General features: G+C 40.9%; 1 protein-coding gene across 1 annotated transcript; it reads left to right on the top strand.

The window, feature by feature from the left end:
• Positions 1 to 34662: 34662 nt before the first annotated feature.
• LOC128745711 (homeotic protein empty spiracles) lies at positions 34663 to 121717 on the top strand. Its single transcript, XM_053842791.1, has 3 exons — positions 34663 to 35482; positions 104689 to 104843; positions 121442 to 121717. The coding sequence occupies exons 1-3, from the start codon at positions 34663 to 34665 to the stop codon at positions 121715 to 121717; spliced, it is 1251 nt and encodes a 416-aa protein (XP_053698766.1).
• Positions 121718 to 144179: the final 22462 nt, after the last annotated feature.

The following is a 144179-nucleotide window of genomic DNA, read 5'->3' as shown; positions in this document are numbered from 1 at the left end:
TACAAATGAAATTCAAATTTCCTTATAACTTGAGAACTAATCAAGCAAATGGAACCAAACTTGGGATGTGGGAGATTTTGTAGTCTTGAATTTATTTTATGATAGTTAGAGACCTCTCACCCCTGTGGTAGGGGGATATGGACTCTCATACAAATAAAACAGAAATTTTTTCGAAACTCGAAAACTAATCGAACTCTAGAAATTCGAAACTCTTCCATAAAACATTAGTCAATAGCAAGACCACAAAAACTATCTATAGTAACACTAGATCATTCAGGACGAGACGGCCGCGAGTGTTTCCGGCGACCCGCCGTCGGACGCGCCGCCCACTGGGGAGAGGCAACTCCCCGCAGAAGTCACTACTGTCTAGGTTTATTTGTTTTCCTAGGTCTACCTGGGTTTCCTGGAACGAGTGATAGCGAGTAAGGAGAGGATCGCGAAATGGTACTTTTCACGAAAAAGTTTTCCGTGAAATGGCACATTCCGCTTAAGGTTTTTCACAAAATGGTATTCGGCAAAATGTTGTACAATCCTGGCGAATATTACTATCCACTTTCTGGCTATGCAATGAGGGGACAGGGGAGTTGTTTTCTACTTTACTGTGAGGAAAAATTACAAATTTGTATATTAAACTACCCATTCCTGGTAACTAATAAGCATTAACATAAGCAGCAAATCAGCATATCTGGCATTTTATACTGCACGTTGTTGTATATTAGCTTTTTGACTGCATAGGTGTTGTAAATTGGCATCCAAAATTGTATTCAAATTCTTCGTGTCGGTAATTAGCTGTAGATTAGCAATTGAGGTGTTCAGATTTTGTCGCGAACAAGCTTTAAATGCATAGAAAAGAGAATTTTCAAAACATTTAGCTAATTAGTGACTCCGGCAACTGATTCATGCAAAGCTGATGTATTAAAATGCATTAGTAATGCCGTAAAAAGCCGGAAGAGATGAGATACGAAAAGAATCTCTCATTGTCACACAGGTCTATTTGCTAAATTATCCGAGATTTGATTTTGATGGACGCCGAAAACTACGTGAAAATGAATTTCTAGCAACTCTCCGGTCAAATACTTTACATTAGAACTGGGCATGGTGATGAGCCAGGCAGGTATAAGTTCGTGTTTGCTGGTAATGTTATATTCTGTCCTTATTTTGTTAGCTGTCATTACTCTAAACTGGTGCTAGAGTGGTATGCAGCTAATAATGCCGATTTCGGTCCAGGTCGGCCCTTTTTTGCTAGACCGTATTGAATATTGAAGTAAAAATTACCGTTTTACTTACCAAAATCACAATTTTTTCGTAAATAGAATGGATTAAAAAAGCGAAAATAAGTGTAAATGATTGGATTTATCTTAATCAAGTATAATTAATAACGGTATAACTTCTCAGGGCGATTTAAGTTTCTTGAAAACTGGAATATCTCAAATGTTTGCTATTAACAAATCATACTCACTAAATCAATAGTTGTTATCTCTTGAAAACTTTCGTGTATGTCTTTTTCTAACTTGCCTTTATATCTTGGTAATTGTTTCCTGTGCCTTTTCTGACATCATCCCAATCGGTAATATCAGAGAATCAGCCTTGGAATCAGCAACAGTGGAGCCATGCATCAAAATTTTGTGCCTTGACGACCGAGGGGTCCACTGTTTCGAGTTACTTAGAGTGTAATTCTCATTTTTTAACAATTTTCAACCAATCAAGTACAAAAGTTTCAATATTTGAACGTGTTAGTAGTAGCCCGGTTTCAACGAGAATTACTATTAAATATTACAGCATTCACATCCCCTAAGATAAAAGGTTTTCCAGCTCGAAAAAAACCAGAGCCACTTTCATAAGCTGAATACAGATAATTAAGATAAAATCAAGCATTTAGACTTATTTTCGTTTTTTAATCTATTCTTTTTACGTCAAAAAAGTGATTTTGGTAAACCGGTAATTTTTACTTCATTATTCAATACGGTCTAGCAAAAAAGGGCCGACCTGGACCGATGTGATCTCTATTAATTTCGCAGGCCAATATATTACTAAACATTTTTACAAAATTTAATTTGCTGCTTTTGAGCAGTTTTTACGTTATAGACATTTGAAAAAACGATATTTTTTAGAAAAAATGCCTGTAGCTTGAGAACCGAAGGAGATAGAGACTTGACTTCTTCAAACAAAATACGCGTTTTCCAAGCGTGTGAAAGTGCTCAGAAGGCATGATTTATGAGAAATAAACACGAAAGAAGATATAAAGAAAAAACCTGATTTAATCCACCTAGTGGTGAAAGTGGTGGTATAACCTTTGTTATACGGTCTTACTTGCTATTTGAGATAGAAATCGACACGTTTGGTTTACATGAAATTTTTGGAAATTGAATAAGTTTACAAAATTTGATCCAAATAGAAGCACTTATAAATTTTGATAGTTCCTTTTCTCATGAAATTGCTGTGTAAGTTGTTACTAATGAGGGTAAGTGCAAGTAAAAGTAAGTTGTAAGATGAAATATTATTCTTTAACATATACATTGCGTAGTAAAGGTCTAGTTTATAGGTTTATAGCATATTTAAACTATGCATAATTTCCTGTATTACCATTCTATTTGATTCACAACAATAAAGTTTTCTCGAATAAATTTCATCAATTTTTATTAACCTGCGGTTACTCACGTTGTTATATTTTGTACACCATATGTAGGTTTTTGAATGCCATATTGTTATATAGTTACAAATCGTATATTACGTATATACTAACGTATACTCTTCAGTAAACTTGTTATGAGCAAAATGTCAAAATTATTCAATGCATTATTACTTTAAATTGTTCACAGAAACGAAGCAAGTAGCATGTGAGGTGTACCGCAATTGGCCCCAACTGGAATTTTCTTTCGTTTCTTCATATGGAAAAACCCGAATTAATCCACCTAGCGGCGTGACCTAGCCTTTCTACTGCCGCAATAATCATTATTTAATTTCTCAGGAACAACCTATAGCAGCAACCTATAGACTGGCTTGTTGGGCCAGCATCGTACCCCGCAGCTAACTTGGCGGGCAGGCTTAATGGCAACGTTGATGCTTGCAATTACTAACGTGTGCGTGATGATAAAACCAAAATTGTTCGTTTTGCTAACGCGACAATACGACTGAAGTGCACTCTTTTGATACTCATTCGTATACATCTTGCTTTTTTCATTGGGCTCGAATACTTTACTCTTTCCTTGTATTACGTGTGTGTTATTTCCTGTATGATATAAGTAACCGTAATAAGAATATTATAGGATTGTTAGGAATCTAATGCACATTTTTCATTCTCATTATCATAGCAGGAAATAAAACAAACAAATGCTCGTTTGAATTGTTTTATGGTAAGTGTCAACATAATTCTGACATTCTAAAGTTTAAAGCGTTACCTCAACATACCATAGCAAACTTCCCTAATAACATACTCATTATAAAACTGTACACCTGATTGTTATATAACTAATGTGAGTTATTAATAAATTGATATCTGTTACGAATACTGGGCGCACTGATCAGTAATCCAGGTGATGTCCCTCGCTCTACTATTTCGCCTGGCGATTTTGCACAACGGATCACCGTTATCAAAACAACCCTGATATGCGGAAATCTAAATTATTCTATTAATCTATTGATAGGCAGTGAGCTAAAAGTTATTCATCCTCGTGTTAGCAGATTTTCACTTCAGAGTTAGCAATCCTTATAAATTTGAAATATATTTGTCTCAGTGATATAAATATATATATACAGATTCAGGTTCATCAACCAAGTAAGATAATTAATTAGATTGCCATGGATGGCATCGTTTAGTTAATAAGTAAATTACTAAACTTTGTAGGTTAGTTGGCGAGTGCTATATATAAATATAGATAAATTGTTCTTTGTTGGATTTCGGAAAAGTAGGAGACCAAATTGTAAGTGAAACATAAATTGATTTCTTGGATAACGCGATATAATTTGATAAAAACAATTACAGCTTAAAGAATACGGCAAATATAAATTTGCGTTTCTATAAAGACCTCGAAGAAATCCCAACAATATCAATAAAAGTATCGTAAGTGTGCTACTTGGGTAAGTTGAAAAAGTATCATGTATCTCTAGGTGAGATCTAGGTGAGATATGTTAGGAGTTTGTCAACATTGTCGATGATACCCAAATTCTGTTTTGGGAAAATTGCCAAGAGAATACTATTTGCAAACATTTTGATGTTCTTTTCCAGACCAGATAAGCCATTTCACCGTTTATTCGACATAAGCTGGGATATCGCAAAAAGAAATATGATTTTACCAACTGCGACATCTAACGGGACAGTTCCGAATTTTACCGATCATTTTCAAATTCGTCTTGTCTAGACACAAACTTTGTCAAAAACCGCAACCTTCTATCGTATCATGGTCATGAGATATCATCATAAGATTATAATTTGCCCACGTGCGCCACCTAGTGAGACAGTTTCAAACTTTGTCATGCATTACCAAATGTGTCTTGTTCGAACAAATAACTTTGTAGAACAGAGTAACATTCTATCTCGTCATGACTCTGAGATATTCCAAAAAAACATCAATATGCTCGTTATAAGCACCATCTATCGTATCAGTTCCGAATGTTGTTGTCCGCAGTCAGATTGATCTCGTCCAGATAAACAACTTTGCCAAAGACAGCAACCAACTCTATCTCTTCTCAGTCCCGAGATATTAGAGATTCTAGTATCGAGATTCTATAATCATTTATTTTGGTTGCCATTTGCGCCATCTAGCGAATCAGTTCTCGAACTTTATTGTTCATTATCAGATGCGTCTTAAATAGATAAACAACTTGGTCGAAAACCACAACCATCTATCTCATGCCAGTCCTGAGATATAGGCAGTATTATTCGCCGTGTACTCAGTACACGACGCGACCGCTTACGTAACTTTTTTTAACGCGACCGCTCTAGGGTTAAAACATGATACATGACATAAGACATCTGTCCTTTAAAATATCACTAACGAAAACAAATCTTACAAAATTTCTACCGTGCAACGTTTACTTCCTATTTTTCATATAACATTTCTAAGCTCTAGTATCTATTGATTGAAAAGAGCATCTATTGATGCGCAGAATCTGTTTGGAGTTTGTACAAATTTATTTGGAAAAATCAACTCACTAGTATTTTTGATTCTATACACCACTATACCTACATGCTTAAATAAACTGCTTTTCTTCGCTTTTTGCTTTTCTTGTACAATTGTGAGTAACAGCAAGTGAAGAAAATGACAATTGAAATCTGAAATCAAAGAAAAGAAAAAACTTTTCGATTGAATCCCACTATTTAATATTTATTTGCAACAGATACGTAGTTCGCCTGCAGGTCGTGCTTCATCAGTGTCCTATTTCAAAGCGTATACGTATCTGTCGCGAATAAATATTAAATAGTGGAATTTAGTCGGTAAAAGTTTTTTCTTTTCTTTAATTTCAGAGTTCGTATTCCACTAAGAGGCTTCAAAAACTTCAGACAATTGACATGATTCTCACTTTTCTCGAATTTCATTGCAAATTGTCAGCACATACATACATACATACACACATACATACATACATACATACATACATACATACATACATACACACATACATCACAAACATCTCATACATTGAATACAATCAACATTTGATTGATACGTTTTGATTTCACACGTTTTAACGGTTTAATATACGGTGCTCAAGTGTTAAAGTTTGAATAACTTTTGAATGAATCGTCCGATTTTAAATAACTCGATTTCGTTTGATAGATCTCAGCAGTAATTTTCAAACAATAATAAAATGTGTGATGTTTTTCATTGAATTGATTCTTAAATGTTACAAAAATATGTTTTAAATACTATTTTTTCACATTTCTTTATGTAACTTTCAAACTACAAGTCCAATCATCATGAAATTTGGAAGTTATGGGTTTGTAAGGCTCCTCTTTCATATGCAATCAATTTTGTTCAAATCGGTTAAGGGATCTATGAGATAATGAAGTCCCATATTTTTCGTATTTTTATACATAACTTTTGAACTAAAAGTCCGATCAAAATGAAATTCAATAGCGACCAATGGGACACCTAGACCTTTCATTTGACACTAAGAACATTAAAATCGGTCCAGCCATCTCCGAGAAAAGTGAGTGAGATTAAAAGCGTTACATACACACACACACACACACACACACACACACATACATACACACACACAGAAAATGCTCAGTTTTCGAAGCTGAGTCGAATGGTATATAACATTCGGCCCGCAGGACCTTCTTTCCATTTCCGGTTTTTCAAGTGATTTCTATACCTTTATACTATATATTTATATAGTAGAAAGGCAAAAAGGTGTCTGTGTGCAGCAAAACTACCAGCAAATGTAAAATGTTTAAAATGTATCCGTCTGTTGGTAGTCGAGTAATTCGGGGTCAAAATCAGGGTATTTTTTATAATCAAAGTTCTACAGTTCGTAAACAAGGAAACATAGAGGTATACTATGTTCAGCAAAGTTGTGTATTTTTATTATTTATACAACTTTGTAATACATGAAAAAGTCATACAACAATTACAAAAAGAGCTAAAATAGAAAAAGTAATTTTTCAAATTCATATACAATAAATAAGATCTCTTCGTTGAAGAGATAGAAGGTTACTGTCTTCAGCAAAATTTCTTGTAATAATATGCTCTAAAACTTTGCAGAACACATCAATGTGTTATATTGAAACTGAAGGAAAATATTTTTTTTATTTCACTTTTAGGGGGATTAATCAAAATTCAAATTCTACCAGACGATAGAGCTTGCAATTTCAAGAAACTCTTCCAAAGGTTCGATAAACTTAAAACCAAGTTTTCCTAGTCAAAACTCTAGTGCGCACGTTTTCTTTGGTTTTGCGCTATTGTGCGCGCGAGTAACTGTGTTATAAAAGTTGGTGCGAGTGTTCGAGGGTTAATATCTTTTGACCGGTAAAACCAATTCTTATGAAATTTTGCATATATATTCGTAGTGTGAAAACCTCTCGTTTGATATTAAAATAATTGAAATTAGGTTATTTTTCTTGGTTAAAATCATTATAAATTATTGTTAATTTTGGTGTGGTGTATTGAATTACTCATAACTTTCAAATTAAACATCCAATCAAAAAACCATTCAATAGTGATCTATCTGGCTATATTACCTGCCAAATGAAACTAATAGCGCGTAAATCGGTTTGGCCATCTCTGAGAAACAGGCGATCATTTGAACCTTGTCAAAACTGGTTTTTACCTTTGTTATACTATATAACAAAGGTTTAGAAATTGGTCGGAAAACGCGAAATAGAACCAAGGCCCGGAGGGCCAAGTGTCATATACCAATCGATAGGGTTCGACGAATTGAGCAATGTCTGTATGTGTGTGTGTGTGTGTGTATGTATGTGTGTGCAGCTCATTTTCTATCGCCTGTTTCTCGGAGATGGCTGAACCGATTCATCCGCTATTACTTTTGTTTGAAAGCTATTTATGCCTAGTATATCACCAATTCAGTTGTTTCGTGGTACGACGTTTCGTTTAAAAGTTATAGGCAAAAATGTGAAAACAACGTGACACGGTTTTTTCCGGAACTACACAACCAATTTGAATGATCTTAGTACCAAATGAAAGCTCTTGCTATCGCTAAACTTTCTACCAAGTTTCATCAAAAACAAATATGCAGTTTAAAAGTTACGCTTAAAAAACCAGTTTTGACAAGGTCCAAATGATCGCCTGTTTCTCAGCGATGGTCAAACCGATTTATGCGTTATTAGTTTCATTTGAAGGGTAATATAGCCGGATAGATCACTATTGAATTGTTTTTTGATTGGACGTTTAGTTGGAAAGTTATGAGCAACCGTATACACCACACCAAAATTAACTATAATTTATAATGATTTTAACCAAGTTAATTTGCCTAATTTCAATTATTTTAATGTCAAACGAGAGGTTTTGACACTACGAATATATATGTAAAATTTCACAAGAATTGGTTTTTCCGGTCAAAAGATATTAACCCTCGAACACTCGCGCTAACTTTTGTAACACAGTTACTCGCGCGCACAATAGCCCAAAATCAAAGAAAACGTGCGCGCTAGATTATTGACTAGGAAAACTTGGTTTTAAGTTTATCAAACCTTTGGAAGAGTTTTTTGAAATTGAATGCTCTATCGTCTGGTAGCATTTGAATTTTGATTAATCCCCCTAAAAGTAAAATAAAAAAAATATTTTTCTTCAGTTTCAATATAACACATTGATGTGTTCTGCAAAGTTTTAGAGCATATTATTACAAGAAATTTTGCTGAAGACAGTAACCTTCTATCTCTTCAGCGACGATAGAGAAATCTTATTTATTGTAAATGCACTTGTAAAATGAGTTTTTCTATTTCGGCTCTTTTTGTAATTGTTGTATGACTTTTTTATTTATTACAAAGTTGCATAAATAGTAAAAATACACAACTTCAATGAATGTAGTATACTTCTATGTCTGCTTGTTTAGGATCTGTAGAACTTTGATTATAAAAAACACCATAATTTTGACTCCAAATTATTCGACTACCAACAGACGGCTACATTTTAAACATTTTACATTTGCTGATAGTTTTGCTGCATACAGACACCATTTTTTTATATGAAGAAACGAGATAAAATGTCAGTTGGGGCCAATTGCGGTACACCTCACATGCTGCTTGCTTCGGGTCTGTGATTTTCTGTCGGTTTATGCTGATCTGTTTTCCTAACAATTTAAAGTATTAATGCGTCGAATAATTCTGACATTTGGCTCATAACAAGTTTATTGAAGAATATACGTTAGTTAAACAATGATTTGTAACTTTATAACAATATGACATTCAAAAACCTACACATGTTGTACAAAATACAGCAGCGTGAGTAACCGAAGGTTAATAAAAATTGATGAAATTTATTCAAGAAAACTTTATTGATGTGAACCAAATAGAATGGCTTTACAGGAAATTATGCATAGTTCAAAACCTATAAATTAGACCTTTACTACGCAATGTATATGTTAAAGAATAATATTTCTTCTTACAACTTAATTTTACTTGCACTTACCCACATTAGTAACAACTTACTCAGCAATTTCATGAGAAAAGGAACTATCAAAATTTATAAGTGCTGCCAATAGATGAATTATTTTCCGAAGACGTGTCGATTTCTATCTCAAATAGCAAGTAAGACCGTATAACAAAGGTTCCTTTCACCACTAGGTGGATTAAATCAGGTTTTTAAGCATAACTTTTAAACCACTTGTTTGTTTTCAATCGAAATTGGTGTGAAGTTTAGCAATAGTAAGATCTTTTATTTGGTACTAAGATCGATGAAATCGGTTATGTGGTTCCGGAGAAAATCGTGTCACGTAATTTTCACATTTTTGCTTATAACTTTCAAACTAAAAGTCAGACCACGAAACCATTTAATAGTGATATACCGTTCTGATTCAAACTTCGAACACTTAAGCCATGCTGAAACTTTCTTCAAAGTAAAATGCTCAAAAACATCTTTATTATACCCCTATGAATGGTTCAACAGCATGACAATTTATTTATTTTCATGGGAAAATTTCAAAACTGAGGATAAAATGTTATTTTATAATGAAAAACACTAAAACACTGCTGTTCGGTTTTGATTCAAACTTCGAACACTTTCATGGTCGACATTCAAAGCTCGAATATTTCAGTCTCAGACATCGAATACTTGTATTTCTTTGAAAAGTATTAATGTTTTTAGTGTCATTCAACTTAAATAAGTGAAATTACATTCTTTTTCTAAACACTGTCCTTTTAAATCCACCTAACAGTGTGATTTAAATTTTTCACACAATAATTAGTTTCAATCCTTATTTCTGAAGTCAATTGCTAATATTTACGAACTCCATGAGCCACATCTAAAGGAAGTTTACTTTCTACAGCTTTATCAATGCAGACAATTAATTTTCCCGAAGGAAAACCCGAAAAAACCGGATATTATTCGTGGGTGTTCGAAGTTTGAATCACACCTCAAAACGTGATTCAAACTTCGAACACTTTTTATTTATCTGATATCTTTGAAATAATGCATGAAATATTGTATTTTAACTATGCTTTAGTACATATATATCTTGCACTTACCTAATAATCGCGCAGTGGGAAGGTAAATGTTCTAAAATTGGTAAAAAAATGCAAACGAAAAAAACAGCTACTTTTGCACGAAACGCTAAGAGTATGCGAACGAAGCTAACATCTGAGTTCTCACTTTTTTCCAACGCCTCCTGATTTCTTACAAAAAGTCCTACAGTTCAATGTCATACCTCACCGGATAGAGGACATTCTAACGAACACGGTGGTGTACAATAAACATAATATTTTATAATATTAGCGGTACTAACGAGCATTTTATTCTGAAGTGTTCGAAGTTTGAGACTGTTCTAAGTTTGAATCAGAACGGTACTAGGTAAAAATACCTTTCAAATAAAAGTTATAGCAGACGAATCGGTTCAGCCATCTCCGAGAAATAGGCGATTGAAAATTGAAGCGCACACACATACACACACACACACACACACACACACACACACACACACACACACACACACACACACACACACACACACACACACACACACACACACACACACACACACACACACACACACACACACACACACACACACACACACACACACACACACACACACACACACACACACACACACACACACACACACACACACACACACAGACATTGCTCATTCGTCGAACCTGATCGATTGGGATATGTGACACGGCCCTCCGGGCCTCAGATCGACTTCGTGTTTTTCGACCAATTCCTAAACCTTTGTTATATTGTATAACAAAGGTAAAAACCCGAATTAATCCACCTAGCGGCGTGACCTAGCCTTTCTACTGCCACAATAATCATTATTTAATTTCTCAGGAACTTAATTGTAGATGTATAGATGTTATATTAGACTATATTTTTAAATATCCGTTCCGTATTCCTCAAAATCCTTATTTGCCAGTAAAATTCACAACGTATTGTGTAGAATAATTATATTTTCTTTCCTTGGGTGCGTAAATACATGTAAGCGTCATTTATGTTACTTGATGAACACCTTATTTAGTTTTATAATATTTATAGAAAAATAATGTAAACACACAAGATAATTTTTACAGACTTTAATGAATATGCATATAAAATTAGAAATTAACTCTCTAACGGGTCTACAGACGGCCTTAACTTTCGGGCTTCAGAGCCACATACGAAACTTGTTCTGAATTGACAATATGAAGTATTTGTTCATAGCAGATTTTTTGATATTTTGATATTAATACCATGCATTCAAAAGTTAGCATCTTAGAAAAACAAGAGTTCAGAAAAATTATTATTATATTTCGCTTTTGAAGAAAAAGGATATCTACAACAAAATGATTGATCTCAAAATTTTACTATTGGTTTGCTTGGCTTCAATTTTGCAATATATCTGAATTAGAAAAAAATTACTGAATAGAGCATTAGATATGAAAACGAGAAATGGAACTATTTCTTAGCTAGCACTCCTTCAGATAATTATTTTTGCATGAAAATCAAAACTTAAGCTTCTTTTGAATGTACTTTCATGAAAAGATGATGAGGTCGAAAAATAGTGCCAAAGCTACGCCATAAACATGCTTGAGAATGGGAAATACGATCGATATGATTCCAAGTGCTTGTCTTTTTTTGATTTATTTATTAAAACATGATACATGACATAAGACATCTGTCCTTTAAAATATCACTAACGAAAACAAATCTTACAAAATTTCTACCGTGCAACGTTTACTTGCTATTTTTCATATAACTTTTCTAAGCTCTAGTATCTATTGATTGAAAAGAGCATCTATTGATGCGCAGAATTTGTTTGGAGTTTGTACAAATTTATTTGGAAAAATCAACTCACTAGTATTTTTGATTCTATACACCACTATACCTACATGCTTAAATAAACTGCTTTTCTTCGCTTTTTGCTTTTCTTGTACAATTGTGAGTAACAGCAAGTGAAGAAAATGACAATTGAAATCTGAAATCAAAGAAAAGAAAAAACTTTTCGATTGAATCCCACTATTTAATATTTATTTACAACAGATACGTAGTTCACCTACGACGTGCAGGCTTCATCAGCGTCTTATTTCAAAGCGTATACGTATCTGTCGCGAATAAATATTAAATAGTGGAATTTAGTCGGTAAAAGTTTTTTCTTTTCTTTAATTTCAGAGTTCGTATTCCACTAAGAGGCTTCAAAAACTTCAGACAATTGACATGTTTCTCACTTTTCTTGAATTTCATTGCAAATTTTAAAATTGCAAATTGTCATCACATACATACATACATACATACATACATACATACATACATCCATACATACATACATACATACACACATACATCACATACATCTCATACATTGAATACAATCAACATTTGATTGATATGTTTTGATTTCACACGTTTTAACGGTTTAATATACGGTGCTTAAGTGTTAAAGTTTGAATAACTTTTGAATGAAGCGTCCGATTTTAAATAACTCGGTTTCGTTTGATAGATCTCAGCAATAATTTTCAAATAATCATAAAATGTGTTATGTTTTTCATTAAATTACTGCTTATATGTTACATAAATATGTTTTAAATACTATTTTTTCACATTTCTTCATGTAACTTTCAAACTACAAGTCCAATCTTCATGAAATTTGGAAGTTAAGGGTTTGCAAGGCTCCTCTTTCATATGCAATCAATTTTGTTCAAATCGGTTAAGAGACCTATGAGATAATGAAGTCCCATATTTTTCGTATTTTTATACATAACTTTTGAACTAAAAGTCCGATCAGTATGAAATTCAATAGCGACCAATGGGACACCTAGACCTTTCATTTGACACTAAGAACATTGAAATCGGTCCAGCCATCTCCGAGAAAAGTGAGTGAGATTAAAAGCGTCACATACACACACACACACATACACACACACACACACACACACACACACACACACACACACACACACACACACACACACACACACACACACACACACACACACACACACACACACACACACACACACACACACACACACACACACACACACACACACACACACACACACACACACACACACACACACACACACACACACACACACATACATACACACACACACAGAAAATGCTCAGTTTTCGAGACTGAGTCGAATGGTATATAACATTCGGCCCGCAGGACCTTCTTTCCATTTCCGGTTTTCCAAGTGATTTCTATACCTTTATACTATATATTTATATAGTAGAAAGGCAAAACGTTCATAAGTAAAGCAGGGCTGTCCTGCACTCAGTGCACCTATTTTGCTTTTTTAGCTGTAACACCCCAGCCAAACAAAATTCGAAAATGTTACGTATGGGGCGTTTATAGAGGCGATTATTATCCATAAGACTGCTGAACTAAGTATTGCTCTATCTCAAGTATTTACGGCGCACTCTCACTCCACACTGAGTGGTGCGCAGAGAGCGCTCTGGGTGCACCGCCCAGTGTGAACTGGAAGTGCGCCGTAAATACTTAAGATAGAGCAATACTTACCGGAGCGGAGAGTGGCGGAGGCGTATGAATCACGAGCTACAGGCACTGCTTGGGGAGACTCCCATCGTACATCTAGCGAAAGTTAGCAGGCTACGGTGGGCCGGACACGTCGTAAGGATGCCGGACGGCAGTGCGATGAAAATGGCACCAGGAACAGGGGGGCCACCGTGCACGATGGCTCGACCAGGTCGAAAGCGATTTGCGAGTTCTGAGACGACTAGGAAATTGGCGACGAATGGCCCAAGACCGAGTTGAATGGAGACGAGTGCTTGAAACAGCACGAGCCACCCCGGTTCTATGCCGCTGCTGCTGCTGAAGAAGAAGAAGAAGAAGAAGAAGAAGAAGAAGAAGAAGAAGAAGAAGAAGAAGAAGAAGAAGAAGAAGAAGAAGAAGAAGAAGAAGAAGAGCAATACTTAGTTTAGCAATCTTATTGATAATAATCGACTCTATAAATGTCATGTACGAATTTTGTTTGGCTGAGGTGTTATAGCTAAAAAAGTAAAATAGGTGCACTGAGTGCAGGACAGCCCTGCTTATGAGAAAGCGCACGGTGAATTAATTACTATTATTCGAATTTACACTTTAAAAAATGTCCATCCAAAAGTTGGTAGAGACTACTTAGAATCCTACTACGCAGTAAAAATTCGGAATATTAGTAGAAAATTTGTCCCATTTCGACGGTTCAGAAGCGGTTCTTCTGAACCAGTATCTGTAGTTTTAAATGTATTCTAAGTAGCTTCAACCAATTTAGAGGTAAAAATATTCAAGAGTGTAGACAACTGTGCCCACTGGGACAAAGCTGCTGATAGTTGACACTGACAGTCCCGATCAGATCTAAACAGGCTATCTGTAGTGCAAATGGGTCCACACAATCACTTCGAGAACCCATGCGGTGTTGTCGCGCCATAATAATGAGATAGTGCTTGTTCCCGGTTGCTGTCGTTCGCTAGACAGCAGCAGCAGCAGCATTCTCAGTTTTGCCGTCTCGGTCGCGGGTCCCGGGAAACGGGGCGGAAAGGGAAATACTGATGAAGTGGGAAATGGAAATAAGATTGATTTCGATGATAATTGAGTTTATTTGTTGAATTAATGGGTGTTTTTATGAAACTTGTCACCTCGTGTCTGGCCTAGCAGCGGAAATAAAATAGTACCTATATATTGAGCAGAGCTCGCTCTTTGAGGCTGAACGCATACACAGATGGCTTTGGTAGTGAGAAACTGTGATTAATTAATGGGTGATTGTTTTCCTTTTTGTTCCCTTTGCGATGGTAGCTGTGGACTACGCGGAACATTAGTATTTCGTAATGGTTTATAAGTGGGCTTGGTGAGGTAATCAATTCAGGGAGTAGTTCACTGCTTTAGTTGAAAATGTGGCAGACATTCTTATCTTTACAGCGATCGGCGGAAATTCTTGTCTCATAAAGAATCAGATATTTATTGGCATGAAATAATAATACAAGTTCAAATTCATTGTCCAGATTGCGAAAGTCTTCATGATCAGCTAATAAATTTCGCCCCTCACATTTACTTTCGCAAATAATGACACTTCCCTAGGTTCCTATTTTCACACGTTTCGACCACTCGGCAGCGACAGCAGGACATAACTGAAGACGAAAAGACCGATCACGTAAGAAATTGGAATAATAAAAGGCACTAACAATACAATTTAAATAAACGAGATCCAGCTGTTCTTCGGAACGTCATTCGGCGTAAAAACGAACAGAAATTAAAAATACATCTCAATTATAACCGTACGTCGTTTGCCGCCGGTTGTCTCAAGGTTCCGCTCCGTCCTCTTTTGCTTTCGCGGCCAGTGATCCGAGGTACTGATGCGCATGTTACCTGCTTACCTGCTGGTTGGGACTAAAGTCTTAATGATTTTTTCGTCTCTCTATCTCACTTGGGTGAGCGATAGGCAGCCCAGAGCCAACCGGCAACAAATATTTCAAACTTATTAAGCCTCATCAGCGCGCGCGTTCCATACAGCATCCCGGTTTCGAACCACTTCGTGGCGGCGACTCCTCTCGCTTTACCGAGCACGAACGATTCTCACTCCTATTTGCTGATGAGGGCTTTTAATTTTCCCGTTCACGATGGCATACAGTTGATGTTGCCACCCGGTCCCTGACGCTCGGGCTGAAAATTGTTGATGGGGTGTAGTGTGCTGGGCACTACAGCTCTACTGGAATGGCTGAAAGATATTGCGCTTGGCGAAGATATGTTTGTTGCCTGATCACGAGAAAAAAAAGCCAGCCGACTCGCACAAAGAAAAAAAAAAACATGATGTCTTAAACAAATATTTGCTGCGAAGCTTACCGTGAAAGCGGATATTGAGTTTGAATGCTCTGGTATCCAGCAATCCAGAATAGTTTGCATAAGTTTTTCTTATAATATTGTTTTCCAAATGTTTTGCAGAAGGAAGTTTTTATGTAAACAGTAATGCATTTGCAATAATTATATTCATTAGGATGTCGAAAAAATAATAAATAGTAACTCATCAACGGATATTTATTACCGAAAAAATGAACAATAGAGACATAAATCGCCAATCTGGAATCAAATAGAAATACATATAGGTAGTTAGAAAAATTGGCCTTCACGGGATTCCACGACCTCTTGCACACCCATGGAACAGCCCATATGGCGCATGAGTGCAAATATTTTTTTATTTCTGTCATTTGTAGGGTATTGTCGTTATCGTCGGGCCACTGTTATGGTCGGGTCATCACGATTTTACAGTTTTAGTAACTCATGATATCTATGACACAACCATTGTAAAACTTCTTACTGTGATAGCTAACTTTTCACAATATTGTGAGGTTCAATCGTGTATTTAAAACACCCGTACTGAATTCAGTGATTAAATCTTACAAAAAAAGTTTTCCAGGCGCAATGAATTTTTCTTCAAGAAATGACTCATGAAATGCAATTATCGAGGTAAATTTTGAAAATGTATGAAGTGTGTTGTGCTGCACACGAAGACTATAGAAAAATCCCTTCCAGTAAGGTGTTTGGGACGGCTAAGGTGAAATACTAGAAAAGCGCTATTTGTAAAGGTCGGGCCACTTGAATAGTCATGGTTGGGCCACCATAATTTTAAGGGCAGAAGCGCAATAATCGCTAGAGAATGTCAGTCACGTAAAATGTGATGAAATAAAGCAAAATTAATACGATAAAAACCTAGATTTTTGTTGTTTTTTTCATTGTAGTTGTACACTTCGGAAAAGACGATTGTAGCAATACTGATTTTACAAGATCGCCAAAATTGCGCAAATATGCAATTAAAAATAGGGTATTTGTACCTATATGAGTCGTTGTTCACGGAATTCATTCTTTTCATGTCTCTATATAGAATTTCAATTCGTATGTCTTAGACTCTTTGCGGTGGCCCAACCTGTACAACATGGCCCGACTATGACAACATTTTTTGTCTTCACGTAAATGCCTATAACTTTTTTATTTTTTAAGCAATCACTAAATCAGTTCAAAACTTTCCAAAAATATACATTATTCTTAGACCTTTGCAACGATGTATTTAGATTTCCAAAATTCCTTTTGAAACGAAAGTTATGGGCGAATTCCAAAACGTGGCCGAACCACGACGACACTCCCCTACTGTTTGACAAACGCGTGTCCATGCTGCATTCATATTCTAAACTTGTAAAAGTGACACTGTCGTAACTCCGGCAACGCAAATGATTGAGCAGGGCTCCCATTTCTATTTTTTTAAACATTTGGTAACTCCATGAAACAAACCCCGATTTCTACTTTTAAACTTTGCCATTTTGTGATTTTATATCTAAAATAAGATAAGACTTTGAAATTGTATGCAACGAGTGTTAGTCAGCATCACGCGTGTTTTTGTGGTGGCAAAGTCCAATTTTGCCAGAGCGGTGGAGCGACCAACGAGCTGGGAACGGGCTTCGTAGTGTTGGGCAAATTACAGGATCACGTAATGGACTGGAATGCGATCAACGAGAGGATGTGCGTGTTGAGGATAAAAGGCCGTTTCTTCAACTACACCATCATAAATGTGCATTGTCCACACGAAGATAGACCCGTCGATGAGAAGGAAGGGTTCTACGCGCGGCTGGAGGCAACGTACGACAGCTGCTCACCACGGGACATCAAGATCATCATCGGGGATATGAATGCCCAAATCGGCAGGAAGCAATGTATAGACTGGTGATTGGGCCCCATAGCCTGCACATCGACACGAATGATAATGGCCAGCGATGCATCAACTTTGCGGCTTCCTGAGGCTTAGTGATCAAAAGCACCTTCTTTCCCCACAAAGATATCCACAAGGCCACCTGGAGATCACCTGACCAACGAACCTCGAACCAAATCGATCATATTCTCATCGAGTGCCGGTTTTTCTCGAACATCACCAACGTACGCTCCCTACGGAGTGCGGATAGTGGCTTAGGCCCTACCTAGTAGCAGCACATGTGCGCTCAAAACTATCGACGGTTTATACCTCGCGACAAAGTCGCCCTCCTCGGCTAAGCATTCGGCAACTAGACAACCCGGGAACTGCCGAAAACTACGCGCGCGTACTGGATGAAGCTCTGTCTTCCTCTGTGGAGCTAGATGCTTCGACCCTCGAAAACGGATGGAGTAGGATACGCTCGGTCGTCAACGAGACCGCAACCGCGGTACTAGGTGTGGAAACCGCGAGTGCACGAAATGATTGGTTTGACGGGGAATGCCAAGAAGCGATAGAGAGGAAAAAAAAGCTTGGGAAAACTATCTGAGCATATCCTCGAGAGAGAATTTAGCCAAGTATCGACGAGCGAGGAATGCGTTGGCCACGATCCTGAAGAAGAAAAAGTGCCAGAAGGATAACAGAGATCGTGAGGCGCTAGAACAACTATTCCGGGCTAATGACACCCGCAAGTTTTACGAGAAGGTGAACCAAACTCGCAAGGTCCACACACCAAAACCTGACATGTGTAGGGACGAGGGATGGGATCTAATCACAAACGAGCGCGAGCTGGTCGACAGGTGGAAGCATTTCTCCGATGAGCACCTCAACGGCGATATAGCAGCAGGAGATGCAATGGAAGTTAACCTCGGAGTATCTACAAACGACAACAGCGAAGAGATCCGGCGAGAAATCGGTCTGCTGAAGAATAATAGAGCCGCCGGAAAGGACCGACTTCCGGCAGAACTCTACAAAAATGGCCAAGAACCGCTAGTAACAGCACTTCACAGGCCGATTTCAAATATTTGGGAAGAAGAGAAACTACCGGAGGATTGGATGGAAGGGGTAGTCTGTCCCACCTACAAAAAGGGCGACCGGCTAGACTGCTGTAACTATCGCGGCATTACGCTGGTCAACGCCGCCTACAAGGTGCTCTCCCAGAGTTTGTTGCGTCGTCTATCTCCAATAGCAAGAGAATTCGTAGCGCAGTATCAGGCGGGCTTTATGGGGCCCGTGCTACTACGGATCAAATTTTTATTCTCCGACAAATCCTCCAGAAATGTCGAGAGTATAATGTGCCCACGCATCATATTTTCGTAGATTTCAGAGCAGCATACGATACCGTTGAACGCGAACAGCTATGGCAGATAATGCACGAGTACGGTTTTCCGAACAAAGTGACGCGGTTGATCAAAGCTACTCTGGAACGAGTGATGAGAACGTACGCGTTTCGGGGACACTCTCGAGTCCTTTCGAATCGCGCAGAGGGTTACGGCAAGGGGATGGACTGTCCTGTATGTTATTCAATATCGCTATTGAAGGTGTGATCCGGCGAGCGGTTATCGAAACGAGAGGAACGATCTTCAGCAAGACTAGCTGACTCCTAGCTTTTGCAGACGACCGCGACATCATTACTAGAAACCGTGGGACGGCGGAGGCAATCTACGTCAGACTAAAAACAGAGGCTAGGTGGATAGGATTACAAATTAATGCGTCGAAAACCAAATATATGGTAGGAAGAGGCTCCCGGGAAAGTATCGTTTGTCTCCCACGAACAGTGACTATTGACGGCGGTGAACTGGAAGTGGTTGATGAGTTCGTATATTTGGGATCTCTGGTCACCACCGACAATAATATGGAGATCAAACGATGCATTCAAGCTGGAAATCGAGACTACTTGTTCCCTCTGCAAGACGTTTCGATCAAGGAGAATACGCCGCCGCACAAAGCTGACGAGGTACAGAACGCTGATCAGACCGGTAGTCCTCTACGGACTTGAGACAGTAGCATTGCTTACGGAAGACATACGTGCACTTGCCGTTTTTGAACGAAAGGTGTTGCAGATTATTTTTGGCGGAGTACAAACGGAAAGCGGGGAGTGGTGGAGACGTATGAATCACGAGCTACAGGCACTGCTTGGAGAGATTCATATCGTACACCTGACGAAAGTTGGGAGACTACGGTGGGCCGGCCTCGTCGCAAGGATGCCGGACGACTGTGTAGTGACTTCCGTTCTATTCAAGAACCCTACCGGCACCAGGAATAGAGGGGCTCAACGTGCTAGATGGCTCGACCAGGTTGAAGCCAACTTGCGTCGGCTGGCGACGAGTAGCCCAGAACAGAGTACAATGGAGAGGAATTCTTGATACGGCAAGAGCCGTTATTATTTGATCAATTATTAGGTGATATTTAAACGCAAATTAGCTGCTAAAGCTAAAATGACCCACAATTGTGTGAGACCCATTATTGTGGACTGGCTGTATATTGCTAAAAATCTCTATATTGCTCGCTGGTTTGCCCTATGCTAGAACACTCCGCCATTGTTTGGTTACATTTTTACCAAAATGTAATTCATCGGAATGAAACAGTTCAGCGGAAATTTATTCGGTTTGCCCTGCGACACCTTACATCTACGCTGGCGTGACCCACGTAACCTACCGAGTTGCGAAAGCCGTTGTAAACTGAGCTAAGACGTGTTTCGTCGACGATCTCCTTCAAGCAAATATCGATTGTCCTGCATTGCTTAGTTGCCTATATATCAACACTGGCAGACGTATTCTTCGTTTGTACGCCTTCCTCGTCAATCGGCACTCAAGAACTAACTATGGGTTACACGAACCAGTGCTTAGTAAGTGCCGGGTTTTTAATAACTGCTACGAAATGTTTTGTCACGTGAAAACAATAAGAGTTGTTTCAAAAGATGTTTGTGTTAGGTTAGTTCGGTGATAGATAGTTGTCATTAAGATAATACTTTATCTGTTGACAATAACCTAAGAAACATTTTTGTTGTATAATAGCTTATTAAACCGTTGTACAGTTAATTCCCTGGTACAAGTGCTTGAAAAGCTATTACTCCAACCCCCAATTTCTCGGTTGGTACCCGAGTGCTTTAGGAAATTAAGCTATTACCACATCCATTTTAGTTAGTCTCAAATCTAACTTCGTCGTCTTCTCTAGCATCGAAAAACTTCGCTTTTTTGACACTTTTTCTCAATATTTTTTCAGTTTTTTTTCGTGTTTTTAGTTTTTTTCATCGTATTTTTATGTTATTTCTGTCGTCTTTCGTCGCTTTTTCTAAACTTTTAATCTTAATTTCGATGTTTTCCCATTACTTGTTCTTCATGTTTTCATCGTATTTTTGTCGTTCTTACACCCTCTTTTCGTCGCCTCTTGGTTGTCTTTCGCGTATTATAGTCATCTTTTAATTGCCGTCGGTAACAAGACTGCCTGTTTCTACCGCACTAACCGAGTAGATAACAGTCTATCTTCTAGACGAAAAAAAAACAAAGAAGAATCATTCAAAAAATAACGTCACTGAGGCGAATGTGTGAAGGTATATATTTAGGGAAGAATAAAACATTGAATTGAATTTTAGACTGAAGAACTTTCATATCGACTCTTAGTAAATAAAGCTATGCTTTCCGGGCTATTATTCACTATGCATAGCGCACTCATGATTTTTGTAACTGAAAGAAACTTACTAGGGTTTTTTTTCTAATTCCCGTCGTAATAGGTAAAGCCATTCTAAATTTCATCATTTGTTGGATGGATTTAATGAATACTCCAAAAGTTCTTGTGCTGATTTGAATAAAACACATTTACTTTCCGATCCGTGAACTTTGAAATCACTGAAAAGCGACTATTAAAGCATATTATTGAAATTACGCAACTGACTTTATTTCTACCATTCGTCGTACCGTTTTAAAATCCGTCCATCAAAATTTTTCATCGTCCGAACTAAAAATTACAACAATGTTTACGAAGCTAACGTGCATGTATTTGTGTAGGACGGCATGACAAATGTTATTCTATAAAATTTCTGCAGGTCAGGCAAGTTTTCCTGGCTGTAGAATAACGACAATGCCTTGCGTGAGTTATTTTCATTTATGAATGACGGAAATTAAAACGATTAGTCGACATTGTCTTCTTCGTCGCACGAAAAAACGTAGGAAATTTGGCTGGTAGGACTTCTTTAATGATAAAAAGCATTTAACTATCTCAGCTTACTTTGATTGATCGCATGTGATAGACAACAAACTAAAATATTAGGGAATAACTAGTTTTGCATTGTGTGTCATAAAAATGCTGATATTTTTAATAATTTGTGTTGGATAGAACGGGAATAGGCAATTACGACGATGTAGCAACATACCCTATCTCTGCCATAAACATTGTGAAAACCGTAGATATGGGTATTTGGTACTTCGAATTCGCTTATGATTTCATGATAATACATAAAAGATATTAGTTTCGATTGGTTGGGAAAGATAATACTAATATGATGCGATTTGTTTTTCTCACTGTATATTATTTTCGCATTTTTTATTTTTACACATCGGTTAATACGGCGTTTAAATTTTTTTACTCAAGATTTCACGGCAAAAATCCGCCTAACGTAGTTCTACACCAACAACTCGGCCGTGTCTGGAACGGAATCCTTCTTATTTTTGACGTAGGACTACGTCTTACAGCAAATTTTGAGATAGGGTGTCATTCCAAAAAATCGAAAAATGCGAGCGTCACGAAAAATGAAAGGTTTTGAGCGCTAATAGCTCAGCGGTTTTCCGATCGATTTTCAATATTCTTACACCAATCGATCGGAAAATCTTATAAGAATTGTCCCAAATGAAGAAAAGTATGGATTCTTGATGTTGAACTATTGAAAAATTGAAAATAATGAACCTATGTTTTTCCAGAATTCTCGCTTCGTGATTGGTTGGAAGATTCTTTACGATGATCTAAACCTATACCAATTTGATATCTGTGCTTGGGAAGTAAGCCAAAACAAGTGACAAAGCTTCCTCATTTCAACAAGATTTCTTAACACCGCGGTTAAACCTAGACCATTTTGATGTCCTTGCTTGGGAAGTATACCAGAAAGAGTGACAAAGCTCCCTCGTGCCAACAGATTTCTTACGAACGCGATTAAACCTAGTCTAATTTGATGTCTGTGTTAGGGAAGTGTGCCAGAAAAAACGACACAAGTTCGTTGTCGAAACAGATCGCAAAATCTTTACTGCGAGACGTTTAAACCTCGGCGAATTTGATATCTGTGTTGGAAAAATGTGCTACAGATGTAGTGTTCGGTTATAATAGGACTCTGTATGAATACGCATGCTTGCCGTTTCATTAGAAGTGTAGTGAAAAGATGTGCTGTTGATAAAATAGGATTGAATTGGTAAAATCTCTTCAACGATGGATAATAAAAACAATCTTTAATTTCAGTAAGGCAGCAGGAAAGCAATAGTTTGTGTTCTCGATTTTGTTAAATTGTTTTCAAATGCACAATCTTTTGAGAATTGAACGTATGCAATGTTACTACTTTGATAAATGTTACATACAACGCATGTAGCATGTATATATGTTGCATATAGCATGTATACATGAAGAATCGAATGATTACAAGCATGAATACATGCCACTATCACTACAAAGAGACTTACGTAGTCCTGCGTCACCTATATATGCGGTCGTGTCTTGTACACAACCCCTCTGATTTTTTTCCTAGGAAAAAATTATCGGCCGCACGCGTACCTGCCTAAAACTGATACAAGAGTGAAACTGACAGTGCAACGAACGAGTCCGATTGCTCGTGAGAGGTGACGAGTGTAAAATTTTCTGGCGCCACCCTCAGCTGATTATGCTGATTATGTGTTCTATCAGCCATACACTTCTCATATAACACAAAGCGATTAGTAAAACGAAAACACACGGAACATCGCCCAGTCGCACAGGCCCCAGTGAGTGATTGAGGCGTGAGGCCGCCTCACCTGTTATTACCACTTCTTTGATGGTCTTAATCAGCTTTAATTCCTGACCCGGTACTACGTTAGGGGACAATTTGTCGTCATTGCGCTTCATTTCCACTGAATTTCCCGCCGTACCCCTGTCCGTATGTGAGAATTAAAGCTGAGCGTCTATTTTATTATCACCCTGGCGCCTTGCCGCCGTCGCTATAGTTGCCGACGATCATCACTTATCCAATTATTAACAAGTGGAGCAATTGTTCTTGCTGCTTTGCTTCTGTACCATTTTGGGGCAAAGCATTAGTATGATGTATTGTGTTTGTACCTGCGGAAGTTCGACACTGGGGGAAAATTATTCCAAACAAAGAAGCGATAATTGAGTTTGTTTTGATTCCCATGGGGGATGTTCACTGAGAGCGTTGCAAGAGCGTCCAGCGGATCGTTGATAGGTTCGCAGCCTGATTTAAGCGGGGTGAAGATTAATTATAATGTAAATTTTTTTGTGAATTACATTGCCCTTAGACTATTGGTATTTTATTCATAACCATCAAAATATCTTCACACGCGCAGTTCGTTCTAGTTGTTTTAAATTGTAAACGACAAATGCTTGTTTCGTTCCTTCACCAGTTAAGGCATTGCATTGGATGGTATTTTCGGCATACTTCTAATTATTGGGCCTACTCTGTTTTTCATGTTTCCTGAACCCGAGAAACTAATTTATCGCCACGAAAGGAATCTGCAATAATGGTAATGCTAGTGTATATTGGTGAGAAATAGTGACGGTTTTTCCCGAAAGATATAGGTAATAGATAAATAGGTGCCTAATTTGTGATAGTTTTCATGTAATAGTCCTGAAGATCTGATCAATCATCAAGTAACTTATTATAATAACAGGGAGCTCCTTAGATGCACGGTTACAGAGTCTGCATTGGCCAGCAAAGGGTCGAATCTCAGTAGAATCAAGGCTATTCGAAATCAAGTAACTTAAGCATGAATTGATTCTCAGACCCCCTAATTACCCTTTCTTCATGCTGAATCCTACCTAACCCCGTTGAATCCTTTGGACAGTACTAAAAAGGTTACTTTTATAGCGAGTGTGTGCTGGTCAGAGGGGCGTAGTAGCCCTCGCTTGAAGATAGTACTAATACAGCAAGCTTTAAAGGAAGAGTAAATCCAAAAATACACACAAATACGCATGAAATTTGATAGCATATTGCTGACACAATAGCGATTATAGCAGAAACAAAATGCAGTGCTGAATACAACAAATACCCGGGCGATATCACAATATATCTAAGCACTGCACATTGGGCAAAAATGAACACGTAATCCCAAATATTTAGAAGCCGCTGGTTTGGAATCTTACAATATACCTATTTCTACAGACTAACAGGCGTAACACTGAACAAATTTTCTAGCAAAATATCGTTTAACTGATTATTCTCAATCTCGCAAAAAACGCTACTATCGCAGCAGCTGGTGCACTCTTCGCGCTACGCAAAGCGGCTCGGTATAAATTTAGATAGTATGTAGTATAAATTTATACTGCAAATTTACTTATATTTTATTTTATCTGATAGCAGCGCCAGCGCAAGCGAACGACGTTCTCGCTTAGCGACTGTTGTTTGAGTTTTGGCTAGAGTGGAAATTTGAAATGATCGTTTTTCCGGATCAACATAAATTCTTTCCTGGGCGATCCATTGATACAATTTAATACTTCAGTGTCGAAAATGGACAACATCCACCTAACGTAGGGTATGGGTGGGTATTTCCAGCCCATTAAGCGGTAGCCTAGACATTTAGGAATTACGTTGAAACTATATTTATTCGAGACAAGATTTTTATACCAGTTGATAGAATAATATTTACTGAATATCGGCGTGTATTTTGGTCTTAATAAAACGCTACTGAATTTGAGTTATAGTCTAGAGCAACACCACATCAACATGGTCAACGCTTAATACCTCTTTGGTGAAAACCCTTGTGAATTTGCTGGGAAAGGAACGGCATTTATCCTGAGGTGTGGCAGCAATTTCCCCGTTCTATTCAATAGCTGACGGGAGGCCGGACTCTCTGCGTTGATCGTTTACGTAGTTCCAGAAGCACTTCGGTTGACGCTTCAGTTTGCGTTGAATGCTGTGTTGATACCGTGAAAAGCATTGCCTACTTGGTCGCCTGTATAAGTGGCTTACTCTCGCATAATGAAGTTTTAGCGAAAGCGTGCGATGCTTCGTGAATCTCCGCAATGCTGCTCTTTTGTATGACCTCAGTTGCACAACTCATTCGTGTACCAAGAGGGGTGAGAAGTGTTGCGTGTAACTTTTTCTCGGGACGTGTCGATCTATAACATATAATAGGACATGTGTGAAGGTTTGCGTCGCAGCTTCGACGTCGTCTGGGTCAAGTATCTCTGCCCAGTTAATACTTGATGGTCATTAATAATATGCAGATCAGTTTTACGGAAGTTGTAGGATACAGTCGCGGGAAATTCAATGAAGTCGCGAAGGAGCTTATCCTCAATGCAGACTATCAGGAGTGGGTGGTGCGGAACTGGCTTAATTAGCGAACATGAAGCAGTGGTGATGAATGCGGCCTTGTCCTGTGAGCTCACGAAGCAAAACAACGGTTGTTTTCGTTAACTACATGATTAACTTGATGGAGCATTGCAGCACTATAATTGCCAAGAAAGTTTACTGCACCAGCATGGATCGTCGAGTTTTCAGGATCCGGGAAAAGAAATCCGCTATAAGCAAGTTCCCATAAGATACCTGGCAAGTTAAAGTCATCCCAAATGACGATCTCATCAAGGGAACTCCCATCACGCTGCTAATTTCGGCATACATTACCTTTTTTGGCTACACCTTCCCAAATAAAAACTTTACCGCTATATAACAATACTGAAACGAATGTAGCACTCATAGGCTTTAATGTGTTATAACTATTTTCATAAAAATGTAAGTAATTTGCTTAATTTTATTCAATAAATATCAATACTACTATTTTTCCACTGGCACGTAACCCGGCTGAAAAAACCAGCAGCAATCGCTTACGCGTATCCGCTCTTGATGATGGTTTGGAAAACACACAATTATGATCACGTTTACTTATTCTAAAAACTAAACAGGTGTGAATATGCTATCACAGAACAACTCTACTATATATCAATTTTGTTCATTTTTTTCGGTGAAAATAAAAACTATGATGCTTTCAGCGGACGTTTCGACTTACTATCCTTCAGTCATTGACTACGCATTAAACATCTATTCTCACTGCGTCGTCCTCTATGATCTATTAACATTAGAGGACGACGCAGTGAGGATAGATGTTTAATGCGTAGTCAATGACTGAAGGATAGTAAGTCGAAACGTCCGCTGAACGCATCATAGTTTTTATTTTCACCGAAAAAAATCAACAAAATTGATATATAAAATTCACGGTGACGAACTCTAACAATATGAACAATTCTATTTCTTTTTATCACGGAAGAACACAAAAATTCCCCTCTGATATGAAAATATAAAGCAATTTTCATTCACTAGCCATTAGCAGCATTTTTTTTTAATTCCAGCATATGGTGCGTTATTTACACTACTATCAGTATATGAGGCCTAAACGCCTGAAATGCTTCTATCGCAATGTTCCAATATGGTCTAACACTGGGTGCCATTGATGTCAACATCGAGAAGATTTCAAAGGTCGTCCTTCAACCCTGAACCCGATGGAGTACCCTCTGCATTCCTGAAGAGACACATATCCTGTTTGTTGACGCCATTGCTCTATCTATTCCAACTGTCCATCTCTAGTGGCATATTCCCATCGCGTTGAAAATTTGTTTCCGCGTAAGTTTCCTGTGCATAAAAAAGGTAGCAAACGAGATGTGAACAATTATAGAGGAATCACCTCGCTCAGTGCAGTTTCAAAGCTATTTGAGCTGGTAATCATGGAACCTCTACTGTCTCACTGCAAGCAATATCTAAGTGCCGATCAACATGGCTTCATTTCCCAGCGCTCTACCACCACTGCTGTGCTGCCAACCTTCTGTGCTGCTGTGGCTCACATCTTGCCTTTTGCGCAATGTTCCAATATGGTCTAACACTGGGTGCCATTGATGTCAACATCGAGAAGATTTCAAAGGTCGTCCTTCAACCCTGAACCCGATGGAGTACCCTCTGCATTCCTGAAGAGACACATATCCTGTTTGTTGACGCCATTGCTCTATCTATTCCAACTGTCCATCTCTAGTGGCGTATTCCCATCGCGTTGAAAATTTGTTTCCGCGTAAGTTTCCTGTGCATAAAAAAGGTAGCAAACGAGATGTGAACAATTATAGAGGAATCACCTCGCTCAGTGCAGTTTCAAAGCTATTTGAGCTGGTAATCATGGAACCTCTACTGTCTCACTGCAAGCAATATCTAAGTGCCGATCAACATGGCTTCATTTCCCAGCGCTCTACCACCACTGCTGTGCTGCCAACCTTCTGTGCTGCTGTGGCTCACATCTTGCCTTTTGCGCTAATTTCATATCTGACCAATCGACAGATGGTTGTTATAGACTAATCTCAAGTTTTTAGTCTTGACCTTTAAATGCGGTCATACATATATATTAATATTTTTTGAAACGATGGTTCTACAATTGATGAAGGGACGGTAGGGGAAAGAAATGAATTTTTTTTTTTTGGTGGAGGTAGGGAAGAGCGGAAAGGAAGGGGGGGGGTATTGGTAGCTATGCTTGACAAGTAGTCATTTTGACTCCTACCTTTTGTCCAATGCTGGAGGGTGCATGAGTCGAACCAAGCTGTAATCTAAGATTATAACCGGATTCGAACCCACAACACCCGCCAGGGCATGTGGTTCGCTGGTACTTGTACCTTTGAACCATAGAGGCGCTGGACAAAAGGAGACCGCAAAATCCACTTCTCAAGGATAGCGACGCGTTTGGTTGGGTTATCGACACATATTGTGCCGCTTCCTACATCAATTGCAGATTACCACTGAGCGAGAAGTTTTAATCTAACTACTGTTTACTTTCAGGACGCCGACACTATGCCGGCCCTTACGACTTGCAAGGTAGATGGTTGTTGCCATTGGAGATTATAGGTCCGATCGTCATCTAACCTCTTCAGGTATTCCTCAAGGAAGTCATCTAGGACTTGATTTTTCTGCTTTACTTCAACGATGTTAATATGGCTAATTTTCTGCGTTTGTATGTGAGCCGCTTACCAGGTTTATATATAAAGACTTTTGTCCATCGTTCTCTCATCAAGACAGTAACGTCAGATGAGGTTAAAGAAATAAATAATAATAAAAGAAACAAAACAGCACCACCAAAAATTCACCAAGTTCACCAGAAATTGCAAAATGATTTCAGGAAAAAGTAATTATAAATTATTTACAAGTATCTTAGTTCAAGTAAGTAAAAACTTCAAGGTTTGAAACAGTTTCCATTTATTTGGTTCTACTACAACATGTAAGATTGGACATTTGCATACACACTTGATTTTTTTCGGAACACCGTGATTTTTTGACGAAATTAGTACCGCTGAACGCTCGGCAAAAATTTCGATGATAGCAACCGTTACTGAAGATCCGAAAACGTTGATGTCTATCACCGAAATTTTTGCCGAACGTTCAGCAGCTCTAATTTCGTCAAAAAATTGCAATGTTTCGTAAAAAATCAGAGGGGTTGTGTACAAGACACGACCGCATATATAGGTGACGCAGGACTACGTAAGTGTCTTTGTAGTGATAGTAGCATGTATTCATGCTTGTAATCATTCGATTCTTCATGTATACATGCTATATGCAACATATATACATGCTACATGCGTTGTATGTAACATTTATCAAAGTAGTAACATTGCATACGTTCAATTCTCAAAAGATTGTACATTTGAAAACAATTTAACAAAATCAAGAACACAAACTATTGCTTTCCTGCTACCTTACTGAAATTAAAGATTGTTTTTATTATCCATCCATCAACAGCACATCTTTTCACTACACTTCTAATGAAACGGCAAGCATGCGTAGTCATACAGAGTCGTATTGTAACCGAACAGTTCAGCTGCAGCAAACATTTTTCCAACACAGATATCAAATTCGCCGAGGTTTAATCGTCTCGCAGTAAAGAATTTGCGATCTGTTGGGACAATGAACTTGTGTCATTTTTTCTGGCACACTTCCCTAACACAGACATCAAATTGGACTAGGTTTAATCGCGTTCGTAAGAAATCTGTTGGCACGAGGGGGCTCTGTTACTCTCTCTGGCGTACTTCCCAAACAAGGACATCAAAATGGTCTAGGTTGAACCACGGTGTTAAGAAATCTTGTTGAAATGAGGAAACTTGGTCACTTGTTTTGGCTTACTTCCCAAGCACAGATATCAAATTGGTATAGGTTTAGATTATCGTAAAGAATCTTCCAACCAATCACCAAGCAAGAATTCTGGTAAAACATAGGTTTATTATTTTCAATTTTTCAATAGTTCAACATCAAGAATCCATACTTTTATTCATTTGGGTCAATTCTTAGAAGATTTTCCGGTCGATTGATGTAAGAATATTGAAAATCGATCGGAAAACCGCTGAGCTATTAGCGCTCAAAACCTTTCATTTTTCGTGACGCTCGCATTTTTCGATTTTTTGGAATGACACCCTATCTCAAAACTTGCCGTAAGACGTAGTCCTACGTCAAAAAAGTTATCTCAGGTGCTTTCATGTTTTTGAATTTTTGATAATTAAACGATCCTCATCCAAGTCGTGGAAGAGAAGTAACGTCGTTTTCAACTGAGCTCAGAACATTCAAATTACAAGTATATTTTATATTGCATATTCAGGGTGTCGATTTCCTGGAAAAACCTGGAAAATCAGGGAATATCAGGGAATTCATTTTTGGATCAGGGAAATCAGGGAATATCAGGGAATTTCGAAATTCAATCAGGGAAATTTTGTTTACCCGGCAATATTGTTGATCAACTTTCGAATCAAATCAATTTTCGTGTAAAATATACGCAGATTGATCGGTTGAATTAAAACTTGTTACATGTCTAGTGGCGATTCGATTATCTTTCAGTTTGCCGTAAATTTTTTATTTGTTTTGCGCCGTACAATTGTCAGACTTCACTCGCTGTAGTGCTCGAAATCGGCAATGGCAGGTCTCACGCACTTCACGGTGCAGACATCAAGAGCACAAAGCGGGATACATACTGTTATTTACACGCGATCTACAGCGTTTTCACCAATTGCAGAATTTTACATTCAGAAGTCCCAAGCATTGATCATCTTCCTTCAGTGTCCATGATTCATGTCCGTTAAGGGTTACCGGGAGCATTAACGTTCTGTAGAATTTGCGTTTATGCGAGTTGGCAACCTTCGGGACTGGTTCAGCTGGTTACGTAATACGCAGAAAGCTTACATGTTTCTCTGTTCTGACGTGATCCGCAGTGAGCATGCGACTCTTGGCCTTGTTCTTCTCATTTGTCATTTTCTGGCATTCGACATCAAACAAGCTGTTACACTCACCCTTATTCTGCGAGGCGAGTGGCGTAACTAATTTGGAGTCATCGCGAATGAGGTGACAATTGTCGCCTAGGTGACACGGTTTGTCACTTAGGTGACACGGGGTTGTTACCTAGGGGACACGGTTGTCATCTAGGTGACAGTACTCAATTCGACTCGCCGTGGCGAGTCACGGCGAGTGACAATTGTCGTATTGAGTCACGTGACTCGCGGAATAAGAGTGATTGTCTTCCCCACGTAGTGCCTATCACTTCCCTCGTAGTTGTTGGCGCTATGGCGGATCCTCCACAGCCTACTTACGTCTTATTCCCTTTCGTCCTGCTGTTCTGCGATTCGTTGATCAAGCTTTCTGGTGTACTCCACTGCAACGTCATATGCCGTAAACCGCTAGATGTTGAAATGCAACATCCTCTCAGTGCGAGCCTTCGCCGATTTCGATAACCTTGCGTGAATCTTACGTCGAGATAGTGGTCAAAGTCGCTAAGAAAAAATTGTATATTGTGACTTCCAAAAAGTTTTGACCGTTAAACACGATCGATCTGGGAGCTAGAGTCTTGAATTTTCAAGTCGTGCGCACCCCATAAATCATTTCGAACCTGTCATAGAATTCGTCCCTAGCAATGCTAAGCAAAGTCTTGAGCATTAACCGTCACTAGACATTATCCTTCTTTATCTACAGACTTCGCAGCCTACTGTTAGAGTAAGGAAAATTACGGGGTCAGTGCAATGATCCTACTGATTCCGTCTAACAAAAACCAGCTAGCCGAGATTCGAACACAACTGGCTTGTTAGAACAGCATCGTACCTCGAAGCTAACTGGGCGGTTCAATTCGTCCCTAGTACCATCGAATTTATGATTTGTTGGTGACTATACGTTGATTAAGTTGTAGTTGAAGAATTTGCCTTAATTCTCAACACCCATATACGGTCATCGGACCGAACGGCCGGCCACCGAACTACCTTCGAGTCAATGTTGCTTTCAAGCCTCGATAGTTGCAATCCGAAATCATGACACACAGCTTTAGTCTTAACTGTCCACCATTGAGGGTTAAAATATTTGCCATTTGGACATTTTCCAATAATATATCTAGCTAAAGTTTTGCCGTACCTCGAAGCCAGCAAAACGCACATTTTTGTACCAAAAATCTTTGGGGAATCATCTCCTTAACCCCATGCTTTTTGCAGCAAAGATAACAAGCTGGAACTTCCAGGAAAGTTTTGTTTTAGTTTAACTGAAAACTCGCAGACATGTGTCCACCTTCCAGCGGTAAAGTTACTAGTTTGAGCTGACTGAAAATTAGCAAGATTTGTTATGTTTACACGGCTGTAATTTTTTTGTATGTAACATCTAAGCTTTGCGCAAAAACAGGTCGATTAGATTATTTCTCAATCTTTGTTTCTTTGGATTCAAGTTGATACCTCAAACATAACTGTCCCTCGATACTCGATAGAAGAGGGCGTTTTCGAAACGTTAGTAAGAAATAGGTTAAGAATCTTTGATATGTGTTCGTAAAACATGAAGAGATCTAGCTTTAGTTTTCAGCAGCTCGCATAAGCTATGCTAAAGGATTAAAAACTTAAGCCAGAAATCACCCAAATAAGCTTGATATTTGAGTTTTGAGGGTCAGGGAAAAATATTTGAAGCATCAGGGAAAATCAGGGAAAGTCAGGGAATTTTATTTTTGGATTTGAGTCGACACCCTGATATTAGTTCATATTCTATGGTTTTCAAAGTGATGACTTAGGATTTGGAATGAAAGAACATCGTTGTATATTAATTATATTTTTAATATGATCTCCAAACAATTTCTAATGATAATTAAATTATCCCAAGCTCGCATTTATGATGCCGGAAAGATCAGAAAAAAAACTTTTTGCAAGACAAAACAAGTTCTACTGTCAGCATCCATACCTATCATGAGATGAAAACACAATTTCTTGCATAAAGATTTGTTTTCAGTTCGTTGAAAATTCAAACTGTTTCCACTTTTCCAGCGTCGGTTGGGAGAAATTCCCATTATGGAGTTATTGATTTTGCCCCACACCGGCGCGCAGCATCCCACTCTCCTGCAAATTGGCAAACAAAATGGCACCTCGCGTTTTGTCGTGCGAAACCAGACCGGAATACGGCGAAACGGAATCTTCGTCGTTTAAATTAATAGCACTGCGGCGAAACAGTTTTTCCCATCTCTCCAGCTTGTGCCGCAGTAATTTTCAGCGTTCCACAGCAGCAGAGGCGAGAAAAATCCACATCGTTTCACCATCATCGCCACCGCACCGTGCCTGTCGTGTCGCTGTTCCTGCGGGCGCAACTGGCGAGAGCACAATTTAATCTTTCACCTTTTCCAAACCTCACTTACCCCTCGCGGGTCCGCTGCGCTGTAATCGCGAACCGTGCTCAGACTTCGAAATGAGCAAAAGCAAATGGCGATAATAACGAAAATAAAACACCAAATAACATACCAGACAATTATAGAATGAACTTTTAACAAGCTTCTAATAATATATAATAAATAAAGTAAATATATGCCATTATAGCCACCCGATTCGGAGTGGAATCCTCCCATCGGCACCCGTAGTGTGGGGGTAGGGATAGGGCTGGTGCTCGGAAAATGTGGAATAAAGCAACTGCAGGAAGGGTTAACTAGCATGGTACTCGATTCGGCCGAAGGGATCGAGACGGATGATGGTGAAAATGCTTAAAACCCTCTTTTTCGTCATAGGGTTAAAAAGCTCTGCTACCAGCCAATCACAGCCGACTCTTCAATTGGATGGCTGTACATGAATTAGCGAGCAATCTTGCAAGCCGGTTTACTCCGCCCCTTTTCGAAGTTTGCTTTCCATCACAACAACATCGTTCGGCTGTCCGAAAGCGAGTTGGTGGGCTTTTACCATAATCACGTGCACGACAGCGGCTGTGCTGATATTGGTGTGAGCTGAATCCGGTTTTTTGTGTGTATTGGAGCTCCCGGGCAGCTAATGTAGCAGCTTTTTATTATGTGGCTAGGCGTCGTTGAATGTGGAACGGTTTACGTGCGTGCGTAATCTGCGGGCCTCGTGAAGTGTTAAAAGCGTTGTGGTTGTTGTTTCGTTTTGTTTTTGCCGTTCCGGGCGGCCGGGGTGCTAAACGAGGCATGAACAGAAACACCCGAGAACAAATTAAGCTGTTGGCAATGGAATGGGCGCTCAAGAGTCCCTTTGCGGTTTCGGTTAGACTTTCAGGTGAATCTTTTAGAAGTGAATTTAGTGTAAACACACATCGCTGCTAAAACTCCGGCAGTGTAATTTTGAAATTCGTGTTTTATTTCTCGTGTAATGGTGCCAAAGGCTCGCGAGTATTCCAGAAACGCAATATGATGCCGTTAGCACCAACATCGGTGATGGCCATGTCCACGCAAAAGCCTCGAATCGGATTCAGCATTGAATCCATCGTCGGTAATAGGCTATCCAAATCGCCTTCGCACTATTCTCCAAACAGTGACAACTCCGAGCGGCCGCTAAGTCCGCTCAGTGATAGTAGTTACCCAAATGAGGTTCATTTGAATCTTCCGATGATACCGGCGGATATTCAACGAACACTAAGACTGCCAGTGAACTGCTCACCTAGTGAGTATAGTACGCATGTACAACGCTTGAATCATAGTTCCTCGCCTCCGTTTGATCATAATCGAAGCAATCGACTTCCGGAATCCCCTCAAAGTCAAGACCTGTCTCGACTAGATAATAGTAAAAGTCCTCCGCAAACACGACTGACCCCAGAAGGAAGCGGAGATCGAAGATCGCGAAGTCCATCTCCTCAGATTGCACCTACAGTGCACAGTTCGATGGCTAACAACAAAGGACCAATAATAGTTCCAGGTCTACCAGCTGGTCTAGTTCGGCCCTTCCCAGTTGGGCCGTCTGCACCGCCACACCATATGAGCGAACTAAAATCTATGCCCCAATTTATGAACACACCGGAGATGGTTCAAGCCGCCCACAATCAGCATCTGCTGGCGGCCCAGTTCCAGGCAGCGGCAGCCCTGGCACACGTTCAGGCCGGCCAAGGGTTCCCGCCGCATCATCATCCGGGCCATTTGCACAACCCGAACATTCCTCGCGATAGCTATCCACTGTACCCGTGGCTACTGAGCCGTCACGGTCGTAATGTGTTCCCGCCACGATTTCCTGGAAGTAAGTTATGTTTTTAGTACCACTTCACTGTTTTATTTTATTGTTATGATTCGTATGGACAGCACTCCTAAGCAAGCAACTGACTCCGTGGTCGCGGCTGAGGCGCTCGCTCGATGGCCGATGCATTTGTGAGACGTATTTTTCAGTTCGCAGGAAATTACGCTAATCGTTAGAGAATGTTATTGTTACCTAGGTTCATTGATCTTTGCGGGTCCAGAAGGGAAGCATTATAAGGGTGGCAGTTTTATGAGTTTCATTTTTTGTTGCTCCGCATATTTTAGTATTGGAAGTGGTCTGTGGTCATCGTATTGGTTAGTTGAAGATTATTGCACGTCCGCCAAGCTCATTTTTTTGTCGAAAAACGATTTATTCAATGTCATAGTTACGCAGTCTGAAAATTGTCATTTTCTATTTTTTTTCTCGAAATTGAATTTAAATATCGGAATAAAAACGCCGATCGAATATACGTTAGCTATAAATATTATAAATTTTCAGTGATGATAGAAAATCGTTAAGATTGATTAACAGTGATAAAAATTGATTTTGTATAAAGCCTTCTGCTATAGTGTTCGACCGTTAGTGTACAGAATAATTACGGGACTAGGCCCATGATTCTATTGACTTTAACCGTCGCTCCCAATCGAGATTTCGAAGCCGAATTTGGAAAATTCTGGAACACCAAAAAGTACGTCAAAAATTACAATTTGAGTATCATAGCACTCTATTGCAGTTTCCATGAGTGGCTTTGGTTTGTAAAACTGTAATAAGGAAATAATAAAGCGTGCATTGTTACGAAACAAAAGGAAATCTTATCAGTTTTTATTTTTATAATTTTTTTACATTATATTTGTTTCCATTATCGGACTTTAAATCTTAATAGAGTATAATTTCCTAGCAACAAATTTATAGCTGCATGGTTTGATTAATTTTCATGAATATTTTATTTTTATATTATATTTTATGGAATAATGATTACCTAAAACTTTATAGTGGACATACCCCTTGCCAAGAAGAACGGGTCATATATAATACTTATAGCTGACTAGTTAACTCGAATAAAACTGTCCGTAAACCCGCATTACAGATCTTATTGTGGTTGCTTATATTACCACAAGAAAACAAGCTGGCCGTGTAACATCTCGTACAAAACAACAATATTATTATTGAATTATTCTGAGTATTCACAAGCAAGAGACCGCGTACCAATACAGAACTGTCCTTATGGTGGCTGTTTGTCAAACTGCAATAAAACTTAAAAGCTACAATATTTATATGCGTGCAAAGGAGAACAACTCATAGTTTTATCATGCTTTTAGAATGGTAATATCCAATCAAGCAGATTTATCGTTTCGTAGTTGTTATGTAGCGTTGTTAGATTTATCAACGAAAAAAAAATTATGACTGTTAATATGTTTGACTAGGTAAAAAAACTACAAGGTATACAGCCCTAAGGATTGTATGAAAGGGTGACGTAGGACTATATCAGATCATCAGATCAAAGACTAATAACACATTCCAGCGTGTCCCGTTACGACGAGGACCCGACTTTCATTGACATTTTGCTCTCGCTAGCAAAAAATACGTTTGTGACTATGTTATAAACAAGTTTTAAATTATGTCTGTTAAATGTACTTTCTAACGTAGTATTTACTTTTTGATTTAGATTGTTATTCAGGTAGATATAACAAGTTACATTTCGTAACGGGACACCATCTCAGAAATACCGCTTTTTCCACCATGTTTTAATATGTGTTCACTTCAATGTGCTAATTATTAAACGTTCTGTATATTAATTATGTTGAGAACTATGTAGTTCAATAATCACTGGTTCATATCCAGAAAAATATGAGTTGAAATATGCAGTTTTAAATACCAATTTCTTGGTGTACAAGTGCTTGGAATGTGTCTAATGTAAACTGCATTTCTGGCATATGTATGTTTATAAGAATCTGTGTGTGTCATTGTTTAAGTGAATGTTTAAAAGGGAAGAGCGAAATATTCAGAATCAATTCTTCATTTAATGCAATGGTGGCTTTGATAATACGTGGACGGGAGTTCATAAGTACAACGCCTGAAACCTTTGGGACATAATCTAATCTAATCTCACACTAACGCAGCCAATTCTTGAAGGCATCCTGGAAAATGACGATTACTTGAATTAATCATTTTTCTTGTCAACGGCCAGGCCAACTGCGCAGCATGTACCGCAGAGAGAATTCCAAGGAATCAAGTTGAACCAGAAAAAATATTTAATTCCATTAAACTCCTTGAAATCAAGGGGAAGGAAGAAAGCGTGGACCTCCCGTACCAAACGCTTCCCGTATACATAGATAATGATTTATTTACAATCGTTGGGAGTATCTTTGCTAATAAAGGTTAAGTGATACTCCGGACCCTCAGGGATGAACTAATGGTATTTAGACCAGAAGCCAGGCTGCAATTGGCCAAGGATATAGCGCCTTATTTCGCTCTCTGAAAATAGATTAGTTTGCCAAAAATATTAGTTTAGATCATATAATACTTGAAAATAAAGTCGTGTGGTTTAATGGTTGCCTAAAACTACATTTGTAAGGTTAGGAACTGAAAACCGCACGACCCCGCACCTCCTAGCTTGGCTACTCAATTATACAAATTGAAGTATTTCCAGGTATGGCCACGTGGGGGCCTTAGGTAGGGGCTTGGGATGGCTAGAGCTATGTTGGGCGCTTCTTCCTAGTTGCCTTCCCCATTTCATACCCCAACGCCTGAAACCTTTGGGACATAAAGATTTTTTTTAAAAATTACTTGTGTGCATCGTAAAGGTTGAAATGGTAATGAATGACAAATTTCTGTTTTATTTGTATGAGAGTTCTTATCCTCCTACCACAAGGGTGAGGGGTCTCAAACCATAATAAAATAATTAAATACAGGCCTCCAAAAATCTCCATATACCACATTTGGTTCCATTTGCTTGATTACTTCTCGAGTTATGAAGAAATCTGTATTTCATTTGTGTGGGATCTCCCCTTCTTAAAGAAAGCAAAGATTCTAATTCACCATAGAAAAAAATCTCCCCCCTCCTCCTGTTAAAAGACGGATGGGTCTCATTATACCGTAGAAAAAATTCCTGCCTCCTAAAACCCCCATATGCTAAATTTGGTTGCATTTGCTTGATTAGTTCTAGAATTATGAGGAAATTTGTATGGGAGCCCCCCTCCCTCGTAGAAGGGAAGGGGTCTCAGTACACCATAGAAAAAATTCTTACCTCCAAAAACCTCCACATGACAAATTTGGTTCCATTTGCTTGATTAATACTCGAGTTGAGGAAATTTGTATATTATATGTATGGGAGCCTCCTCTCCTAAAGAGGGGAGGGGTCTCAATTCACCATAGAAAAAATTCTTGCATTCTAAAACCCCTACTTTCCAAATTTGGTTCCATTTGCTTGATTAGTTCTCGAGTTTTGAGAAAATTTGTATTTCATTTGTATGGGAGTCCCCCCTCTTAAAAGGGGAAGAGGTCTCAGTACACCGTAGAAAAATATCCTGCCTTCTGAAACCCTTACATGCCCAATTTGGTTCCATTTGCTTGATTAGTTCTCGAGTTTTGAGAAAATTTGTGTTTCATTTGCATAGGAGCTCCCCCTCTTACGCTCTCCTTAAAATTGTTCTCTTACCCCCTATAAAATGGCTGGTCATTTTATCTATCCAATGACATAAATTGTTCAATTTCATTCAGTATTTTAGTGGTTATTAGCATTTGAAATCTTTCATTCAAACGTTACACTTCTATTTTCGTTTTCTTAAAGTGCTACCCAGTCCCAGTATAGTAAACAAAGGCGTCGTAGTCCTACGTCAAAATCTGAGACAAAAATCCTGGCTATTTGCGGTAGTACCAATAGTTGCGCTACTATTCATTATTAATGCATATTTTCGTCACCGTAACATTTTAAATAAAACAATTACGTTCATTATATAATACAAGTTCTTAGGAGTATTGGTAGTTAGACTACACCATTGATAATTAAAGCATTATTTGCTGAAATGTCGATTTTCTAAAATTTAACACAACTATACGCGCAGTTGAAGCGCACAACTATAGGCGCTCATTTCTATGGTTGCACTATAATGTTTTTTTCACCTAGCAATGTAGAGTGCGGAAGGGTATATTCAGCAGGTTTCTAAATTCAGCCTATTTGCCTTTTCTTTCGCAAATAAAAATACTTTGCCGACATACAATTTAAATATGTTATAGCTATTTTCTCAAGACTGTAAGTAATCCACTATTTTTTATTCAAAGAACTTCAAAACCATCTGTTCTTCCACTACAACTAGGCCAAAGGCCGAAAAAATAGAAGCCATCGCTTAATGGGCTGAAAATACCCTCCCGTGCCTTATTGAATTATTCTGAGTATTCGCAAGCAAGAGACCGCGTACCAATACAGAACTGTCCCTATGGTGGCTGTTTGTCAAACTGCAATAAAACTTAAAAGCTACAATATTTATATGCGTACAAAGGAGTACAACTCATAGTAACCTAGCAATGTAGAGTACGGGAGGGTATATTCAGCAGGTTTCTAAATTCAGCCTATTTGCCTTTTCTTTCGCTAATAGAAATACTTTGCCGACATACAATTTAAATATGTTATAGCTATTTTCTCAAGACTGTAAGTAATCCACTATTTTTTATTCAAAGAACTTCAAAACCACTTGTTCTTCCACTACAACTAGGCCAAAAGCCGAAAAAATAGAAGCCATCGCTTAATGGGCTGAAAATACCCTCCCGTGCCTTATATGGAATAACACAATTAAAGGAACGTCAAACTTAATTAACCCCTCTAAGGTCTACATCATTTTTAGCACCGCAAAATTCACTAAAATGGCCATAACTTTTTTATCTTTTAATATTTTTTCACCAACTTTGGGAATTTTGCCGAAAATATTTTCTATTTTCATAATATCTCTAGATAATGGCCAGATAATGTCATATGGTCCCGGAGTTATTCCGGAGTTCCTTGGGGGACCGAGATATGGCTTTTTTAGATAAAGTTGCCAAATATCTAAAATTTGTTTGAAATCTGATGATTTTTGTAAACCTATCATCGACTGTGGACATATCAGTTACTTTGCCGCAGTTATGAGCCATGGTGCGCGCCATCCGGATCCGGGGGGACACTATGAGTCCGGAACCGGTTTCCGTAACGGGACGTTTCAGCATCAGTAAAGCATGTCGTGTCGCATATCAAAAAACTTCAGCATGCGACAAAATAGCGATTGGTGATCATCTCATGTCTCTCAGAGGCCGTATGACCGGTTCCGGGTCCGGGGAGGGTTTCTTTTCTGATTCAAGCACGGAACGGATTTCGGAGGAACTTGTACGGGACCTGGAATCGGCCATATGGTAGAATTTATAAGCCCTATCTTCGCAGCTTCCTCCTTAAGATGCGTGTACGCTTCCTCCACAGCTCTACGGTTAACATCAATTATATCGATGTCGTCCGCGAACTCTAGGGGCATCCCCTACGGGGGGCTGCCCCCCGCAGTGGCCGGCGCTTCCGACGGCAGATCGCCGGCAAGACTCCCGGCCTGTGTCCGTCTCGCCCTGAATCATCTAATGTTACTGTTGATAGTTTCTGGTGGTGTTATTGATTAAGGTTTATGAAAGAGTCTAAAATTTCTCGAGTTCGATTAGTTTTTGAGTTACGCAAAAATTTCAATTTTATTTGTATGACTCCTTATCACCCTACCACAGGGGTGAGGGGTCTCAAACCCTCATAAAAAAAATTCCTGCCTCCAAAACCCCCCACTTGGCAAATTTGGTTCCATTTGCTTGATTAGATCTCTAGTTATGATAATATTTGTATTTCATTTGTATAGGAGCCCCCCACCACTATTGAAGGGGAGAGGGGTCATAATTCCCCTTCTAAAGAGGGGAGGGTTCTCAATTCACCATAAAACAAATTTGCCCACAAAAATACCCACATACTCAATTTGGTTCCATTTGCTTGATTAGTTCTGGAGTTATGAGGAAGTTTGTATTTTATTTGTATAGGAGCCCCCCGCTCCTAAAGTGAGGAGGGGTGCTAATTTACCATAGAAAAAATGCTTGCCTCCAAAAACCTTCACATGCCAAATTTGGTTCCATTTGATTGATTAGTTCTCGAGTTATGAGGAAATTTGTATCTCAATAGTAATAGTATTTATTTTATTTTAAGGGTTTCGTTATTTTCATGGCCATTACAAATATTTAAAAAAGTTTTTGTCCCTCCGGTGTTGGGCCACCAAAGGGGGAGGGGGGGAACAGCGAAAAAAAAACAAAGAAAATTTGTTAATCGAGCAAAAAAAATATGGATTTTAGGCATTTTTACTTAAAGTTTAAACGTGAAAGCCAAATCTATTTTTGCTTTTAATATATACGTTGTTATTTTCCATGCAAAAATCTAATGACAAAAACGAATGAAAATTTGTTTGGCTGATTTTCGGAAATTCCACTGTTTGAATTTCCATTTCTATTTCATGCTAGAAGCGTTAACTCAACTCGTACACTCATTTTTCAAGCAGACAATTGATTTTATAAAAAAAATTTAACTCATATCCTACAAATTATTTTTTTCCCTCGATTTTTCAAGCCAATTTCCAAGCGGGGGGAGTGACAAAAACTTTGAAAATGATTTGCAAGGGCCTTATTATAATTTAATAAGATACTTAGTAGGAAATCATTGGTTGATTCAAAATTTATAAAGCCCGCCATTATACTTTTTTCTCTCATCAGGATTCGAACTTACATCGTGTCGGTCGGAGTCGGTGATTGATGTATTGAATGGGAGGGTCCATCAGGGTACTTGTTTGAAGCAGTGCAGTGTGCTTAGGGAGAGTGAAGTGGTCAACTTCCTAAGGTCACATTGTGGATAATGAGCGGGCCCTTCTCCCCACCTATTGGGGCCATTCTGCATTGGGAGGGCTTACTTAACGTTTGACTCATGTGATCTATTTTCTGGAATGAGATTCTTAAATACCCTTGGTACGTTCAAGTGATGTTGCTTGCAGACCGATTCCATTTTGGCCCTTCATACAGGTAAACGCTGGTAAACGTGACCACTCGTTATGTTTGTACAAATCCCCTTGTCAAGATAGGCCCATTGCTATGAACGGTTGTTCTGCTAAGATGGGTGATAGTCCACATACATACATACATACATGCATGTAGGGTGATTGATGTATTTTGGACAGGCGTTACGCGTACGCTATTTTGGACGCAATTTGCGGCAAAATCAAATGGAAATGTCCAAAATAGCGTACGCGTAACGCCTGTCCAAAATACTTAAATCACCCTAAATTTACGAGTTAAAGTTTGTCAAGCGTGGAACAAATCTTGGCTAAAAGAGTAATTTCTTAAATTATGTTAGGCATCTGCTGTACCTTAGAAACATTTATTCAGTACATGTTAAACATTTAATAAACTATTTGTAGTAAAGTAATGTATTTCGCTTTATCACATCACATCTATTCATTGCTAAACTATCGTGCTTATATAACCAATGGCAGCTGTATCTGAGTTCGGATGCAAATTGATCGTTTAGTTTTGATCCAAGTTCATCGGAATGTCGTCGGCATGATGTGAAATCAATTTAAAGTATAAAGTGTCATTCAAGTTGTTGGCGAGGGGTCAATCCCGGTGTAGTGGTTAGCGTTCACGCCTCTCTTGCCGAGGACACGGGCCCGATTCCCAACCCCGCAGAAGTCACGAATGACCCAAGCTGTTAAAGCAACTATAATCAAACAAAAAAAAGTTGTTGGTGTTATTGGTTGCCATCAAGCACCTTTTATTCCACACCTACCTTTAGTGTTGCAGCTGATACGTTTGTTCGACGATTATTTGACTCACATTCCACAATTCCTCATACCAATGCAGCTGATACGTTTGCGCAGCTTTCATTCCATCCTTATTCCACACTTGCTCTCAGCAATGCTGCTGATACGTTTTGCACAACGTTCATTCCACGCTTATTCCACCTTTGTCTCATAATTGCTGTTAGCAATGAGACAATGCATTTGTACAACGTCCATTCGACATGCATTTCCATGAATCCATGGTTGCCTTTCAGCGACCGGTATTGCACACCTGTTCTTAGCGGTGCTGCTGATACGTTTGCTTCAGAGGTGCCATAAATACAGATATTTGTGCATGCATAAATTTGGGACCCTATCGTTTTCTCCGGAATATTTTATTTTGACGTAGGACTACGTCTTACGGCAAGTTTTGAGATAGGGTGTCATTCCAAAAAATTAAAAAATGCGAGCGTCACGAAAAATGAAAGGTTTTGAGCGCTAATAGCTCAGCGGTTTTCCGATCGATTTTCAATATTCTTACACCAATCGATTGGAAAATCTTCTACGAATTGGCCCAAGTGAAGAAAAGTATGGATTCTTGATGTTGAACTATTGAAAAATTGAAAAAGATGAACCTATGTTTTACCAGAATTCTCGCTTCGTGATTGGTTGGAAGATTCTTTAGGATGATCTAAACCTATACCAATTTGATATCTGTGCTTGGGAAGTAAGCCAAAACAAGTGACAAAGTTTCCTCATTTCAACAAGATTTCTTAACACCGCGATTAAACCTAGACCATTTTGAAATCCTTGCTTGGGAAGTACGCCAGAGAGAGTAACAAAGCCCCTCGCGCCAACAGATTTCTTACGAACGCGATTAAGCCTAGTCCAATTTGATGTCTGTGTTAGGGAAGTGTGCCAGAAAAAATGTCATAAGTTCGTTGTCCCAATAGATCGCAAATTCTTTACTGCGAGACGATTAAATCTAGGCGAATTTGATATCTGTGTTGGAAAAACGTGCTACAGCTGTAGTGTTCGGTTATAACATGACTCTGTATGAATACGCATGCTTGACGTTTCATTAGAAGTGTAGTGAAAAGATGTGCTGTTAATAAAATAGGATTGAATTGGTAAAATGCCTTCAACGTGGGTAACCAGGGGTAATAAAAACAATCTTCAATTTCTGTAAGGTAGCAGGAAAGCAATAGTTTGTGTTCTTGATTTTGTTAAATAGTTTCCATATGCACATTGAAATAACTCTGAAATCTTTTGAGGATTGCACGTATGCAATGTTACTACTTTGATAAATGTTACATACAACGCATGTAGCATGTATATATGTTGCGAACAGCATGTATACATGAAGAAACGAATGATTACAACCATGGATACATGCTACTATCACTACCAAGAGGCTTACGTAGTCCTGCGTCACCTATATATGCGGTCGTGTCTTGTGCACAACCCCTCTGATTTTTTTCGATCTAATCTGTAAATAACATAAATAGTTTATGGAGTACTTTAAAATTCAGGAACATTAGTAGAGCCAGAAATCACAGCAACTGAAATAATTGATGGGTCTCAAATTTATGCATGCACAAATATCTGTATCTGTGGCAGCTCTGGTTTGCATAATGCTTATTCGACTCTCAACGTTTATTCCACACTTACATAACAACGTGTAGATATTATTATTATTATTATTATTATTATTATTATTTATTTATTCCATCCGACGAATTGTCTTATTATCTATATACAAATTAAAAATACATCATTAAAAACATCCATCATCGCTCGAACAGGCTCATTTATGGTATAAACTTGTCTACCCAACAGAAGTCTCAGGAACTCTGCACGGCGAAGCTGGTACCCGGGAACATTCAGATCAATGAGTTCAAGAAGCTTCGGCGCATCAATATCACCAGTTAACGTGTAGATATTGATTAGAAGCTAGAAAATATATTGGATATGGCGCTTAGACAGGTACTTCAGCAAATTCGCTTATTCAGCATCGGATGCTACCACACAACTCTTATTCCACACCTGGTCTTTTAAGTGCAGCCGTTTTATTTCTTGGGATATTTGTTGCATTGTAGCGAGTATGGATTTATGAACTTGATGAAAGGCAGTTTTGATGCCGCTAACTACTAGGTTGTGTGAATAAAACAGTTTGCTTTTTTAGTGTAAACCTTATGGAAGAAGCAATGTTGTATTATTAAAACACTAGCTGTAACCCGCGTGCGTCACCTCGCATCTAATGGAGTGCGAATTGGTGGTACGCTAGGTAACCCTAACGCTATGTAACTCAAAGAGATGCTACGACGTTACTTTTGCTCATCTTGAATGCAATCTGGTATAATTGGTTTGAGTTTTCGCTTAATGTGGGCGAATCTTACCACGAAAATATGCCTCCCTGTCAGGGGCCTGGTTTTAGTTTCAGACAAGGCTCTCATATATATAGACGATAGTAAATAGATTTAGCACATTGCGTAATAAGCATAAGCGTAATTGGCAAATACTGCCAACTTTAAACGAACGGAAACTTTACGTAGGTACTATGCTTTCAATGCAATCCCTTCCGGCGAAATGAAACTGCTATTTCGGATACGACAAAGCACACGTAAGTGACGACGGGATGTAAATCACGAATCTTGGACTTCTGTTTTTTGAAAGTAACGTTATGAAAGGTATGGGAAACTGAGTAGTAAATGACGGTCATCGTGTATTACTACGCTTAACGTTAATAACGAAATCAATCGCTTCCGTTTGATTTCCAGACGACGGACCATTAAATTGTACACGAGCAGAAAATAGAAATGCGTTATTTAATAATATTACGAAATTTAGTTTTATTTGTTATATGACACTTTACTCAACCGCAAATTAGAACTGAATTAAAATAACAAACAAAGACAGCACCAGATGTTCGTTTTGGAAAAACTATCGTAGTAGAGAATTAAAAAAATGGTACAATATACAATCCCTAATGTAAAATTTCTTAATAAATCGCTCCCCTAACAACGGAACACTTTCAGAATAAGTCCTGGAAACCAGTTTTTTATTAAAACTAGATAATTAAAGCGCAAAAACTAACCGTGCAATCGCGAGTAAGATCGCCAGAATACCGGGATTCAATCAAATCCAATTAAAAAATTAATCCCTAATTTCCAGCTAAGAGGGATTATTGACATTCGCTTGCCCGTGAAGGCTCGAAAGGACGGCGACGGCTGTGCGTCGCGCTGGCTGTGTTTCCCTGCTTGCGGGAAGGGAAATTAAAAATAAATATTGTTATTTACACCCCTAGATCTCGAACCCGGCGGAACGGGTCGCCGAATGAGACGTGTTTTAACGCGCTGTCCGGTGCGTGTGCGCAGCACGGGAAAGCACGGCAAAGGGGATGCCCGAATATGAGACGATTTCCCAACCCAATGTACGAGTACTGGGACTCGGGCGAGTCAATCAAAATGTCCCTTTTTACTCGAACCGAGATGCGATAGGCCGAGGAAAACGCCTATAGCGCGAATGGAGTGGAAATTGTCAGATCGTTTTACACGCTTCCACCTTTTATTCGTTTGCTGTCCTAACGCTTTTTATTGGCTTGGCATTTTTTTTAATAAAGCAGTAATAATATATGAATGGAGTGTTAATGCTGTGATAAATACAGTAGATGGTTTGCTTTTTTAGAGGGGAAAATCATATGACATATGCATTATGAGAGGACGTAAAAGTTTTAGAGCATTTTTAACTGACTGCAACTGTTTCTATTGTACTTATACATACATAAAATTACGTAGAAACGTAAAAATCTGAACGCATGCCGAATTGAATGATTTTGTTAGGTTGTTTTTCGACCGGTAAGATAATTTATTGAATCACATTGAAACATAAATCTCCCATTGTCTGCCCCTGGCACTAACATTAGGAAAACAGTATGCAATGACAAAGATTTTCGAGACGCTAGAAAAATAGCAAATTGCAACACCTAGGGGGCCAATACGAATATGTATTATTAAACAAAGTTTGACGGTGTCATGTGTCATGTGTCAGACTGAACGCACGTTTATTATGCAATGAAATCCATCATTTCCATTATAGAAACTAAATGAACTTTACAAAACCTAGGAAAAGATCACCGCTGTCGTTAATTACAAAATTTGAAGAATTTATAAAACAGTGTGCTGTATGTCGTCTTCTACGATCCTTAGCTGATTATCGCCAATTCTTGTCTCAATACTCGCAAGACAGCTTCTATTTGGTTGTGACATGTGACTATCCTCCTCCTGGCACTTTTCGCTCATGATTTCGCGCTGGTCAATACCTCGCCTAATTTTCGCTCGTGACCCTCGTGACAATGCTTAGGTTACTTGCTGGCATTCCTCGCCAAACCAGTCATTCGGGGTTTCTTCACCTAGCACCACAGTTGCAAACTCTCTACCGTTAGAGCGTATACTTCTCCATCCATCTGAAAAGGTCGAGGCACCTAATTTTACAGAAGAGGGTAGAGCCTCATCCGGTAAGCTCGTGCAGCTCCTGGCAGCTTACGAGTTGTCCAATTGCCGAATGTTCAGCTGAGGCGGATGGTTTTGTCGCGAATGGTATGTCGTCAATAATTTTGAATGCACATTTGCTACTACTAATACTAATACTTGTCTATTGAACCAGACGAAACTGGGGAAAATTTGATAAACTCAGCTCTTTTGGAATGAGTTGGACTCCATTGTCCTTGTACCATTGTAGCACGTACTTACTGTAATGAAATCTGGCTAGATTTCTCTTAAACGTAACATCATGGGATTTAACGAAGGATAAAATCCGTTTGTCGAAAAATTACCTTTGGTTTACTTCCGAATTCATGGGTTCACTCGTCACAAAAGCATTGTTTTTTTGCCACAAAAACAGACTTACTTACTTATGTGTCCATGTCCGCCGGTCCGGCAGAACAAAGGAATGAAATCAGAAATCTCCACTGCTAACGGTTACCCGCCATGGCTTTTACCTGTCGCCAGGACAGGTTCTCGTCTACAGCCCGGATGTCGTTGGCTAAGCTCCGTCGCCATGAGCCTCTGGGTCTGCCTCTTCTACGCTGTCCTTGTGGATTCCAGTCGAATGCTTCTCTGCAAATCTCGTTCGTTCCTTTCCTCAAGGTGTGTCCGATACACTTCCACCTACGTTCACGAATTTCTGTGGCTATCGGCCGTTGATGACACCGACGATGGAGTTCCTCATTGAATATCCAATTATCAGGCCACCAGGCACGAATAATGTATCGCAGGCACCGGTTAATGCATACCTGCAGTTTTTGCGTTGTCTTCGCTGAGACGCACCATGTTTCGCAGGCATACAGCAGTACGGATTTAATGTTTGAATTAAAGATTCGGGTTTTCGTACGTAGAGTGATCTGGTTTGAGCGCCAAATGTTTCGCAGACCTGCAAAGGCACCCCTGGCCTTCCTGATCCGTGTGGCTATATCAGTCTTGGTACCACCATCGGGCGTTGTTTGGCTACCAAAGGCGTCTACCTGCTCAGCTTGTTGTCCCGGTACTGTGAAGTTGGTAGAATTGTCAATGTTCACTACCATAGACTTAGTTTTCGCTACATTGACTGTGAGACCTGCTGCCTGGGAGCTCTCAGAGAGGTCATCTAACTCGCTCTGCATATCGTTTCGGCGTTGTGCGAGCAAGACAATGCCGTTGGCTAGGTCGAGGTCATTCAGCTGCTCCATCGTTAGAGGATTCCAAGGCAATCCTCGATTTGGTCTACTGTCAATTGCTCCAACTAATATCTCATCCATAACGATGGGAGACAGAAGCGGTGATAAAATGCAGCCCTGTCTCACGCCACTAGTAACCCTTATGGGGTCGGACAAGACGCCGTCGTATAAAACCTTGCATGAGAACGCCTCGTACTGAGCTGATAAGATGGACTAGCTTATCTGGAACTCCTCTGGCGAGACACTGCATTTCATAAATCAGCCGTCCGCTTCGGAACAGTCGCTGTTGTATGCCGCCCCTATCTTAGGGCAAGCACTCACGGCTGGCAAAGCTATCCCTTTTGCCAGTACTTAGTGGAAGGATGACTGCCGACTTCGTGCTGTGGCGCCAAACGATCTTGGTTTTCACCGGGGTTAGTTACTCGATCTTCACTAAGCATTTTGGCCATTTTGACCAAGGGAATTTTGAGTAGTTTTAACCAAGTTTTAACTCAATCGTATCTATTTACACGTAAATATGTTAGAGTGTACAATGTTCGCAACACGTTTTTCAAAAGAATTACACACGGCACGCACCTGGTATATGGGCATCTCATCCCAGATCTTGAAAATGAACTTGTTAAATTGGTCCATAGTGCTCACTTTATGTTCGCTCTGCTTGGCCAGCATGTACGACCATACATACAAGTCCAGGGGATTAACACCCGGGGAGTTCGGAGGCCACAAAGTCTTATCGAGAAAATCAGTCAAATTCTCCCACCACCACGCTTGAACGATATTCGCCGTATGGGCCGGTGCGCCGTCCTGTTGAAAGACGTAATGATCTTTCCTGTAGAGGTCACGAAGTTCCGGGGCCACAACCTTCTCCAGAACCTTGGTCTTATAGTACACAGCGTCGATTTTCACGTTTTTCTCGATAAACACTAGTGGAAACTTCCCACGCTTGGATACGGTCCCCAAACCATCCGTGGGATGTTTATGTGGGATGCAGGGATGCCGACCAACGTCGGCGCCCACAGCTGATCATTTTGGACATTGTGCGGCTGTTGCAAGATAAAGAGTTTCTCATCAGAAAACACGAACTCCTGACTAGCGTGCCGCGAAAGTATCAGTTTTGCTCTGTCCAGCTCATTTTTCGTTGTAGCCTCCGTTACCACGTGAACCTTGCGTTTCTTGTACGGCTTGCATCTCAGGTCCTTCGCCATGATGGTGTGGGCAGTCCCGATCGGCATATCCAGGTCAACTGCGGTCTTCCGGATCGAGCGGTTCATTTTTCGACGAACCCGCTCCCTCACCACCTTGATGGCTGCTGGCGTCCTCGCCGAACGCGGCCGCCTGAATCTAGCACGGTCCTTGGCCGAGCCCGACTCCCGGTACGTAAGGCTTAAGCTAACACCAATACCAATACACAGAATGCACATGATGCGCACTTACACAACGATGAAAAGTTATATTCGAACTTATTGAACACCCTGTAGTGCCTGCTTTATAATAGCCCAGTACTTTTCGATGGGCCTTCCCTACTAGCACAGTTGTTACAAAGTAGTTGTGGTAACCGAATTATGACTAATTTCAGTCGTAATCCGGTTATTTCAACTAAACGGACCTAAAGTGTGCTACTTGGGTTAGTATCGGTGCGTTCGGGAGGCTTATGTCCTTGGGTACGAAAGTGGCCCCGTTGGCTTCATGCCGCTCCATGATGTCCTATGAATAGTAGTGACACGAAGCTAGATTGTTCTGTCCGTTTACAGTGCCGGAAGTCACGAACGGCGCACTCCGTTCCAAGCAGATCGCTTGCCAGATCATGTATTTCTTGGCAAACTTTGAAAGTTTCTGCTTCCCTACTTCCTTCGAAACATCAAACTTGTTCTGGGCGGTGAAGAACAGTAGCCGCGAAAGCTACCGGAAGTCCACCTTACGTCAAGGTCATCATCCATGATGAGACAATGAAGCTTCGTCAGTATCTGGGTGTACGGTTTCCGGGCCCGTGACTTCCCCATCCTATTTTGCCGTTCGTCACGATTTGGATCCTTCTGCACTTTATACGTATGCAGCCCCTCCCAGTCCTTGGCTCTCTAAACGAAAGCCTTGAACAGATGCAACTTTTTGGCCACATCCCTGGCCGAAGCATTGGGATTCTGCTTAAACGCTTTTACGACACGCTTGTGATCCTGATCACTAATAGAACATCCATTCTGACCGCCTTCTCCTTCCGTTCGATGCCCAGAGTTTCGTAGTAACGTTTAACCGTTATGTGTGCGACAGGGTACCCGGGTACCTTTTCAGTTTTAAAATAGTTATAACTCATTCAATTTAAAACATACGTCATTGAAATTTTGCGACATCGTAAAACTCGTTGATCTTAAGTAATTGAGGTTTTTTTGGTGCATATCCATAAAGGGGTTTAGCAATGAGAGTCACTTGAATTTTTTTATTACGTAGGAGGGCGACAAGGGTACCCGGGTACCCATGATTTGCTATCTTCATAACTTTAGTTATGTTGAACCGATTTGGATGAAACCGGTGGCATTTGATTCGTACATTTATCTAGTTTTGATTAGATAAAACGTTTGGCCATCAAATGACAAGTAGTTCCCGGGAATCGGTAATTCCGGAGCAACATCCGGTAAAATGTGGGAAGCCGCATGTTTTGAAAGAATATCAGCTTTCAGTAAACCTATTAGCTTTGAACTTGACACTGTGGACCCTTTTTTCATCTAATTATATAAATTGGTGACTTTAGATCGCATTGGCCACTCCAGAATTTGGTTCCTGTAGGGATACAGATGGCGAGTTGGGTGCCTAATCCAATATTAGAATTGGTTTAGCGGATCTTTTAGATGTTTTGAACTGAAATGGTCAGTTTAGTACTGATTGATAATTTCGGAACTGGTTCCAAATGTATAACGGATGGTTCTACGTTTTGAACGGTTCTGATAATGCTAAGCATTATCTTGAATCCTGCGGTATCATCTGTGACCCCGTAGAAACCATTTTCAAAATAACCAATCAAAATACAACGAAATGTAAAAAATATAACCTACTGAACTAATTCCAAGAACTTTGATACCCATATTGCTAGGTTTTACCTCCAATCCTAGACTGGCCACCCATGACCCCACAGGAACCTACTCGGGAATGGCCAACCTGATTCATCTCATTATATGAAATAGTACATTGTATGAATTTTTAGAGCTTTTATATCCGCATGACTGATTTTCCTGCAATACAATCATTTCTCTTCCTCACAGCGGACACTCTGTCGGAATTCAGGATTTTCGGGCCCCGTATGTCTTTTAGTGGCCAAATGGCCAAATGATTCAAAACTAGATAAATAAACGAATCAAATGACACCTATTTCGTCAAAATCGGTTTAAAATTGTTGATGTTATAACAATATCAATTTTGGGTACCCGGGTACCCTTGTCGCCCTGCTAAAGGTGTTTTTTTTGTCGCACACATAACGGTTAATCACACGACTCACAGTTGATTGCACGGTTCCGAGTTATTTTCCGTGTCCTGAAGAGAGATTAGAAGAATTTCCAAGTGCTTGCACAAAATCAATTAGCGACGTTGCTTTTCGGGTGACGCCATTTTTTTTTCAATTTTCACATAACTGATAGCGACTAAATTACAGTTTAAACAATACACTCTAAACTACTTCTACCCAAATTTTCAAGAGAAAATACCCAGTGGGTAATTTTCTACAGGGTTTTCTTCCGAGATGCAATTTGATGTGGGACACCCGTTATAGTCTATTATTGCTTTTGTCTGGGTTTTTTCTTTGGGGGCTAACCTGTAAAATATGCCGTAAACACAACTATTGGTTTTATGCTGAGCAACTTCATAAGTTTTTGGGGGTAATTAAGACTCTTTTCCGAAAACTAAAACAACGGTTCCTCTGACACAATGAGCTATTTACGTCAGACTTCAACCATAATATTCTAGACTAAACCAACATCAATACTCTTCGCATGTTTCCTGTGAACAGAAAAAAAACAAAAAATCACCTTGCTTGAATACATTTTCAGCTTCGACTGTCAAATCAGAAAAAAAAACTGTTGAAGGTGCGCAAATTGCCCTGCTCCGGAATGCTCATAATTTGCTAGTTTCGTAAGCTACAGGCAAGTGAAACTCGGTGATGGTGGAGTGGTAAAAAGCCTACCCGCAGCCAGACACTGACAGCAAACGATAAATCAATAATATTTATAAACAAGCGGCCTAACAACAATTTATAAAATCACCTAGTTTTTATTTCCTTTCGATATCTGTTTTCCTGGAGTGCCGTTTTCGACGCTTTGCTCCGGCTGCCATCGTTGTCGTCACCGTTTTTCCCATGGAAAGGGAACATTCACGAATTCTTCACCGCACTGGAAGCGCACCATCAGCGCCAACGAAACGTGCTTTTCGTCTCGTGACGCCATTCGTGGTTGGTACCGGCCGAGTAAGCGCAACGTTCAATTCAATCTGGCTTCCATTTGTTTCCAATGTCTTGCATAATAAATTTCAAAATCATCATTCTCTGACTTCTATTTTCTGCAACACTACTATGCTACTTGCTGCCGTTTCTGAGGCTGAATCGTGGAAATTTATATTGGCTAAACTAACAAACTGAATGGTTTGTTGCGGGGAAGCTTGCGAGGGGGGTAGGTAGAAGGGTCGAATAGTGAAGTGAAGAAATCGGGTGTTGCAAATCAATATTACCTGTTCAGGGATAAATTGTTGGTCACTGCTTTTTTCCGCGATAGCAGAGTTAAGCAGTTTAGTTTTTAGTTAGTCGCTGAATTGTTTATTATACATCCCACCTGTCTAACTGCGGATTACTGAGCCGGTTATTCACTGATCTGTGATCTGCAATACCTTAGATGAGCTAATAATGAAACCTCTATTTGCAACTTTCTGATTGCAGTTGGTTAGGTGCGGATGGACGCTGCTCCAATATCCCCTATGTCACTACTTCGCATGAAGCCCAATTTAGTAGCGAAAGGAACAGCATGATCAGAAATAAAATCTCACTAATCATTTTTATTATGAGCACAATAAATGTGTACGGATTTTTCCCTCGTCCGGCACAAAGGTCTTTCTGTCTGCCGGATCTCGAAACATTGTTTTTTTCTTCTGTTTGTCGCAACCAGCGAGCAACGCCGAGCGTGGCGTAGATTATCTTTTATTTATATATGCGATGATATAAAAAACACCTCTTTCTGTGCATGTAAACTAATTAATTATTTGGGTTTCCTCTTTCGCGGTTGTTTCTCCGCAGGACGTGGCGAGTTTCGTTGGTTTGGTTTCGGCCAGTTTTTTTTGGGGCCTCGCGAGCCTGCTTGCTCGTAAAATTGTTTTCTCACTTTACGATGAAGAATGAGCTGCTGAAGTGTAGGGCACTTTCCTGGACAACTGTTGCTGCCGTTGGGAACTGATAAGACCGTTTCAAGAACAAATGTGCCGTGTTCGTGTGTGTGTGTACGCGCGTGGTTTCGTTTCAGAGTTGGCGTCTTACCTTCTTGCGCTTTAGTCGGTATCATTAAAAGTTCATTTTATTATAAAATTTTTGAAAAGTTTTGCACAATTAGTAGATTCTTACTGTATAATAATGTAATATACAACAATTAAATAGATTCAGATCGGAACAGTTATTTCAGACCACGATAATATTTGTTGTTTAATAGGAAGATATTGCAGGAGAAGTGATGCTGATTGCTTCTACTGACTTCAATTCCCTGATCGTAACTGGGTTTGACGGATTAATTCGCGCAAAGTTCATTTTCTCGTTGGCTAATTACTGAGGCATTGATCTGTCCATTAGGCCATAAGCTTATACGCAGTCGTTAATTAGAAAACATACTTGTCAGCCGAGCGGCGCAGGCCACAACATGATCGAACGCCGGCCTCACAATATACGAAGTGATCGCTCCATTAGATTCTGTGCTTCTATCAGGACACCTATTCCACTTATTTTCGCCACTCGCCGCTGTGGTGTCGGCCTTTGATCGGCGACGCGGCGCTCATATCACTTATGACCTAAACTCCTGCCGCACTAAACGACGCAATCTAACAGCGATATTAATATTGAATTAAGACTAATTAACAAGCTAAATATTTATTAAAGCTCATTACCTATGACAAGCCAAGTGACAAGTTTATAAAATGTTTTGCATAAATGCTTGCTACTCAATGGCAATCGTACTGAGTGGAAGTCATAGAAGACGGCAGCAGCGGCTATGAGGTACTTTTGCAGAATAACTTTTTTTGTAGTACAACAACAACAAACCGTGGTAAGCCTGGTCTGTATCATACGGGGACTTCTCTGTAAATTGCAAATTATTGCACGTAGGAGAGCAAAAAGAACCTCAATTAAAAACTAGTCTCACCTTGCTGCTCGTATATGAGTATGAGTGCGAACGGTTGTTGCGTTAGTAGGTTATTTTAACTGGCTCCAGTCCGCTGTGTGAGTCTGGCAGCGTTTATAAATATATGCGTAGTAATGATATGTAATTATTTAATTATATTGTATTTTTATAGTGTATATGCTAAAGAGCAAGCAAATGTGTTCAATGTTGATAATAAACACACACTGTGCTCCCGCTGCTGGCCAAAGTGGAACCGTGTATTCCGAGCAACGCTCGGAGTTTTGCGCTGTTATTGCCAGAATTGGCAGGCGGTCGCCTGTGCTGTCGCGCGGCTTTCGCTGTTTATTTTGATATGAACATGTTAAGTTAATTATGAATGATTGATTTTTTGCAATTTAATTTTAATTTGATTCCAACTACCATAGGACGCAAGTTGCTAGTGCTTACGATAATCACACTGGTACTTACTTTTTTGCTGCTGTCGTAGAAGTTAATTTATGGTTGATCTTTTTGTATGTGTTATTACTGGGAAATGAGGTCCACTAAAAAGGCTCGGTAATTTGCAGTAGTTTACTAGCAATGAGAGTTTACAGTAGACAAAATTTTAAGTGCTTCTGTGTCACAAGGATAAAGGGTGTTACGATCAAGATTTGATCAATATAAAGTCCATGTAAATTAATTAAATTTAAAACATTTTTTTTGCATTTTAAAGCTCAATTAGTGTCAAAATGTACAAAAATATTTAGCTAGGCTTCCGGTTGACCGAATTCGAGTTACCGAACCTTTTTTTTTAACTTCTGTCATCAGATTCTGTATAGCCACTACGTCCAGTTTGTTTACCTCAGAACGCTAGTTGGCTTTTTTTTTTAAATTAACCCTTCACACACCCCCGTTACCAAAAAGCTCACACAGAGAGCCCCCTGGTATCGGATACTTACAGACCTCAGCTAGTAGGAAAAAACTGGACAGCGAACAAACTAAACACAAATTTATAGCTGAGGTATTAACAAATATGGTATAAATACTAATTTATTACACAATGAGCACCCAGCGGAATTAATGATTCCTTTTAAGGGGCTCAAAAATAAAAAATAAACTTAACATTAAACTAAAAACAAAAATAAACTAGGCTACTGGTTTTAATCAACAAAAAAAATTAATATTGTTTTAATTTACATACGGTAGGTTGATACGGCTAGATTATATAATTACTTATATTAGTTTTGAGGTATTTTTTCACATTACATTTAAAGACATTGATGCTGGTGATCTGTTTCAATTCATCAGGTAGAGTGTTATAAGTTGAGGGACCGAAAAATGAAATTCGCGACTGGCCTAGATTTATGGTGGCTCGCTGTATGAAATTTGCTCGACGAGTATTTTGCAATCTTACTTACTTACTTAATTGGCCTAACGTCTTATGACAAGGCCTGCGCAGTATAATTTCTCCATCTGTTTCGGTCCATGGCAACTGATCTCCAGTTCCGCGGGCACCCAGTGCTCGCCAGATCTCGCTCCACCTGGTCTTGCCACCTCGCTCGCTGTGCCCCTCTTCGTCTTGTTCCTACCGAATTTGATGCGAAAACCATTTTTGCAGGATAGTTGTCCGGCATTCTAGCAACATGTCCTGCCCAACGTATCCGTCCAGCTTTAACCACTTTCTGAATACTTGGTTCGCCGTAGAGACGCGCGAGCTCGTGGTTCATTCTTCGCCTCCATACACCGTTCTCTTGCACTCCGCCAAAGATGGTTCTTAGCACCCGCCGTTCGAAAACTCCGAGTGCTCGTAGGTCCTCTTCTAGCAATGTCCACGTTTCGTGCCCGTAGAGGACAACCGGTCTAATTAGCGTTTTATACAGTGTGCACTTTGTACGGGGGCTCAGATTGTTCGACCGCAAGTGTTTGTGGAGTCCGTAGTAGGCCCGACTTCCGCTGATAATACGTCTTTTAATCTCACGGCTGGTATTGTTGTCCTCTGTTGCCAGCGAGCCAAGGTATACGAACTCGTCGACTACCTCGAACTCATCCCCGTCGATTACCACGGTGCTGCCCGAGCGAGCCCTGTCGCGCTCGGTCCCGCCCGCCAGCATATACTTCGTTTTAGACGTATTTATCTGCAATCCAATCTTCTCTGCTTCGCGTTTCAGTCTGGTGTACTGATCTTCCACCGCCTCAAATGTTCTGCCGACAGCATCCACGTCGTCAGCAAAGCAGATAAATTGACTGGATTTATTGAAAATCGTGCCCCCCATTTCGATCGCCGCACCCCTTATAACACCTTCAAGCGCAATGTTGAATAGCAGGCAGGAAAGACCATCTCCTTGTCGAAGTCCCCTGCGAGATTCGAATGGGTCCGACAATCCACCCGAGATTCTCACACAGCACTGGATCCCATCCATCGTAGCCATGATAAGTCTAGTAAGCTTACCCGGAAAGCCGTTTTCGTCCAAAATTTTCCATAGCTCTTGTCGGTTTACGCTATCATATGCGGCTTTGAAATCGATGAACAGGTGGTGCGTGGGGACTCGGAATTCGCGGCACTTCTGGAGGATCTGCCGCAGGGTGAAGATTTGGTCTGTTGTAGACCGACCCTCCATGAAGCCGGCCTGGTAACTTCCCACAAATCTATTGGCTATTGGCGATAGTCGATGAAAGAGGACTTGGGACAGCACTTTGTAGGCGGCATTCAGGATAGTGATGGCTCGGTAGTTCTCACAATCCAGCTTATCACCTTTCTTGTAGATAGGGCAGATAACCCCGTCTTTCCACTCCTCCGGTAGTCGTTCCGTATCCCAAATCTTGACAATCAATTGATGCAGACAGCCGGCCAACTTGTCCGGGCCCATTTTAATAAGTTCCGCTCCAATGCCATCCTTTCCCGCTGCTTTGTTGTTCTTCAGCCGCTGGATGGCTTCTTTAACTTCCCTTATCGATGGGGGTGGCACATCTTCGTCGCTTGCTGCACCAATGTGGTCACTCCACATTCTGACGGGTGGCTCTACGCAGCATTTGTACCCGCGCTGCGTTCTTCTCATCCAATATCTGCTGGCATTCCTCGTCAAACCATTCGTTACGTCGATTCGGTGCCACACTGCCTAGGACGTTCTCCCCTACGCTGTTAATGGCTGTTTTCACGGCATTCCAACAGTCTTCAAGAGGGGCTTCATCCAGCTCTCCCTCTTCCGGCAGCGCGGTTTCGAGAGATAACGCGTAGTTTTCGGCGACCTCTGGTTGCTTCAGTCGCGCTAGATTATACCGTGGCGGGCGGCGGTATCGTATGTTGTTCACAACAGATAGTTTTTGACGTATCCTTACCATCACTAGGTAGTGGTCCGAATCAATGTTAGCGCCCGGATAGGTTCTGACGTCGATAATGTCTGAAAAGTGCCGACCATCTATCAGAACGTGGTCGATTTGTTATTCTGTCTGGTTGGGTTATCTCCAGGTGTACCGATGGTAGAGATTATGCTGGAAGAAGGTACTACGTATGGCCATGTTCTTGGAGGCGGCGAAGTCGACAAGTCTTAGGCCGTTTTCGTTCGTTTGCGGGTGAGCGCTGAACCGTCCAATCACCGGTTTGAATTCCTCCTCCTGACCAACCTGAGCATTACAGTCCCCGATGATAATTTTGACATCGTGTCTTGGGCAGCGGTCGTATTCACGCTCCAACTGCGCGTAGAATTCGTCTTTGTCATCATCGGTACTTCCGAGGTGAGGGCTGTGCACGTTAATTATGCTTATATTGAAGAATCGGCCCTTGATTCTTAATCTGCACATTCGGGGGTTGATCGGCCACCACCCGATCACCCGCTTCTGCATCTCGCCCATCACTATAAAAGCTGTGCCCAGCTCGTGTGTATTGCCGCAGCTCTGGTAGATGGTATGACCATCTCTATACGTACGTACCATCGTTCCTTTCCAGCATACCTCCTGCAGCGCTACGATGTCGAACTTGCGGCTCTTCACTTCTTTAGAAAGCACGTGGGTACTTCCGAGGAAATTTAGAGACCGACAGTTCCATGTTCCTAATTTCCAATCGTTAGTCCGTTTTCGTCGCCTGGGTTTTTGCCGATTGTTCCGATTAGAGTTATTATTATTACTTACGGAATCCATTGCTTTGGTTTTTTAAGTGGTTCAGGCTTGCAAAGCCCGCAACCAACCCCACAGTATCGCCGGAGGGCCAACGTAGCTCGAAGGAGCCCTCCCCCCCTGTCAGCATACGACCTTGGTTTCCACCGGGGTTGGTTACCCGATCTCCACCCGAGGTTGCTCGTATCCCGGCTGGTACCACGAGGAGGTTGGGGTAGGAGTTGCTAGGTAAGAGGCTATGAACCACTGTGGGGTCTATTTTATGCCCAGTGCACAAGGCACCGATGGTACGCATTACCAAGCCATTTACCAGCCCAATTTTGCAATCTATTGCCAACATTTAAAGTCATATTATGGTGGTAATCTGGTTGGTGCAAGACTTTGTGAATATGAATAACAGCCTGCAGATCACGTAAGGCGAGGACAGGTAATATAGTGTGGCTATTATTGAAGTACAGTTGGACAGATGGATAGAGTATTGGCAGTTTAAATATGGTTTTCAAGCATCTGTTTTGCAAGACTTGAATCTTTTTGAGTTTTGATTTACAGGCATGACCCCAAGCTATTGCTAAGTATTGGATTTGGGAATGGATGCAACCATAGTAAAACTGTAACAGTGCCTTTCTAGGAACGAAGCAACTCACTTTCCTCATGGCACCAGATAAAGATGAGATCTTCTGCTGCAAATGCCTAATTTGCTGATCCCAAGACAACGTAGAGTCAAGGTAAATGCCCAGGTATTTAAAATTATCCACTTTTTCTATCAGTGTTTCATTAACACACAGGTTTAAGTGACCAGCTGGTTTTTTCCTAGGTGGATGGAATACCATATATTTGGTTTTTGCCAAGTTAAGCGAAAGCAAATTCGCGTCAAAATATTGTGACAGAATTTTTAAATCCTGTTCCATAGCTGATATCACACTGCCAATGTCAGCGCAAGGGTAAAACAATGCCGTGTCATCCGCGAATAATCTTGGTATCCCTCTCAAATTTAAATTTCCAATGTCGTTGATGTAGCTTAGAAATAATAACGGACCAATATTGCTACCTTGCGGCACACCAACTTTAATTTTCTGGAGTGAGCTGCGTGCATCACCAATTATTACAAATTGTGTCCTATTGGTTAAATAACTGCGGATAATGTTATTTGCGACTCCTCTTATACCATATGATTCTAGTTTCTGTAGTAAGATATTATGATTAAGCGTATCAAATGCTTTTTTGAGATCGAGAAATAATCCTCCAACAAGTTTTTTTGACTCAATTTCATTGATTATGCCGTCTACTAGCTCTGTTATGGCTGTCATAGTACTGCATTGCTTTCTGAAGCCGTATTGAAATTTGTAAAGAGCATTATTTGCTTTGAAAAAGCAGTTTTTAAACATTTAGGATATTCTCCAGTGTCAATAATTTTATTGAAAGCTTGGCTTAAAATTGATGCAAAGGCCTGAGGATTATTTTTAACTGTTCGTGCTGTTATGTTATCTGGTCCACAGCTCTTATTTGCTAGCTCTTTAATTAGGGTAATGGCTTCATTTGCGCTTGCGGGGCGTAAAAAGATTGTGTTCGAGACACATCTGATATTACTAGTAGGGCTAGCGTTCGTTGGACTTATTTTGCTTGCAAGATTCGCATCAAAACTCGAAAAATATTTGTTAAAAACTTCAGAAACAGAATCAGAAACTCTGTTCCCGTTTTCAATTAGGTTTATTTGTTCTTTTCCTTTGCAACGCCCAAATATCACATTAATATTTTTCCAGAGCTTTGAATGGCAAGTAGTACTCAAAAGCTTTTCGTAATAAGATTTCTTATTCTGTTTTTTTGTCGTATCTACTTTTCTTGTAATATGATTAAGCGTAGCTCGTAGACTGGCATCGTTAGGATGTTTTTTAACTTTCTTTAGATACTTGATTTTAATCTTCATAAGCTTCCATAATTCGAACGTCATCCATGGGCAATAATCATTTTTAGCTGTCATTTCAATTTCAAATGTTTTTGTGCACAAGGTAAGCAACTGGTTGTATTTTGTGATTATTTCAGAAAAGCAATTTTCAACGTCATTCACAGATCCGATACTATTTATATATTCATTAAACATGCTAGCAAGCCTCATATTATCTACAACTTTTTTAGTAAGAACCTGCCTTTGCTTTCTGCCAGTAAGACGTATGGTGGTTAAAATTTGCGAATGATCACTTATATCGGTAACGATTGTATCATTACGTAGGCAAAAGGCGTCATTTATCTTACAGACTACATGATCGAGAATGTTATTGCTGGCTGGCCGAGTTGGGATTGTATTGCACACTTAAACAATTCGGTAAAATTTACCGAAATCTAAACAGCTGAACGTTCGGTAAAATTTTTTATTGCGCCAAACATTACTAATGATCTGTAAACGTCGATTGGCACCATCGAAATTTTTACCGAACGTTCAGCTGTTTAGATTTCGGTAAGATTTCACCGAATTCGGTGCTTTTTGTTAAGTGTGTGGAACATATAAAGCCATATGGCTTTAAACCATTTCTCGCTATCCGACAGTTGTTTGGGTCTTATTTTAGTTCCGCTTGACAATGGCCCAATATTTCTCTTATGGACGGAGCTCTGTGTGTTGACAGGGTTTTTTCTTGGGTTCCACCCGCACGCATTTTTTGGCGGTTGGTCATGGTTGCAATGAAAATGTCGCTTTTTAAGCCACAGGTACAGGCAGCTTGCGAAACCAAATATTTTTTGGTAAACTTCGACAATTTCATATGCTTGAAAATGTCTGTTACCTTTCCATTTTCCGGTTGATTCCTTCTCAGGAGACTATGTGTAGTCTGACTTACGATGGTTTTGTCATCAATCACCACTCAATCTAATAGTGTTTTTATCACCTGGTTTTGTTTATTGTCGTGGATTGGCTTTCAAACTCATTTACTTACCGCCGGTCCGGCAGAACAAAGGAATGAAATCAGAGATCTTCACTGCTGACGGTTACCCGTCATGGATTTATTTGTCGCCAGGACAAGTTCTCGTCTACAGCCCGGGTTTTCGTACGTAGAGTGATCTGCCCAATGTTTCGCAGATCTGTAAAGGCACCCCTGGCGATCCTGATTCGTGTAACTATTTCAATCTTGGTACCACCATCGGGCTTTGTCTAGCTACCAAGATATTGAAAGGCGTCTACCTGCTCAACTTGTTGTCCCACTACTGTGAAGTTGGTGGGATTGTCAATGTTCACAGCCACAGGCTTAGTATTTGCTACATTGACTCTGAGACCTGCTGCCTGGGAGCTCTCGAAGAGGTCTTCTAACTGTTGTACGAGCAAGACAATGTCGTCGGTTAGGTCGACGTCATTTAGCTGCTCCATCGTTAGTAGATTCCAAGACAATCCTCGATTTGGTGTACTCCTGTATTGCTCCAACTAATATCTCATCCATAACGATGAGTAACAGACGCGGTGATAAAATTCAGCCCTCTCTCGTGAAAGCAAAACAAATCGCACAAGATGCCGTCGTGCAAAACCTTGCACGAGAACACCTCGTACTGTGTCTCGCTAAGATGGACTAGCTTATCTGCAACTCCTCTACGCCTAAAAACGCCCCAGATGTTTTCGTGGTTGAGTTGGTCGAACGCCTTTTCGAAGCCAACGAACATTAGCAGAAGAGAGTCCTGGAATTCGTTGATCTGCTCCAATATAATGTGGAGCGTTGTGATATGGTCTACACATGATCGGCTTGCACGGAATCCAGCTTGCTGCCGCTGGAGAGTAGCGTCGATCATCTCCTGGATTCGGTTGAGGATTGTCTTATAGAGTGCTTTGAGAGTAATACAGAGCAATGTGATACCCCGTCTTTTACCGCATTTATATAAGCTTGTTGCTGCTTCGTCGTAATTGCCTATTGCCGTCCTATCCAACACAAATTATTAAAAATATCAGCATTTTTATGACACACAACGCGAAACTAGTTTTTCCCTAAAATTTTTGTTTGTTGTCTATCATACGCGTTCAATCAAAGTGAGCTGAGATTTTTTAAATGCTTTTTATCATTAAAGAAGTCCTACCCGCCCAATTTACTACATTTTTTCGTGCGACGAAGAAGAAAATATCGATTAATCGTTTTAATTTCCGTCATTCATAAATGAAAATAACTCACGTAAGGCATTGTTATTATTCTACAGCCAGGAAAACTTGCCTGGCCTGCAGAAATTATGCAGAATAACATTTGTCATACCGTCTACACAAATACATGCGCGTTAGCTTCGTAAACATTGTTGTGATTTTTAGTTCGGCTCCTCAGCAATCTCCAATCACGTCGTAACGGAACCCAACTCCCCTAGATGGACACGTGCGACGTGCAAACGTATTTCAGCGATAACAAGATGATGGTTGGATGCAATATCGTTGTTTGAGCCAATTTTCGCATTAAAGTCGCCCAAGTGGATTTGGATGACCCCCTTCGGCAGCATTTGTTGACGCATAGCACTGGATTGTTATAAGGTTTCTAATCCATGTTCTGAATCTGGCAGCGATTATTCCTTCGTTTTTCGGTTCCCATTTTATCGGGGCCGCACAAGGCGCGAATGACCACAATAGGTTAAAGCGTCTCTAATAAAAAAAATCGGGGCCGCATGTGCTCCTGGGCTCAATAGGAATCCAACTCCTCTTTTTCGAGCCTAGTCTATGCCAGGATAGAGCAAGACTTTTCCGGATGATGACTTGTGTTCACCAGTACCCGGCCAGCGGACCTCGCTCAGCCCCAAAATTTCAAGCTTCAGGCTTTCCTTGCAAGTTGAGCAATCTTGCCCTGCTGGGCTAGGGTCAGTATATTCCACGTTCCGCTGCGTGTCCATGTTTTCATGCTAAAGGTCGTTGCCAGTAATCCTGATTGATTTTTGCTTTCATTTTCATTAACTTTTTAGTTCTCGGGTACAGTAGGTTGTTAACCTAAGGTCCTTATCCCGCTGATGGGACAGCCATTTTAAGGAGGGCGAGAGCCACTGTGCTCCCTTCCCTGTTAACGTCCTGCGGACGGGTCAATACATTTCAACGCGCTGATGACCTGTACTGCGGGGAATGTTGGACATGTGATATCGTATGAGGGCAAAGAGTTTAATTCCTCCGGGGATACAATCGGAGAGTGAACGTTGCAAACTGATTTGAAAAAAGTAGCGAAGAGTTCGGCAGAAGTTTACGCTTTGTTGCTCATTTTGCTGTTGAAAGACATGTCTAGCGGAATAGACTAAATACCTTTTCTACTGTTGAAAAATCGCCGGAAAGATAACGGATTCGACTTCACCTCGTCTTCAATTTGAATACACAATTCAAATAATTAATACGCTCACGGAAGGAAGAAGAAACGTGTTCGTCATACTTTGCCTCGAGCCTACGAAGAACATCCCTATTTTCTGCGCTACGATGATGCAGGAAACGACGGCGTGCCTTACGAAGAACGTTGCATCGATTACAAAGCATTTCGTTTCACCAAGGGTGATTGTTGGAGTGTCGAATGCTCTGCAAAAAGCCGTGTGTCGGCTAGTTATTCGGAATACTTCGTCATAAAATATGGAAGCCGCTGTGCTTGTGTCTGCGTTGTGGAAGAGTTCCTCTCAGTTTAGGTCCGCGATAATGGCACCGTAATTACAACGGTTGATGTCGAGGTCGCGATCTGCAGCTGTTGAGTGAAGACTTTGCGGTGCACTATGAACGATTAAGCGTAGAACGAATGGTTTATGGTAACGGTCACAGGGCAAAATCGGTTATGGTGCTCAACCTCGCTGCTGTTGTTTACGCAGGCCAGATCTAAGATCCTACCGTTCGTGTTACGTAAGTTGCAAATTTACTGCAGTCCACTAGCGTTCATATTTTCGGTGAAAGCAAGTTTTTGTTCGGAGGAAGCTTTCGTCGCTAGATGGGAATTCAAGTCAAGATCGTAAAACCAAGCCAGGCGAGATGAGTTATAGACATCGACTACTAATACTGAACCCCTGGGGGCTGCTCTGGTCACGATTTGCTGCACCCAGTTGGAATGCGCCATGTATCTATCCGGTTTGACAACTACTTGTTCGAGCGAGACACAATCATCTAGACGTTTTGAAGTACTGGAAACAGAAGGTTTTCGCGATGCTATCTTAAGTTGACAGTCTGGTTCGGTTGTAGACGACACTCCCTCAATGGTACCCGAGAGAGAGAGAGAGAGAGAGAGAGAGAGGGAGAGAGAAAGAGAGAGAAAGAGAGAGAAAGAGAGAGAAAGAGAGAGAAAGAGAGAGAAAGAGAGAGAAAGAGAGAGAAAAGAGAGAGAAAGAGAGAGAAAGAGAGAGAAAGAGAGAGAAAGAGAGAGAAAGAGAGAGAAAGAGAGAGAAAGAGAGAGGGAAAGAGAGAGAAAGAGAGAGGGAAGAGAGAGAGAGAGAGAGAGAGAGAGAGAGAGAGAGAGAGAGAGAGAGAGAGAGAGAGAGAGAGAGAGAGAGAGAGAGAGGAGAGAGAGAGAGAGAGAGAGAGAGAGAGAGAGAGGAGTTGGATTCCTACTGAGCCCAGGGGTTCATGCGGTCCTAACGGTAAAACTCCGGGGTAAAGCAAAAACTAAGTATGTGATATATACAAGCAGTTTTGAACACTTCTTTAACACAAGTCTTCAAGACTTGGCCCTTTTCTGTCGGCAGACTTTGCAGCCGGTTATTAGAATACAGGATAATTACGGGGCTATTGAAACGATCCTACCGGCTCTTGCAGCACAACCCCGCCCAGATTCGAACATTCGACGATTGGCTTGTTAGACCTGCATCGTGTCTTGAAGCTTCTTGAGGAAATCACAGGCTTTTTTCAACACGAGCTCTTTAGTGCATATTTGGATGTATTTTGAGTCGATCTGGACATTCCGAAACATCCGGCATCGGTTTTACCGGACCTCAAAAGTGGCCGTTTGGAATTTTCTTCAACAATGTGGAAAATGGGGTATCAAATCACAGGCTTTTTTCAACACGAGCTATTTAGTGCATATTTGGACGTATTTTGAGTCGATCTGGACATTCCGGAACATCCGGAATCGGTTCTATTGGAACTCAAAAGTAGTCATTTGGAATTCTCTTCGAAAATATGACAAATGGGGTATCAAAACACAAAATATTTACCATATTTTCGAAAAGAATTCCAAATGACCCCTTTTGAGTTCCAGTAGAAGCGACAACGGATGTTCCGGAGTGTGGGGCGTAAACCAGCGCTCTACAGCATAGTATAAAAGTCATTATTAGTGACTACAAATAAAATGGATAACTTTTGCGCAGTCAAAGCAGATTTCTAATTTTATTTTATCTGTTACTAATGACGTCAAAAAAATCCCACCGCGATCTGGAATATCTCCGGGAAAATGGAATTATAATTTACCAGCATATTTTTCCTCTACAGGCCAATCTAATGTGGTTCTTTTAAGACTAGTTGCATAACAATCGATTGAAAATCAGTGGAGATAGAGCCAAAAGTGTAACTGAAAGTACCTTCATTTTTGATGTCGGGGACGTAAAGGTTAAGGGATGGATGCTGCTGAGCTTGACTGGGATAAAGTTACCGATGCGTGCAAAATCGGTAAATAGCGGAAAGAACCATTGAAAGTGACGCACCGTAATGGACAGAGTTCATCGTCACGTGGACTATTCGTCTTGTCTTGTTTGACCAACTATTTAGACCACTACTACAGGTTGGGTATAATTTGGTTCTGACTTTCGGTTCAAAGACGATTTCACTGTACCGGTATTACTTAGTTACTTACTTATTGGTCGTTGTCCGTCGGCCCGGCAGAATAAAAGAATGATGTCAGAGATGCTGAGACTGCTGAGACTGCTGATGGTTACCCTCCATGGCTTTCACCTGCCGCCAAGATAGGTTCCCGTCTACTGCCCGGATTTCGTTGGCTAAGCCTCGTCGTCCTGAGCCTCTGGGTCTGTCTTTTCTACGTTGTTCTTGCGAAATCCAGTCAAGTGCTTCTCTACAGATCTCGCATGAGCACTCCCTCCTACTTTCTCGAGTATTGTTGCAATGCACCGTTGATGATAACAATAAAGGGGCTTACACCATATTTTCCGGTGATATCTCGGTCGGAGAGTTCTGTGTTCGCAGTGATTGATCTTCTTTCTTGATGCTCTACAAAGATACTTATTCTGGTCCATTCGGGTTACACTTCTGCATTCAAGGAAATGTTTCAACACATTGAATGCAATTGATTTAGTAACTTTCAACGATTTTAGGAGTGGAAAGCTTTCAGTTCGGAAGTATGAGAACGAACTGCAGTCAAATTAATCCACAGCTGATTACTAGAGACGCAGCTGTAAAAAAATCATGTTCGCGCATTCTAACTGTTTTTCACGTAGGACTAGATCTTACGGAAAAGTAAGGTGTGATTTCAAAAAATCTAAATATGCAAACGTCACGAAAAATAGAAAGAACGCCAATAACTCTATCGATTCTGAATGGCTTTCAATGGTTTGTAAACCAATCAATTCATAAAAGATGTAGCAATTGTATGTTAATAAGCACAGCATTGTTTTTCAATTGATAAATAGTGAAACTCAACGAGGCTTCAAGGTCAAATTTTTCCATACATTTTCAATGTAATCGTCCCAATTCCCAAGCAGAGACGGCAATTAGACACACATCCTAGCAACTTGAATTTCTGTAATTTCTATTTAAGAAAGAAAAGTGACAGAGTTTCCCCATTCCAACAGGTTACGAATTACTTTTATCACTTGAACCTAGATTAATATGGCGTCCTGAAAGTAAACTGGTTTGGTAAAATACGCGACGAATGATTGTAGCTTACAAATTGACCTGATAATGCTCAAACTTTCTATCTCTATATGAAAACTACGAGACACAGAATATTTTTCTGTTTTGTTTAACTTGTTTACAATTCTTCTGGAACGTTTAAATATTTCTCTTTTGTAATTAATAAAATTTTGAAATACCGTGTACTCTCGCAGGTTGCGTAAAAAAGTTGTGAGAAAGCGGCGTTAAAAGCAACTGCAGAGTACAAAACACTCTTTACTATTTCTCTTATGCTATATAATTTTGTTAGTCCTCGATAACTCTTCTGTGGCAATTTTCTAGGAGACCCAATGCGCCATTCTCCAAAACCGTACCTACTAAGCTGTGCGCAAGACCAAAGCACGGTTTTTCGTCCGATGTAGAGTATAATTGGCTTAGCAACTCTAGCTTTTCCTGAAACCTCTGCTTGAAAGCAATTAACAAACGGTTATATATGCTGTAAGCCGCTAGGCACAACCGTCTTTTGTCACAGCTAAATAGGATAATAATCTTTGCGAATAACTGTAACCGGCAGTGCTCGTAGCAAGCTTGGCTAATGTGTCGCGGAAGCAGCGCTTAACTCGAAAAGGCTACCGAACGTGCTGACGACGGATATAATTTTCTAATAAACAGCTACCATTGGTGAGTAATTTTTCCGTCCGTGTTTAGCTCGGTAATCCGACAAACGGTGCTGCATGAAATATGGGTTAATTGAAAGCGAAACAACTCGTTAAGTGCTAAGAAATGAGTTTTGCTGGCGATGCCAGTGCGGCGCGGCAACTGATTTGGTTAGGTTAATTTTGTGTTTTCACGGGTTTTACAACCTGGTCTGGAAGGGTTATTTCTTTGGAATAATTTGGCCACTTGATGCAGCAGCTTATCGCTTCCATTTCGTTTGCTTCCCCTTTGTCGCTTCTGTTTTACGGCCACTTAGCGAGATAAGCAAAACCAGCAAAACTGGTGTAAATAAAATATTGCTAAATTGGTCAATGCGCATTTTGAGCTTAACAAATTTTCGCTGTTCGATTGTTTATTTCATTTGCGAGACGAAAGGAGTTTCAAGGAGTAAACCTCGAATCGGTCAGCAGACTTGGCTGTAATTCATGAAATTATCACTAATTTGAGAACAATTAAGAGCAATAAAGATAATATAAACGGATAGCTGCGAGCGCTGCCCAAGTTGGACTGTCCGGGGCCATCCGGTAAAATGGACGGAATGGTCCTACGATGCAGTCAATCAACTAGCACAGTACCAATGCATTTCGTGTCGAACCAATTCCCGCCTCGGCGAGCCTCGCAAGCGGCTGCTTTTTGCGAGGGTTTGATTGACAGCGGCGGTACACTATCATTTGGCAGGCCAGAGAACCAGTTTCATGTGATGGGAATCACATTTAATCAACGGTCATTAGCCGGCGAGTTCGCGCGCAAATATGCATCGCTTGCATCCGATCGACCGATCGCGGTTTCGAAGCTGTGACTCCATGAGGAATGGAGGGACGCCTGTCTACGGCAGAACTAGCGTTACTGCCTCCGGTGACAGCAATTGTGTAGGAATTGAGTTGATTTGACGTTCGTGGCTGTTGTTTGTGGTTAACTTTCAACAATACGTGCCTATTAGTGAAGTATTACGTGGCAACTACAGTTGGAATCAGCCGGTATAACCATACAGTGGAAGTTTTTCCTATGTAGAAGCATTTTATGGATTTTTTTGTTCAAAACGTGTACGTCAACTACGTTCTAAGGTTCTTGAGAAAGGCATCGACAAACAGCTGAATTCCGCTGGTTCTACTACAGTCCAGTGAAATCGAAGAAAAAAGGATAATTTTGTTATGCGACAACTTTTTGTTTTAATAATGGTGGTTTGAATTTTAATTATTTTTTAGCGAAATTGTGTATAGTTCAGTGTATACCATGCTGCATCAATATCCGGACACTTAAGCAGGTCATATGTTTGATATGCTCCGTAAACAATAATTTCGCAACATTCTAGTAACTGCTTTGTGTTGGACCTAGGTAGATTAATAGAAACTACTACTATTTATCTAGCCTGAGTAAAAGGTAAAGTCTATTGGTAACATGTATCGAGGTCATGATTCTTGGTTACATTATAATAGCGATTGATATTGAAACAATACTTAATTCTATAAACACATGATCCTACAATAGTGAGTTGTTTATGACAGCTGGCATCGTCTGACAGCTGGAGTCGTTCTGACAGCTGGCGTCGTCTGACGGCTGACGTTATGTTGACAGCCGGCATTCTGCTGGAACCGTATAACAGTTTCCCTGCTACACTGAACGACAAATTGGTGCGGTAATTCATTTCAACACTTCCCCGCAATTTGCACGTTCAACACATTGAATAGCCTTCTATGTGTATCTTTAGGTAACTCCTTTGTGAATGCATCAGCTGGTTGTTCTGCGCTGGGTATGTACTGAAGCTTTAGCCTGCCATCCTTGATTTGATCCCTGATGAACAGATACTTTATATCCAAGTGTTTTAATCGTTGGTGTGATCGGGGTTCCTCTGCTATGCTGATGCATGGTGTGCTGTCTTCTATTATTGTGAAAGGATTTATTGGTATCCCCAACTCATCCAGAAGCTTTGTTAACCACATACCTTCTTTTGTTGCTGCACACAGGGCAATCAAGTCAGCTTCACTTGTTGATAGGCTAATAGTTGGTTGCCGTTTTGATGACCATGAAATTAAATTTCCAAACAGAAGGAATACATATCCATATATTGATTTTCTATCATCAGGATCATTAGTATAATCTGCGTCTTCAAATCCAACCAAAATAGGGTAATCCTTTGCTTTTGAATAAACTATTTTTGTATTACTTGTTCCTCTCAAGTACCTCAGGATTCTCTTTAATCCTGACCAATGCCAATCGGTACCACAATTATTATAATTGCTCAGCATATTAACCGCTGCACTAATATCTGGTCTTGATGTTAGTGATAGATATTGTAGACATCCTAGGCCTAGCAATTCTCTATATGGTTGATTGGTTAAATTTTCATTGGTCTTGAACCATTTAGTATTTGCATCCAATGGTGCCCCCACTGGCTTACAATTTCTCATTCCAAATCTCTTCAGCGCTTTCTCTACGTATTGAGATTGGGAAATCTGGAGCATCTGTTTTTCAAAGACGCGATTTATTTCCTTATCCAGGAAATGCTTAACTTTAAATAAATCTTCCACTTGGAATAACCTTCCAAGCTTTTTCTTAATCCATACTCTACCACCAATAACCTTGGCAATGAGCAAAATATTGTCGGTATGTGCATCCGAGAATGTCAATTTTGAATAGACAGTCTTTACACCTTTTGGAACACAGTTGACCACTGTCCAGGTGTTATCTTGATGTAGCGAATCTATTTCTTCTTGAATAGCACGCTTCCATTCTTGCCAGTGTTTGAGTTTCTTTAGGTTCTTCTATTCTCTGAGGTATCCCCTCTTTAGTCATAGTGACTGTTTTGGCTGTAAATTCTTGATACCAGAACCGTTGTATTTTATCCTTCTTTCTTCGTCGTAATGATTGTTGCTCTCTATGATCATTTCGAAGATCATAATTCTCGACTTCCCCACCATTATCGAATCTGACAAAGTGCATGTAGTTATGGTTATAGGTGTCTAAACAACGATAGCCATCGTTTGTTTCCTGCTCTATGCTTCCGCAAACGTCAGAATGTAGTAGTACTAATATTCGGCTTCGTCTTGGTTGTTTCCAAAGATGAAATTTAAAAGCTGCTTGCTTCCCTGCGAAACAACCGTTACATTCATTTGCTGCATTTTTTATTGACGTATAGTTGATTACTTCAACCATTTGCTTCCTCTTTTGAATGTTGATTTTCTTTATCTTCTCCGAAAATCTTTCAAAAGATAATAGTTGTCGCATGTTTACTGCGCTGTGCTTCCGTGAACATCCGAATTTTGCAAATTCTAATAACCATTTTGATCTTAGCTTTATAAAGCATTGGAATTTGAAAGCTGGCTGCTTTCCTACCAAACGTAGATCTGCTGTATCTGTCACTGAAGTATAGTTGATACCCTCAACCATTTCCTTCTTCCTTTTCGTTTTCTTCGACAATCGTACGTTTACTGCTCCATGCTTCCATAAACGTCTGAATTTGACCAATTCTAACAATCGTCTGAATCTTGGCTTCCTCAAGTTTTGAAATCTGAAAGCTGCCCGCTTCCTTATCAAAAATACATTCACTGTAGTGTAGTTGATACTCTCAACCATTGCCTTCTTTTTGGTTTCCTCCGACAGTCGTTCATTAGATAACGATAACAGTGTCAGGTTTACTGCTCTATGCTGCTGCAAATATCTGAATTTTACCAATTCTAATGGTTGCTTTGACTTTGGCTTTTTCATGCTTTGAAATTCGAAAGCTACCCGCTTCCCCGCCAAACAACCATTATATTCATTTGCTATCTCTATCACTTCTGAAGTACAGCTGATACCCTCAGCCATTCCCTTCGTGATTAGCATCTCTATTCCCGGATTTGTCAAGTGCGCTAGTCTTTTATGCCAAGTATTAAGACTCACTTGATATCTATCCAATGCTGAGCAGATTTCTTGTTTGTTCAATCCATTGACAAACTTCCCCGAAGTATCAACTTCGTTCTCGAAAATGACCTTTTCTTTCGTAAAAGTAACCCTTTTATTATCTTCACTCGATTTAATTATCGAAAGTGATGCACGCTTCGTAGCCCGAAGGTTTCCAATAACTTTTGGAGTTGTTTCCTTGATTGGTTTACGCAACTCCTCTTTTTCCGACAGCGACTCGTCATTCGCTCTGTGGTCGCATGCTCCTGAATCTGCTATGGCTCTGATTATTTTGCAACCCCTATTGATGTTTCTGTCAATTCTCATCACGTATGCTCTCTTGGTTTCTGTCTTGTTCTGCAAACGTATTTCTTTTTCGTTGTACTTTTGCAACAGTTGACAATTACTCTTATAGTGTCCAATTTCATTGCATACGAAACATCTGCTGGTTAACTTCTTAGATTTCAATACAAAGTTGTGACTTTTCTCTTCTTCGGGTTCATCAACCTCTGCGTCCAGGAATACCTGCTTTAATTCGGCGATTGTTTTCTTACAGAGCTCTTCATGAGATTGGATCATTAGTGACCCCTTGATAAATTTGTACTTCGTCGGTATAGCAATTAGTAGAGCATGCACTTTCTCTGCATGCGAGATGTTAGCACCCATACGATCTAGCTCCTTTATCACTAAATCGTACTCGTCGAAGGTTTTTTCCAGTGTCTGCAGATTCTTATACTTTATGCCGAAAAGTCGGTCTCGCATATTTACTACTGCGGCTGTACCGGCTTTCTGGTACGACTTTACAAGAACGTCCATGACTTCCTTTGCATATTCCAGACCGATGACCTTGTTAAACACTTCGTTGTTGATCAGCATAATAATTTCATCCATGGCTTCAATGTCTTCGAATAATCGCTTCTGCAGCTTTTTCTTTCTTGCTGCCTCCTGCTCAGGAGTAGCTCCCTCTACTGGTTTATAGAACGTTTCCTCCATCGGCGTACGCAGCAGTGTGTGTATCAGCTGCATTTTCGCCAGGCGATGCTCCACACGCCACTTCCAGACTGGGAAGGTGGCTCGTTTGCCATCGAAGATTGTTTCCCGATCGAAGCCCCGTACTGCAGTCAACGGCAATGTGAACTCGAGAGTGCCCCTCTCGTAGCCACCGTTCCGTCGACCGCTGCTGCCGTTGTTCCTATCCGCCATGTTGGCAGAATCGAAGTATGCAGAGAATTCCCGGGTTAACAACCGAAAGTATCACGTACAGTAGTATTGCGAAAATACACGTTCAGTAGTTTTGCTGCAACAGGATCAAAGGGTCTGACGTCCCGCGAGTAAAGTGAGCTCAGGAATTATCCGGTTAACCACCGACAATATCACGTCCAAAGTGTCCGATGTCCGACGAGTAAATCGAACTCGGGAACCATCCGGTTAACTACCGACAATATCACGTTCTGCAGTTTTGCTGCAGTCGAATCAAAAGATGTGACGTCCCGCAAGTAAAATGAATTCGGGGACCATCCGGTTAACCACCGAAAATATCACGTTATGTTGACAGCCGGCATTCTGCTGGAACCGTATAACAGTTTCCCTGCTACACTGAACGACAAATTGGTGCGGTAATTCATTTCAACACTTTGTACTATAATCAAATGTAAAGCTTAAATTTGCAATAACACGTCAATTTTACAACGAAAACTAAATAAAATACATTAAAATAAGAGAAATAAGCTGGCTTGTCTTGTACATAAATCGGACACCTCACATCTCAGTGAATCAATATCCGGACACTTTTGAATCATTTTCCGGACAGGCAAAACTTTCTCATGTTTTGTTTAAGAAATGTATGCCTATAAGTTAACAACTAATCACTTCTAAAATGTAGTATTAAAAATCATAACTTTATACATTTTTTTTTAATCTTAATGCCACTTTGGTGTTATTAATGGTACGATTTTAGTCAAGTGCTACACTGACCCTTACATAACCAGAGAACGAAAGTGATTAAGTATGTCTACATTAAATGCCTTAAAGTATTTTGGATTACCAAATATTTTGATGGTTCCGTGGATCGAGACTCTTTCTCTTATCACACCTTCTACCTTCAACGTGTCCTTTCATTTTCTAAGAAAAACATAAGGTAGTTACCATCATACATGTCCGGATTTACACCAATACAATACACCAGCGCAAAATAGGAAAGGTGCAAATTGAGAATATGCCTTACCGAAACATAACGCAGATTGAAGATAATATATTTTTGTTAGCTACTATTGTGCTAATTTCATGGATTCGAGCTTCGCACTTTTGCCCCGCGGTATTCGTACTTTTGCCCCGCTAGTGGGGTAAAAGTGCGAAATCGGCACTGGATCAGAAGAAAGAAGAATTTATTTTGCAAAACACTATTACCGCAGATGATTTATAGTTGAATGTGAAGACATTGAGTTACTGCATCACTATAAAATATATTATGTTGTTGTCCTTCTCTATCCAGCTTTTTACGAGCCATAATGGCGGACGTGTTCGTAATATTTGAATAGCCTTTTTGATATTTCCCTAATACATCGCACATGTGCTTTCCGTACATTTCTTTAGTTTCACCGTGAACGCGCGGAAAGAAAACGTGCGATGTATTAGGGAATTGTCAAAAATGCCGTCAAATATTACGAACACGTCCGCCATTATGGCTCGTAAAAAGCTGGATATCTCACGAAAATTGATGACAACTTCAACCATCGCACTTATGCCCCGCCCTTCTCTATATTATTGCTTATTGAGGATAAATTAGAGAAGGTGTTCGGATATTGGCACCGTCCGGATTTTGATGCAGCATGGTAGTGTAAATCGTTATAAATATATAGCTCAGACAAGCTGTAATGTTTCTGTTCAGTTCTATACACGAACCATTTTACCTCGAATCCCGAACCTCAAATTTTCTCGGTTAAATCAGTCTCAAAAACGTATTTGGTCTCTAGATCCGATAGTTCCAATGATTTAACGCTTTGTCGTTAACTGTGCTGGTGTGTCCAACATTGGTTGTCTGGATTATTTTTAAAATGCCGTCCCACTCAATTTTTTGCTGCATTTTTTGAGTTTTCACCACGCCACTGTCACAAATGTCATTTCTAGAGAGATTTACAGAGCCATCTGTAAAGATTTATTTGCCATCTGAAATAAATAATCTAGCAACAATGCAGCTGCGTATGTCAATGTTGCCACATGCACAGATTATTCTGCGATCAACAGACATTTGGAATAAATAGCCTGTAAATGGTTATACAGCTGTTGTCGATTTATTGCTAATTCTTTTGAGAACCAGGCTTCATTTTCGGTTTTTCGCTCAGTAGATGCTCATTAGCCTACAGCGCCTTAACGAAACAGAATTCGAAAAAGTAGTGTAATAGGCTATTGTATGGATAATTGTTATCTATAATATTGTTGAAAAAAGTATAATTTTATCCTGTATATTTACGACGCTATGGGGCTGCTACCCCATTGGTAGCAAAAAGGGCGCTCTTTTGGCTACCAACGCGGTAGCTGCCTCATAACGCCGTAAATACAAATGATCAAGCTATAGTTTCTTCAACAATATTGTAGATAATAATGAACTTTACAAGTCCCCCTTATACTACTTTTCCGAATTCTGTTTCGTAGAGGCGCTGAAGTCTAATGAGCATCTACTGAGCAAAAAACCGAAAATAAAGCCTGTTGAGAACCAGCGATTTAAATTAGAGATTTTGAGTTTCACGGTGCTATATGGGTCATTCCACGCCAAGTGTTCGAGACACGTGTGATCGACCTTCTCGGATTTTTACCAATTTCGGTCAGATTGTTTGTTTTGTGTCAAAACGCAAAAATCCTAAGTTTGGTGCCGATTGGACAACCCCTCGATTTATGGGAACCCCCCTCCCTTTTATAGGCAAAAGCCTTGTTTTCGTCAACTCCTCTTTTTTTCTTTTGCATGTATATCCGGAAATATTAGATTTCGAAAAACACTATTTCCACATTTTTAAAGGAAATTTCCCAAAGAATTCGAAAAAGATATTATTTTATAGCTGCAGTGCTGTCAAATTTTTTTTAATTCGATTTGAATTCAAGTTTTTACATAAGAATCACTTATCGTCATGAAGTATTCTTTGCCGATCCGGAGATACAGTCTCAGATATTGTCTCGACACTGTAAGATGGCAGCCCCATCAAGAGACTTGGTAGCGTAAGCCTTAGTACGGCTACTTATCTAAACTCACTACACTAAAACTAAAAAGAGTCAAGAAAATTCTACTCGGAACATGGACAAAGGTGAACATGGAATGAAGACTTGAAACCTGGAACTGCAGATCGCTAAATTTAGTTGGTGGTGACAGGGTGCTGCTCGATTGGTTAGAATCCTGAAAGTTTGACATCGTGGCATTGCAGGAGATCTGTTGTAAAGGAGAGAAGGTGTAGAGGATCTGTGGCGGCAAAGCCCAATTTTTCCAGAGTGGTGGACCGACCAACGAGCTGGGAACGGGCTTCGTAGAGTTGGGCAAAATGCACGATCGCGTAATTGACTGGAAAGCGATCACCAAGAGGATGTGCATGTTGAGCGTAAAAAGCCGTTTCTTCAATTACACGACTCGCACTCGACAAGGCCGCAACCGCGGTGCTGGGAGTGGAAACCTCGAGGGCATGAAATGATTGGTTTGACGGGGAATGCCAACAAGGGATAGAGGAAACAAAGAGCTAAAGAAAAACTATCTAAGCATATCCACGTGAGAGAATTTGGCCAAGTATCGACAAGCGCGAAATGATTTACCCACGATTCTGAGAAGGAAAAAGCGGTTGAAGGAGGACAGAGATCGTGAAGAGCTGGAAAAACTGTTACGGGCTAATGACACGCGCAAGTTTTACGAGAAAGTGAACCAAACTCGTAAGGGCTACACACCTAAACCTGACATAGGGACAAGGGAGGGGATCTAATCACAAACGAGCGCGAGGTGGTCGACAGGTGGAAGCAGTATTTCGATGAGCACCACAACGGCGATATAGCAGCAGGCGACGCAATGGAAGTTAACTTCAGAGTACCTACAAACGACAACAGCGTTCTGGCTCCCGATCTCGAAGAGAAATTCGTCAGTTGAAGAATAATAGAGCCGCCGGAAAGGACCTATTCCTGGCAGAGCTCTACAAAAATGGCCAAGAACCGTTAGCAACGGCACCTCATTGGATAACTTCTAGGATTTGGAAGGAGGAGAAACTACCGCAGGAGTGGATGGAAGGTGTAGTCTGTCCCATCTACAAAAAAGGCGACCGGCTAGATTGCTGTAATTACCGCGGCATTACGTTGGTCATCGCCGCCTACAACGTGCTCTCCCTGATTTTGTTGCGTCGTCTATCCCCAATAGCAAGAGAATTCGTAGGGCAGTATCAGGCGGGCTTTATGGGGGCCCGTGCTTCTACGGATCAAATGTTTACACTCCGACAAATCCTCCAGAAATGTCGAGAGTACAACGTGCCCACGCATTATATTTTCGTGGATTTCAGGGCAGCTTACGATACAGTTGAACGAGAACAGCTATGGCAGATAATGCACGAGTACGGTTTTCCCGACAAACTGACGCGGCTGGTCAAAGCTACTTTGGAGCGAGTGATGCGCTACGTGCGTGTTTCGGGGACACTCTCGAGTCCTTTCGAATCGCGCAGAGGGTTGCGGCACGGGGATGGACTGTCCTGTATGTTATTCAATATCGCTATTGAAGGTGTGGTCCGGCGAGCGAGCATCGAAACGAGAGAAAAGATCTTCAGCAAGAGTAACCAACTCCTAGCCTTCGCTGACTACCTCGAAATCATTACTAGAAACCTTGAGACGGCGGCAGCAATCTACGCCAGACTAAAAACGGAGGCTAGGAGGATAGGGTTACAAATCAATGCGTCGAAGACCAAATATATGGTAGGAAGAGCCTCCAGAGAAAACATCGTTTGCTTCCCACGGACAGTAACTATTGATGGTGAAGAACTTGTTGGAAGTTGTTGATGAGTATATTTGGGATCTCTGGTCACCGCTGACCATAATACGAGTAGACCCAACGACGCATTCATGCTGGAAATCGAGCCTACTTTTCCTTCCGCAGGATGCTTCGATCTGGAAGCATATGCCGCCGCTCAAAGCTGACGATGTACAAAACGCTAATTAGACCGGTAGTCCTCTACCGACTTGAGACAGACACTTTGCTTACGGAGGACATATGTGCGCCAACCGTATTTGAATGAAAGGTGTTGCGGACTATTTTTAGCGGAGTACAAAGCGGAGAGTGGCGGAGACGTATGAATCACGAGCTACAGGTACTGCTTGGAGAGATTCCCATCGTACACGTGGTGAAAGTTGGGAGACTACACCTCGCAAGGATGCCGAACGACTGTGCAGTGTAATCCGTTCTCTTCAAGAACCCCACCGGCACCAGGCATAGAGGGGCCCAACGTGCAAGATGGCTCGACCAGGTTGAAGCCGACTTGCGTGTGTCGAGACGAGCAACGAATTAACGACGAGTAGCCCAGGACCGACTACAATGGAGAGGAATTCTTGATACGGCAAGAGCCACCCGGCTTTCGGCTGCTAAAGTAAGTAAAGTTCTAAAGATGTCAAATACATCGAAACGTCCGGCATAGAAAAGATAGAGTGTCGTTTTGCTTTGACGATTGACTGCCCTGCCGAAAAGAAAACGAAATTCGTGACGTTTATTTAAATGAAATTTCAAAAATTTCAGAATTTTGCCGAATTCAATAAATTTTTGTTACCAAATGTGACTCCAGACCTTAACTTTTCATGAATGTATCAGATCTCAATTGTAAAAAAATTAGTTAAGTATCTTGTTTCACCTACTTTAACATTTCTAAAATATTTTTTTGAATTTACTCCTAAAAATGCCATTTTTACTCCTAAAAAGTTTATCTTAATTTATACCTAAAAATTGCCATTTTTTCATAAAACTCAAATTTGCGACCCCTAAATCGCGCCAACCAATGTTACGCCATATAACGCCATACAAAAGTTCTGTTGTGACAACCTAAGCCAGTGAAGGCCAAACTGTGACCCGCTGACTGGTTTGAGGGATGGCGGACTTATGAATAAGTTTTTTTTATGACACAGGGGTCACTCAGTTCAGTCGTAATACCTCGTGCATATTGTAGATCTGTTTGCTTTACAGTTTAAAGCTTGCGGTGATTCCTAAAAATTAGCTTTTGTTGCCGCGTATTTTACATTTTGTTATGCGCAAGAATGGCCAGCGGCCCGTGGACACATCGGGCGATTTGATTTGGCCCGCACCATGCGTATGCCTGGGTACCACTGCCCTAAGCTATCATTTGAGGGGCGAGCCTTCGGGTTTTCTGACATAGTGTTATTTTGGGACACTTTAGTGCCCACGCATCATATTTTCGTGGATGTCAGGGCAGCATACGATACAATCGAGCGCGGACAGCTATGGCAGATACCGCACGAGTACGGGTTTCCGGACAAACTGACGCCACTGGTCAAAGTTACTCTGGAGCGAGTGATGTACTACGTGCGTGTTTCGGAGACTCTCTCGAGTCCTATCAACACATGCAGAGGGTTGCGGCAAGGTGATGGACTATCCTGTATGTTATTCGCTATTGAAGGTGTGATCCGGCGAGTGGGCATAGGAACGAGAGGAACGATCTGCAGCAAGAGTAGTCAACTCCTAGCCTTCGCAGACGATCTCGACATGATTTCCAGAAACCTTGGGATGGCGGAGGCAATCTACACCAGACTAAAACCGGATGCTTGGGTTACCAATCAATGCGTCGTAAACCAAATATATGATAGGAAGAAGCTCAAGAGAATTCAACGTTTACCTCCCACGGACAGTGACTATTGACGGCGATGAAATGGAAGTGGTTGATGAGTTACTATATTTGGGCTCTCTGATCAAATCTGTTCGGATGTCTTGGCGGCTCCGTTGACATTTCTACTCAACTTGTCATTTCAACAACAAAAGTTCCCTGTTGCTTGGAAAAAATCCTGCATGTTTCCGGTTTTCAAAAAAGGTGATAAATGTAACGTGGCGAATTACAGAGGAATAACCTCCTTGTGTGCGGAGTCTAAAGTCTTTGAAACCATTGTGAATCAAACATTATTTGCTGCCTGTCGGAATTATATTAGTACAGTACAACATGGATTTTTTCGAGGACGTGCAGTAGAAACTAATCTTGTTAATTTCGTTTCATTTTGTATCAAAAACATCAGTTCCAAAGCACAGGTAGATACGATGTACACCGATTTAAAAGCCGCTTTCGATACTGTGAACCACAAAATACTTTTGTGTAAGTTGAAAAAACTTGGCTGTACTGAAAGGATTTGTAAGTGGCTGGAATCATACCTCGTCGACAGACAACTTTACGTACAGATTAGAAACTGCCAATCTGCTACATTTACGAACCAATCAGGTGTGCCTCAGGGTAGTAATTTGGGCCCTTTGTTATTCTCAGTATTTGTAAATGATGCAGCGCTGGTTCTTGATCGGGTTGGACGACAGTTTTTTGCTGACGATCTGAAAATATACCTTGTTATCCGCCAAATTGAAGATTGTCTAAGACTGCAACTATTCTTAAACCTATTTAGCGACTGGTGTGAGAGGAATAGACTGTCATTAAGCGTGGAAAAATGTTACGTCATTAGTTACCATCGTACAAAGAATGTGATACGGTTTGATTACAGCATTGCCGGAACTAAACTCAACAGAGTCGAGCAAGTGAGAGATTTGGGTGTGATACTGGATGAGAAATTATCTTTTAAGCAGCACATCACAACAACAATCGAAAAAGCAAGCCGCCAGCTTGGATTTATTTTTAAAATAGCACGTGAATTCGATGACCCCCTATGCTTTAAAGCTTTGTACTGTTCGCTAGTCCGTTCAAAACTCGAGTATGGCAGTGTAGTTTGGAGTCCATATCAGGAAATCTGGATCAACAGACTAGAAAGTATTCAGCGCAAATTCGTTCGCTATGCCCTGCGAAAACTTCTTTGGAATGATCCGCATAACTTGCCCACCTACGAAGATCGTTGTCGCTTATTGGGCATCAAAACCTTAGACCAACGTCGCCGAGCTTCTCAAGCCGTATTCGTTGTCAAGCTCATTAATGCTGAGTACGATGCTCCAGATCTGTTAGCGCAAATTGGATTCTATGCACCATCTAGAGCCCTGCGACCAAGAATCATGCTGCAGGTAGAATTCCAGTCAACTCATTATGCAGCCTTCTCACCAATTGCATCAATGGTTCGTCAGTTCAACCAATATACTGATCTATTCGACTTCCGCGAGAGTTCATCTGTTTATCGCCGCAAGTTACTAGAGAGTAGTTTATTGTAGTTTGTTTTTAGGTTATGACAATCTTATGCTATAGAATGTAAATAATTGTGCAATGTTAGTAATGTATTGTAATGTTTAATGTACTGGATTATAGTGTGATGTGACTTGATGTACTGGCATATAACGCATAACAAAAGATGGTGGGGTTTTTATGCACACTTGAGGAAGAGCATGTTGTGATCACCTCAAGTGAGCTTTTCCCCACCCACACCACTTCATGTAGACCAAAAAGGTCAGATGGAAAGAAAATAAAATAAAATAAAAATAAAATCACCGCCTACGATTGTATAACATGTTATAATTTGTATAACGTCCCGCTTTACCCAAGCTGGGGAATCTGCAAATCTAATCGGATTCGAATCCAACTGTTTCCCCAACTAGCCACCAGTAAAGTAAGAGAGAATGATACTAGCCCCCAGGGATGCCACATATAACTCTGTGTTATTTGTTGAAAAAATCTGGCCATCTGGCCAGCAAGGAAAAATATCCGAGCAAAAAAATGAAAGAGACGGAGAGCCGGAGAACGGAGAGTTTTGCTGACTATTTTCATCTCTTTCGCTATTGTAAAAACTCAAAAATTTGTTTAATCTGTGTAATTGGCGAAAATCTGTATTCTATGCATACAGTTTCTGTACAGGCGATTTCTTTCAAATATCTGTTAAACACAGAATAATCTGTGTATGTGGGAACCCTGCTAGCTCCGGCTAGAGGCTTCATCGCTGGAATAGCACAATTCAACACAAAGGGAGAGTTTGTATATGTTTCCTAACTATTTTGCACCATCACTAGACTCGTTCCTAGAAACAAGTTATACAGGTGGCCATGGACAAGAGGCTTATTTACGCACGTAAAGCCAGTACCACTGGTTATAACTTGCACTGGCAAGAAGCTTCATCATTGTTGCTAAATGCAGAATGCACTATGTAGAATGAATGTGGAAGAGCCATTTTAAACTCATCGAACATCGAATGGTCTGATTCTACTCGGATTCGAACCCACGATTACTTGCTTGTCAAGGTAAGCTCGGCAACCTTGCGGCTTTTCGCAATCATCTCATTACAGTCCTGAAAAATATAGCCATTCATTGCTGAACTTGTTTCTGTTGCAACAAAAAAATCCCCAGCAATTGCTTACAGGTATGTTTTACCATACGTGTGCTGGAATCGTTTTGCTTTTCAATTGGCATCTGAAAACAATGTTTTAAATTACATAATTATAGCCGGCTGGTATCGATTTGCGGAGCACAACACTTGCAACAGCTGTCATATTTGCATGCAGCACGCTGGAAAAAGTTGCACTCATTTTCCTAATTCTTTCCGCCTCGCACTCGAATAAACTCGCGCCAAGGATGCGGGGGGATTATTTGACAGGCAGTGGAAAAATGAGGCACCCATTGTTAAAAAAAACTTTTTCAACAACCACCCACCAGCACCGGGGCGCAAAGTCGAAGGTTACGTGACAGAACGAGGTTAACCTTTTAATTTATTGTAACTCTCAGCAACTGCTAAATGCTTTCACGTCAACATTCGTTTCAGTGTGTTGGAGAAACGTTTCGTGCGCTCGTTCATGGCAACTTCCACGCTCGGTTACATTGATTGCAGAGCCCACAGTTTGTAGCAAAACAGCGCTTGATGGGGGTGTTGATGTTCTATTAGGGTAATTATTTCAAAGGATTGTAAGCCCATGATTGCCGCGATAGGGACGGGAGAGGAGGGGTGCCTCAGTATCGCTGTTTTCGAACCATTTCCGCACGATATGTACTTTCGCTGTTATCACTCGATCACTGTGTGCATATTAGGTGAATAAAAGCCCCCATTTAAATCGCAATTTGATTGGCTCTAATGAGGTTACGGAAAACGTGAGTTGCTACAACATTTGAAGTGCAGTTTTCCATGTAGGGATAAGGCGAGGCCACTTGCTATATTGGTATTTAGGCATTTCTATTGATTTTTGCTCCTAGTTGTTCTGAGCAATGATAAAAGCTGGGCGAGTTCCTTTCTGCCGTAGGTATTTTTTTAGTTTGGTTGTGTGTTATGCTATACTTTGTGATATTCATTCGAGGATAACAACACACTTCGTTACATATAATTTCTCAACATCATGCATTACCAGTAGATCATTTTAACAAAAAACATGAATTGATTATAATATGCAAACAATTTCTCGGCGCTCGGTACACGGCTCACGATCACGAACTGCTGCCAGACGCAAAGACGATGACGGCCGTTGCAGCCGGGTTCGCTTCCTTGCTTCACTTTGCAAATAGTCTGAATGCGTTCCTCCGATACATTATTTGTCTTAATTTTTTGTTCGTTAGTAGAATCAATAGATTGCTGCACATCAGCTAGTAACCGGCACAGGTAGGTATTTATTCAAATTATTTCCAACTTGCATCCGTAGCAGAGCAGAGCGTAGTGAGGCAAGTCGGCGTGAGCCCTCGCGCGCTTTGCTTGCCCTTATTGGTATCGGTTTGCTTTGGCTTCGCTTCCAGTGATTACCGCTATTGAAAGATGTTGTACTTAAATTAATTTAATTATTGTTTGATATTGCTTAATTCAGGTCTCGTTGCTGGGCATGTAATCAACTTTCGCACGGAGCGATTATGTCGGAGGTCCACCTGGTTGAAAAATTAGTTATCAACTGTTCATTTTCATAAAATTCAATCGACTTTCCGCTCAGCACCGGCATCGCTCGTTCTCGTTTTCTCCTTACCGCTGCTGCGCTGGCAGGGTGCTGGAATAAGCTGACTGATTTGAGAACTTGTCGAGATTCATCAACTTAATTAGGCATGTATTATTATTAATATTTATTCAGTTTAATAGCTTTCCTTTCGCTAATTACGATAATTGCTAGTATTCGGAACCAAATTTACATTCGTGTCCGCTCAGGTACCTTGGTACGGAGAGTGGCCCTTTTGAAGCTGACAGAGATTGCTTTGAACGGTAATTTTTCTTTTCTACTCTTAGGGTGCTGGTACAGAGGTTGGTGTGGGATTATTAATTTTATCGAATTATTGGTATTCGAGTCAGTGCTTGATTAGTAAAGAGGTCGATACTCGTGGTTTTGTTTTCGAAGGTCCTTTTGCAAGTCTTCATTTCTGACATCGTACGCATGATTTGTGTACGTGTCCAAGTACTATTTCCATTTCATAGAAATGTAATTTTATTGACGTCCAATCAGTGGACGTCGTAACTACACCCAACTACCTTCTCTCGTCACTGGATACGTGCGGCGTGCAAGCCTATCTCTGCGATAACAAGATGACGGTCGGATGCAATATCAGCGCTGCGTTTGTTGCGTACATCAAGAAGGCTCCTTCGCCATTTCCGGCTAATGCAGATGTGGTAAATTTGGTTTTCAGTTCGGCCGTTATGGGAAACCCACGTAATCTTCTGTGCTGGTTTATGCAAGAGCGACCCTCCAATGACCATGTTATACCACAAAACTCTGTAAACCGCTCTCCGTTTTCGCTCATCTCTTCTAGGCCATGGCGTCCCATGACGTGTTTAAGGTCCACGTTGTTTTGAAGTAGGACTACGTCTTACGGCAAGTTTTGAGATAGAGTGTCATTCCAAAAAATCGAAAAATGCGAGCGTCACGAAAAATGAAAGGTTTTGAGCGCTAATAGCTCAGCGGTTTTCCGATCGATTTTCAATATTCTTACACCAATCGATCGGAAAATCTTCTAAGAATTGACCCAAATGAAGAAAAGTATGGATCCTTGATGTTGAACTATTGAAAAATTGAAAATAATGAACCTATGTTTTACCAGAATTCTCGCTTTGTGATTGGTTGGAAGATTCTTTGTGATGATCTAAACCTATACCAATTTGATATCTGTGCTTGGGAAGTAAGGCAAAACAAGTGACCAAGTTTCCTCATTTCAACAAGATTTCTTAACACCGCGGTTAAACCTAGACCATTTTGATGTCCTTGCTTGGGAAGTACGCCAGAAAGAGTGACAAAGCCCCCTCGTGCCAACAGATTTCTTACGAACGCGATTAAACCTAGTCCAATTTGATGTCTGTGTTAAGGAAGTGTACCAGAAAAAATGACACAAGTTCGTTGTCCCAACAGATCGCAAATTCTTTACTGCGAGACGATTAAACCTAGGCGAATTTGATATCTGTGTTGGAAAAATGTGCTACAGCTGTAGTGTTCGGTTGTAATACGACTCTGTGAATACGCATGCTTGCCGTTTCATTAGAAGTGCAGTGAAAAGATGTTCTGTTGATAAAATAGGATTGAATTGGTAAAATCCCTTCAACGTGGGAACCATGGGTATAAAAAACAATCTTTAATTTCAGTAAGGTAGCAGGAAAGCAATAGTTTGTGTTCTTGATTTTGTTAAATTGTTTTCAAATGCACAATCTTTTGAGAATTGAACGTATGCAATGTTACTACTTTGATAAATGTTACATACAACGCATGTAGCATGTATGTATATATGTTGCATATAGCATGTATACATGAAGAATCGAATGATTACAAGCATGAATACATGCTACTATCATTATAAAGAGACTTACGTAGTCCTGCGTCACCTATATATGCGGCCGTGTCTTGTATACTACCCCTCTGATTTTGACGTAGGACTACGTCTTACGGCAAGTTTTGAGATAGGGTGTCATTCCAAAAAATCGAAAAATGCGAGCGTCACGAAAAATGAAAGGTTTTGAGCGCTAATAGCTCAGCGGTTTTCCGATCGATTTTCAATATTCTTACACCAATCGATCGGAAAATCTTCTAAGAATTGACCCAAATAAAGAAAAGTATGGATTCTTGATGTTGAACTATCGAAAAATTGAAAATAATTAACCTATGTTTTACCAGAATTCTCGCTTCGTGATTGGTTGGAAGATTCTTTACAATGATCTAAACCTATACCAATTTGATATCTGTGCTTGGGAAGTAAGCCAAAACAAGTGACGAAGTCTCCTCATTTCAACAAGATTTCTTATCACCGCGGTTAAACCTAGACCATTTTGATGTCCTTGCTTGGGAAGTACGCCAGAAAGAGTGTTAAAGCCTCCTCATGTCAACAGATTTCTTACGAACGCGATTAAACCTAGTCCAATTTGATGTCTGTGTTAGGGAAGTATGCCAGAAAAAATGACACAAGTTCGTTGTCCCAACAGATTGCAAATTCTTTACTGCGAGACGATTAAACCTAGGCAAATTTGATATCTGTGTTGGCAAAATGTGTTACAGCTGTAGTGTTCGGTTACAACACGACTCTGTATGAATACGCATGCTTGCCGTTTCATTAGAACTGTAGTAAAAAGATGTGCTGTTGATAAAATAGGATTGAATTGGTAAAATAATTTCAACGTGGGGAACCATGGGTAATAAAAACAATCTTTAATTTCAGTAAGGTAGCAGGAAAGCAATAGTTTGTGTTCTTGATTTTGTTAAGTGGTTTTCAAATGCACAATCTTTTGAGAACTGAACGTATACAATGTTACTACTTTGATAAATGTTACATACAACGCATGTAGCATGTTTATATGTTGCATATAGCATGTATACATCAAGAATCGAATGATTACAAGCATGAATACATGCTACTATCACTACAAAGAGATTTACGTAGTCCTGCGTCACCTATATATGCGGTCGTGTCTTGTACACAACCCCTCTGATTTTTTGCCTATCTTCACGTTGAAGTCGCATAAGTGGATTTGAATGTCCCCCTTTACGATTTTCTTTAGTCTAACGTAAAAATAACCTCTATTTAGGTGCATGCATTTTCCTAGGTTTACTGGCTAGTAGGGGTTATCACTTAGTTGAGTCCGAACGAGCGGTGGGGAGTAAAGACTGTATATGCCCAACATTAGAGTAGGTCGAATGCCGCGAATTTTTCGATGACGTTCAGCCATTTGTGATTCGGACATTTTGATTCGGCCATTAGATCTACTACACCATTCGTTATTTCGTCCAGTTGAGTTTCGGCCATTCGATATACGGCCATTTGTGTTTCGGATATTCGTATGAAATCTGACTCACCCTATATGCAGTGCATTTTTAAACTGAGGTAATAGGACCGCTTGCAAGCTAACGGCAGATTACCAAACGTCCGTTATGCATATCGTCCATTATGCCTATCGCCCATTATGCCTATCGTCTATTATGTTTAACATCCATTATGCCTAGTGCCCGTATGCCTAACGTCCATATACCCATCATCTGTATGCCATACAGACACGTACAGCAGGGGTCCTGGGGGGCTTGGCCCCTCCCCGAAATATTTTGGCTTACGTATTAACAAAAATTTCAAAGCAGAATAACAATACACCAAGCTAAAACTGTAGCACAAGTATATTTTTGATGAATGCGCCTTTGAATAACAATATAACCGACATCGTTTTCTATCTCTCATAGTTTGTGAAAATTCTCAACTATGTAGCTCTCAGTTACTTGGAACATTCAGCATAGAAAAAGGCGGCGAAATAAGGACATGGAATGGAGTCTTGGTATCTGGAACTACAGATCACTAAATTTCGTTGGTGGCGACAAGCTGATCGATCAGTTAGAGTCCCGAAAGTTTGGCATCGTGGAACTGCAGGAGATCTGTCGCACAGGCGAGAAGGTGTGGAGGATCCGTGGCGCCAGAGCCCAATTTTTTCAAAGCGGTGGAGCGACCAACGAGCTGGGAACGGACTTCGTAGTGTTGGGCAAAATGTAGGGCCGCGTAATGGACTGGAAAGCGATCAACGAGAGGATGTGCGTGTTGAGGATCAAAGGCCGTTTCTTCAACCAAAACTAAACCATCATAAACGTACATTGTCCACACGAAGGTAGACCCGAAGACGAGAAGGGAGCGTTCTATGTGTAGCTGGAGGAAACATACGAAAGTTGCTCACGACAGGACATGAAGATCGTCATCGGGGATATGAACGTCCAGGTCGGCAGGGAAGCAATGTATAGACCGGTAATCGGGCCCTTCTCATTCAAACATTCGACAGTTAAACAACCCCTCAGTTGCCGAAAACTACGCGTGCGTACCGGAAGAAGCTCTTTCTTCTTCTGTGGAGCTAGATGCTTCAACCCTCGAAACGGATAGAGTCAGTATGATACACTCGGTCAGTCAGTTTGATATTGCCAAATTCTCTCCTGAGAATCTTGGCAATGCGGGGTGACAGTTCGGCGATGTGTGGGATGGATCTGTGCCATATCTCAAATTCTGGGAACTCCATCAACAAGCGTACCGACGTAGAAGGCTTCAACCATACATACTCAGGATTATAAGCTTCTCTTAAATCCACCAACACCCCTTTACCATAGCACTATAGCCAGATATTCAAACATAAAATACCAGGTACAATAAGTGGACGTTAGACCGACAGTGTAAAGAAAAACCAAATCGTGACAATTTAATTTAACAGACAGGAAAACAGATGTGCAACAAAAATAACTTAGGACATATTACTTTAACTAAACAAAGACAATTGACAAAGAACAGACAGTATTGTACGTATAAAATTAAAAATTAACTAAATTTGTAACAAATCAAACACCCAATGTGTCGTAGAAATCCTTGAGAAAACCTACAAAATATAGTCGAAACGTCGGAGAAAGTACAAAATCTGTTCTGAATCATTAAGACTGACAGCCGATAAAAATAAAATAGTGAATTACACAAAACATACCCTATCTAAGCATACCCACGAGAGAGAATTTGGCCAAGTATCGACGAGCGTGGAATAAGTTGACCAAGATCCTGAGGAGGAAAAGGCGTCAGAAGGAGGACAGAGATCGTGAGGGGCTGGAACAACTATTCCGGGCTAATAGCACGCGCAAGTTTTACTAGAAGGTGAACTAAGCTCTTTGAGAGCTACGGCTGCGCACCTAAACCTGATATGTGTAGGGACGAAGGATCTAATCACAAACGAGCGCGAGGTGGTCGACAGGTGGAAGCAGTATTTCGATGAGCACCTTAACGGCTATGTAGCAATAGGAGATGCAACGGAAGTTGACCTCGAAGTGCCTACAAACGACAACAGCGTGCCGGCTCGGGATCCCGAAGAGATCCGGCGAGAAATTCGTCAGCTAAAGAATAGAACTACCGGTCTGATTAGCGCTTTACACATCGTTAGCTTTGTGCGGCGTATGCTCCTTGATCGAAGCGTCTTGCGGATGCGAGAGTGCCAGAAGCTATGCAGTCTTTAAAAATCCTATAAAACATTCTTCTCAACAGCAAACTAATTAGCAGAAATCAAATTGTAGGCAAACTTTTGAAAACCATTACATGAATACTTAGTTAAATTAATTAATTAATTAATTCGAAAAAAAAAATTGTGTGACATAAGCATCTTAAGGGGACATAAACGACAAATTTTTTTTGAAAAAATCATAATTTTTTTATTTTAACTTTGGATTCTACAATCTTTTACGCTTATTTTGATACTAATTTTGTAATGATCCGACCACGGGAAGAGGCCAAAAAACGATCATGCACATAAGCATTCCAGTGTGACGTGGAACAACCTCGAAAGAAAAAAGCGCCGTTCCTGTAAAAACACGATTTTCAAACTTTATGTACATTTTTCTCAGAAACTACACAACGTATTCGAGCTAACTTTTTTTGTTTTGTTGGTAGATGCTTCGCAAAGACTTTTATAACTTTTGAGCTTTGTAAACAAGACACAGCCAGAGAAAAAAGAAAAAGAAAACAAAGAAAAAAGAAAAAGAAAACAAACAAAAACAAAAGCCCAGCAGAATCAGCGGCGTTCGTTTGATAGCGTCAGGACATCGTGCAGTGCATCATTGCGCTCGGCTGAAAGTCGGTGCCCGTGTTCACGTACAAGCCAACGTCGGAATACTCATCTTCCGGGTCATAACGACGACAGACGCTCAGTTAAATCAGCGGACCTCAGTTCGACGACTCCAGTGCAGTGCACTTTGGCTCGACTAGAGGTTGATACACGCGTACACGTGCAAGACGCACCTTCAGGGTCAGAGCGACGATATACGCTGTAAGTGAACGGCAATATCAAGCAGAATCCTATCTAACGAACAATTGTCATCACAGCAGGAAACGACACCTGTTCAGATTTAACATTCTGCAGCAGCACGAAAGCGAACCCCTTCAAGGGTGAGTGGCACAGCACTAAGGCACGACTGGTTAAGCTGACCTACGACATCGTAGGGTCGTTTTCCCTATCTTTAATTCAACGTACCGATCCCGGAAGGTCGTGCATGATCGACAACAGCAAGCGGATAGAAAGTGTCCCTAGCGATCATCCAGAGATCATCCAGTGCGTCTGCGAGAGCTAGGTCACATCCAGCACACGAACCGTGCCACGAAAGCCACGTGGAACGAGCATCAGTCGGTGCCACATAAAGGTCGATCAACAGCGTGGCGCGAAGGTTTGCGGGAACCATGTCCCATACTCAAGTAAGCTAGTTTAAGACAAAGTGAAATGAGGGCCAAGAAAAGCGTAGGGCCGTCAGGAGTTGGCTATAGGAGCCGTCATTGATTCGTATAATATACACAATTAGTATGTAAAATTGCTTTCTGAGCTAGTTGGCATATAATAACTCGTAACATCGTTTATGTCCCCTTAAACAAATGGTTTTTTGCATAATAACTTGGCCGCCTTCCAGAGGCGAGTGAACCTCTTCGGTATAAAACTGCTAGTAAAACAGTTATCGTTTACCACATTCAATTGGATGAACTAACCACTGAACTGAATACCATCCATCTGGTTTGGGTTCCTGATGGCCACCTTAGTATAACCGGAAGTGAATGGGCTGATGAACTAGCGGGAATAGGAATGGTCGGGTAAAGGAATTGGACTACACAAACACATACCCTCATACTCTCTCCGTTTTCCTTTCCGATGGGCAAGGTACAAATCTTTCTCACGATTGTGGAACGTGCTGCTCGAGCCACAGATGCTGATACTTGATTCCTGATAAGATCTCGAAGATTTCGTTTTTGGTCACCAGACCAATGAAGCGTTGGTAATCCTGGGTCTAACAATAGCCGAATAGATCCACTGGTTCATCTTCGGTTGCAATCCCCACTGTTTGCTAAAAGTTCTTCTACATATCCATAGAGCATTTGTAGCTTTGTTTACCGCTGGTTCTAAATGTGTGTTCTAATTAAGTATTCTGTCAAGAAACATTCCAAGGTATTTGACAGTGTCTGAAAGTTTCAAAAGTGTTCCTTTCTATCAACGTAAATCTTTTCCTTCGGGAAAATGGTATGGTAGTAGTTTTACTGGCATTGGCATGACTTACATAATGGGACCCTAAAATTTTAAAATTCGCAATGTCGTACTCATGGTTTGCGACGAATTCCGTGTCACAGATCTAATAATTCAAAAAGAATAGGTTGATGGGACTATATTTTCTATGCAAATGCCAGTACAGTATTACAAGCGATCGCGCTTTTGTTACAGTGTGGATAGCGTCCCTTACGAAAATATAGCGAGTGATAATGTCCAAACATATGGCTTGGCTTCGAAATATCTGCGCGACTCCCGAAAGCGAGACTAACGTAATCCTACATTACCCATGCGGTCGTGTCTTGTACACAACCCCTCTGATTTTTGTAATACACTTTAGTATATGAAAAGGTGCTCCTTCAAATTTTGTTACATCGTTTATCGCCAAGAGCAAGAGAATTCGTAGGGCAGTATCAGGGGAACTTTATGGGGGTCTGTGCTACTACGGATCAAATTTTTACTCTCCGATAAATCTTCCAGAAACGTACGCACGCATAATTTTTTCGTGAATTTTAGGCTAGCATTCGATACAGTCGGACGCGGACCGTTATGGCAGATAATGCATGATTACGGTTTTCAGGAAAACGCAGCTGATCAAAACTACCCTGGAGCGAGTGATGTGCTACGTGCGTGTTTCGGGGGCATTCTCCTTTTGAATCGTGCAGAGTGTTGCGGCAAGGGGATTGACTGTCCTCTATGTTATGTAACATTTTTATTGAAGGTGTGATCCGGCGAGCGGTCAACGAGAGGTACGATCTTCAGGAAGAGTAGTCAACACCTAGTCTTCGCAGATGACCTGGACCTGGACAGATGACCTGGACAGATTGAGTTACAAATCAATGCGTCGAGAAAACAACGTTCGCCTCCCACGGACAGTGATCGTTGACGGTGATAAACTGGAAGTGGAACTGGAAAACGCCAGTCAGGCTGGCAGTCCTCCACGGAGGCAGTAACTTTGCTTGCAGAAGACATAGCCGTATTAGAGCCTAAGGTGTTGCGGTGCAGGTTGAAGCCGACTTGCGTGTGTCGAGACGCTCAACGAATTGGCGACGAGTAGTCCAGGTTCGTGCACAGCAGTAACGAGGAATTCTTGATACGGCAAGAGCCACCCCGGCTCTCTGCCGGTAAAAGTAAGTAGACAAGTATATAATATCTTGTTGTACCACAAAAAGTCTACTAATGAAGTAACAAGTAATTTTATTTCTTTTATTCTAAAAGATTTGATAAAGCTAGCTCTTGTTGAAATTAACAAAAAACAAAAAAAAAACAGAAAGAAGAACCGAATATTCTTCTACATCTCCGACGGTTCCGAAAGGGTTAACCCGCATCATTAAGACCTGACGTAGCTACGGTGCAATCTTTCCGTGTGAGGCACAGGCATCACATCACGATTAACGAACATTATACATCCGAATCAATCAAATTAGGTCTCGTAAAAGGAGTATAAAAGCCGGGTAGTGTTCTCTCCGGCGCATGTAAATACTCACTCTGGACGTATCGGTAATACTGACGATCATGCCAATGATGATGATGATGGTGCTGATGACGATGATGACGATGAAGCTGATGAGGATAAAACATGGTACTGGTAGTAGTAATGGTGGTGGTAATGATAATAACAACGCTGATGATGACGAAGATCACGTTGATATGGGAAGGGCAAAATGCGTTGAACAAACTGTTTTGCTATATGCCTATGCACGTTTCTGACTTCGATAAGACATTAAGTTAATGTGCTTCGGTTCACGATATGTTTTCAGCATATCTACCGAGTAAGGGAGAGTGTTTAACGAGACTGGATTGTGCAGAAGTTTTGACCGACTCGAGCCGGCGGGTAATTACTCTGCCATTAATGATGTTTTTCGCTCGCTTTGAATTTGGTGTTTCCATGCTGGTAATTTTAGGTTTCGAACGAACCACATTAAGTAATGGCGGACAATGAAATACCTGCAAAAGGGATCTGCATCAGCTGCTCCGGCACGTCATTTTCGCATCTTCCTCTCGTTACTGAGCAGTAAAAACGCAATAGCAAATTGCACTGCAGGCTAAATATTTGGAATGGGAATTAATTTGCGAACACTTTACTTTGTAAATCGTTTCGATTGTGATCAACAATACGAGTGAGTGCGGGAAACGTCCAAGTGGCATAAAAATCGGCATCACTTTTGCGAATTACTACCTCAGCGGTTTTCGCACTAATGTGATATTAATCATAGCCTCTTGCTGCTTCTTGGAGCCCGAAGGAAACACATTGATGATAGTTGGAGGCTTGAACCGATCTCGAGTCACGTAAATGCTGTGCTTCGAAGCTGGGCCTGACTGGCCTGGGCTCCGTCTGATCGTCATGATCTCGTTTACAATTGAAACTGCAGTTGTCCTATATCGATGCAGAAATAGTTAATATCGGGTTCGTGGATATGCATTAAACTTATCGTGCAAGCGAACGTACCTCTTGGTTTGTTTCGAGCAGCTGTTATTACGTCTAAACGCGTACTTAGTTGATAATTGCCATTTTGTACCGCAGTACGGTGAATGCACGTTACACAATGTAGATCGGCTGTCGGATGACCCATAGTAGCTCACAGATAAGCGCTAATGTTTTTGATATTATTTTTCAAAACAACTTATTTAAAACTAATCGTGTTGAGTTTCATTCGCCGTTGAACAGCTTAGAAGTATTCAAGCTAAATATATTGAATTGGGATTAATAAAAAAAACTAACCTAGACGTTCCGGCAGGATTAAATGGAGATGGGCCGGCGAAAAGGGAGGTGCATGCACTGGTGAATAGAAAGGCGAATAGACCGTAAAACAGGAGGGTAGACCGGAGAATAGGTAAAGGTAAACATACAGGGCAATTAATGCTGTCTACTAGTTCCTGGTTCCTGAAACTGAATATTTCGTCAACTGTTTTCATGTAAGACTCTCTCGCAAAAAAAAAAATCTTCCTGTATATGGATGTAATCGGGCAAAGGGAAGGAATGTTCGCTCAGCTTTCTATAACGGTTCACTTTCAGGACATCAAATTGATCTAGGTTCCATGTTTAAGCGATAAAGTCGGTTGTAAAGGACGAGTTGGGTGCTTTTCAGCAGTGTCTGCCTTCCAGACGTTTGTGCACGCATAAATTTGGGATCCGCCAATTATTTAAGCTCCTGTGGGTTCTAGTTTCACTAATGTTACTGAAGTTTAAAGTACTCCACAAACTATTTTTGTTATACAAAAATATAATACTGCGCGGAAAATGCGCTAATAACTTGGTCATTTCTCAACCGATCGAAAGTAATTTATATCAGTAGGCCAGAATTCTTTCTAAAAATTGAACAATATAGTGAAACATGAAAACGATTTATTTTTGAAAATTCATTGTTAATAAACGTATAAATATCAACTATTGTCAACATTGTTGTATCAACCACACACGTGTGAGCGCATTTATGCTTCCTGGAATGACTATCATGTACACTGATGCTGATAAGAATGGATGGATGGAGAAAAGCACGGATAACAATATCCGCAATGAGTTTTTAGAAAACTTCATTGCATGGAAATCAACATGCACACCAATACGGTAAATTTACGAAAACCGCGCTGCACTGCTTAGTGGCGTTAATTGAGAAGTCGCTCAAATATTAAGAGACGGATCTTTGTGCTTTTCTTGATGTTGTGAGCGCTTTCGTAAACACGTCCCTCGCATCAATTAATACGACACTTTGACAAAAGGAAATCGTCCACACTACTATGAGCTGGATTCAAGAAACTTTTCCGAGCAGAGAAATCACAGCATCATTGGAAGATACGTCGGTCATGATTTCGGTGATCAAAGGATGTCCTCAAGGAGGAGTTGTCTGCCAAACGATGCCCTCTGACGCAAGGGTATGACAAACAACCCCCGGTGTTGTGTGAATATATTCTGCTATCTACAACACACCCGCGAACCTCGTAGCGTTTTTCTGCTCAGCCCGCTAACGAGGCCACCCACTCGTGTGTAGCCAACAGCTCGTGAGGGATTATGCATTACATTTTCTTTTCTTCTTCATTTTACGCCCTCGCAGTGTATGAGAAATAAGAAACAGAAAAGGATGCTCATGCCGGTGTCTTCGTTAGGGCGAGAACGCGTATATGAGAAACTTAAGCCATACGAGTCACGGGCTTCGCAACAGGCGGTGGCAGTTAGTATAAGATATTTCGTTAATGCGCTAAAAGCCTTGTTTGGAAGCTAATATAATCTCATAGATCACTCAGTGTTGAAAATTGCATAGCAGCAAAAACCTGAATGAAATTTCAACCTTGATCACAAGTGCCAAACTCCGATATGAATTTCAGCTGTGAACATTTTGCTTAATTCTTCCACAGCTGGCATTTCATACAACGAACCAGAGAGCGAAAGACAATCTACCGCTAGAGAAAACATCAGCAGCGCAAAATGCCGCACATATTCATGAATTAAGGTGGCAAACATATTGGCGGAATTGACATTTTTCCTTCGCGTGAATCGACATTTTCGTAACTGGAAGTTAAAAAGCTTAACCCTCCGTTACTCGCGCTGTTGTATTTTGTACAACGCCTGTGAACCTGTTAACTTTATCTCGGTATATCTCGGAATTCCAACAATAAAGAAAATTAATGTTTTCAGCAAAGTTGATCCGCAGACCAAGATCTTTCAAACGCTGGAAAAAGTTTCATAAGTTTTTCACCAAGAGGCATTAGTATTCGAGTGTTAGGTATTAGGTTTTAGCATGACTATAAATCGAAGTTGGCGCGAGTAACGAAAGGTTAATAAGAATTAGATAAATATGAATTTAAATGTCTGTTTTAGTTTAACTTTGCGATATATTTAAAGATTCATTCTCTCACGCTCACTCGCAGCTACTCGCTCGCACAGGAGAATGCCTATGCTGTTCAGCAACGAATTTGTAGGTATACGTGTAGAGATGGTCGGGTCTCGGGTTTTCAAACCCGTCGGGTTCGGGTCAGGTTCGGACTTGACACTTTTACCAGGTGTCGGGTTCGGGTCGGGTTCGGGTTTGGCCAATAAAAAATATTCGGGTTCGGGTAGGGTTCGGGCTTAGCGAAAAATATAAGTCCGGGTTTCGGGTTTGGGTAATGAGAAATCGAACCATCTCCACATTCAGTTCTTGTAAAAGTATTATTTTAAGTTTTGTTCCTCGGAATAGTTGTATGTTTAACTGTCTTTAATACTAAACACCCCGTGAAGGGGTCATTTGACCCATTGCTTTTTTGGTTCATTTTCACGGCGTTAGAACACAATTCTCCTTTTATTAGAAAATATATTTAAAACATAATACAAAGATTGGGCCTCTACTATTTCTTTTTTTATCGAGAAAAATATTAACGCTAATCTATTGATAATCGCGGAATTTCCGGTCTTCTCGCGAAAAATATTCGTAGAGTGAAGTCGGTATGTTTAGTGTTAAAATCAATCCCCTTTGTGATTCCTACTTTTAAACTAAGGTGCTAGTGCTTTAGACTAAGGACTAGCTTTCGGCTATTAAATACCGGTATAACATAATGAAACAAGATCCAAACATTTCAAAATAATTTCTCATGTAAATTTTTCTTTTCGCTTTTTACATTTTTCATAAACTTAAGAGATATTCTCGCGAAAAGTAAAGGAAACAATTCTAGTGTATACTTTACTGTTTTAGAATTTTCAATTCAGTTCCAAAAGAAATAGAAGGGTGAAGAAACCCTAAAATTTCAAATGAATTTTAGAGCTCGAACGTTATAGAGAATACGAAAAGAAAACTGCCGAGATTTAAATCGAGGTGTAAGTTTTATGAACATTAATATAAAATTCAAGTTCAGGGCGGGATCAAATTTAACATAATATAAAAATTTATTATAAAAATTCGGGTTCGGATCTGGTTTTGGTTTGGCTGAAAAAAAAAATCGGGTTCGGGTCGGGTTCGGGCTTAGCGAAAAAAATAAAATTTCGGGTTCGGGTCGGGCTCGGGTTTGACAGAAAATAAAAATTCGGGTTCGGGTCCGGGGTCGGGACCGGGTTTGACAGCAAAAAAATTTTCGGGCCCGGGTCGGGTTCGGGCTTGGAAAATATGAAACCCGACCATCTCTAGTGCATAGCTCCGGGTAGCAGTTGAAGCAAAGCAAAATGTGATCAATGTGAAGCGGAAAGAAATATGTATGAGTTTTGTGCTTCTTGCTATGAAAAGAAAAAGCTCTCGCGTCAGTTTTTCTGCATAGGATCAAGTTGACATGATTCACAGTTGATTTTGATTTCTGGTGCATTTTGAGATTTTGAGTTTTTACCATCACTGAGATCACTAACGAATTATTTTTTGACTGAACGTGTGACTAAAGTTATGAGCAATCATGTAAAATACTTTAAAACTTGTAATTATCTATAAGGATTTTAACCGAAATAATTTGAGTAAGAAACATTCAGCGTTATGGCACACCATTCCAACTATGCCAATCAGTTTCCATTTCACCAAACTTTTATTTACGTATTTTGCCAGCTATTTGCCAAACAAATGGTGAAATTGCAATAAAAGTTTGATGAAATTATTTAAGATTGATTTATTGACATGAGACAAATAGAATATTGGCTTTAAAACAAAAGCAATATATTACTGTCACCCAATAAGCTAAGGATCTTTGCAGCACTAGCCCCGCAAATGCCCGTTTACGTATACGTATACGTATATTAGAAGTTGCCTGACTTTGAAGTCTATCAAAAGAAATTTCGTTAGTACGTCTAATTCATGTAATTCGAAATTTATGATATAATGTCATCAAATTTTAATTGGAAGATAGGATACGGGCCCTAGTATGTGCTAACACGCCAGGACATGCTAGTGTTCACGCATTCAGCAAATCAATAAGCATTAATATAAGCAGTACATTAAACGTTACTTGGCATTTCTGGATTTTTTTTACAATACGTTGGTCAGTACTTACTTTAACTTTTTCGGCTTATCGAATCTGGGTCGAATTTAGGAGTCGTCTTCACGCTTCTCTGCCTTGGGCTGCCAGTCTCCAGTCACCCCTAACACCCGCTGTTCTAGCATCCTCGTCAACAGGCGCTCATCCAACGGGTACGGGGTCTGCCTCGAAGTAGACGGCCTCTGTCGGGTTCTCTGCTGAATATTGTAATCGTAGGTCTCTCATACGGCATCTTTGCTGCATGGTCAGCCCACTGTAGCTTGCCGTGTTTTATTCGCTTCACAATATCCGCATCTTTACATACTTGGTAAATTTCGTGGTTCATGCACCGGCGCCACAGTCCATTTTCTAGTGTGCCGCCAGTTTACGCTTAAAAATACAAGGAGCCCTTCGGTCGCTTTCTTTCTTTTCCATGGCCGTAGAGTTCCACCGGCAGAATTAGCATCTTATAGAGCGAAAGTTTCATACGGATTTACAGGCTAAGGGACCTCTACGTAATCCATAGAAGGCCCTGTTGGCAGTCGCTATCCGCCTTTTTACTTCACGGCTCAAATCTTCGTCATATGTCACAAACGTACTAAGGTAGACAAATTCATTGTCTACTGCAAAGGCATCACCATATCACTATATCACCGCCGCAGTTCCAACATCCGAAGGGCTACTACGGCTCTCCCACAGCTCTACGGTTAACACCAATGATATCGATGGCATCCGCCAACCCTAGCAGCATTTGAGCTTTCGTTATGATGATACCGATTTAGTGTTGAATAGCAAATTCGATAGCTCGTCATCTTGCTTTAAATCATCTAGCGTTACAAACGAGTCCGATGGCTCGCCCTCTATTCTAACGCTTGATGTTGAACCATCAAGGGTAGCACGTATCAGGCTAGCCAGTTTTGTTGGAAAATCATGTTTAAGCATAATCTACCCCAGCTTATTTCGTTTAACTAAATTGTACATCGCCTTGAAATCTATGAACAAATATTGAGTATGCTAGATGAATTTTCGGAATTTATCGAGGATTTGTTGAAAGGTGAATTTGGTCTGTCGTGGAGCGTTGTTCCCGAGAAAACCGCAATGGTATCTTCGCTCTCAAAGGTTTCCTGCAACGGCCTTAGTCTATGAAACAGGATAAGGGAGAGAATTTTGTATGCAGAATTGAGGAGAACAGTATCTCGATAGTTGCTGCATTCGAGTCGATGGCCCTTTTTGCAAATAGTGCATATGAGACCTTCCAGCCAGTTCGTAGGTAGTTCCATCATAATCCATACCTTTAGTATAATCTGATGGATTGCACAATACAGCCGTTCGTTCCAGCCTTTCAAAAGTTCGGCGGGGATGCTGTTCTTTCCAGCTACTTTTCCATTTTTCAAGTCTCTCTTTTAGCCTCGTCCAAAGTTGATGGATTCACTGCTTGTCCATCATCCTCAAACGTTATCGTATTTCCTTTAACAGCTCCATCTTGTTCACCATTTAACAGTACATCGAAATATTGTTTCCAACCCCTGGTCACCTCCGATCTTTCAGTAATAGGGCTCCTCTCCTTGTCTTTGCACATAACAGTGGTTGGTACGGCCCGGTTCCTGATTCTATCGATTGTTTTAGAGAAGCTTCTCGTATCGTGCCTCTCGAAGCAATTCTCCGCCTTCACAACAGGGCGATCCCAGGCTGGTGTTTGTTACGACGCTCTTTTTTGTCTTCGTTGGGCAGCTCTAGCATTTCGGTATCTCTCTCTGTTCTGGCCTGTCACCACTCACTGAAAGTGGTTGCGGTAGCAGTACTCAACACTTCTCGCGCTGTAATTCGCTATGACGGCACCGCACGACCTCTTTTACACTTACAAAACTGCCCGTAGCTGAATGCGTGAAAATTATTTCCGACATGTTTCTATCTTTTGCACTTATTAACAAATCGCTATTCTGCTTCACGCAAACTCGAAACTAATGAAGGTGTCTCCACTGCGGCACCGTCATAGCGAATACTGATCGCATTGTGGATGTGCTTTCACTACTCGTTCAGGTTCTCTTCAACTTGTTCACTGATCCGCTTATCAGTTTTCCAAGAGTACTCTGCAGTAACTCCTTCCGCTGACAACCGCCAGATGTTCAGTCATATCTTTCTGGTTGGTCTTAATTTGAATACGTTGGACAACCAGGCGCGAATCTTGCTCACTATGAGATAGTGGTCCGAGTCGACGATTGATCCCCGGAAGGACCACACCCAAGCAACATAATTTTGGTACTTCTATTTGAGACGACTTATTTATAACCATAATTTGTTAGATAAATAGTAGTCATAACAACCCAGCTAGCATTTTTACATGTATATAAAAGTAAAAATCAACATTACGTACATATATACATGCTAATAAATCGTATTTGATGCGTCAAATTGGCATATCCGTGGTATTTTGGAGACGAAATCCGTGTTGAGGATTAAACATACGGATTTCATCGATATAAGTTATTATATACGACAATATCCGATTAAGACCGACCCGCTCAGTACTGCTATACGATTTTGTACTGAATATCGAATGTATGTCAGCTATTATCATTATATATACGAGTGAAAATAAACTTGAGCTTTAGTTACGATTCCGAATTTGTTAAGAGTTATTTACGATCGGCTATTGATGTACGATTTGGTGCTGACTGGGAACTGTGTTTGTAGGGTACGTCTGTTATATCAGAAAAGTGTCGGCCATCAACCAGAACGTGGTTGATCTGAGAGCAGACCTCTCCATTAGGGTGCTTCCAAGTGAGCTTCGGAATGTTCCGTCGTGCAAAATTAGTACTACAGATAGCCATTCCTCTGGTTGCAGCGAAGGTAATTAGCCTCAGACCACACTCAGACCATTGTCGTTTGTGGTGGGATGGATGCTTTCTCTATCAGTAACGGGGCGAAAGAACTCTTCGCATCCGATCTGTGTATTTATATTCCCGATCACTGTCTTTATGTCATGTCCTACACTCTTAAATGATTCTACCTGTAAATTGGTCTGATTTAGTAAAGTTAGGTGTAAACTACTCAAAATGCCCTTAAAGTGTACAAACTCAGATTTTGAGTAGTTTTTCAACCAAAAAATTGGTAGTAGGAACTTAAAATTGCGTTATTTGTCATAGAGAATAATTCAATTATCGGTAGCAAGTCGCCAAAACTGGTTGAAATTTTTACCCAAAGTTTGAGTTTGTACACTTTAAGGGCATTTTGAGTAGTTTCAACCTAGCTTTAACTAAATCCGACCTATTTACAGGTAGAATCATTTAAGAGTGTAGGCACTCTTCATATGTCCTACACGCTTAAATGATTCAACCCGTAAATAGGTTGGAATTAGCTAATGCTAGATTGAAACTACTCAAAATGCCCTTAAAGTGTACAAACTCAGGTTTTGGGTAAAAAATTCAACCAATTTTGGCTACTTGCTTCCGATAATTGAATTATTCTCTGTGACAAATAACGCACTTTCAAGTTCCTACTACCAATTTTTTGGTTGAAAAACTACTCAAAATCTGAGTTTGTACACTTTATGGGCATTTTGAGTAGTTTCAACCTGGCTTTAGCTAAATCCGACTTATTTACGGGTAGAATCATTTAAAAGTGTATTATAGAACTTCTCTTTCACATCATCGGGTTTGTCGTTTGTCGGGGGATACAAATACATATAAGACTGTAGTTAAAGAATTTGCCTTTGATCCTTAACACGCCTAGATGGACATTAATGGGTCATCACCTAATGCAAAGCAAAGCAAAGCGTAGGTGCTACATTTCGTAATCGAAACTTGACCTTCTGTTTTTTTTAACGACAGACTTGGCAGCCAGCTGTTAGAGTGCAGGACAATTGCAGGTCCAGTTGCTACGATCCTATTGACTCTAACAGCCTATCCCAGTCGACATTCGAACATACGACGACTGCCTTAGTAGGCCAGCGTCATACCTCGAAGCCAACTGGGAGGCCATCACCTAATGACACGCTTCATTTGTGTTCCATGTAATACGAATCCGACTCCATACTCTGTGTAATTGCCGACCCTCTAGTAGATGTCGTGACCGCAATAGGATCTACTGCTCATTCGCGTTCTCACGTCTTTGTCCATCGCACTTCCTGGATGGTTGCAACCTCGACCTTCATCATTCAAATCCTGACCTTCCAAGTACTAAGTTTCCAATATTGTCATATTTCGTTTGCCTTGGTTCATTCTGATTAGCCAGGGGCTCACGGCGGGCAAGGCTGTTCCAGAGAATCTGGAATAAGAGAATGGCCAAAATAATTCAGTAGCTCGTGAGTACTTGTCATCATTAAACCAGCGACAGTTTTGCTAGAATTTCCATTATCAATGAGTGCCATTGGTTTAATGAGTTAATGATGCGAGTTATTGAGTGCCCTGGTCATTCTTTTATGCCAGGTTTTCTAGGCCAGCATTTCCCAAATGGGGGTTCACCAAAAATTAAGTTCGCTGTAGAATAGTATAGGGGACTTCACCAGGGTGTTCGCGAATCAAACAAGGTTGGGAACCACTGCTTTAGGCTATCGCTTTTGCGATAGCATGAGTGCGGAAGCATGAGTGCCTACTTTCCTGTCGGTATACGACCTAAGTTTCCCCTGGGCTAATTGCCCGATGTCCACTAAGGGTGCTCGTATTCTGGCTGATACCGCGAGGAGATAGGGGTAGGAGTTGCTGGATAAGAGGCTGAGGACCACTGCGGGCCTATTTTATGTCAACCGGTACACGTGGTACTGATGGTATGCGTTATCCAGCCAGTCTTTTTGTCAGTAATCAGCTGCAAATAAGCATTGTCCGCATCAGCACTATAAGAGGGTTAGCAGTAAAGTAGCCGTATATTGTGCCAAACTAGTTTTTAAGTAGCATTTGAGGTGACTTGAATGCTTACTGGATTGCATTTGAATTGCATTGGTTACCTACGTAGTATAGTAAAATTAAACTTTAATCACAGACAAACAGACATAACTCTTGGTAGAAAAATCAACAAAAATTATCGTACCTCACATTTAGCCTGAACACTAGCACCATCTATGATCGACATTCCCAAATATCAAATAGCAATATGGGTATCCCTCGAAGTGGCAAGTATTTTTTATGGGGAATTCTCCTTCTTTCGTTCTTTCAAAAAGCGCCACTTTGACCAAAACGGAGACATTCCCAACTAAGCCCAATTTTGATATGACGGTTTAATCGGTGCGATGAATGGAAAACGAGTGTTATGTCTGTTTGTCTGTGCTTTAATGCTGAAACACTTCAGTCGGCTTCGTCCAACAGCAGGGGTCAATCCATGTTGTCAAAGTGAAGGGTGAAATTGAAAGGATAGATGATTGAAATCGCTTTCTAACCTCCTTATCAAAGTTATTTTTCTAACTTTACGTTCTCTTCCTGCAGGCTATTTGCTCCCATTCCGCAAACCGAAACGAGTGCGGACGGCATTCTCACCCACACAGCTTCTGAAGTTGGAACACGCCTTTGAAAACAACCATTACGTAGTGGGGGCTGAGCGAAAAACTCTGGCCCAAGTACTCAGCCTAACGGAGACACAGGTATGTACCCATCGTGCAATCGCAATAAAAATTAATTTAGCTAACTCGTCAGGAAGGACAATTTTCGTAAATTGATTTTTCGCGGTTCGAACGAGTTCAATCTGCCACCTGATCTTGATTTGTGCTGAACCCTCGAGTTGGCTCCCTCCTGCACGCTTTGTTTGGTTCTGGACGAACCGAATCCGGCACCCTTCCGAGCTGGGAATAGCGTTTGGAGATAACATCACCAACAGTATGCTTTCTTAAGTAGCGTTGCGATTAGTTCTCCTTCGCCTTTCATACCGCATCGTTATTCCGATCGAGTTGAACATGCTAGTTAGCACTGCCACTCGCTACACGGTTGAAAACTATTAAGTAAATCTACTGCCTTTTCTGAAAAGACCTATGTTTGAACTACTTAGTGAATCTAACGGTGATTTTCAACAGTCAAAACAGTTTTTGTTCACATTCATATGAAAAATTTTTACAGGAAATATTTTTTATTTGATTTTTATTTGACGAAAACGAAGTACAAATTAACAAAAGTTCAGTACGTTTGTTTTTAATTTTTGCTGTGTAGGCCATATTGGCGATTTATATATATGCTGTTTAGCTGCCGCATCCTTCCATGACCGGATCGTTTCATTTTCGACTTTCCCTCCTCCTGGTTGGTTGTTTGGGTGCTTGTTTTGCTGATATTGTTGACTCACTTAATCTACCGTATAATCGGATTAGACACGCTGTCCCCCGAGAGCTGGAACGGACTCGCTTCCCCCGCTTGAATGTCTGTTATTAGACAGCAGTTTGCTGCAAGGGTGGAATGTCTAATAATAATTTGTATATGAATTTGAATAGGAACTGCCCAATTTGTGGGTGACGACCGTAATTTTCCAGACATTATCAAATCGTTTCGGGTTCGATGGATACCAGCTAGGGTGAAAAAACAGACCGGGACGGTCCGTCTCGCCATTTTCTGAGGTTGACGCCAGTTGCTGTCGCCTTTCGGGGGCTTAAGGGACCAATAGTAATTAGATTAAATTACAACCGTAATACCTATGGTTTGTATTGTCGAAACGTCTTTGTGGTGGATGTTTTATGGGTGCAGAAAAGTGCTCCAAAAGTACGCATTGGTGGAGTCATTTTTCTAATAGCCTCTCGCCTTTTAAGTAGATTAGAATGGTTGGGTAAGACACGAAATAAATTCCATGTCGCGTTAGTTGCATTATAAGCACCTACTAATATTCTTTCTTTAGGCTACAATTCAACAAAACTGAGAAGATTATAGCAGCACATAAGTAGAAACTAATCCTTGTAGCTAAAACATATTGGTAAAAAATGAAGTAAAATTAATCATAATAATTAATTAAATCAAATAAACAAAATTGAGACAGCAGTAGATATTGTTACAGTATCAGTAAATGTGTTGGAAATTTCCCGGTAGAATCATTTCATCACGTCCCGAGCGCTGGAACAGGGTGTAAGTATATAAAATATGCGACAAAATAAATGGCTCCGCCATAAAGGCTCTAACTTCAGCGCTTCAGGTTTGTTTTCCTGTCCTCAGCAGTAACATATCAAAGCGTACCCTCGTCCCACCGTCGCGAGCGCCGGTTGGTAGGGGGAAAATAAATTGTTAGCACTTTGTCGAGCAAATACTCGACAATATTTGCCACAAGTAATAAGGATTACGCAGTCGCTCTCGTTTACGCTTTGAACGCGGGGACCAATGAGAAAAATATGAAAACTCTTGCGTAAAAACATCCTATTATGCTCGAAGAACCAGCACGTAGTGCAGCGGCAAGGGAAATCCATTTTGCCGAACATGAGCAGAAAAGAAGTACATCCCACTTGCTTTCTCGCTCTTTCCAACGCAGAACAGTTGCTTTATGAGCTGCGTGATATGTTTACCGAATCTCGATTTTCCCCCTCTTAGAAAAAAATGTGTTTCGTGGTAGGGCCTGGCAAACGAGCGACAGGGATCATCACTCGGATTGTTCAGCGTCGACAGTTAATAAAAAGCGTATCAATTTTCGTAACGAATTTATTCATGAGATTCATAACGAGCTACCGTCATCGCCGGGACGAGGAAAAATATGACTTTCGTTATTTGTTATCTCCTGCTTGTATAGGGCGACTTTTATTAACTGTGGGTTAAAGACTACCAGCTATGGGTTAAATTTTATTGTTTTTCTTGATAATTTGCGGAACTAGCCAGTCCTATCAATTATTGCGTAAGATTGTTTTAAAATGCTTGGAATGTTCGTTCGTTTGTAATCACATATTATTACGAATTGATTTGTTATTATTGCTAGTTATCGACATAGGACTACGTTGTTCAGGAAGGTACCAGATATTTGGGGCCATTCCAAAAAGTCTATCTCTAAACTGGTCAGGTTTTGAACGCTACTAGGTTTGCGATTTCCACATTGATTTTCTATATTACTAGCTGACTCGACAAACTTTGTATTGCCACATATTAAACTGTGTTGTACATAAATCATGAATCTCGAATGATCTTTGTCACCATTCCAAATTTTGAAAGTTTCTGAGGAATTCAACCTTAGATGATTCATTGGCAGTTACGTAACTATGCAAGCATGGGTAGTTTATTATACAAATTTGCAATTTTTCTTCACAGTAAAGTAGAAAACTACTCCTCCCAATGCTTACCCAGAAAGTGGGTGATGAAGCGGAGCGAAAGCCGGAAAATTATTTTAAAGGTTTTGAAATTGGCTTCAAAAGTTGGTGGGCAAAAAATAATTTGTGGGATGTAAGTCGAATCTTTTTAAATAAAACCAATTGTCTGTGGGCTCTACAGCCTAAAGAACTCGAAAAATGACTGCGTACACTCATGTTAACGCGTCTAACACCAGACCGAAATGGACATTCAAACAATAGAATTTGCAAAAATTGCCATTTTTTCTTTCTTTGCGTAGGTTTTTGCAAGGCAAACAACAACTTATATATGAAAAACAAGAACAGATTTGGATTTTACGTTTAAACTTTAAACTTTAAACGTTAAAATTTTTAAACGACTAAAAAATTCACTTTCCGTTCAGTTGCCCAACACTCGCCCAAGGACAAAAACTTAATAAAATATTTGTAGTAGCGTTATTGACTAATGTTTTGTGGAAAAGTCTAAAATTTCTTGAGTTCGATTAGTTTTTGAGTTACGCAAAAATATCTGTTTTATTTGTATGAGTTCTTTGGGTAGTGGGATACCACATAGGGGTGAGGGGTCTCAAACCATCACAAAATAAATTCTTGCCTCTAAAATCCCCCGCTTGCCAAATTTGATTGCATTTGCTGGATTAGTTCTCGAGTTATGAGGAAATTTGTATTTCATTTCTATGGGAGCCCCCCCTCTTAAACAGGTAAGGACTCCTAATTCGTCATTGAAAAAGTTCTTGCCTCCGAAAACCCCCACATGCCAAATATGGTTCCATTTGCTTGATTAGTTCTCGAGTTATGAGGAAATTTGTGTTCCATTTGTATGGGAGCCCCCCCCCCTATCTTAAAACGGAGAGGGGTCATCATTCACCATAGAAAAAACGCGGCCTGTGGCCGTCTCGCGTTGAATTATCTAATGTTACTTTTGATAGTTTTTGATGGCCTTGTTATTGATTAATGTTTTATGAAAGAGTCTAAAATTTTTCGAGTTCGATTAGTTTTTGAGTTACGCAAAAATTTCTGTTTTATTTGTATGAGTCCTTATCCCCCTACCACAGGGATGAGGAGTCTCAAACCATCATTAAAAAAATTCCTGCCTCCAAAACCCCCCACATGCCAAATTTGGTTCCATTTGCTTGATCACTTCTCGAGTTATGAGGAAATTTGTATTTTATTTGTATGGGAGCCCCCCCCCTCCTAAAGTGGGGAGGGGTCTCGTTTCATCTTAGAAAAAATTCATGCTTCCAAAAACACCCACATGTCAAATATGGTTCCATTTGCTTGATTAGTTCTCGAGTTATGCAGAAATTTGTGTTTCATTTGTATGGGAGCCCCCCTTCTTAGTGGAGGGAGGGGTCTCTAACCATTATAAGAACCTTCCCTGGCCCCAAAAATCCCTATATGCAAATTTTCCCGCCGATCGGTTCAGTAGTTTTCGATTCTATAAGGAACATTCGGACAGACAAACAGAAATCCATTTTTATAAGTATAGATTTGTATGGGAGCCCCCCTTCTTAGTGGGGGGAGGGACCTCTAACCATCATAAGAACCTTTTCTTGCACCAAAAACCTCTACATGCAAATTTTCGCTCCGATCGGTTCAGTAATTTTCGATTCTATAAGGAATATAGGGACATACAGACAAACAGACAGACAGACAGACAGAAATCCATTTTTATAGGTATAGATTGTAATAATCGATCGAAAAATCATCTACGCGTCGATTCAAATAAGCAAAGTTTTAGCGTGTGTTTAGAAAAAATGTGATAGAATCTCCTCGTCCCAATAGGCCGAAGATTCTTTACGACGATTAACCCTAGACCAATTAGATGTCTCTGTTTGGGAAGTGCACCAGAAAAAGTGACGAAAGTGCCTTGTCCCAACAGATCACAAATTCTTTACGGCGAGATGATTAAGCCTAGACGAATTTGATATATGTGTTGAAAAAATGCGCTTCAGTTGAAGTGTTCGGTTATAATATGATTCTGTATGGAAACAAATGTTCGCCGTTTCATTAGAAATAACTCTGAAAGTTATTAAGGACTGAACGTATACAAGGAGTAAGAAGGCCCGGCGGGGTAAGAGGGACCACATCGATTTCGTCAAAAAATCCTTAAATTTTCTACAAATGCCCCAGTATGTTTTGTTTATTAGACTATGTAAACACTTTCGAGACAACCTGTGGCACTCGGCCGTATCCAACGTCAAAACTAGAATAAAAAAAACTTTTCGTTCGCAGTGTCTTCATGCGATATAATTTCAGCAGCAACAAATTTAAGGTTGTTCAGCAAAAAAAAGCTATGTATTTTGTCGTTTCTCTTACCACTGACTTTAATTGGGCAATTCTTGTTCTGTGTGTGGCGGAAAAGGTATATAAAATAGTACGGATTGAGAGATAAAAGCAAAATAATGTAAATTGTTAACTAGGGGTAAGACGGGCCATTTTTCACGGGGTAAAAGGGCCATTCGTCATAGTGCTCATAATTGTCTAAAGATATTCTGTTTAGTGTCTTAATAGATTTTAAAAATATTGAATGAAAAAACCAATATTTTTCCTGTTGAATTTGACTAACTTTTTTATTATTCTGACAGATACGCATTTCGTTTACAATTACAATACAATTGCAATACAATACAATTCATCAGTGTCTTTTTCGAAATAGAGTACACCTGTAATAAAAATTATTCCTGAATCTGAGATCATCCTGTCTAACACAGAGCCTCCCACGTCAAAAGAAGCCAACAAGTGCCATTCGAATAACAAAATCAATGTAAATTTGGATCTAACGAAATCAAAATTCGATGATCCCAAGTCACTTAACGGCTCATTTAATGTGTTGCGTTCTTTGCCTTCACCTAAAGTGAAGCGTATTCAAAGAGTAAAAGTCCTGCTGACAAATCAACAAAATAACGCTAAGGAAAGAGTAAATAAAAACCAGTGGAGTAAAATAAAGTCTACTCCTATTTTCAAAATTGAACTAGTAGTAAAATTCCTTCTTTTAGCAGGTCTCTAAATTAAACTATACCTTCTTTTAGCATGTACCTAAAACCCCCTAAGAACTTGTTCTTACTTAGTTAATAATATTGAAATTGTGTTTACAACTCAAAGAAACCTTCAAATCTGCCACAATCCGGCTTACTCCGCCATTATCCGTCTTACCCCTTTGATGGTCCTTCTTACCCCGCCTGGTTGTGAACGAGTAATTTTTAGACGTTTCGAAAATCGATGAAAAATCACGGAAAAATAGACTAATTAGTTCTTTAAATAATTTTTAATGGTAGATAAATGAATGCTTTTCCATGTGTGGAACAAGAAAAGGTGAATTTTCGTACACATTTTATGCCAGCAATTTATTCGCTTAGGGGGGCCGTCTTACCCCGTCTTCCCCTACTACTATGATAAATGTTACACATAACGCATGTACCATGTATACGTCAAGAATCGTATTACATGCATGGATCCATGCTACATGGCTACTATACACAACCCCTCTAACGTAGGACTACGTCTTTGTTTACTATACTTAGACTGGGTAGCACTTTGTGAAAACGAAAATAGAAGTGTAACGTTTGAATGAAAGATTTCAAATGCTAATAACTACTAAACTACTGAGCGAAACTGTACAATTTATATGTCGTTGGATAGATGTAATGATCAGCAATTTTATGGAGGGGGTAAGAGACCCACTTTTCTATGGTGTACTGAGACCCCTTCCACTTCTAAGAGGAGGGGCTCCCATTCAAATGAAATGCAAATTTCCTCATAAATCTCGAACTAATCAAGTAAATGGAACAAAATTTGGCATATGGGCGTTTCAGAAGGCAATTTTTTTTTCTATGGTGAATTGAGACCCCTCTCCTCTTTAGGAAGGGGGGCTCCCATACAAATGAAATTCAAATTTCCTCGTAACTCGAAAACTAATCAAGCAAAAGGAACCAAATTTGGCATGTGGGGGTTTTTGGAGGTAAGAATTTTTTCTATGGTGTACTGAGCCCTCTTCTCCTTCTAAGAGGGGGGGGGGCTTCCATACAAATGAAGCACAAATTTCCTTAAAACTCGAGAACTAATTAAGCAAATAGAATCAAGTTTGGCATGTGAGGGTTTTGGAGGCAAGAATTTTTTCTATAATGAATTCGGACCTTAGCCTTTTTTAAGAAGGGGGGATCCCATACAAATGAAATACAAATTTCCTCGTAACTCGAGATCTTATCAAGCAAATGATACCATATTTGGCATGTGGGGGTTTTTGGAGGTAAGAAGATAAGTGTGGTAAGAAGATAAGGACTCTCGTACAAATAAACCATAATTTTTGCGTATGTGCCATATTTTCTGCTATGTAACAAGCAGTAAGCTGTGAAAGTAAACTAGTAAAACCTTCTCGGAGCAAAAGACAGTGAAACGACGCCGCTACCCGAGCAGGAGCGAAGAGCAAAATAGTATCAAAATGTGTTATTGGAAATCGAATAACAATACAATAAGATATGAATTCAAAATCAATTATTAAACTCATCTTACAATGTTTTAAATATCTACTCAATATCAAAATGTGTTATCAATGTATCTCCATATCTATTCAATAACAAAATATAGTATTATACCTTAGTTTGATATAGTTTTGATATTATTTTGCTCTTCGCTCCTGCTGGGGTAGCTTACGTGCCTGTTGCCATTCATGTCAAAAGAGAAGCACTTTCGAATGGCACGCCATATTTGCAATGAACGTGGTTTGGCTTTAACGTTATTTGTAACCAATGGCCCTTTGGAAGGCCACAAAAGATTTAAAGTAAGATTATTGAAAAATGTCAAGAATTGAATCTGAATATTTCGCTCCTCTCTTTTAAACATTCACTTAAGGGGCGACCCTACTCTGCAAGACCGAAAAATAATAGATTTTCGTAAATTTTTTTCAGATGTTAGAATTTTAGTTAAGTGTTCGGGTATTTTGGTTATTTGAGGTATATTTGAAGATATTTTTTGTATTTTTTTGGATACCAGAATAGTGGTTATTATGCTGGTGGGCGCGTGGATGCCCTCTAGAAAATAGTTCCTTGTTAGCGGCACGTACCGGGAACCATCAAAGTATCGTAGAACGGATTTCAAGGATGATTTTGAAGCTTTAGGTCACTACCTAAATTGTTACGTAGCGGTTTTTGAAAATTCGAAAAATTACCAAAATGGCGGCAATTTTTCCAAAAGAAAGGTATTTTTACGTCAAAAATCACCAATTAAGAGCTCATAAAAAATTGAAAAATTGAGATATCAAAAAACGGCTACGTAACAATTTAGATAAATCATTTTTACATTCTGGAAAGAAAATTTCAGCCAAATCGGTCTACTAGATTCTGAGATACACGTACCGCCAGCCAAAGAAACGTGGTTTCGGGGAAAACGCGTTTAAAGTTTCGTATAGCAATGGACTTCCCTTGAGCTGACTCCACATTATTTGCCGTAAGTTTGCTACGAGATCAGATATCAAAAAATCCTTTTGGCATGACATTTCTGAAGGTATAAGCGTCTCGAAAATGCAAAAAAATAAAATTCGATTTTTCCAACTTTCCAGAGTAGGGCCTCCCCTTAAACAATGGCACTCACAGATTCTTATAAACATCATATACTAGAAATGCAGTTAACATTAGTCTTTGATCTAATGATCTGATATAGTCCTACGTCACCCTTTCGTACAACCCTTAGGGCTGTATACCTTGTAGTTTTTCGAATTGAATATTATACCAAATTAATAAACATTTTCAAAAACATTTGAATAAATGGAAGAGGTAGACATCAATCACTCACAATAGAAATTTAGAATAAAATACTTTTTTTTGTTTAAACTACATGGATTAGCGTTACACAATGCTTTCTGGAAGAGAAGGAGATTTTAAGCTGTCAACCAATTACAGCAATTGCGATAATTGCACGTCTTTTAGTTGCACAGTCTTTCAATTTGACATTCGCTAGTTGTACAATACTGCAACTAAAAAGCAGTTATCTGTCAAACTACACGTGATTTCCTAGTTGGTTACTACAAACAACAAAGCAGCGCAGTTGGATAAAATTATGTATTTTTACCAAGAAATGTGTTTGCTTGCGAATGGTCAAAAAATAAAAATTGACATAAATTCGACTTTTCAATCAATTTTGACCGTTTACTTCTTACTTACTTCTACCAGCAGAGAGCTGGGGTGGTTCTTGCCGTATCATCAAGAATTTCTCTCCACTGAACTCGGTCCTGGGCTCATCGTCAATTCTTTGAGCGTCTCGACACACGCAAGTCGGCTTCAACCTGGTCGAGCCCTCTTACATGCTGGGTCCCTCCAATACTGGTGTCGGTGGGGTTATTGAAGAAAACGGAACACACAGTCGCACGGCATCCTTGCGAAGTGGTCGGCCCACCGTACTCTTCCAACTTTTCCCACGTGTACGATGGGAATCTTTCCAAATAGTACCTGCAACTCGTAGTTCATACACCTGCGCCACTTTCCGCTTACACGCTCACTCGCGCTCACGCTCCGTTTGTACTTCGCCAAAAATAGTTCGCAATACCTTTCGTAAAAATACGCCAGTTATGCGTATATTTACCGAAGCAAAGTTACTGTCTCAAATAAGTAGTGGACTACCGGTCTGATTAGCGTATTGTACATCGCCAGCTTTGTGCAGCAGTGTATACTCCTTGATCGAAGCGTCTTGCAGAGGAAAAAGTAGGTTCGATATCCAGGTTGAAGCGTCTTTGAATATCCTTACTCATATTATTGTCGGCGGTGACAAGAGATCCTAAATATACGAACTCATCAACCACCTCCAGTTCATCACCGTCAACGGTCACTATCCGTGGAAGGCGAACGTTGTTTTCTCTGTAGCCCCTTCCAGAGCTTTTGGTTTCATACCATACATTTGGGTTTCGGCGCATTGATTTGTAACCGGCTCCTTCTAGACTCCGTTTTTGCTCTGGCGTAGATTACCTCTGTCATCCCAAGGTTTCTAGTAATGATGTCGAGGTCGTCTGAAAAGGCTAGGAGTTGACTACTCTTGCTCAAGTTCGTTCCTCTTGTTTTATTGCCCGCTCGCTGGATCACACCTTCAATGGCGTTATTGAATAACATATAGGATAGCCCATCCCATTGCCATAACCCTCTGCTCGATTCAAAACGACTCGAGAGTGCACCGGAAACGCGCACGTATCAGTTCCAGAGTAGCTGAGATCCGGCGCGTCAGTTAGTCTGGAAAACCGTTTTCGTGCATTAACTGCCACAACTGTTCGACTGTGTCGTACGCTGCCCTGAATTTCACGAAAATATGACGCGTGGGTACGTTGTACTCCTGACATTTCTGGAGGATTTGTCGGAGAGTAGCAAAATCTGGGACAGCACTTTACAGGCGACGTTAACCAGCGTAATGCCGATGTAATTATAGCAATTTAGTCGATTGCCGTTTTTGTAGATAGGACAAACCGCACCTTCCATCTACTCCTCCGGCTGTTTCTCCTCCTCCCAAATGCTTGAAATTATCCAGTGAAGTGCCGTTGCTATATCGGGCCTACATAGATTGATTCATCTTTTCATAGAACTAACGCATCTTATTATCCCGGACTAATAGTTGTGTGTGTGTGTGTGTGTGTGTGTGTGTGTGTGTGTGTGTGTGTGTGTGTGTGTGTGTGTGTGTGTGTGTGTGTGTGTGTGTGTGTGTGTGTGTGTGTGTGTGTGTGTGTGTGTGTGTGTGTGTGTGTGTGTGTGTGTGTGTGTGTGTGTGTGTGTGTGTGTCCGCACTTTTTCCGTCCATTTCCTACTCTCCCGGAACCACCGGCAAGTATTACCTCGGGAGGAGGATGTGCCTTTGCCATCGATATCTATCGAGATGTGACCTGAACCAGAGATGGCGACCAACATGACTTTCCTTCTATCACGGCCGCCCTCGTAGGGTTTCTATCCATACCTGGTGCTGTTCCGCTGTTCTTGTCGCTCCGGTTCCGATGCGTCTGTCGAGACGTGCCAACGGCGTTGGTAGTTCGCTGGTTATTTCTCCATTTTTGTTGCAGGGTTCAGCTGCAACATAACCAAAATCTGCTACAACGTTATTTTCAGCATTTCAGGTGCTCTCCTCTCGACACACTTCATTCACTATGTTGTCCACACTCAGGGGTGACATCTCGCTTCGCATCGCGGCAAATCTTGGATGATCGAAAACCTCGTGCTGTGGGGTTTCTACCGTCCCTTTGCATTCTGGACAGACTGAGTGTCGCGACGTATCCGAACCGGTGCAGGTATTGCCGGTAGCAACCATGACCTGACAGGAACTGGGTCAGATGAAAGCTGACTTCTCCATGTTTTCGGTTCAATCAGGTCGACAGGACCAGTATGAGTCGGTGTGTCCATGTACCGTTCTCGGCCGTGTCCCAGTCTTGCTGCTACTTGGCCAATAATTCCTCCCTCATTAACTTCCGAGCTTCTCTGGAGCTTCTTCGTAACAACAAGCATGAGCAGGATGCCAATGGGGATTATTCCAGCGATGACGAATACTGCGTTCGACGATATTCTACTGTACGCAACGGCGACTCGCACGGCCATGAGACGTTACGTATTGTTCAGCTTTGCGTGATTCCGAGTAGCTCGTAACACTATGATCCAGGCTGGACCTCCGTATCCCAGTATCGACGATGATACATTAGCCAGCAGCCGCCGCTTGCTACTACTAGGCCCATAGCAAAACGGCATAATTCTGACTACCTCAGTGATAACCTTCGCTGCACCTTCTCACAGGCTAGTCGATATGACTGTTGAAGTTCAACCGGTCATCTATCATTACACATAGATGCTTGACAGCACGCGTTGCTGCAAGGACGTGCTCACCGAAGGTGATAACAGCTGTACTGCTTTGCAGTTACTGACCAGCATGACCTCCGTTTTATGGTAAGGAATTTGTCACTTTGCCCCGTACAGCCAGTTCTTGATTCTTCCAACCGCCTCTGGCACTAGTGTTTCCACCTCTTCTAGTGATTCGCCGGTCACTGATAACACGATGTCGTTCGTAAAACCGACGATCATCACACCTATGGGCAGCTTAAAAGCCAGTACACCATTGTACATCCCGTTCCAGAGCGTAGACCCTAGAATGAAGCCTTGCGGCGTAAGATGACAAACATTACATTGGGAGTTAACGTAATGTTCATCGTCACACGCCCTTTGGCAGTCTCGAGATCAAGCACCCGGTTCCGGAAATTACTCTCCAAAATTCTGCATAGCTATCATGGGACAATGCAGCTGAAGGTATTTTTTATGTCGATCGTTACAGCGGCGCAAAAACGATTTCCTCTTTACTTCTGTCGTCCAGATTTCGCGGCTGCCTTGACTACTATCCGGATAGCATCCACCGTGGACTTCCCTCTCCGGAAGCTCCGAAACTGCATGTTCGGCAGACCGTGTTCACCTTCCGTGTACCTCGTCAGACTGTTCAGAATAATCCTCTCCAAGAATTTTCCGCAAATATCCAGTAGACATTTCGGCCTTTATGTTACCGGTTTCCCCACAAGTTTTCCTGGCTTCGGCAACAACACTATTTACTGTAGCTTTCATTGGTCCGCGAAGTGTTCATCTTCTAGGCATATTTGCAGCACTGTCCTGAACATGTTCGGGAATGCTTGTATTGCAGGCTTTAGGGTCACGTTAGGGATTCCATCCGAGCCGAGTGCTTTTTTGATTTTTAGCCATCTGCTGCTACTAGTTCATCGTTAGTGACTTGTAGCCCGTCAGCATTGTCTCCCTTTTCTACACTATACGTCATATCGTAGGCTCGTGCGTCGGGAAAAGTCCCACCGCGATAGCTTTCGGCTTATCCGGACACATCTCCTGTATCTCCTGTGGCTGTGCCAGGACCTCTGACTTTCGCCGTCACGATGCGATACGCGTTACCCCAGGGGTATGTTTTAGCTTTTCGGTACAGCTACATGTAACAATTGCGTTTGCTCTGCTTTATCTCCTGTTTCAATCCATCCCTTAGTTTTTTAAAACCCTGCGACGCTCTCCACGCTCCGTTGCAGTTCTGCCATTCTGCACGCATCGTCGGGCTCAGAGAAAACTAACGCGAAGGTTGCTAAGTGTTTTATTCCATCAGTAAGCTGGCAGTCGGGCATTTCTCGGCCCCAGTTTTCTTGGCATGGCAGCATCACATGCCCTCATCAGCGCGTCAACTCGCGCGCATTCAAGATCAATCTTCCGCTGTCCACCCTAAGCGCTTTAACGAACAAGTCCACATCAAAGACCGTCGTCTTCCACTTTCGCTCACAGGTTCTAGCACTGCGCATTATAACCGGATCCGGAGTCCGTCGGCCGATGGTATATTTAATCGCTACGTTGAGTGGGTATACTCTTCACAGACCCTCCAGTTCATGTTAGGCATCAAACATAGGCTCACTGATAGAGTCGCGGCCGTCCTTACGAAAAGTGCTTGGTTTTGTGCTTCGTTGAACAGTGCTGCAACTTCACGCTTCCAACAGACTGTACCCCCTGGCGTTAGTATATCTGCTACCCTACTCTCCAGTCCAAGTGTTGAAATTTCCTCCAATGATAATTGACCTTCGCCCGACGAGTTTATCGGTAACGCATCTAGCATCTGGTGGAGCTGCTCTATGGTCCATCTTAGGGGTGAAAAACAGTTGCATACAGTCAACCAAAAAAGTATTCGGACAGCAGCGCATAAAATTTTCTTTTAGTAATTTTACACAGTATTTTTGCAAAGAATGGTAACACATATTTTTTAAAACAATGTTTAACTAAAGCATATTCAGATGCACAACAAAAATTCGGGGAAAAGCTTTCCGTTTTGAAGATAGGGTACATTTAGTTTGAATTCCTCAAAAATGCAGCCAAAAAAGTATTCGGACAGTTAACTATTAGTTGAAACAAATGTCCTTTCTCGCTCATCTACTACCTCGTAGGACCATTTACAATCTTGATGACCTGTTTTAATCTGTTTGGGATAAAATTAACAATTTTTCAAATATCCCTCTGTGAATTGCTGACCATTTTTTTACAAGAGCTCGGTTTAAGTCATTGTGATAAGAAATCGAATGATTTCTCATTTAGAAATAAAATTATCTAAAAAGATGTTCAAAAGGGTTCAAATCTAGACTGAATGCTGATGTTTCGATAGCTCTAGGACAATTGTATGGTGCCTACCGCTTACAATTATCGACAGTATGTTTAGATTCAACATCCCGGTACAATATGTATGTACCGCATAATTACAATTTTGCTTTAATTTCACCTAAAATTGTTCAGATAATTGAGTTTACACTTAGTTCTATCCAAAAATATATATCTTTGCTACCTCGGAGCTTTCCAAGCATCCCAACAAGGTATGACACTAACCGCATTGCTTGTTTACTTGCTGACGAGTGATTTTTCGCTTGTAACCTTTCTCTTTTAGTTATTCTTGCATAAGGGTTGTTAATGTCATACCTTGTTTGGGTGCTTGGAAAGCTCCGAGGCACCAAAGATATATATTTTTGGATAGAACTAAATGTAAACTCAACTATCTGAATAATTTTAGGTGAAATTAAAGCAAAATTGTAATTGTGTGGTACATACATATTGTACCGGGATGTTGAATCTAAACATACTGTCGATAATTGTAAGCGGTAGGCACCATACAATTGTCCTAGAGCTATCGAAACATCAGCATTCAGTCTAGATTTGAACCCTTTTGAACATCTTTTTATATAATTTTATTTCTAAATGAGAAATCATTCGATTTCTTATCACAATGACTTAAACCGAGCTCTTGTAAAAAAATGGTCAGCAATTCACAGAGGGATATTTGAAAAATTGTTAATTTTATCCCAAACAGATTAAAACAGGTCATCAAGATTGTAAATGGTCCTACGAGGTAGTAGATGAGCGAGAAAGGACATTTGTTTCAAATAATAGTTAACTGTCCGAATACTTTTTTGGCTGCATTTTTGAGGAATTCAAACTAAATGTACCCTATCTTCAAAACGGAAAGCTTTTCCCCGAATTTTTGTTGTGCATCTAAATATGCTTTAGTTAAACATTGTTTTAAAAAATATGTGTTACCATTCTTTGCAAAAATACTGTGCAAAATTTCTAAAAGCAAATTTTATGCGCTGCTGTCCGAATACTTTTTTGGTTGACTGTAAGAAGATCGCGTTGATTTTGACAATCACGAAACGAACTTCTCCATTACATGTATCGCAGCCATTGCTGCTCTATCGGATACCCAGTTGGAACTCGGTACAGCTCTGCAATTATTGCGACATCACACAACGATTCCGTTGTTGACTGTCACTTAAGGCTGTGCGAGATTTCGCGAAATTTCGTGTTTAACGAAATAGTACGAAATTTACCTTATTAGTTTATAGAAGATCACAATTAAATTACAGTTAGATTTATGGTAAACTTCGTTTGGTATCGTATAATTTCGGTAAAAACGAAGTCTCGCGAAATTCACAGCAGTTGTTCCGCTGCGTCGCAATGATTGCGATTGATCTGAGTCACCAACATTAATATTGTCTATTGAGCAACTAAGTAATAATGGTGGGCGCACGCGCTGCAAAAGCAAAGCCTATGTGCTACATTCCGCTATCGAAGCTTGACCTTCTGTTTTTATACGACAGACTTCGCAGCCAGCTGTTAGAGTACAGGACAATTGCAGGGTCAGTTGCTACGATCCTATAGCCACTCTCAGCCGGGATTCGCACACACGACGACTAGTTTATATTAGACCAGCATCATACTTCGAGGCCAACTGGGAGGCTGGTCGAACCACAAACCAGAAAAACCAAATTTTAGTTTTGCGGTTGTATCGCAGTTATCTCCGGTGCGCGTTACAACCGCCGTTGCAGGTGGATTTATTATGAGCGCCGCAATAATCATACACTCAAAAAAAATCAGCACGTCAAGTTTACGTGAAAACATAGGTAATTCTCATTCATCACATTTTTCATGTAACATTCACGTGAATTGTTGGTAACTCGCACTCATACTAACCAGTTTACGTGCGATCCCGGTAAATTTTATCAATTTTCTCATTAACACGTACATGAAGTTCACGTAAGTTGCTGTACAGAAGTTTACATGATTTTTCACGTGGATGCGACGTGTCGATTTTTTTGAGTGTAGACAGAAGATAGAACCGCAGGCTTAAAATACTCGCCATAAGCACATCATTTAGCAAACCTATAACTTAAAATTAAAACTTGTCATTAATTCCAAAATGGACTCAGGTATTCAGCAAATGTTATCAAACGAATTGATATGAAAAGCTTGTACATAGAATAAATACAATTGCAACATAAGTTCGAAATGTTACCAGTGCAAAAGAATTCGAAATTTTCTAAACACGGCAGAAAGGGAAGGCAGACGGCAAAATATCATTTTGCATTGCATTGCAATTAGGTATTTATAAATTTTTGTTGATTATTAAACAAAATTTAGAAAAATATTTGGCAATAAAATATCACACAGATGAACCTTTACCTTTAGAGTTTTCATGCCAAACAAAAAGCAACCTCTCTGACAAGAACGAGCGCTTATCCTTCACAGTCGGCAAGCAGGTTCAGTCAGCTGAGGCAAGCTACTGTAATCGCATTTTCCAAGGTGTTTTAGTCTATATTGCTAACCATTTTTATTGAATAATAGTAAAATTGAGTGTTGATAGACTAGGAAGCCCCACCTGGACATGCTTGGGTGCAATTATATAAGCATAAGCCATTGGCTTCACAGTGGCTACGAGTGTAGATATGATGACGTATTATTTGTTGTTCAGCCATCGATAAAAGCTACTGGCTTAAAGTTATGTTTCTTTCTGCACGCAGATTTGTGCCTTCAACTCTTCTTTCTAACCGCGGTTGAGCGATTTTCTGTGTTAATTTCATAACCGCTCGCATGCAACAATTAATTAACTATAACCCATTGTTTTCTATCGTTTATTCTATGCAGGTCAAGGTATGGTTCCAGAATCGGAGGACCAAACACAAGCGCATGCAGCAGGAGGAAGATGCTAAATCCGGCGGTGGAAGTGGAAGCGGCGGCGGTGGCGGCGAAAGTGGCAACGGAAATCGCTCCTCCAGCCCGAGTGGAGCCTACGACGATGAAGATGATGACGATGAACTAATCGATATGGAAATGGATGACTGCCCGAGTGATGAGGAGCAGGAAATCTTTCAACATCAGCACCAAATGCAGCAGCAGCAACATCTACAACATCACGCATGAAATTTAGCCCAAGAACGGTTGCTTCGAATGATCGTTCTTGACTGATGGTTTAAACTGGTGATATTTTGTAAGGTAAAGTCCAAATAAGTTCCTGATGTGGTCGATTGGTGTTGCGTTAATAGTGGTCAGAGGTAGCCACTTAAAATATTGAACCAAACTTTAATGTTATGGTTTGGTGTAGTGAGGGAATACTGAAATTTGAATGTGCCAAATTAGTCATTCGATGTAGCATTTATTACTTGCTAGGCATGGACAGCTTAAGATACGTGGTTTTCTCGAAAAAGTTGTGCAGTTGGTGGCTATAGGTGTCTGAGTGCCAAACCGGGAGGAATGTGCATGTCCTGTATAAGGTATAATGAATCGATTGTGTCGATAATAATTATAAAAGGTTTTGAAACTCAATTTAACAACATTAAGTGATGCGAACATGGTTGATTATTTATTATTTATTTGTCGAATTAAACGGTAGGAAACAGGTGAATCCGTCTTGTTTACCTTTTGAAAAAAAAAATCTTGTGTGTGTAAATACTGTTGTACAAATTAGTTCAAGCGTAAATTAATCGTAAACATTACAATAAGTCTGTATCAAATAGAGAAAAGTGAATAATGGTTTTAAATAGTTGAAATGTAACCGGCTAATGGAGAAATAATGTAATTCGGCGCAACGACTTCGTTTGCCGGGTTAGGCAGTAAATTCTGTATATTTGAATCGTGGACGTGGAAATTGGTCATCTTCAATATTAGTCGTTACATTCGATTATTTGATAGCCTCTTATACACGTGTTTAAATGTATTTCGTCTAGGAACGTAAACAAAATTAAAGCAAAATATTGTCATAACGAAATTGACTGTCATTTTCGTTTATTTATCCGAAAACCAGTTATTTTAGGTAGCGTTCTGTAATTTTCTTTATCTAGTCGATTAAGGAAAAGATAAATGATAACAAGAATTTTTTATTTCATTTAGTAGCTTCTATCATAAGTGTGATCAGACTGTACAATTTCACCAACAATGAGAAACAACAGCTTATATCCATTCAATACTGACAGAAAGTGTTTCTCAATAACCCTCTATTTCACCAACTTGAATTCAGCAATTCCAGAAAGGTAGAATTTTCTATACGATACAATTTGCCCAGAATACTGCATGTTTTCTACAGGATGTAAATCGGTGCAAATATTTCAGGAGGTGATTCAAATCTCAATCATTACAGAGTTGTTAAACATTTTTAATTTTCGGTTCTGTTTACTTTAAAACAGCCGCAAAAAGTGTGCTAGGTAGCTCAATTCAGTTGCTTTCATTCGAAAGCTGAATAAATTTTGTACTGAAAATGGTCCTTAAGCTTCCTACCTCATGGAATTTAGTAACTTTTCAGAGGTAAAAAGATTTTAAATACGTGTTTCTTAAGGCGTTTCCATCAAATTTCTTCTAAAACAGCGCGATCAGCTTTTGCTTTTATTTGCTAACTAGTTAATTACCCGATCTCACTCGGAGCCCCTTTGTCACTCAGTCTTTTGTACATCTGTTTTGTAACGAAAACTCCCACAATGCAAGAAACAAAATCCTTTTTTTTCATTTGAATATGTCTACTCCCTTTGTCACTTCCTTTCACATTGTCCCCCAACCACATGTAAATCTGCCTTCTTCTCGGTAATCCCTGTAAATCGACACAAAGCCATTTTTACGTTTTTGAACCTCCCCATTTTTAAAGGCCACCCTATTCCCCTTTTCAGAAGTAAAACAACTTGTATAGCTGCTATCGTTCCAAATGCAAGAGAAACGCACCCCTTTACCCATTTGAATCTTTCTCTCCCCTTGTAAGAGACCGTCTTCCTCTTTGGTAACCAAAGGCAGAAAATAATCATGCCAAAAAACATGTGTTCGATAAACAACGATGAAGAACAGTCCAGGAGTTCCGGAGCTATGGCGGAACATACAATCATATTCACTTAGGGGGACGAGGCTACATGTCAGTTCCTTCCCAGTAAGCTCCCCCTTCTGTCACGTAGCTACTTATGCATCGGTTTGCTCTAGGAAAATCCCTATAGTGGAAACGAAACAAAAGTTTATTTACCGTATATTCCTCCTCGGTGGAACCCTCCTCTTTCCTCATAGTCAGTTGCACAACTGCAATCAGTTTAAATGCAAGAGAAACGCTATCCCTTTTACTTATTTAGATCTCTCACCCCTTGTTAGGGATTCCCCCCTTTTGTCAACTTTCCAGTGCTGATTCCCTAATGTCAAGGAACAGTTGTGCCAAGTTTGATGAAGAATTGTCCGTTACGAAATGTAACTTGTTATACCTACCTAAATAGCAATCTAAATCAAAAAGTAAATACTACGTTAGTAAATACTACATTTAGCAGACATAATTTAAAACTAGTTTAATAACTTAGTCGCAAACGTATAGTTTGCTAGTGGGAGCGAAATGTCAATGAAAGTCCGGCCCTTTTCGTAACGGGACACGCTGGAATGTGTCTGAGGAATACAATGGTGTTGAAATTTTTGAGATCGAATTGTACTCATTGAGGGATGCAAATTTAGTTTTAAAATCGAAAATAAAAATACTTGACAACACTGCCGGTAAAAACTAATATCTTTCTCGGATTCCTTAAATAATTTCCCTTGAAAGTGTAGGAAAGGGTTTCTTTCTAAACCGATTACTTTCGTAGATACAAGCCAAAGAATATAAGCGGATTTGACGAAAATGAGGCTTTTTCTTATAAAAGGGGGGGCTGCCATAAATCAAGGGGATGTCCAATCGGCACCAAACTTGGAATTTTTGTTTTTTGACCCAAAATGAACAATGGCCGGATTTGTTACAAATCCGAGGAGGTCGGTTACAAGTGTCTCGGACATTTGGCGTGGAATGACTCATATAAAGGGTTTATTTCTAATTTCCGTCGTAGTAAGTAAAGCCACTTCAATTTACGTCATTTCTTGGATGGGTTTAATGAATACTCCAAAAGTTCTTGTGCTGATCTAACTCAAGCACACTTACCTTCCGATGCGTGCACTTTGAATTTGCTAAATAGCGATTATTAAAGCATTTGATTGAAATTACGCAACTAACTTTATTTCTTAAATTCGTCGTATCATTTTAAAATCCGCCCAACAAAATTTTTCATCTTCCCAACTAAAAATCACAACAATGTTTACGAAATTAGCGCGCATGTATTTGTGTAGGACGGCATGACAAACGTCATTCTGCAAAAAGTTCTGATGGTCATGCAAGTTTTTCCAACTGCAGATTAACGACAATGCGTTGCGTGAATCATTTTTATTTTATGAATGACGGAAATTGAACGATTAGTCGACATTTTTCTCTTCGTCGTACGAAAAAACGTAGGAAATTTGGCTGCTAGGAATTCTTTAATGAAAAATAGCATTTAAATAGATCTCAGCGCACTTTGATTGATCGCGTATGATAGTCAACAAACTAAAATATCAGGCAAAAACTAATTTTGCATTGTGTGTCATAAAAAACGCTGATATTTTTAATAATTTGTGTTAGATAGAACAGGCAATTACGACGAAGCAGCAACATACCCTAGATTTAAAACTCTGGTACCGTTCTAAAATTTGTTCCTTGACATGAAACGTCTCTCTCTTTTGGTTTTGTTGTTACTTCATTTTAAATGTACCGTATTGGATGCTGATTTAGTATCTGAAAACTGAACGAATTCATACAACACGCATAGCACACTAGATCACCGCGTGCGACGAACACGGTCCGACTCGTGTGGAAAACAACAACGAATGGAATTTCCCGGCTCTCTCTACGAGGTTTTTGAAAACGATTGCAGTCTCAAAATGTATCTTGCTCTTGCTCGCTAACTTCCTGTTCACAGTACTAGTCCCGCTTTAACAACCTTTTGAATGCTATTCATTTCTCTCGAAAACTCCAAGAACTCGCAGGTCCTACAGGAGCATTGTGCACGTTTCGTTGCCGAAGAAAATAAACGATCTAATGAGCGTCTGGTACAGAGTACACTTTGTACGAGGGCTTAGTCTGTGAGCACGACTTTCGCTGATAAAACGCCGCCGAAGCTCATGGCTGGCTGGTGTCATTGTCCGCTGTCACTAGTGAACGAAGGAAAACAAATTTGTGAGTTGCCTCGAACTCTGTGGAGTCGATCGTTACACTACTGCCTAAGCGGCATCGGTCAGTCTAGGTACCGCCGGTCAGCATGTACTTTGTTTAGTACGTACATATTTATTTTCAACACTCTTCCTTGCTTCACGCTTTAGTCTGGTCTACTGTTCAACCATACCCGCGGATGTTCTGCCGACGGTTTCCATGTTATCGGCAAAGCGGATGAGTAGTCTACAGTACCACCCCGCTAATCCGACAAATTCATGGCCGGATTAACGAATTTTGACTCGATAATCCGGCAGTCAAACTAACGTCAGCGGGGTTTTGAGATGTCGTATTGTTTACATCCAGACATAAACAACTCCGGAAATTTCCGAAAAAAAATGTTGCAAATACGCAATAAATTTGTGTTGTACTAAGAAATGCTCAGTTTATTGTATAAAATACTTTTAAATTCTTGTTTAGCTTAGAAATGAGCGCAAGAACGTCAATCTTTTGAGAAGAGTGATGAAAAATGGAGCTCCTGGCAAAATTGAACGCAGTTATAAGGAGCACCATTTACCCTTTCCATTTAGTTGGAATGAGTAACATCTTGACTCAAATAAAGACACCCAATGAAAGCAGTGTTCGATTGAATGAAGCTAAGTACAATGCTTTTTAATTCGGAATTTTCCGGATTAGCGAGATCCGGACTATCGAGTCATCGGATTATTGGGTGTCGGATTAGCGGGGGGATACTGTAGATTGAATGAAGATCGTGCACCGCGTGTTAATATTCGCTCGGTTCATAATGCCCTGTGAGACCTGCTGTCTGATAGCTCTCAGAGAGGTCATCTAACTTGCTCGGCACATCGTTTTGGCGTTGTGCGAACAAGACAATGCCGTCGGCTAGGTCGAGGTCATTTAGCTGCTCCATCGTTAGAGGATTCCATGGCAATCTCGATTTGGTCTACTATATCGCTCCAACTATTTATCTCAGCCATTACGAAAAGAAACAGCAGCGGTGATAAAATGCAGCCCTGTCTCGCATCAGCAGTAACCCTTATAGGTTCAGACAAGACGCTGTTATGCAAGACCTTGCACGAGAACGCCTCGTGCTAAACCTCGATAAGATGGACTAGCTTATCTGGAATTCTTATACGTCTAAGTGCGCCCCAGATGTTTTCGTGGTTGAGTCGGTCAAACGCCTTTTCGAAGTCAACGAACACCTGCAGAAGACAGTCTTGGAATTCATTGATCTGCTTCAATATAATGCGGAGCGTTGTGATATGGTCTGCACATGATCGGCCAGCACGGAGTCGAGCTTGCTGCCGCCGGAGAGTAGCGTCGATCTTCTCCTGGATCCGGTTGAGGATTACCTTACAGAGTACTTTGAGAGTAATACAGAGCAACGTGATTCCAAGTCAGTTTTCGCATTCTGTTAGGTCTCCTTTTTAGGAACTTCGATCAATGTGCTCTGCATCCAGTCCACCGGAAAAGTTGTGGTTTCCCATATCTATTACTGAATAGCTGATGCATCATCTGGGCTGACAAAGATGTGTCAGTTTTGAGCATCTCGGCTGAAATACAGTATATCCCTGACGCTTTATTGGATTTCATACACTTGGTGGCTGTTTCAATTTCATCTATGTGACGGCGCCTCCGACGCGATGCAGGCATCATACGCTGATGGTTTTGTTGGTCTGTGACATTTAAAACTCGGAAGAGTTGCTCAAAATGTTCAGTCCACCGTTAAAGCTGTTTTCTACGGTCGGTCAGTAGCTGATTAGCTCTGTCGTTCGTTTTCCCGTTCAATGCTGGCTCCTCGCGTTGATCTTTCTCTAAGTTTAATCCGAAATCCTCTTCCTCCGCTCGCTGCGCACTTTGCCAAGTGATGAAGGCAACGGTTCCACTAGATGGCAACTCCGAGGTACGGAATTCAAGACGTTCGACAAAGGCCTTATTCTGTTCAGCATTTTTCAACCGGCGGACGTCGTAAGTAGTTACAAGTAGTTGCGTGTTGACGCAACATTCTCCTCCCATCGTTGGACACGTGCGATGCGCAAACATAGCTCAGGGATAACAAGGTGAGGGTCGGATGCAATATCACAGCACTGAACACTTGCTGGTAGGCTTTTTAGTGTTTCTTCATACGTGCGAAACTGCGAAGCTGTCTAATTCAACCGTTCAGCGGTTGGTCTAAATTGTTTGAAAATTGGTTACGAATTGTCAGTGTTTATCTCCGATCTTAATAAGCTCCACTTTGATGTCATCCGTCACAACCAATCTATTGCTCCTAAACTGATTTGATGGTGTCCACTACTTGGCTTAACGTTAAGGTTGGCACCCCTTTCAGGTTTGTCGCATCGACGAAATTGCTTTCCCCGCTGCCACAGTTCTCTACCTGGGCGCTATTCGGGTGTTCGTAGAAGTATTGCTTCAGTTTTCGGTTAGCTCGCGGTTGACGGTTAAGGGGAAGGTCGTCAGAGTCCATCTGCATTTTTTTAATTTCAATACCTTTATGTCCTCCTCCATCATCATCATCATGTCCTGCTGTCACTATCGTTTGGATTATGCTATGGCATTTTTTCCAGGAGAACAGAGTTGCTAGTAGTAGGTAATAATCTGTTATAAACAATTATGAAATGTAGAATCGCGTATCATGTTTGCTGTTGAACTACATCCGACAGTAATTCTATCACATAAAATATTGTTTACTGTGAATTTTATATGCAGAGGATTTTATAAGTATATTATCGACACTCTACGACCGTTAATTTAACAGTGAAAATAATTTCAATTTCATGCTCAAATGTTTACGTTGGCATCACTCCAGATATACGCTCGTTCCCTTGGTAACGTACAGCAACGACGGCCGTGTATTCGGAATTGCAATCGAAATGAAGTAAAGTTTTTCCTATCAATTTAAGTGAACAGTTTGAGAAAAATCATTGTAATATCATACTAAATAACTGTTCGGGTGGTAAATTAAAGTTTTCTATACCTCAAGTTAAGTTTCGCGAGTGATGTGACGAATAGACCGGCCGTAGTTCGTATTTACTGCATAAATTCTCCATCCAACCTGTGTTGAAATCTCCGAAAACGATCCTGATGTGACGTTTTGAGAAGTACGCACCAACTATGCGTATCATCGTTCTTCCTTATCATCATTGGAACTACCGAGGTCAGGGCTAAGCACCTTGTCCTGAATATACATATTGATGAGCTATTCCAGCACACCTCTAGCAGCGCTACGGCGTCGAATTTGCGTCTCTTCAATAAGTCGGAGAGCATTTGAGTGCTTCTTTGGCAAGGGATCGATAGTTCCACGCCACGAGTTTTTAATCCATCGTCCGTTCTTTCGCGTTAGTTTATTCCAATTTTTCTGGTCCAAATTTACTTGTTTTTCATTCTTTGGGTATTGATTTTTTTAGGCTTCGGTTGACAGCGCCACCAATGCTCTGTCTGACCGGATGACCACCGTGCACTACACTGTTTACTGTCCCACACTGGCACAAGGACCATACTTAGCTGTCCCTAATATGAAGCATCAACACCGTCTCAGCCGCTCCTAACATAGAGGACTAACGCTCAGAAACTCGCAAGAGCGCGCTCTCCCTGTTAGCATATACGATCAAGTGCTTTTCGGAAGCACTCCATGACGATGAACCTTCTCAACTTCACTTCTGAATGCATTAAGCATTTCTAGTTTGGGAAATAAGGTGCAAGTAGACGTGCTCATTATCTTGAATGCTACCTTCGATTCCAACAAACAAAATCGGGCGCAAATATCGTTTATTTTGTTAAGTAAATCAATAGCTTACGTGCTAGACTAGCATAATATATACTTATAACTTACATACAGCCAAGCAGATTCTTTCTGCGACGATTTCAAACTATGAAAAAAGTGAGCAGCACGTTTTGTTACCAAAGAAACGGGCAATACTGACGCTCGCATTTGTGTGATAGAATCTTGCAAGTGAAACTCGAAGCCCGAAGTAATTGTCCCTGTTCACAGAAAAATTTGGTGTGCCACAAGACACTTTCCTGATACCTCTTTTGTTCTTTAACGACGCTACCTCTGCTTTAGATAGCTGGTTGCGTACTGGTATATGGAGATGATTTTAATATCTACTTGACGCTTCTTGACAGTTTCTTTTGCTTTTGTAAATGGGTGCAAAGTGTACTAACAGAGTTACTAAATTCGAGGTGGTGTCATTCCATCGAATTATATCTCCTATTGTTTGTTTGATCCTAGTGTAATTCTCGAACTAAAATTTGCATTTTGTCATCACCGTGCAACGATGATCCCGAAAGTGACTCGCGAAATATGTCCCCATTTTGGCATTCTCATATTTATTTAGAAGGTTTGCCCGAATTGTGTAACAAGAAGTTTACAGAACATTCTTGAGAGGGAGAGAGAGAGAGAGAGAGAGCGAGAGAGAGAGAGAGAGAGAGAGAGAGAGAGAGAGAGAGAGAGAGAGAGAGAGAGAGAGACACTCTCTCGGTTGATACCCAAGTGTTTTTGCAATTAAACTACCGCCGCACCTTCATATTAGATTGTCTCATTATACTGCTTTTGTCCGCCCTGTTTTAATCATTCCACACACGTACGCATACGCCCCTTACCGACTAGCTAATAATAGCGGCGGCGTTCAATTGCAAATAAACTTGGGTACGAACCAAGAGAGTGTGAGTTGGAGTCCCACCTATCATTGAACGATCCAATATATTTTTGGCCTCATTTCGAAATTTTCCCAGTTTCATCCAGTTATCATTCTTCGCATCAAAAACACCAAATAAACCGAAAAGTGGCCTGGATGATTCTATTACACCCAGAAAGGTATTCAGCGTAATTTTTGATTAACAAATTATATAGTTTTCTATGTTGTATTCACTAACAAAATTTTCCATTTCAGTTGGAAGTTTTCTCTCCAAGTCTAAATAATCCTCGAGTGATCGAAACCGTGCGAATCGATGCAAAGAATTAATTACAGTTAGATGGTCGAGTCATTCCAAATGCCAAATTATAGGCTTTTGTTGCTAAATGCTCGTTCGCATTAAATCGGGTTTGTTGATTCTGCAGCTGAAAAAAAACTTTGAGAAGACCAATTTTCCACTTTACTGACCTTCTACCCACGGCTATTTTAAACACGGCTGAATTTCGTTTGTTGTAGAAGTCTAAAAGTTCTGGCACGAAACCGCTGATTTTCGTCTTCGTAAAAACAACTCGTAACCAAATCGCAGTGCAGGTATGCACATAAAACCACAAGTTCAGAAAACCACGAGAATGGCTTATGCTTCAGAAGGTGGATTGCAGTCCGACTGTTTCAAATACGACCATCGTCCCTCAATCCTAGTTTGTTTTTTTCTTCCCGCCGTTGCAGTCTGAGCAAGTTGTTGAACACATTTCTGTTAATTTGAGCTGTTAGAGTGTTATTACCGCCCGAAAGGAGTGCAAATTATACCTGTGATCAGGAAACACGCACAAGATGTGCGCAACATCCGCGCCAAAGTCCACCTAAGAACGAAACGAAACTGAAGCACTGAAGCGATTTCGTTCGACCAAGTGGCAAATGGCAAAGGTATCTTTCGATTTCGCAGGTAGATGGAGTCCTTTTGGTTACAACAAGAGACGATTGGAGCGGTGACACGAGGAACAACTGGCAAAAGCGTTCCTAAATTTGGCTGGTGATCCACAGTGGATACAGGAGTCAGTTCTTAGAAACGAATAGCTGCCGGCGTAAAAATAACAGAAATTAAAGATTGCAGGGGTTTTAATATTGGATACTCAAAATCACTCAACTTTAAACCTTGAGTCATGAGGTGTGTAGTTATTTTGATGATGTTTATTGACCCATATTGATGATAATATTACAATACTTATGATGAACATTTAACTAAATAAAGAGCACAAAAAATGAGCTTGAAGCATCGACGGTTTATCATGGGAATATTTTTCCAGCATTTGTAGTCATTCTAAACAAACATTTTCCCATCAAACAGCCACCAGCAAGCAATTATTTAGAACAAGTGCACCATTAGTCTACTTTGCATCCTCCGTTTTGCGGGAGCCGTTGCTACCTCTATCAAGTGCTAATAAAGCAGTTTGCAATTATCACCAAATTATTAACATTAGCTAACAAGCGCGGAGCCCTTAACCTATCACCGAGACTCTTCGCCTAAGTCAAAACAAGTGGGAAAGCACGATTCGGTGGTCGTCGAGAGGAAAACAACCACTTTGGTGAATCGCCCGGTGGTAATTTTGATAATTCTGTTCTAATCGTAGATAAACATCTATAATCGAAAGTTGGCCAGCTAATTTCCACACATTGGTTGGCAGTGTTTTCGTTGTTTTCACATCGTTCTCATCACCTCTCGTGCGGACTCTGACTGCTTGCTCCCAGCAGAGGGGGTTATTTATTTTTGAATTGGTTCGAGATCGCCATCAACGACTAGAAAGAACTTGCAGAAAGACAAACATTGATAAAAACAAATGCTCCGAGTTTTGAAAAGTAGACTGTACTTTGCACACAGCCATTCTCCGGAGTATCCCTGAAAAAGAATAATAGGTAAACATTATTCTAGAAATGAGCGAGTTTCTTTTATACTAGTTTTAGCACATAGCTAAAGGAGGTGCTGGAGACCCTGCTGGTGCCACACTATTGAGCAGCACTCAAGTAATGAGCGTACTAAAGCACAGTGTAACGAACGAAGACATAACGGATCCCAGAGCTCATTCGCAACTTTGAAGATGAATCCGAGTTCCTATTAGTTTAGTCCTTGAGATGATCTCTTGAAAGTGCAAACGATAGGAAAGCGCACAGTCACGATTTACTCCTAGGTCGCGACAACTCGTTGATGAACAGAGTGAAAAGCAAGGGGCCCAAGCTGCTTCATTGAGGAACTTCTGATAGAATTGCATAACAGTTCCGATTCTTTCGGACTGATTTTGACACATAACCTGCGACTAATATGACTTCATTCATTTGGTGAAAGCGACAGAATTTCCAACCGATTCAACAATGTTTCATGGTCAACACGATCGAAGACGGCTTTTTCAAAAAGAACGAAACAAACTGCGTTAGACTAGTGGGAAAAAATCGCGAAAAGCGTTTAGCGAAAAATCCATACTGATCGATAGATAAATATAGTGAACTGCACATAAAAAGTGCGTATTGGGTTGTGATTTCCAACACTTTCATGTAGACACAAAGTGACATGATAAAGCTTGCTTCATTTAGAATTTGCTCATATTGTGGTGCTCTTGGTGGACGGATTTTGAAGTTCTTAGCGCCCACGTGTCGGAAATTTTGTTAGCTTTACCTATGTATTTTTGACATTCCGCAAAACGACTGTATTTTGTAAATAAACAACATGGAAGCCAAAAGAAGGGAAAAAATGTTCACAGTTATTTGGAAAATCTATTCTGGTCTGCATCTAGGCTTGCTAAACAGCTGAAATTGGCCAGAAATACCGTATGGCGCGTTATCATTGACTTACTTACTTACTTACTTAATTTGCCTAACGTCTTATGACAAGGCCTGCGCAGTATAATTTCTCCATCTGTTTCGGTCCATGACAACTGATCTCCAATTCCGCGGGCACCCAGTGCTCGCCAGATCTCGCTCCACCTGGTCTTGCCACCTCGCTCGCTGTGCCCCTCTTCGTCTTGTTCCTACCGGATTTGCTGCGAAAACCATTTTTGCAGGATAGTTGTCCGGCATTCTGGCAACATGTCCTGCCCAACGTATCCGTCTAGCTTTACCCACTTTCTGAATACTTGGTTCGCCGTAGAGACGCGCGAGCTCGTGGTTCATTCTTCGCCTCCATACACCGTTCTCTTGCACTCCGCCAAAGATGGTTCTTAGCACCCGCCGTTCGAAAACTCCGAGTGCTCGTAGGTCCTCTTCTAGCAATGTCCACGTTTCGTGCCCGTAGAGGACAACCGGTCTAATTAGCGATTTGTACAGTGTGCACTTTGTACGGGGGCTCAAATTGTTCGACCGCAAGTGTTTGTGGAGTCCGTAGTAGGCCCGACTTCCGCTGATAATACGTCTTTTAATCTCACGGCTGGTATTGTTGTCCTCTGTTGCCAGCGAGCCAAGGTATACGAACTCGTCGACTACCTCGAACTCATCCCCGTCGATTACCACGGTACTGCCCAAGCGAGCCCTGTCGCGCTCGGTCCCGCCCGCCAGCATATACTTCGTTTTAGACGTATTTATCTGCAATCCAATCTTCTCTGCTTCGCGTTTCAGTCTGATGTACTGATCTTCCACCGCCTCAAATGTTCTGCCGACAGCATCCACGTCGTCAGCAAAGCAGATAAATTGACTGGATTTATTGAAAATTGTGCCCCGCATTTCGATCGCCGCTCGTCATTGAATACCTTCAAGCGCAATGTTGAATAGCAGGCAAGAAGACCATCTCCTTGTCGAAGTCCCCTGCGAGATTCGAATGGGTCCGATAATCCACCCGAGATTCTCACAGAGCACTGGATTCCATCCATAGTAGCCATGATAAGTCTAGTAAACTTACCCGGAAAGCCATTTTCGTCCAAAATTTTCCATAGCTCTTGTCGGTTTACGCTGTCATATGCGGCTTTGAAATCGATGAACAGGTGGTGCGTGGGGACTCGGAATTCGCGGCACTTCTGGAGGATCTGCCGCAGAGTGAAGATTTGGTCCGTTGTAGACCGACCCTCCATGAAGCCGGCCTGGTAACTTCCCACAAATCTATTGGCTATTGGCGATAGTCGATGAAAGAGGACTTGGGACAGCACTTTGTAGGCGGCATTCAGGATAGTGATGGTTCGGTAGTTCTCACAATCCAGCTTATCACCTTTCTTGTAGACAGGGCAGATAACCCCGTCTTTCCAATCCTCCGGTAGTCGTTCCGTATCCCAAATCTTGACAATCAATTGATGCAGACAACCGGCCAACTTGTCCGGGCCCATTTTAATAAGTTCCGCTCCAATGCCATCCTTTCCCGCTGCTTTGTTGTTCTTCAGCCGCTGGATGGCTTCTTTAACTTCCCTTATCGATGGGGGTGGCACATCTTCGTCGCTTGCTGCACCAATGTGGTCACTTCCTCCGCTATCATGGTCTTTCGCCTGCACGCCTGAATGGCCTGAATGGAATGTTCATCGTAGTGCTGCTTCCACCTTTCGATCACCGCACGGTCATCAGTCAAGATACCTCCATCTTTATCTCTGCACATTTCGGCCCGCGGTATGAAGCCTTTGCGAGATCCGTTGAGTCTCTGATAGAACTTCCGTGTGTCGTGAAAGCGGTACAGCTGTTCGAGTTCTTCGCACTCCTTCTCCTCTAGGTGGCGCTTCTTTTCCTTGAAGAGTCGGGTTTGCTGCCTCCGCTTCTGTTTGTCGCTCCACATTCTGACGGGTGGCTCTACGCAGCATTTGTACCCGCGCTGCGTTCTTCTCATCCAATATCTGCTGGCATTCCTCGTCAAACCATTCGTTACGTCGATTCGGTGCCACACTGCCTAGGACGTTCTCCGCTACGCTGTTGATGGCTGTTTTCACGGCATTCCAACAGTCTTCAAGAGGGGCTTCATCCAGCTCACCCTCTTCCGGCAGCGCGGTTTCGAGAGATAACGCGTAGGTTTTTTCAGCCCATTAAACGATGGCATATATTTTTTCGGCCTATGGCCAAGTTCTAGTGAATGAACAGGTGGTTTTGACGTTATTTGAATAAAAAATAGTAGATTACTTACAGTCTTGAGACAATAGTCTGTCTGTCTGTCTGTCCCTATGTTCCTTTTAGAATCGAAAACTACTGAACCGATCGGCGTGAAAATTTGCATGTAGGGTTTTTGGGGCTACGGAAGGTTCTCTCGACGGCAAAAGTCCCCTCCCCCCATTATGAGGGGGGGACTCCCATACAAATCTATGCCTAAAAAAATTGATTTCTGTCTGCTTTATGTTCCTTATAGAATCGAAAACTATTGAACCGATCGGAGTGAAAATTTGCATATAGGGGGTTTTGGTGCCAGGGAAGGTTCTTATGATGGTTAGAGATCCATCCCCCACCAAGAGGGGGGGCTGCCATACAAATCTATACCTATAAAAATGGATTTCTGTCTGTCTGCTCGAATGTTCCTTATAGAATCGAAAACTACTGAACCGATTGGCGTGAAAATTTTCATATAGGGGTTAGTGGGGCCAGGAAAGGTTCTTATGATGGTTAGAGACCCCTCCTCCCACTAAGAGGGGGGGCTCCCATACAAACGAAACACAAATTTCTACATAACTCGAGAATTAATCAAGCAAATGGAACAAAATTTTACATGTGGGTGTTTTTGGAGATAAGAATTTTTTCTATGGTGAATTGAGACCCCTCCCCACTTTATGAGGGGGGGGGGGCTCCTATACAAATGAAATACAAATTTCCTCATAACTCGAGAACTAATTAATCAAATGGAACCATATTTGGCATGTGTGTGTTTTTGGGGGCATGGATTTTTTCTATGATGAATTAGGACCCCTATCCCTTTTTCGGAGGGGGGCTCTAATACAAATGAAAGACAAATTTCCTCTTAACTCGAAAAGTAATCAAGTAATTTTGGAGGCAGGATTTTTTTAATGATGGTTTGAGACCCCTCACCCCTGTGGTAGCGGGATAAGGACTATCATACAAATAAAACAGAAATTTCTGCGTAACTCAAAAACTAATCGAACTTGATAAATTTTGGACTTTTTATAAAACATTTATCAATAACAAGACCACCAAAAACTATCAATAGTAACATTAGATAATTCAGCGCGAGACGGCCACAGGCCGCGAGTGTTGCCGGCGACTTGCCGTCGGATTCGCCGGCCACTGCGGGGAGACAGGCCCCCATAGAGATCACCTCTATCTAGGTTTTAATTATTTTCCTGGATCTACTGATCTCTATTACTTTCCTTCAGTTGGGTCGCCCCTGCGAAATGGTACTTTCTACGAAAAGATTTTCCGTGAAATGGTACATCACGCGTAAGGTTTTTCGCGAAATTCTATATTCCGCGTTATGGTCAACCGAGAATTGGTGTTCCGCAAAATGGTATTCGGCGAAATGGTTTGTAATGATGGCGAATATTTAAATGCTATCCTCTTTATTTTATCAGGCTAAGCAATGGGGGAAGTTGTTTTCTACTTTACTGTGAGGAAAATTTGTATATTAAAACACCCATGAACTCCCCAGAAACTTGCAAAACTCAAGATTGTGAGAAAGGTCATCCGACATTCACGATTTATGTACAACACAGTTTAATTTGTGGCAATACGAAGTTTGTCGGGTCAGCTAGTAACATAATAAAACTGTATGTCGGCAAAGTATTTTTATTGGCGAAAGAGAAGGCAAATAGGCTGAATTTAGAAACCTGCTGAAAATACCCTCCCGTACCCTGCCTGTGTTTTCACGTAAATTTGAAATGTCGATTTTCTTGAAGATAGCTTAAAATATGTGACACCCCAAATACGCTTAGCATTCCCCGAGTTGTGCTTATAACCTTAACGTTCAAGACAAGTTGGGTGCGAAAGAGCGAAAAAGTGAGGTAGAGAAGACTAGAGAGAAAGAGCGCCCTGTCTGCTACCCAAATGCAGACACTCTCGTTCAGACTGGGAACTATCGATATAAATCAGAAACGAAATAATTATAGGGTCAAGCAAGATTTGGATATTCACCAACCGGCACCGGGCCCACGGCTCCAGCGCTTCCAGGCGGTCAGTTGAGCGGTAATAATTGTACCTCTGTCTCGTCCATTGACGATGCTGCTGCCCCGTGACGATGAGGTGGAGGACGAAAAATATCCGGCGCCTAGGTTCTTTATGTTTGGATTTTTCTCGACTATCAAGCATCGTCTAATGAAAAGCGCTGAAGCACCTACTTTACACTGTGAAAAGCAGCCACGATCGAAGACCGCTCTTAACTGGTGTGAGGTAATGTAAGACGAAAATGAAAATCATTCCAGTCATCTGAGCGTGTAGTCATTCATCCAATAAACAGCAAATTACACTTAATGATGCCTAATTTGGAATATTTAATGTTAATCTACTGGCTGATTGAACGGGATATTATAAGATTTCCTAATCTTTCATTATAATTAGATTTATCAAAGATCGAAATGGTGAGACTCTGCCGAGTGGTCGATGCTAGACGGATTAGATTACGGTTTTTGGAGATTAATTGCACGTTCCAAGAGGCCGGTTCGCAATCTACGTGAAAATGTGTTATGGCTCAAGTGATCCATTCATACGTCCGATGATTTCTCATGATAGTTCCCTTGGAGAAAACACGTGTAGTCATTAAGCACCTCTCTGGCGCCGGAAACAGATACTAGTCGAATTATCTATTCAGTTATTTAAGCAGATTTGTTAAGCCTGGGAAAATCACAAGTTTACTAACTTCTGCTTGGCTGCACTATGCTGATCATGAGTCATTTCGCCATTCCAGGTAGCATGAAGTCATACGTAATCGATTGGTTATTATATTGATAGCTTTTGGTTGCCAGGTACCACAAGGAGACCACCTACGGAAGCTCGTGTATACAAATTATCTATTTACAATTCGTCATAAACTCTAATGCTTTATTCAACTATCTATTATGAAGCCGATTGATAATTCAGCAATTCTCTGAACTAGTAAAACATAATGTTCGCCAATAGCCGTTTGCACTGGCCGTGCGTAGTACGGTGAGGGGGTCATCATTATTCAATACCTTCACTCACTCGTTCCCATAGATTTCCTACATTGAAGGTGGTATTGCTCCTTGCAGAGGAACGCAGGGCGGCTTATCATTGACACCATCGGTAAAGTGCGCACGGATAAACGATGCGCCGCGCCGGCTCATTTTCTGTTGGTAGCACGTATGAGTCGCACGGCTGGGCATGGCACGTCTGTGTATTTCTTTTTAACGAAATTAATCGTTATTCCTGACGAGATGGGGACGAATTTATTGCCGTTGCGAATTGCCGATGGCGCCTTCTTCTGGGCTGTGACTTTCGATAACATTCTCGAGCGCATTTTTATTTCAACTCTTTCAAACCATATTGCAGAACCGAGCACTGCACGAATTACAATAATCATCATCGAAATCGTTTATTTTAATAAATATAATTTTAGTTTAGACCTTAATTGATTGTTCTGAAAATTGACCATAATTTGATTATGATGAGGATGCAGTTTTCAGAGCTCGAGCACATTTTAGGAGCGAGGTCCCGAACGGGTGGAACCCCATTAAGATTCCCAGAATTATTTCGATCCGACAAATCAGCCCAACTACCATTAGTGTGAGAGTCAATCATGACACATCGTTTGCTGACCTGCTAGTCACTGAGTTCGTTCCACTGGAGTTCCATGCGAAGAGCAGGTGGCATTAATAGGGTAACGCAGAAAATTGCTAGTTTGATATTGTGACTCTGCAGCCGTTCGCCTCACATTAAAATGGAAATAATTTCGGTCGGATGGTATTAGCGAGTGCGGCATTCAAATTATTTGAGTTCAGCGGGTGTTTTTATATAGGCTACAGGTCATAGGAAGAATTTTACTTTATTCGCGATACATAAATTAATTGCGATAGAGTCTAACTCGAAGAGAGAACGACGTATGCTGAAACTATATGTAGGTATTATAATAGGTTGAGTATCAAGTGAGGCAAGGAGGCGGAGCGAAGAATAATCAAAGAGTCCTATAAACCATACGTCCTGGCCATCGATCTCGAAGAGGCAGGAAAGAACCGGCTCTCGGCAGATAAATGGCAAGAAAACGATAGCAATGGCCTTCACTGGATAATTTAAAGGTTTTGGGAGCAATAGAAACTACCGGAGGAATGGATGGAAAGTTAGCTTTGTCCCTTCGACAAAAAGTGCGATTGGCTGTAATTACCATGGCATTACACTAATCAACGCCGCCCACATGGTGCTCTCACGGACCTTGTTACGTCGTTTACCTCCAATAGCACCGGGAGTTCAACGTGCCCATGCTTCATATTTTCATTGATTTTAGGGCAGCGTACGATACAGTCAACCACGATCAGCAATGTCAGAAAATCACGATAAGGTTTTCGTGACAAACTGACTTCTTCTTCTTCTTCAGCAGCAGCATAGAGCCGGGGTGGCTCGTGCTGTTTCAAGCACTCAAGACACTCCATTCAACTCGGTCTTGGGCCACTCGTCGCCAATTTCCTAGTCGTCTCAGAAGTCGCAAATCGCTTTCGACCTGGTAGAGCCATCGTGCACGTTGGACCCCTTTGTTCCTGGTGCCAGTGGGGTTGTTGAAGAGGACTATTTTCGTCGCACTGTCGTCCGACATCCTTACGACGTGTCCGGCCCACCGTAGCCTGCTAGCTTTCGCTAGATGTACGATGGGAGTCTCCCCAAGCAGCACCTGTAGCTCGTGATTCATACGCCTCCGCCATTCTCCGCTTTCAGTTTGTACTCCGTCAAATATCGTCCGCAGCACTTTCCGCTCGAACACGGCAAAGGCGCTTATGTCCTCCGTGAGCAGCGTCACGGCTTCAAGTCCATAAAGAACTACCGGTCTAATAAGAGTTTTGTACATTGTTAGCTTCGTGCGGCGGAGTACGATTCCTGATCGTAGCATTTTACGAACGGCAAAGAAGGCCCGATTTCCCGCTTGGATGCGCCGCTGGATTTCCTTACTAATGTTGTTGACCGCGGTCTCCAGCGATCCCAAATACACGAACTTCTCTACCACTTCTAGTCCGTCGCCGTCGGATAGTAAAAATTTGATCCGTAGTTTCGCGAGCCCCCATGAAACCCGCCTGATAACTCCCTACGAAACCTTGTGCTATCGGTGACAACCGGCGTAATAGGAAGAGTACCTTGTAGGCGGCGTTTACCAGCGTAATACCACGGTAGTTGCGGCAGTCTAGCCGATCTCCCTTTTTGTAGATGGAACAAACCACTCCTTCCATCCATTCCTCCGGTAGCTTTTCCTTCTCCCAAATCCTCGAAATAGCCCAGTGTAGAGCCTTTGCTAGCGTTTTTCCGCCATGTTTATAAAGCTCTGCCGGTAGGTGGTCCTTCCCAGCGGCTTTATTGGTCTTCAGGAGCCCGATTTCTCGTTTGATTTCTTGAAGATCGGGCGCTAGGACATTAATATCTTCCATGGGCGTTCCTAGGTTAATTTCCATTCCGCCTCCTTCTGCGACTTCGCCATTGAGGTGTTCATCGAAGAATTGCTTCCATCTGTCGACCACCTCGCGCTCGTTTGTAGTGAGATTCCCTCCCTCGTCCCTACAAATGTCTGGTTTCGGTATGTAGCCCTTCCGAGTTTGGTTCACCTTCTCATAAAACTTGCGCGTGTCATTGGCTCGGAACAGTTGCTCTAATTCTTCACGATCTCTATCCTCCTTTTGGCGCTTTTTCCTTGTCAGGATCGTGGTCAACTGGTCCCTAGCTCGTCGGTATTTGGCTAGGTTCTCTCTGGTGGCAATACTTAGATAATTTTTACAAGCAGTTTTTCCTCTCCACCGCTTGTCAGCATTCCTTATCAAACCAATCATTTTGTGTACTCTGAGGCTCAATACCTAGTGTCGCGGTAGCGGTCTCTCCGATGGCTGAGCTGAGAGTGCCCCAACCGTCTTCGGGGTTTGAAGCACTTAACTCTTTGGAAAAAGGAGGAACAAGGAGAAACCGCCGCCGCCAATGGTGATATCCGTTTGTTCTACGATATTTCTCGCCGCCTCAGTGGTTCCAGGATGAACTTCTCTACCACTTCTAGTCCGTCGCCGTCGGATAGTAAAAATTTGATCCGTAGTTTCGCGAGCCCCCATGAAACCCGCCTGATAACTCCCTACGAAACCTTGTGCTATCGGTGACAACCGGCGTAATAGGAAGAGTACCTTGTAGGCGGCGTTTACCAGCGTAATACCACGGTAGTTGCGGCAGTCTAGCCGATCTCCCTTTTTGTAGATGGAACAAACCACTCCTTCCATCCATTCCTCCGGTAGCTTTTCCTTCTCCCAAATCCTCGAAATAGCCCAGTGTAGAGCCTTTGCTAGCGTTTTTCCGCCATGTTTATAAAGCTCTGCCGGTAGGTGGTCCTTCCCAGCGGCTTTATTGGTCTTCAGGAGCCCGATTTCTCGTTTGATTTCTTGAAGATCGGGCGCTAGGACATTAATATCTTCCATGGGCGTTCCTAGGTTAATTTCCATTCCGCCTCCTTCTGCGACTTCGCCATTGAGGTGTTCATCGAAGAATTGCTTCCATCTGTCGACCACCTCGCGCTCGTTTGTAGTGAGATTCCCTCCCTCGTCCCTACAAATGTCTGGTTTCGGTATGTAGCCCTTCCGAGTTTGGTTCACCTTCTCATAAAACTTGCGCGTGTCATTGGCTCGGAACAGTTGCTCTAATTCTTCACGATCTCTATCCTCCTTTTGGCGCTTTTTCCTTGTCAGGATCGTGGTCAACTGGTCCCTAGCTCGTCGGTATTTGGCTAGGTTCTCTCTGGTGGCAATACTTAGATAATTTTTACAAGCAGTTTTTCCTCTCCACCGCTTGTCAGCATTCCTTATCAAACCAATCATTTTGTGTACTCTGAGGCTCAATACCTAGTGTCGCGGTAGCGGTCTCTCCGATGGCTGAGCTGAGAGTGCCCCAACCGTCTTCGGGGTTTGAAGCACTTAACTCTTTGGAAAAAGGAGGAACAAGGAGAAACCGCCGCCGCCAATGGTGATATCCGTTTGTTCTACGATATTTCTCGCCGCCTCAGTGGTTCCAGGATGAATAAGATGCCGCTAAAGGACAGAGCTGGTCAGCTATTGACTGACCGTACAGAACAGCTTAAGCGATGGACTGAATATTTTGAACAACTCTTCCGAGTTTCAAAAGTCAGAGACCAACAAAACCAGCAACGTATGACGCCTACAGTGCGTCGAATCAATTGCGTGAACTCTGCAAAGTTTTGCACGACGGCGTCTTATCCGACCCCATAAGGGTTACTGCTGGCGTGAGACAGGGCTGCATTTTATCGCCACTTCTGTTTCTCATCGTTATGGATGAGATAAATAGTTGGAGCAATTGACAGTAGACCAAATTGAGGATTGCCTTGGAATCCTCTAACGATGGTATAGCTAAATGACCTCGACCTAGCCGACGACATTGTCTTGCTCGCACAACACCGAAACGATATGCAGAGCAAGTTAGATGACCTCTCCGAGAGCTTCCACGTAGCAGGTCTTACAGTCAGTGTAGCGAAAACTAAGTCTATGGTAGTGAACACTGACAATTCCACCAACTTCACAGTAGCGGGACAACAAGTTGAGCAGGTAGGCGCCTTTCAATTGCTTGGTAGCCAAACAACGTTCAATGGTGGTACCAAGACTGATATAGCCACACGGATCAGGAAGTCCAGGGGTGCCTTTGCAGGTCTGCGAAACGTTTGGCGCTCAAACCAGATCACTCTACGTACGAAAACCCGAATCTTTAATTCAAACGTTAAATCCGTACTGCTGTATGCCTGCGAAACGTGGTGCGTCTCAGCGGAGACAACGCAAAAACTGCAGGTATTCATTAACCGGTGCCTGCGATACGTCATTCGTGCCTGGTGGCCTGATAACTGAATATCCAATGAGGAACTCCATCGTCGGTGTCATCAACGGCCGATAGCGATAGAAATTCGTGAACGTAGGTGGGAGTGGATCGGACACACCTTGAGGAAAGGAGCGAACGAGGTTTGCAGAGAAGCAATCGACTGGAATCCACAAGGACAGTGTAGAAGCCATGTAGCTGTAGCCGTAGGCTACATGTTGGATGTAGCCAACTACATCCGGGCTGTAGACGAGAACCTGTCCTGGCGACAGGTAAAAGCCATGGCGAGTAACCGTCAGCAGTGGAGGTCTCTGATTTTATCCCTTTGTTCTGCCGGACCGGCTGGGGGGTCAGTCCCGGCGTAGTGGTTAGCATTCACGCCTCTCACGCCGAGGACCCGGGTTCAAATCCCAACCCCGCAGAAGTCACGAATGATGGGCCAAGCTGTTAAAGTGACTATAATCTAACAAAAAAAAGTAGCGCTTCTTTTCGAAAGATTTGGGTTTGTTGCATTTTCTTCTGTCCGCGTATTTCCACGTTCTGATGTGTGGCACTGCACATCTTGGCCACTTATGCAGTGTTTTCTCCATCCATCACATTACTGCTTTTATTGTTAAGCCAGTCGTTGCGCTGATTCCATGCCACGTGCTCTATAGAGCTCTCCGCTACATTGCTAACGGCTGTTTCAGAGGTGTTCCAACAGTCCTCGAGTGGGGCTTCGTCCAGCTCGTCCCCTTCCGGCAGCGCAGCTTCGGGTGATAGCACGTAGTTTACGGCGTCGTCTGGCTGCTTCAGCCGCGTGAGATTTAACCGATGCTGGCGGCGGTACCAA

Source organism: Sabethes cyaneus, chromosome 1, assembly GCF_943734655.1.
Source record: "Sabethes cyaneus chromosome 1, idSabCyanKW18_F2, whole genome shotgun sequence".
In the NCBI taxonomy this organism is placed as follows: domain Eukaryota; kingdom Metazoa; phylum Arthropoda; class Insecta; order Diptera; family Culicidae; genus Sabethes; species Sabethes cyaneus.
This window is presented reverse-complemented; position numbering and strand designations above follow the sequence as displayed.

Coding starts and splice junctions, on each gene's coding strand:
- LOC128745711 (XM_053842791.1), top strand. CDS start 34,663: ATGATGCCGTTAGCACCAACATCGGTGATGGCCATGTCCACGCAAAAG. Junction 35,483..104,688: donor CCCGCCACGATTTCCTGGAA/GTAAGTTATGTT, acceptor CTCTTCCTGCAG/GCTATTTGCTCCCATTCCGC. Junction 104,844..121,441: donor TCAGCCTAACGGAGACACAG/GTATGTACCCAT, acceptor TATTCTATGCAG/GTCAAGGTATGGTTCCAGAA.